The sequence below is a fragment of the Chelonoidis abingdonii genome, chromosome 1, assembly GCF_003597395.2.
Source record: "Chelonoidis abingdonii isolate Lonesome George chromosome 1, CheloAbing_2.0, whole genome shotgun sequence".
Classification (NCBI taxonomy): Eukaryota; Metazoa; Chordata; order Testudines; family Testudinidae; genus Chelonoidis; species Chelonoidis abingdonii.
Genome location: NC_133769.1, coordinates 104,605,942 through 104,733,852, shown reverse-complemented (window position 1 = coordinate 104,733,852; position 127,911 = coordinate 104,605,942). Strand labels below are relative to the sequence as shown.

Genomic DNA, 127,911 nt, shown 5'->3' with positions numbered 1-127,911 from the left:
ATTCAAGCACAGATTTACCACATGCTGATAGCCATCATATTGACCAAACCCTGTAGGTCAGGACCCCCCGCCACACCCTAGAGTCCAACAAATGCTTTCTTTTTTGCTTCAGATGCACTGAATGGAATGGGCAGGGAGAGAGAGTGGGGCCTTGGGGCATTTGTCCCTCCTTTTTATAGTTTGTCCCTCTCTTGAAAAACATTTCCAGCCACTCACTAGGAGACAGTCTATGTGGAAGGATGTTCCCTGCTGGGTTTTTCTCACCAGTTTCAGCTTTCTTTGCTTCCTTTCTTGCTGGAGGACTCTGTTTACTGCTTAAATAAAAATTAGGCAAAGCCCCCATTCCTTTGTTTAGGACAGATCAGTCTACCAACCTCAATTTGGGCAAGGCTGTGAGGTTTGGAAGATGCGTTAATAACATCATACAGGCAAATCTTATAACATTATATACAATGTTGCTACGGATACTTTATCAGGATTATACTGACTAGCAAATTATGAATTTTGAAATGATACCTTACAAGACATGCCTTGTAATACATTTTGTACAATAATGTATAGGATGTGAACATAGCTATATTGTCACTCCTATAGAGTTAGTCATAGCCATCCATCACTGTAGTATCTGGGGCCCAGATCCTCAAAGGCATTTAGGCTCTTAACTTCCATTGAAATCAACAGAAGTTAGGAGCCCAAATACCTTTTGAGGATCTGGTCTTGAGTGCCTTACAATTAATTGATTTTATTCTCTCACACGCACTCCTTTGTCTATTAGTGATATACATTTTTTTTTACAGCTGCTGCCTATGTTGCCTCTATAATGCTATAGCAATTGAACTGAATTTCTTCTCCTTTGCACATTGTCCAAAATATTGTTGTACACATTCCAGTTGCAGGACAATATTCTTTTTCATATGTATGCACATTCAGCACCTCAACTAATTGCCCAGGTTGGATGGTAGAAGTTAATTAGTATAATCTTACTGGTGATGGTGCATGACTGGGAAGGAACACTGCTTGATTTCTAATCTCAGAATGCATTTGTAACTCCTGGCACCAAACTCTGCAAGAAAAGAGACTGAAAAGATTACAGCTGTCTACTTGTGAGAGATGAGGTGCATGTATATATGTATGGACAATAACAGATGGTGCAGAGCAGGTAAATTGGGTATGCTAACTCATCCTCATGCTACTTGAGGAAGGGGACTCTTAGTGAACCCAGTTGGGGAAACTTGTTACCACAAGCTAGTCTTGAGAGCTAAAACGCTAGTTGGATTCAAAAAAAGGATCACAAACTTCTATGGATAACAAGCCAGAGTTAGTGTAGAGAGGATTTTAAAACCAACCAGCAAAAAATCCAAACAGTTGGATGGGATTAAAACCTAGAGCTGTTCAAAAAAGTTCTGAGAAGATATTTTGTCAGAAGTTTCAGATTTTGACAAATCAGCAAAGTCCCTGAAAATTCCAGCAGATCCCAGGTATGTTTCAAAACCAAGGAGGCATTGTTTCTATTAGGATTTTTTCATGCAGCCTTCCCATCTGGCTTCTCGGCAGAGCTGCAGGTGGTTTGCCTCAGAGAGGGCTTTCAGGGGCCATGGTTTCAGGGCAGCCTGCTCTGGTTAGGGCTCCATTCCCTTTTGTGGAGAACTGTTGGGATCCTAATCTGAATGAAACTAAATTTTGAAATAAAATCCTCCATGAAAGAGAATTACCTTTCTCCACACAGCTGTAATAAATCCCTCATGCTTCAGGGCCTAAACCAGCTCTGAGATATACTGACGAAAATCTTACTTTGTAGGTAGATTACTCTGTAACTACTGCGTGAACAATATGGGGGGAGGGGCAGCATCTTCATCTGAAGTATCTGATGTTGGTCATTGTCAGATAGAGGACACAGAAGTTCCAAACTAAAAAAACCAAAATATCTTGAGTTTGGTTGTATCAAGAATTAACATCACTGGTGGTGGAGTAAATTCACAGCTAAAAGCTGCTTTTAAGTTACAGGCCTGTTTCGTGCATCTTATCTTCAGGCATTAATATTATCCTCTACATATTTCTTCAATAATGCACAGCAGAGGGTTTCCTGGGAACTGCATATCTTATTTTAGAACCCTATGCTAAGTATGCAACCTCCCTCTAGAAGATGCATTGGTGATCTCTATTTTGACAAACTTGAGTATACATTTGTCAAGGTATTATTTCCACTTTGAACTTTAGTGTTTAAAAAGTGGGGACCTGCATGTACACTTTTAAGCTTAATTCCTAGCTTAGATTTGATAGCGCTGCCACCAACCAGAAATTCCAGTGTCTGGTACACTCCCTGTCCCCCAAAACCTTCCCTGGGGAGCCCAGACCCAAACCCCTTGGGTCTTAAACAAAATAGAGAAATTAAAACCATTACCCCCTTATCCTCTTCCCCTACCCAGATTCTTCCCCTCCCTGGGTTTACCCTGAGGAGATACACTGATCCAAACTCCTTGAAATTTTTTTTTTTTATAAACATGAGAGGGAATTAACCTTCCTCCCCCCTTCTCTCCCCCACCCCCTCCCTGGTATGAGTCAGACCCATCCCCTTGGGTCCTTACACAAGGAAAAAAATCACATCTCAAGGTTCCTTTTCAAAAAGGAAAAGCCGATGAGAATTAAAAGAAAAAAGAAAAAAAACTCTCTCTGTAAAATTCAAGATGGAAACCATGTTACAGGGTCTTCAGCTTAATTATAGACTAGAGGGACTCCCTCCCCCCTAGCCTAAGATCCAATTACGGGCAAACAGAGATAAAAATTCCTTCCCAGGCAAAATAAAACATTCACAAAGTTAAGAAAACAAACATATAAATTAATTCGCCTTTCCTACTAGTACTACTATGATGAACATAGAGACTGTTTTATAGAAAGAATGGAGAACAGATTTGGTTGCCGTTCTGGTCCTCTTAGCCCCAAGAGCGAACAAAGAACAAAACAAACGAGCACAATCAAAGACTTTCCTCCACCAAGATTTGGAAAGCTTACCATTGTCCCCTTGGTCCTCTGGTCAGGTGTCAGCCAGGTTCACTGAGCTTGTTAACCCTTTACAGGTAAAAGAGACATTAACCCTTAACTATCTGTTTGACAACATTATTGGTCCTTTATTTCACTTTTATGTACAAAGAATGTTATGGACAACAGCTACTGTTTTTGATCTGAAGCCACCAAAACCCTGCAATCCTTGCCCTTTTGCTCACAACTGCCAGAGTGCTAAAAATAATTTTTAAAAAGCCATCAAAGAGAGACACTCAGTGGAAAGAATCTGAACAGCAAATCAATACATGGTTCATTTAAACAGATGCTAAAGTCCAACTGTGTCACCCTGCCTGCATCTGGTTTTACTTTCCATTCAATCTTGGGTTTCTCCTGCCCCCACCTTTTCAGGTGGGAGGTGAGGGGAGGGAAGAACAGTGTTTGGTGATCAGCATGGATAAAAAATTTTTTTAAATTAAAAAAATGAGAATTTAAATTATATTTTTGTCTTTAAAGATAAACCAATTTAAAATTAAATGTGAAATTATGACAACCTATGTTGATATCATCTAGTAAAATAATTTTAAGATACATTTTAAAAAATATTAAATGGTACTTGTTTGTGGTCCAAGTTTTAAAGAAAGTCAAACCACTGAACTAGTGACTTAAGCACCAGAAACCAGAGTTGTTAAAGTGTTAAACTAGCTTCTAACGGTAGTAGCCTCTTCTGCAGGTGCAGAGAGAATGTCTTCTTCATTTCAGCCTAGTCAACTAGTTCAGTTCAATCAAGAGTTCATTCAAAGTTGAGAAACTGATTGGGAGTCGATAAAGGAGGAAAACTCATTTTCCTCTCCCAATCTGTGAATAAAAACTAGGTGTGAGAGGATGAGGTCTGTCCTAAAATCCTGAAGGATAATGGTACCAAAACAATCACTTCAAATTATCAATGACAAACAATACTTCCTTTTTTTTACAAATCAATTTTAAATGCAAAACATGTTTACCAAAACATTTGGCTTTTGTTTCCAGAACCCTTAACGTAGTTTTATTTACCCTAATGCATTTTTAAAATCTGCTTTACTCATTTTTAATTGAATTCCAATTTTCATCCAAATAGAGCTTGACATAAACCACAAGTAAAAAATTAACGATCTAGTAAACAAGAAATGAACCATTCACCATTTTCTAATGTAAAAATTAAGAATCTGAATAAATGTATATTAAGCTATATAATTGTTTAAATAAATGTGTATAGATATAGTGTATTGGCCTGGTTACCAAAAGGATTGCTTAAATTTTGTGTAAAGGGTAAATTTAGTTAAAAACTGTTGATTTTCAGGGATTACCAGCCAGTACGAAACAGCTTTTCTTGAGGAAAATAACTAAAAAGTATAAATACAAATCAAGATTTAAACTTATTTAAATCAAGGTTTCCTGCTTCTGAATTAAATCAATCCACACTATTGGTGATGGGCTCTTCTTTCCCTTTTAAATGTTTTTGTTCATATTGTAGGTTGGGTGTTGGGCTTGGATGTCTTTTGACTCACAGTCCTTTTAGAAATGTTTATTATAAAACAGCATCCACCACTTGTAAAACCAATTAGCAACATATCAGGTTTTAAAGAGAAATAACCCCGGTCCAAACTCACTGTTGGCATAAGTGAGCATAACACCACTGATTTACAAAGCCTTCAGAATTATAGTAGTAACGAAACCATTCACTGCAAACTCCACACCCTGCTTGGCCTTGTATCTTTAACTATCCCACTTGGTCATCATCTATATGAGAAAAAAATCAGTATGCAGTAATGATACTATTATTTAAGTTTAAACTCTGTTCATGGATGTTAAAAATTGGGATGTGTTTTAGGGGTTAGGGTTGGACTGAGGACAACTCGGGTCTGTTCTTGGCTCTGCCTCTGATTCATTGACTGATATGGTACAAATTACTTAGCCATTTTCTTCTGCAATTTACCTATCCATAAAAGGAATAAAACACATACTTACCTGACAGTGGAACCCTATCTCAAAAAAATCTGCTGATTTTTACACCATGTTTAATTTATGTGTGGAACTCACAGCCAACAAAATATCACTGAGGACAAGTACTTAGGATTCAAAGGATGATTGCACTTTTACATGGATAAGAACATTCATAGTTATATAAGGTAGGATAAAACTTTTAGGACATCCAGCATCATCCTTTAGAGCATAAGCCAACTGCTAAGGTTAAGAAGAATCTTTTCCCCCTTGGCAGGTTATTACATAATTTTCCATTGCGGTATTCCTTGTCCTCTCTTTTGGCCATTTATGGGCACCAGACATGATACCAGAATAATGGAACAATAGTCTGGAATGGTATGGCAATTCCTATATTCCTTATTTAATTGTTTGCACAGTACATAGATATCCTGGGGTGCTGTAGTAACACTTATTGAAGCACGACTTCCTTTTTATTACAAAAAGTACAGTGATTTGTTTAAAGAATGTTTCCAGTGAGACCTTTAATTTCAAATGGTGCCTAAAAATCATTATACACAACTTTTAACAAAATCAACACAGGAACTTTTACTGTGTATACTGATGCTTCTTGTGAGCTGTCATTTTAGTCAACTGGAAAGTCCCCTTCCCACAGAAAGATAGGAAAGTGATTTTTTTGTGTATTCTGCTGAGTTTCCCTGTTGACAATCCCAAGACTCCACATGTATGGCTGCTCAGATTCCCTCCCAATTTCAGATGTTGAATTAATAGGAGGCCTTGTAACTCCAAAGCTAATGAGTCCCATAGAGTTTCAATTCCTGACAATAAGTGCCACTTGCGGAAATTTTCTGCAGTGTTGTGGATGGTTTTGTGGTTAAGGCATCAGAGTAGGATTCAGGAAATATGATCTTGAGCAAATCACCTTTCTTTACTTGTTCTTCATTTGCAAAATGGAGATTATAGTAATTTGCTGCCTCACCAGCGTATCGTGAATATAAATTTACTAATATCTGTGAGGTGCTGACAGGGAAACACTGTCATAGATATAAAATGTCACTGCTTTTGAGCATAGTGGATACAAAGCAAACAGCATTAAGACTGGAAAAAATATCATGACTGTTACATACTGACAGTCTGTGTGGCTTTGCAGAGTGTAAACTGACAATCTAATGAGACTGCAGCAGCATTTTCAAACTATCCTCTGCAGAAAGTAAAAAGAGAAAAGTTTGTTGCTGATCTGAAGTGGGTTTGCCTATTATCTGTGAGTCTATTTTAGTTCTCAACCCCATCCAATCCTAATCAAATGATGAGAGAAAAGAAAAGGTCAGTGCTGATTCTAGCTTCCGCTCACTTGTACTTCCCCGCTATACAGAAAATGATGACATGACAGCGACTCTCCCATGGTGCCCTTCAAATAATAACAAAGGGACTTGTCCTATGCGATACTGTCACATACTTTATGGAGGGATGTGGGCGGCAGGCTACAGAGCTTTGTTTGTACGAGGTGTGCTCATCCGCGTGCTCTGCCCAGCAGGCCTGAACTTTTATGCACAGCGCCCCCTGGTGGGTGAACAGTAGAAGACAGTTTAACTTTCCATGGCACAAGTCACACTGAAATCCCACCCCGGGCAGGTTGGGGTGCGGGGCAGGGGAGCAGCTGTTCTGAGAGGGGAACCTGCTGCCCCCCTCATCATGTCGCATCAGGTTTAGGGCAGTTCTCCAAGCCTCTCACCAGACCCACCCCTCATATTTAGGGGCGGCGGGGTGCGAGGTTTGTGCTGAGCGTTTCAGGGGAGCATTTTCCCTCCCCCAGCTTCCGAGCCCCGGGCCAGGACCAGCAGCTCGCTCCTGGCAGGCGGGCGAGCCCTCCGCGGGCTCTTGAAAAGAAGCGGAACGGTCCCGCGGCACCTGTGTTGTAGCGGGGGCAGATTTCATCGCCGCACAGCGGGTCCTCGCGCGGAGCGTCCGCCGGCTGCCGAGTCCCTTCGGGCTCAGGTCTCGGCCGCGCTCGCCATGGACGCGTTAGCGGCCGAGCTGGGGGCTCTGACCCCGGAGCAGGCAGCGGCTCCCGTGAACACGGTGGAGGTGAGCGAGGGGACCGGAGATAAAGGCGCCGCCGGCCCTCAGAGGAGGGGCACGCTCTGCTCTGGCAACGAGCGGCGGAGCCCCGGCGAGCCCCTAGTGCGCTTGCGCAAGGGCTCCTGCTTCAGCCCCCGGTCCTTCAGCAGCATCCCCTGTTGCGCATGCGTCTAGCCCCTAGGTTCTTCTCTTCAGTGGGTTGTTCGGGCTCCAGGCCCCCGGCTCCCGAGTCATCTGTGGCGCATGCGCGGGATCAATTCGCCTTTTGGACGCTGGCCTGCGCCTTCCCGCGAGCTCCAGGCTGGCCGCGCTGCTCTGCCAGGCAGCCCCCGGGCCTGGTGCTGTGCAGCCTCCCTTGCCCCTGAGCCCAGCGGCTGGTGGAGGGCGCCCAGCCTTTCCCGGGCACCTTGGCCGCCCCAGGATGTCACAAGGCCAGCGAGCGCCCCCGCTGCTCCGTGCTGGAGCAACACGCTCTGTGGGCAAGGGCAGGCGTGTGCAGGGTCGCGTTAGCCGCCCGTGATTAGGTCACCTAACGACGTGAGACCCGCCAGTTTTGTCTACATGGGGCAGTTAGCAGCCTTTCTAATGCGGTGTAATTTCAGGCTTGATAACACCTGGAGAGGGTTACACAAAGAGCCTGGTTCTTATCTCCAGGGAAATCTGCCTATCCAGCCCTGTATCTACTGCTGCTTATCACCATAGTACTTGAGCCCCTTCCACATAAAATCGATAGCAATGTTCTCCCTGCACTTGGTGGCGGCTCTGGCACTTCTCCTTTTTCAGGGTAAAAGTACTGCATGGGTTAGGGGCTTGTTTTTTGACATTTTTAGCTTTTAATTCTCCTCGCCCCCTTTTTTGGTAGGAGTTTAGTGGACAGAAGGTGGATGTAAGAAATGTAGTCTTTAAACCAATAACTCATTGGTATGTTACCACCTCTGAAACATATCACTGTGCTGATAGTGTCTGCATCAGTAGCTGCTACTCACACAATGCAAAGAGCCCAGTACTGTATTCCATTGCAAAGTTAACTAATTATGTGCTCCCTTAGGGCCTCATCCTCCAAGTCGGATAGCCACCTTTTCAAAGTGCAAAAAGAGGACACATGCAAGAACCCAACCCCTTATGTGGCCCTGCCCTTGCTCTTCTTCTTCCTGTGTGGCCCTGTCCCTTGGCCAGGTTGGAAGGGGGAGCAGACTGTGCTAAGAGCCACCCAGGGAGCCCTGGACCCTCCATCTGCCCTGGGTGGGGGGTCAGGGTGCCCAAGAATAGTACCTAGCCCATGTCCCTGCCCCATGGGATGTGTCCAGGCTTTGTGGGCACCTCTTACTAAGCTCTGGCTTCTGGCCTCAAGGAGAAGAGGAGGAGTAGAGGGGCAGGGCCTCGTGGCGAGAGGGGGCTACAGCCCACCTCAGCCCCTGTGATTATGAAGAGGCTGATGCGGTCACTAAGCCTCAGGCAGGTGCAGAGTGGCACTGGAGGGCATCGGAGACAAAAGCTGTCCCAGAGTCATTCAGCCTGGGACCAGGACTTGAAATGTACGTTTTGGGACTGTGCCGTCCAATTAGGGAAAGGTGGTCACCCTTCCTGCAAGGTGTTGAGCCACCTTAGTTTCCACTGAGCTCAATGAATTGTGGGTGGCTGGTGCTTCATGGAATCAAGCCCACATATAGTAGGCGCAAGAGGGTTGAGGCTGCCACTTGCACTGTATGTAGGCCCATCCTGTTTCTGTGCAGCTGCCCTGAAACAAATTTTGGGCCAATTTTACTTGTGATGCACATGAGTTTATCCTACAGGGCAAACCACGCAAAATTATAATCCTTTATTGAACCCCCTTCTTCCATGCTCATGTTTATGCATACTATTACGTACCAAAATAGTTTGTTGTGATACAGCAAGATTTATTTTTAAATGCTGGTGGAAAAATTTAACTTGATTTGCATTTGATTCTTCCTCTCTAGATTTGAAATGTAAACATTAAGCTGTTCCCTTTATTTTATGTTTTTTACTTTTCTCCTGTTGAAATATGAAAAACAAAAAGTTAGACTAAGACTGAATAAAAATCAACTGAATTTCATGTCTTTGAAAGCAAGTGATACAAACAATAGTTGGGACTCCAGTGTAGGATACATCAATAACAATTTTTTTTTTACTTAATTTTAGTTCATTTAGAATTGCACAGACCAGTTGAATATATTATTTAATGTTCAGAATCTTAGCAGTCTTTAACTCTTTAGATACCTATAAAGTTAGACATACTGTTCACCTGCAAGTCATGTTTGTCTGAATGTTTTGAACCTACCTTTTAACTACAGTAATACTTGAGATTACTGTATAGCTGAAATAAGTTAGCAGGAATAAGTATTTTTTCAGTTTTGACAGTGCTTTGTGTTGGCTGTGTGCATTAGCATTTGTAGGATTAGGACCATAGTTTTCTCTCTCATTGAAAACAAAACACTTAAACTTTTTAAAGGAGTTGCTTTTTTTCTTTTTTAAAATAAATCAGGACATAGTATTTAAGTGGTGTTTTCTCAGAAACTTGTATTTTGTTAACTTGTTTTTAAATTGACTAATATAACTGTATTCCTTTGACTGTCTGTGCCTTGACTATAGTTTGTATTGCACATATGGATCACTGTATTATTTAAATTGTCATCTGCTTGTTCGTATTACTAATTTTGATTGACTAGTTACAGTCCCTTTTCTCTGCATTGACTTGACTTTAAATAGTCTTAATGGTAGAAGTAGGATTGACAACTTTTGTAATATATAAAACCTGGACACTCCAGCAGGAATGCAGAACCTCCCCTAGGGCCCCCCCGCCCCACCCCTTTCTCCTGAGGTCCCACCCCCCATTTGCTCCTCTGTCCCCCTCCATCTATCTCTTGCTGTATTTCTCCTCTCCCCCATCCACCCCCTCCGTGGGTCAGGAGGGACTCACCTGCAGAGTTGGGGCTGGGAGCTGCAACTGTCAGATGCAGGTAGGAGGTGGCTCTGGCTGAGTAGGGGCTGGCATGGGTGACGACTCGGTGCCTTCCTGCTTCCCCTGCCTGCAGTAACCGGACTTTGAATGTTCGGTCAGTAGATATGACTGGATGCCATCAGGTCCCCTTTTCAACCAGACTTTCCAGTCGAAAACCGGACACCTGGCCACCCTAGGTAGAAGAATAGTGTTTAGGTTTTTTAGATTTTTGTTAGGTAATTCCTGCAGCTATTTCAAATTGGTTTGGTTTTGTTTTGTTTTTAGGAAAAATGGAGACTCCTTCCAGCTTTTCTAAAGGTCAGTATTGCTTTATATGTTTCACTTGTACATGAATGTTCAAGCTCTTAAACTGAAAACAATTTAATTAGTGCAAGACTGACTTGCTACAGGCAGTGTTTTGACAAGATAAAAGATGGTCAGAACTGTGTTTTAATCTTAAAACCCAATGTATTCTTTTTAAAATCATATGTCAGCATTGCATATTCTTGCAGATTCTCTAAACTTTTTATTTTCAGCCCTTGTCCTTCAGCACAACAAAAACCCTTGAGTTCTCACATTTTAGTTTCCTTGCTTGTAAAAGTTGGGACTCCCCAATGGTCTTTCTCCTCTCCCAACTCCAAGGGTACGTCTACACTACCTGCCGGATCAGTGGGTAGCGGTTGGTCTATCGGGGATCGATTTATTGTGTATAGTGTAGACGTGATAAATCGATCCCTAATCGCTCTCCGTCAACTGCTGAACTCCAGCAGTGCAAGAGGCGGAAGCATAGTTGACGGGGGAGCCGCGGCTGTCGATCCCCCACCGCGAGGACACAAAATAAGTAATTTTAATTCAGTCTAAGAGATGTTGACCTCAGCTATGCTATTCTCTTAGCTGAAGTTGCGTATCTTAGATCGATTTCCCCATCCCCCCAGTGTAGATCAGGCCTAATTCATGGCTGCCCAACCTCTCACAATCCATTAATGCCTTGTATAGCCAGACCTTCCTCCAATCCTGTATGCTCCTCAGTCCACCCTCCAGAGCATCGGAAAGCTTCTCTTTTTCTGATTAACCTCAAAAGTTCTCCATTTTGTTTCAGGCTTTTTTCTGTGCTTTTTTGTTTTATTATTCCTTACAACATTTTCCCTCTTTATCTAGTCTATTTTTTTTCTTTCTGTCTTTCCTCTCTTTTTAACCTCCTTCTATGTCTTTTCCTCTGTTATTTCCCAGACCACCTGTCCCCTTTGCATCTGGAGTTTGCATTCTCTCTACAGTCATCCAGTTCCTGCCCCCATAATATGAGAGGCAAGCCTATTACATAAATGAAAGTTTCTGGATTAATCTCAAAGGGAATAGTTTGAGGCAGTCTCTCTTTTAGAAGTAGCCATTTTTTTTAGCTAGTTTGAAACAGTGGTTTATGAAATATAGGCAGTGATTTTGGTTTGTTTTTTATTTCAGTGTTACCCAAAGAACCAATCTAGCTCATTGGTCTAGGATCTGTAAAACATTTACTAGGTAGATATGGTCTCTGTCCCATAGAGCATACAATCTAAAATCCTGATCCTGCAAAGATACATGCATGACTTCACTGGTGCATGTAAGTAGCTCTGCTGAACTCGGGACTGCTCTCATTAGTGTTTAGGACCCAAATCTGCAAAGATAACTCACAAACTGTGAGTAATAATAAGTAGGAGGGAGGATGACCGTGACAGTAACAATACCGTGCAGATGGCAATCTAAGCTCCTAATGTGCACAACTAGATGTAAACATTAAATATTAGCACTTTATAAATTCTGTATCAAACCACAGTCCCCTTTGCTCCTGTAGCATCATCACTGCAGTCCCTTCCAAAGTGACCGTGGGCACACTGCCTATGTTTATATTCTTATTGCATTGTCTTTTTCCTCCACTTTTATATAGACCCCCTGCAATCTAGTATTAATAATTCCCTTTTCAGTATACCCCACAACTCCTTCTCCATGACAGTCCTGCTCCTCCCGCTATGTAGGGCTGTTAAACCAACAGGAGTCTCTCACTACCTCTATTGCTGGATGGGGGCAGAATGGGTCCCTGTATGTATCTAGTGCAGAAGATCAAAGTCCAGCAGTCATTTATGTGCTTTAATGTCATTCTGGCCCAGGGCTGTGATGGTACCTTGGGCCTGCTCAATACCCATCTCATTTACAAACTCTTTCTTACATCTCTCTCAGCCACCCCCACAAACTACTTGCAAAGGCTTGAACTAGTGACATCAGAATTCCTGAGGCTGTAAGAATGTTCTTACTGGGGGAGGGCTGTTGGGACCATGTGCCCCAGTGTCCTGGTTCTGCAGGCATGGGTAGAGCAGATGTAATTTGCTGCATGATTTACGTCAAAAGTCTACATCCTCACTGTGTCCTTTTGTTACAAACATTGTATTTGTGCTGACACCATACAATACAAATGCTGCATATTGTGATTTTTTTCTTTTGTGTTGGAGTCAGATTTTTGATAAATCTCTGTTCATGTCTTCTGAAAGAAGTTTAAAAGCTAGACAGATAGTGATGTATGTGCTACATTTTCATTCATGTTCATATGATGAGTTTTTGTAAAATGTTGTATATCAAAATAATTTTGTCTGGGAGTCATTTTTTGTTGTATTGCTTTCCTTAAATCCATGGAGACTTCATAGAAATGTAGGGCTGAAAGGGACCTCAGTAAGTTATCTGGTCCATTTCCTTGTGCTGAGACAGGGCTAAGTATTTTCTAGACCATCTCTGACAATTGTTTTGTTTAAACTGTTCTTAAAATCCTACAGTGACAGATTTCACAACCTCCCTTGTTAATTTATTCCAGTGCTTAACTGCCTTTACAGTTAGGAAGTTTTTTCTAATATTCAGGCTAAATCTCTCTTGCTGCACTTTTAAGCCCATTACTTCTTGCCCTGTCCTCGGTGGACAAAGAGAATAATTGATCACCTTTTTCTTTATAAAAAGCGTTTTACATACTTTTAAAGGCTGGCAGGGAACATGATAGCAATCTTCTCTTCCTCTGACTAAACAAATGCAATCTTTTTCAATCTCTCTCTTTTTTTTTTTAATAGGTCATGTTTTCTAGACTTTTTTAATCAGTATGGAGCCAGCTAGGTAACTCTTGAGTTAGCTATTGCTTTCAGTTAATTTTAAAGGGAATCATAACACATTTTCATAAAGTGAATTATATTTGTCTGTTCCCATTTGCTTCTATATATAGATATAGATAGATAGTCCTAACCACTGGACCAACCTTTCCCTATGAAAGCTTCCTTTTCTTTGCAGCTTGTGCTGATTATTTTCGTGGAGTACAGAGATCCAGTGTCCCTTAGAGATGCTATGTTTAAAAAAAAAAAAAAATAATAATGCAATGCGTTATATTTACCTTTCATTTTTTATAATACAGTACAACCTTTCTAATGCTTGCATTGGGTAAACTTAATCCTGAACATTTGCAGCATTGATTTCTGCATGTTAATGTCTGGTGGGTCCGGCTTCTGAACCATCAATAAGCACTGGGTGGTGTAAATGCTGGTAGGATTATGCTTCCTGCTTGGCAAGCAGATGGGAGGCTCTGTCTGGAGTTGTTAAAGTATCTCCTGCGAGATAGGCCTAGAAGCTACTAGTTTCATGTCTGTGCCTCCTGGTACTTGCCTATTATTAAGGATAAGATTCACAGAGGTCACGGATTCTGTGACTTTCCATGATTTCCGTAACTACTTCTGGGGCAGGGCTGGAACAGCTGTCAGCCCCAGGGTTACCGGAGCAGCAGTCTCAGACCTGAAGTAGCGACTGCGTTTGGGTGAGCACCACTGAGGCTGGAGCAGCGACAGTCACCCTTTCCTGCAGGAGCAGCAGTGGACTGGAGCAGCTGCCGACAGTCAGCCTGGGTGCCACCAGAGCAGAAGCCATGGGTGATAGCCAGCTCTGAGGTGGGCCGAAGCAGGAGCTGTTGGAGTAGCAGCTGCCACCAGGGGGGTGCTGAAGCAGCTGCAAGTGACAGTGCTCTATTTGTTTCCCCCTCAGCCCCAGGGGATTTTAGTAAAAGTCAGGGACAGGTTGCAGGCTTCTGTGAATTTTTGTTTGTCCCTGACTTTTGCCAGAAATACCTGTGACAGACTCTTAACCTTACTTATTACATTCCTTCCCCAACTCTAGTGTCTCTGGGGCAGGTTGTGTGAGACTTTTTTTTTCTCATTCAGTCTCTCACATCTTGCTGGACTTCCCCCTTTTTCTCCCCCACCTTATAGCTGTAACCTGAGTCTGCTCCTTGACCTTTTTCCTTTAATCCGACATAGTTCTTCTGTCTTCACATCTGACAAATGGTTAATATCCCAGGCATCTGCCATAATGGCAAACTGGCAAAATGTTAATTCCCAGTAGTTTTCCCCATTATTCATGCAAACTTATGAGGTTCGGTTATATAAACAGTTTGTGCTATAAAACTAGTAAATTTCAGTTGAGGCTTTGTTGAAATCTGTGGAGTTATGCTGGCGTAAACCTGGTGACGTAGTGTAGAATAAGGCTGGTCACCCTGTGGGTTTTTAGAAACTCCTCAGCTAAAAAACCTTAAAGTTGATCCAGAAACTATTATAAGTAGAACTAATTCCAACATACTAATTTCTGCATTGCTTTTGTTACTAATTTTCCTGAGGCTAATTCTGCTGTATATGTGTTTATTTTATTTTATTAGGTGAAAGGACTTGTGAAGCAGCACATAGACTCATTCAACTATTTCATCAATGTAGAGGTATGCTTCCTTGGTGGGAAGGAATAGGCCTAAATTTACAAAAGTCATGTGACTCAATTCTTTTTTTTTCTTTTTGTCAGATAAAGAAAATCATGAAAGCCAATGAAAAAGTCACAAGTGATGCTGACCCAATGTGGTATTTAAAGTAAGCATAAGGTTGATTTCTGTATTGGTGGTAGCAGTATTAGTATTATCTTGTATAGCAATTTGTAATTGACTATAAAAATGTACATGTGTTTACACCGTGATATACTTGAGTAGGATAAGGTAAACCACACTTCAAAAAAGAGATCACTATAGAGCTTTGAGTGACCACATTAAACAGAATTGATAGCCATGCAGTAAAAAGACATTGTAGTGATGATTTTTCAGTAGTTTAGTGAGTTCTCATAGTTGAGGGCCCAATACAGCTCTTAATTTGCAAAGGTAACTTTGCTTTTATTTTTGTATATGAATTTCAAGATTTATTTCAAAATTCCAGATAGAGCATAGCTCAAGCACTATGGGATACTTCAGAAGACAGTTGCTGTTTGTTTATTATTTGAACAGAAGATTATCAAAACGAATTGTGTTGAAAAATGGACTGTGCTTCCTTCAGTTCTACCACACAAGTATCTTAGTGGTTGATAATAACAGTGTTTGTATTACAGATACCTCAATATTTATGTGGGAGTTCCAGATGTTGAAGAAAGCTTTAATGTAACAAGACCTGTGTCTCCTCATGAGGTACTAGTGAATCCAACTGTGGATTTCATTTCATGTTTACTGGTGGGAGTGGGTGGGTAGATGTTGTATGCAGTTTTTCCTGCCCAGTATCTCTTTGCTATCAAGAAAAATTCTTATAATGGCCAGGTATGTTCCTAGTTTGGGAAAAGAAGGCATCATTAGTTAAGATTCTAATTGTAAGAAAATCCCCTCAGTGGTTGTGAAATGACTAAATATCTGAATAAGTAATTGTTCACTTTTTTAAAATCTCTTCTTCTGGTTTAAAGAAGCAGGCCCTCCTGATAAACCAAAGTGAATATTGTATGAGAGAATATATATTCATATTTCCTAGAAAAAACAGCCTTTAAAGTACATTGTTTGCAAAATCAACCATTCATTAGTTAGGAAGTGCCAGAATTAAAGTTGTCTGTGTAATATTAATTCGTTCTTTTGTGCATTATGAGAGTTTTTCGCTGTATCATGTTGGATGTCTGAGACAAAGTCAGGACTAGAACCCAGAACCTAGTGTTTCTGGGTTCCCATCCAGTGCCTTAACCACAACAGAACATCTTTAATGTTCTTTAAATGTAATCCTTTTTTGCACCTTTGTAGCACCTGTCTTTTGAGAGCTGGTAGGTCCTCCACACTCTTGAAAATCCGACTATTTACTTAACGGCCACATATAGACTTTAAGCACCTATCTGGCTCCTGTTCCACTTCTCTGCTCTTCATGGAGCTTGTGTTAATTTTATTTTCTAAAAGGGATAAAATATAGGTAGGTGTTCTCAAGCTCTTTCGTGATCCGGACTACTTTTTTAAGGAATTGTCTCATGGATCACTACCTCCCTCTCAGTTCATCACCACATACCATTCCTGTGACAATTATCCTACCTGCTCACACACAAAAGTAATATTAAGAAATTTATTTAATGTTGTTTTTACTGCCATTTGGCAGCGGGAAAATAGGAGGAGAGCTGGCACAATGTAACCAACAAGTTTGAGAACTGCTGGTGTTCAATTTTTGTTACTGGAGAAACTATTTGCTTTTAGCAGGGGAAAAAAGAGACGTCCAATATGCAGTAACCCTTTGGGCCCATCTTGTGTATAGACATGGCCCCACCCATAGGGCAAATTGTCTTCCATCAGAAACCCGCATTTTACTCCTTATACTGTTAATTCCGTATTCATCGTTGTACAAAACCTTCAATGAGTACATCAGAATCCTGAGAATTATGTGCCTAAATTAAGGTAACATACTCAAGGGCTGAGGCCATGAATAAGATTCATCTGCATTAACACTGCAGACGTGTATGTTTATGCAAAACTAGTTTGACATTGGATTACTGGCGTGGGGACTGGAGACAGAAGGCTGGTGAGATCAAGAACTTCAGAATGACAGAGCCTTGGACTATTTTATGCTCTAGCTCTGTGCATGCTGGTCCTATTGATATCTGAGGAACTTGCATGTGGGGATTTAGGGAATTGAGAGAAAGTGACGTTTTAAGATTTCAGCCTTTTATAACTCCTCTTTCGTAAGAGAAGCACCATGTAATTGTCCATTATTGTATTAAAAAGCTAGCTAAAGGTCCTTTTTAAATCTTGCACATCATCTGCCTTATGAGGCTTTCAATTGCCTCATGCTGTTTGATGTTAAGATATAGTACATAGAGACATGCCTGAACCAAAACACCGATCTGAACACCAGTGGGAGTGGGAATGGTTTTGAAATCCAGAAGTCAATTTTTGCAGATTAGCTTTACCTGCGTTTGAGGAAGGTCCCATTGCTTTAAAAGTTAAACTGCGTCATGTGGCCACAATGTTTCGATCTGAAGAAGCAGTTACCATGGCTGCTATTGAAGTCTTGAAACTTTTTAAAGAAAAGGGGGCGGGGGGGGGGGAAGAGACTTTGGAATTCCTTGGATTTTGTTTGACAGACACTGAAGAGACTTCATCCAGCTATCTTTTGCTTTCATCCTTTGTGGTTGTAGGTGGGAGGTCAGCAAAAGGTGGGGTCTTCTGAGTAGATCTTGAGAATCTCCACTCTGAAGTAAGGGTGAAAAATGTCTAACTATTTTTCTCTTTCCTTTTAAGTGTCGCTTGAGAGATATGACCTACTCTGCCCCAATTACAGTGGACATTGAGTACACTAGAGGTAGCCAGAGGATTATTCGCAATGCATTACCCATTGGCAGGTAAAATACAAATATCAAGATAGCAGTATCAGTTTTTTCTGTGCGCCATCAATTCCATTGGTGTGAAACGTTATCACTGTATAAAAAAGCTAGGGAAAGCTCATTTTCCAGCTTAATATTAAAATAAAAAATAAGCTCGCAAGTGGAGCTTGGTGAATAGCTGCTGAGAAGATATGCTTCTGTTGGTCTCTTTGCAAATTTCTTTTGTTTTTCCAGAGCTTTTGAAAGTTTTAATTTGAATCTCTTCCCCAATACCTGATTTATGCCTAGCTAGAGAGAGAAATACCTAGAAGAGAGAAATACAACAGCCTTAAGCAGGGCTATTTCCAAGCAAAAATTAGGCACATTAGCCTCACACCTCAGCCTTCTTTAACTGAATTGAATAATTTTGGGAGATCTGCTGCTGAAAATGGATGGCAAAAACAATAATTGCAAGCATTGCTGGATTCCAGTCTTGATAAAATTCTACCAATTTAGAGTCTAGATTGGATATTTTGGGTAGATGTGGCTGTGTAGAGGCAAGAAAACCAGTTGAGTAAACCAAGGATGTGGTTGCCAGTATGGCTAAGAACACTTAGTTCCTCAAGAAAGGATGGAATGCTTGAATGGGGGCTGGGGGGGAGAGAAGAAGTCCTGAGAATTCTAGAGGGGCCAGAGGACCCAGTCCCCATAGTTTTCACTAGGACAGGATTCCAAAACTCCTTAAACTAGATAAAATGACTCTTCTATAGACAAGTGTCTAACTGGCTAAAAATGGCAGTTGCCTACAGAGAATATTTCATATATCACCTGAAAAATAACACAGACTGAATATTGGCTGCAAGCAGCAGGAGGAAGAGATTAAGCTCTGAACAATCTCTAGTCCCTGACTTTGATTCCCAGAGCAAAATAATTTCTATTGAATTTGCCAAGAGAACATGGTCACAGCAGTGTAGGTATAGAGCCAAACTTACCGTAAATGAAAATAACAAATTTTATTCTTATTTCTGAGCCTTTAATTGATTGAAAGATTGTTTGAAAGAATTCCTGGGTACAAATAGGCCTTCATAATCATTCCATGCAGTGATTTAGATGCAATTAAAAAAAAAAGTGATCTAGTGAAAGTACATTTTCACAAAAACTTGTATGTAATGATCACTTCTCAAGATACTTTTACACTGTTGCATCAGATGCAGTGATATGTTGTGGCTACAGGAGGGAAATGCAGCTGGGTGAGCACTTAGATTGTCATAATTCACTTAATATTTTTCTTGATTTTTCTACATTTTTAAACAATGAAAGGAATGAAGATTTGTAAAGCAATCATGGTATAAAGTATCAGGGTAGCCGTGTTAGTCTGTATCCACAAAAACAATAAGGAGTCTGGTGGCACTTTAAAGGCTAACAGATTTATTTGGGCATAAGCTTTCGTGGGTAAAAAACTTCACTTTTTCAGATGCATGGAGTGAAAGTTACAGATGCAGGCATTATATAATGACACATAATAGGCAAAAAAAGACCACAGTATTACACGGACCTAGTGCCCTATATCTGTATACAAAAACCGGCAGCTGTGTATATACCTTCTCCTCTCCTCTCAAGTGAGAACATTGCTGCAAGGAAAAAGAAAATATTCTTCTGGCACAGCACTGACTTACCAATCTATTTCGTGATTTGAAAATGGCTCCAGTGATCCTATGCATTTATAATTTTAATTCCAAATGCAATAGACTAGTAAGTTCCATATCTGGATGAAAGGAGAGTCCTAAACAACAAACTTGCAGCTTGGTCTACTTAGTAGAAATATTACTTTTAAAACCATATCCAAAACTACTGGTTAGCAATGAACATTTTATATATAAAAACAGCCAACAATATAAACATTAAACACATCAGTCCTGTGATACTACTCTAGATACGTTTTTAAATTTATAGATTCCAAAAAGTGTGTATTTAAAAATGTTAAAACAGGTAATATCTGGCTGGGAATATATTTCCACCTCTTTTTGGAACAACATGTTTAACTTACAGGCTTATGAAAAGATTTTTTGCTTGCCCTAAGTGAGCACATCATACTTTCCTGTTTGATTTGCAGTTCAGCTGGAAACAGAAAGTTCACATCAATTTCTTTTTTCTTGTGCTCATTGTAGTGAGAGCATAGAGCAGCTATAAGTTTTGGTGAGGAAAGTGGCTTCTATTGTCTTGTATGAGAGAAATCTTTGGCCAGAAAAAAACAAACTATGTAACATTTTATTTCATTCCAAATTAGTTTGCAAGCCTTTTGTATTTTTGTATGCCCTTCCAATGTGCATTGGCTCATTATTCCTCTCCCCATTTTTTTGTTTGTTTGTTTTTTAAAAGTAAACATTTGAAGCTGTTTGTTTGGGAGAAAAAGATCAATCTGACTCCTTTCCCTCAAATGAGTACATCTGTTGTCTTTTACGGTGACATGGAAGCTGCAAAGTAACTTGTTTTCCATCGTTGAAAAATTGAGGGTTGGTCAAACCTGTTCCCCTTGGGTTTTCATCATGATATTTGCATGTCCCATTTTGGTTCTTTCTAAAAACTGGTTATGATTCCTGAAATTAGTAACCACGGAATTAGGTTGATTACGTTTGTGATCTAGGATGATGACTGGCACATGAAGCTACTTATCTCTAGTGAGCGAGTGAACACACTGTCCCAAGAAGACATAACTGGAGCAATTAAGATATCTGCGTAAATGCATTCTTTTTTTAATTAAATACAGAAATTTACACACAACTAGGTCAATCACTTTTTATTTTTAGATTTAAGTATATAAAAATGGCCAAGAAGTCCACGAAATTGAAAAGCTTCAAAAGGAAGGAATAAAGTTTATTCAGCAAGAGATGACTGAATTTAAAGTTTTCAGGAGTCCCATTTGATGAAGTGGATATTTACTTGCATAGCTGCCTCATAGAGCTCTTAAACAGATTAGGATGAAATTCCTCCCAGTAAAGGGGGCCAGGATGAGACTTAAGCATTGCTGAAGTCTCTCATAAGCGCTATTTGGAGGATTTGTGTGGCTCATGGGCCTTATGCGGGCCTCTACAAAGGAGTGAATTTCACTGTAACGATGAATTAGTTACGCTCATCTGTAGGAAGAACCGTGGCACATGGCTGTTTTTTAAGCAAATACACTGTATGAATAAACTACTTTTTATCATGTCCAGAATGCAATTTCCTTTTCTTTTGAAATAAAGTGCCCTTACTTCTCAGACTTTTTCACTTAAAAATATAAGGTTTGGAAAAGTATCTTGTGAATCTGACTGAAAAAGCATTCTACAATAAGAAAATGGGTGTATCTCTGCATCACTTACAGACCTGGTTATCATAGATGCACAGTGGATAATTTTACTATGAGAACTCCAGAATTGCTTATTAACCAACAGCAAAAACTCAGACATACATTGGCAAAAGTGTAACAGTTGAATGAAAGTTTTCTGGGATCTCGGACTCTTTTTGCTTGGATCACATATTACAGCACTTAGGTTTTTTACGCATTTTGTCAGAATATTTGACAATGTTACACAAAATGGGATGGAGTTAAAGGAGAGGAACTTTAATTCAGTTTCCTTGCTTTTGTTACTTTGCTTCTGATCTCTACTTTTTCAAGTCCCCTGGGTCTTAATTGTTCAACACATCTTCTCCAGTTTCGTCATCACTGACTGTTGAAAACTCTGACTTCTCATGTTGTTGTTAATTTACAGTATAAGGATAACTGTGGTTTTCTTACAGAATGCCTATAATGCTGCGCAGCTCCAACTGTGTTCTTACTGGGAAAACTCCAGCAGAGTTTGCCAAACTTAATGAATGCCCTTTAGATCCAGGTACTGTCTTCATTCAATTATTTTTCTTCTGTGGCTTTAGTGTCTTTTTTTTTTTTTTTTTTTTTTTTCCCCCCTCACTCTAAAATATATTTTTAGAAAACTAATGTATATTGGGAGAAAAATAGTCTCATCTGCTTGTATATACACCTCTACCTTGATATAACGCTGTCCTTGGGAGCCAAAAAATCTTACCGCGTTATAGGTGAAACCATGTTATATTGAACTTGCTTTGATCCACCAGAGTGTGCAGCCCTGCCCCCACCGCCGGAGCACTGCTTTACCGCGTTATATCCAAATTCGTGTTATATTGGGTGGCGTTATATCGAGGTAGCAGTGTACTAGTTATTTTCCTAAGAAGCTCATTCAGGCTCTGTCTAATTATCATAATAGGTAGCTACTGAATATACACTAGTACTTAAAGATGCAAATAAGCTTTCATATGTATTTTAAAAGGGATGAGAAACAGTTAGGACAATATGGAAAACTGTATAGTCAGACAGGTCCCCTGGCCTCAGAATCCCAACATTTTGAAAGGGTTGAGGTAAGAATGTTGATTTATGAGGAGAGAGTAAAGATTCAATGTATTTAATCCTGGGAATGCTAAGAGGATAAAAGGACACTTTAAAAATGTACAGTATGATGGAAAAAGAGCAAGTACCTCTGTTCCCCTTCTTCTGTAGAGCAATACCAAGGTGGAAAGTGGTAAAACTGAAAGTGGGTGGCTTTTTAAAATTTTGCACGTAACGAAAGGGAAGGGTCACTTACCAGTATCTATTGTTCTTCTAGTATATTGCTTCTGCATATCAGTTCTTTCTTGGTGTGGGCATACATATATCCCATGAGTGGGATATACAGAAGCAATCCTCAAAGGAGAGGAAATACTTGTTTACATTGTATAATTAACCTGTGGAATTCACAGCTCACGAAAGATACTGTACCAAATATTTCAGTAGTTTCTTAAATTGTTTATATGCATGACTAGCATTTGTAGCTCGAGTACATAAGCTGGAGACAAATCGAACACTTCAGGACAAAAATTGATGACTTCTTACAGTAGGAGTGAAATTTTCCATCATCGATATAATGTTGCCAGGTGTACTTTTGCTTAAAGGAGCAGCCCAGTGCTCTGATAAAGTACAGCCTCTCCTTTGTTTCCCTTATATAAGTAGGGATTTTAAATTAAAATTACTAATGTCAATAACCTGGCTTTACCATGATTTAAAAAAAAAATTGTTAATGGTTCATAAGGAAACCACAAAAAGACAGACATATATAAACCAGAGAGCTGGGGAAATACAGATGTTATCTCTACCTAAGTATTCATATATCTGCTTGTTAGCAACAGCTGTCAAGATCTTTATAATTTCTTAATTGTCCATACTACTTTTTTTTTTTTTTTAATTAAAAACAGATTTTAAAAAAAAAGTTTGCTTGCTTTGGTTGTATTTTTTCACCAGTATGTTGACTTTTCTCACTCTTCCTCCCCGCACTCCTTTCCTGTCATTTATCAGACTGCTTTCAGGAAGTGCCTTTATCATTTCCCTGTTCCATTTTACCACTATGTTCATTTGTTATGATCACAAAACACCCTTGGCGTAAAATGCTATACAAGTTGAGGATTGTTCCAAGTCAAATTAATTAGAATACAATAACATGAAGAATAGGTTCTTCATTGCTTCAGTTATTACAATGAAATTGAAATGAGTGGAAAAAAAAGTTAATATAAAATTCATGTTTCACTGGAGAAAGTAATTATGGAAACAGAGTTTCTTAATTTGGGGCCCTATGTTGTAATTTGTTGAGCACCTCACTGGGTCTGTCCTTTTAATCATGATGTCTTAATCGGGTGCTGTTCTGGCAAACAATTTTATTTTTCGTTTAACTTGCAGTACCAACAGTTCAACATCCTTTTGATAAATATTTTCTGTCTCCCTTAGGGTTCTCTTTAGCACTCATCATTGTTGCAGATAAGCACTTTCCAACAAGATCTTAAGATCCCAAGTAGATCAGCATAACAAGATTCCAACAAGATCAAATAGTCTTTTCTCTATCCATAGTTATAAGAGGTTCCCCTTGTGTTAGAAGTGTGTGTGTGTGTGTGTGTGTGTATATATATATGTGTGTTTTGTGGGGATGGTGTTTATTCCCCCTCTTTCTCTAATATGTAATTCTCTTTATGCATTTCTTATAGTTTAATTTTTTAATTTACTTGTTTATACATTATAACAATTTTGAAACGATATCCTACAAGGTGAATAATAGCCAAGGAAGAGTAAGTACAAACCCATTTTTTTTTTTCTCCATTTGGTAGGTGGCTACTTCATTGTCAAAGGTGTAGAGAAAGTAATTCTTATTCAAGAGCAGTTATCCAAAAACAGGATCATTGTGGAAGCTGATAGGAAAGGGACAGTTGGTGCTTCTGTTACCAGGTACGGCAAATGTCCTGCAATCACTTATGAGTCTTGTTTATGTCATCCCTTGGGAGTTAACTTTCATTTATTTCAGTTTAATGCAACAAATATTGAAAGCACATTTAGCACCACTCTCTTGCTAACATAGTTCCAGTAACTTAAAGCCCAGTCCTGAGTTCCCACCATAGTCAGTGGGAGACTTCAGATTTAGCCCTAAGTTAGTGAAGCACATTCCAGTTTTTGTTATAGAGCAAATTTTGCTGAGACACTTCTTTGCTGTAAAAATGCAGAACGGTTGCATCTCCACAGTGCGGTAGGGAAAATGGATGCCATGCTAATTAGAAGACTTATTTACACAAGCTCCATTCAAGGAAAAAATTAATCTGTTGGGAGTGGTGGTGGGGTGGGGGGCAACTTAATTTTTGGCTAAGTCAGTTTAGTATGGACCCAAAATCTATAGCTGTGTTTTTTGAGGGTTTTGTTTTTGTACTCCACAGATTGTTGAAGACTGGAGATGGAGATAGATTCTTATGGGTTGGGCTTCTTATTCTTAGCCAACCAGCTTTATTTTCTATTTCAGCTTTTTGGGTTAATTTTTAACCCAAAACCAGTGCACCCTAAAGCACTTATTGCTGTGTTGTGAGCCACCTTATTTGCTTTATTAGTAGATGCCCCTAACACTTTTCCTCCTACTAGAGTACTATTACACAAGCAACCCATGTGAGTCCAACAAGACTACAACAGGATGTGTGGTTATATCTCACTGCTGAAACTGTAACAGTCCTTATGCATAGAAAGAGCTAATTGGATCCATGTGTCTGTTTATGTATTATCCACTTATGTTTTGCAATTTTCAATTAATCCTCATCCTGTTAAATTTAAGTACTGATGTTCCCCATCACGAGTAACGTTCTGTTATTTCTGGTCTAAGCATCTGTAGCTGTTTTTTAAAATCAATAAAAGGTATTAGAATTTATTGATGTGAGTGAAATCTTCTTTATAAAACACTTTTAAATGGTTAGGCAAAGGAATTACCACTGCAAGACGTGTATCAGACTTAATACTTTTTTTTTTAAACTTTAGTTCCACTCATGAGAAGAAGAGCAGAACAAATATGATTGTGAAACAAGGAAGATTTTACCTGAGGCATAACACTCTGTCAGAAGATATTCCCATTGCTATTATATTTAAGGTAATATAACTATCAGTTTACAGAACTTTAGTTCAAGAGCAAAGCTCTGTAGTAGCACTCAAGATTTAATATGTTCTGTAAAGGAATTTTGGACACTGTTTGACAATAACTGGGTTTACAGCATATTATTAGAGAGAGTAGAGTAAAATATAGAGGTACAGGGGAAAATGTTCAAACCTTTAATTCTTCCTGCAAAGGTCAAAAGGTCCTTGCTATATTTCTTTTGAAGGCAGTGCATGTACAAGATACAAAATAGAACTATAAAACGTAGATTGCTTAAAGTATTTTGAAAGACCTTTAAGGCATTTTTATTAGCTGAATCAAAGAACTGGTGAACAACTAAAGAGTGTTTGATTCAGTAATGGTGAAAGTAACCATATATGTTTCATAGAAATGTAGGGCTGGAAGGGATCTTGAGAGGTTAACTGGTCTAGGCCCCTGCTCTGAGGCAGGACCAAGTATACCTAGACCACCACTGAGAAGTGTTTATCTAACTTGTTCTTAAAAATCTCTAGTGGTGGGGATTCCACAACCTCCCTTGGAAATGTGTCCCAGTACTTAACTATTCTTGTAGTTAGGTTAGATATCGGGGGGGGGAGGGGGGCAAAGGGGACTTGTGTGCTGCAGCTTGTCAATTGCTTCATGTCCTACCTTCAGTAGACATAGAGAACAATTGACCACCACCCTCTTTTAAAATATTTGAAGACTTATAAAGTCCCCCCCCTCCCTGAGTCCTATTTTTTTCAAGACTAAGTATGCCTGTTTTTTTTTTTTTTTTTAACCCTTCCTCATAGGTCTTTTTTAAATCTCTTACCGTTATTGTTGCTCTGCACCGGACTGTCTCCAATTTCTGTAAAACTTTCCTAAATTATGGTCCCCAAAACTGGACACAGTACTCTAGCTGAGGCCTCGCCATATCTGAGTAGAGCAGGACAGTTACCGCCTGTGTCTTACATATGACACTCCTGTTAATATACCCCAAACTACTAGCCTTTTTTGCAACTGCATCACATAGACTTATATTAAATTTGTGATCCACTATATCCCCCAGATCCTCTTCAGCAGTACTACCACCTCGTCCCATATTCCTCATTTTGTATTTGTGTTTGATTTTTTCTTCCTAAGAGATGCTGTGCATTTCTCTTTTCTAGAATTTCATTTTGTTAATTTCAGATGAGTTCTTCAATTTGTCAAGATAATTTTGAATTCTCATGCTGTCCTCTGAAGTGCTTACAACCCCTCCCAGCTTGGTGTGATCTCCAAATTTTATAAGCATACTCTCCACTCCATAGTCCAAGTCATTACTGAAAATGTTGAATAGCATCGGACAGATTCTCTGCTGGACTCCACTTGATAGGTCCTCCCTGATAACTACTTTTTGAGTGTGTTTTTCTCAAAGAGTTATGCACTCACCTTATGGTAATTTCATCTAGACCACATTTCCCTAGTTTGAGAGAACATCATGTGGGACTGTGTCAAAAGCCTTACTAAAATCAAGATCTGTCATGTCTGCTGCTTCCCATATCACAGGATGCTCCTTCAGCTACCCAGTGAGCAGCTCTGCCTAGCGTGTTTTCACGGTCTCTGTCACAAACACAGTCTCTTTTCCACCATGAGCACCTCTAATTCTCTGTTTCCAAACCGGACAGAACATGGCACAAGTGTACAGCAGGAGGAGCCATTCACACAGCTTTCTGTCCTCCACCCAGCTCACTCTCTGAACTTCCCCCTGCTTCATGTTCCTCCCAGTTATATATCCTTCTGATTACTGAGCCAACTATCTCATTAGCCCCAGCAATTACCACCCAGTGTCAGTAATCCCCACTAGAAACAGGTTGCTTGGCTCCAATTAAGCCTACTGCCTTCTCTGTGCTGCAGCTACTTCAGTGACCAGACTGCTATAGCTAGCACTGTGTCACACCTGGCTATCTACTAGGCCAGAGACTCTGTCAAAGAAGGAAATTAGGCTGGTTTGGCATAATTTTTTCTTGATAAATCCACATTGACTATTATCACTGTTATCTTCTAGGTGCTTATAAATTGTTTAATAATGTGTTCCAGTAACTGTCCAGCTATCTAAGTTAGGTTGACTAGGCTGTAATTTCCCAGGTTCTTTGTTCCCCACTGTAAAGATAGATACTATGTTTATTTTAGTTCTGTCCATTAATCCTTTCTATTTAGAGCAGTCTTTCTCGGTGTTAATTGCACTGCATCTAACCCATTCTTATAGCCCTGGCTGCATTTTCTGTAATGCAGGATTTTATATTAATGCATCGTTTGTATGATCATAGAATGAAGGACCCCTTATAATACATACATACAGTGGAGCATGACAGGGTTTAGAAAAACCTGCTGGCCCAGAGTAAATGGGGATTTTTCTCCGGAGAGTGGGCTGAATGAGGCTGCAAAGCTACTTGCTCCTTTTCTGGCAGCAGATGAGGGGGCAGATCATCCTCCATGCTGCTAATCCCTTTTGAGGAAGGGAGCAGAGATCCAAGAAGTTGGAACCACTACATCTTTCACAGGAGTGAAGGAGGAAAGGCATTGTGGAGAGTGGGTCATGACCTTGCAGTCTTTTCAGTGCATGGGGTGGGAATGGGGCAAGAGGAGCAAAGAGCCCAGATAGAGAGGATTAGCTGGGAGGCCCCAGTGCCTTCTACATGATCAGGACTCAGGAAAGCCTGAAGAATGATTCAGGTAGCAGAAGCAAAGGAGCTAGCTTTGGAAAGAGGTCATTGGGAATATTGAGGGCACTCTGCACTGATCATTTCCTGATTTTTGTGAAGTTAAGGCCTGATCCTGAGTAAAACTCTCACAGCAACTTCACCTCTGCTCCAGGGCTTATAAAAGTTTTTTCCCAAAACCTTCTTGCCCAAATCGTAAGTCTAGTAGCAAACTGAAAAAATCCTGCCACATCATTTTCCCCAAAGCCATGCATGTTCATTTTCTATTCACTCATCTTCACTCCCTCCTAATCCAGTCAGTTCTGTCCTCTTCCAATCAATGCTTTTCTTCTAAATTACAAATCAGGTAATGCTGCCTTCCTACTTTTTTGCTGGGCTCAAACCTTTACCCTAATAATGCATTAAGGGCCTGGCTTTTCAGAAGTGCTGAGCATCCAACCTCCAGTTGAAATGAAGAGAACTGTGGGTGCTCAACACCTTTTAGAACAGGCCCTGGGTATCTTCCGCTCCCAAAGCTATCACAGGGAGTTGAAAGCAATTAACATTTCTCAGGAGGTCCTCTGTACCTTGGCAGATTGAGGTCTTTAATAATGTTTAGGGTTAAGATCACTTGTTTTGTCTTGCATCTTATCCCATATGATTTTCTTTCTCTGTAAAATCAGTTCTACCTTAATTTTTTACTTGCTCAGAGTTTCATTTTTTTTCTCATATACTTCCAAAGCTCACCAACATCTTAATGCATGTGATGGCATCAATCAATCCCTTTCCTAATCTGGGTAGGGCACTTCCAAAATTATGAAATTTGTAAAGTGCATTTTCATGCCGATGAAATCCTTACTATAGACAGTGAAAATGTAAATAATGCAGTGACAATAAAATCACTTGCACAAATCAAAAATAAACTTCCAGAAGAGGGCAGCACCTGCTGATAACATCAGAACAGTCCTCTCAGAGGTGGCTATATGACTGTTTTAGTAGGCAGCTTTAGAATTTTGGTAATATGTGGGGGAGCAGTTTGATTGGGTTTTGTTTTTGCCGATGGAAACTGGCTGAATAATATTTAGATTGGACTTGTTTCTCAAGACTTAAAGTATCTCTTATCTTTGATTATGCAGATCTCTTCAGAAACTTGAGCAATATTGTCTGTTTAAGCAACCAGTGTTAAAGGGGATTAAGAAATGATTGGTGGGTAGAAATGCACTGTAAAACTGTTGGAAGCAATTGGGCTCACAATTCCTTTAATTCTAGAAAATCAGACTAATATTAATGTGACTATGCAAGTCTTGATCTGACTGCTCATGTAGTAAGACATTAGATTCTGTCTCTATTTACAAAGTTGAACTGTCAGTTTCTTGTCACCCAGTGGTATGTCCAAATATCCAGATACACAGAGGTATTCAACTACACTGTGCTGTTAGTGGTAGAAAATCTTTTTTTTACAATGTGGTAATGACACCTCAATCGTATCCTGGCAATGTTCCTCATCATGTATCACTGATTTCCTCCCCGCCTACTCTTCTTGTAAATCTTTCATGAACATTTTTTTTACATGGTGATCACAGCTGTTCCCTGCAGTGCGGTTAGCAATGTATTTTATAAACTAGTTTAGAGATTTCTATTGATATACCTAAATGAACAATTATCTGTGTATACTTAATAATCCTGACTGTAGCAACTTCATTCTCCTACTCTGTGATTGGGCTTTCCATACCTTTGCAATATCCTTGCTATGATATATTTAAATTAAGGTCCTTATCACCACATCTGGTGATGATACAAGTGGAAATTAAGGATCCCATAGGACTCTTTATTAAGAAGAAATCTTGACCAGGGCATCAGTTTGTCCCATGATGTGAGAGCCGTTGTTGAGTGCATAATGGCTGTGCTGTTTTCTTACCAGTATTTATCTGTTACTTTGTAAAATATTTGGGAGATCCAGGGTATGAATGGCACCATATAAACCATATTCTGGTTTATATATGTTTTTAAGTATATGGATAGGAGGTAAGAAAATAAAATACTTAGTTTTTGTGTTTCAAACTGTTTTCCTTTGCAATACTTACTGCTCCTGGCTAACCAAGATGTCCATTGATTTAGTCACTTGAGCTAGCAACCTCTGATTGTATCAAAACTTTCTGAGCAGTTAAGTTCATCTACCAAATATATAAAACATTTAGTTATTCTGGAGGAGAGTAACATCAGTAGTTTTCAGCCTGCAAAGATTTCCTCATTTTCAAGATGCCACTTTATCAATGGTTATAATCTTAGAAAAACTCTTGACAGACTAGAGAAAAATATATAGCATGTGGAATCATGTCTGTTAACTTTTTGGTTTCCATATTTGGATTATTTGATTTAACGTCATGAAAAATGTCCAACAGTCTTGGTATTACTTAGAAGTTCCTTTTCAGCAAGGAGCTAAGTGTGCCATGAAAATGGTAGTGTATACATGGGTGTATTTTGTTGTTGAAGATGCTATGTAATGTGCGTTTATTTACACTATCAAAATAGGGAGTGGTATTTAGAGCAGGGATCTCAAACTCAAATCACCACGAGGGCCACACGAGGACTAGCACACTGGCCTGAGGGCTGCGTCACTAACACCTTTACATATAAAGATACAAAAGCCCCGCCCCTGCCCCCACTCCATCCCTTCCATGAGGCCCCGCCCCTGCCCTGCCTTTTCCCACCCCTTCCCTGCCCCCATTCCAACCCCTTCCCCAAATCCCTGCCCTTGCCGTGCCTCTTCTCCGCCTCCTCCCCTGAGTGCGTGGATCCTCGCTCCTCCCTCCCTCCCTCCTGGAAAGGGCTAAGCACTGCCAAACACCTGTTTGGTGGCGGGAAGCCCCTGGAGATAGGCAGAGGAATGGGGACGTGGTGTGCTGGGGGAAAAGGGGAGGCGGCGGGTGAGGGGAGCTTGGCGGCCGCAGGAAATAACTCTGGGGGGGTGAGGAGCTTGGCTGGCCACAGCAAAGGGCCATGTGTTTGAGACCCCTGATTTAGAGGTTAGAATGTTGTACTTGTAGTCGGGAGTCCTGGATTTTATGCTCTGCTACTGACACACTGCTTCCTTTGGGCAAGTCATTGAACTATTTTTGCCTCAGTTTCCCCACCTGGAAGACCACTGTGCTAATTCCCCACAGCAGTTTGAAGTTTAATACTTATTTTAAATAAAATATTTGTTTGCATAAGAGACATGGAAGTAACATGACATATACCTGCTGAGGCTAGAACTCATGGTATCTTCCAGACTTTCAGGCCAAAAGGCTTTTTTTGGCTGCATTGCCTGCATACCATACGGAGCCATTTGGGGCGTTTCATAGGAGTTGGTACAATTTGGACATTTTAGCAGCAAGCTGTAATGAGCATGTGGGAATATTAATTTTCCTAGGGTTTATAGTTTGACCAAAGCTTAGCTGGCTGGATTTTGACAGTGACAGTAAGAGACTATTCTCCTCCTTTCCCCCCTCGTTCATCATCACCAAATGTCAAATCTTTTCTCCAAGGCAATAGATCACTTACAAGAAACGATTGGAAGATCCTTTGTTTTTTTTTTTTTAAAAAAAAATTTAAAACAAAAAAGGGGAAAATAGATACTTTTGATTAACTTCATTCTTGGCAATGGCTGCAGCATGTTTGCTGAAAGTTTCATGAAGATAATACATCTATTTTTCAACCTGAGGTCAACACCTGGCGTGGAAAAGGTTTTAGTCCAAATGGTAAATATTTGTCAGTTATAAGTAACTGAAGAGTGCTTTATAATGGAAAGTATTGGGCAACCTTAACTATAGGCATGGCTAACAGCTCCATCTAAAAGCAATATTTATACGTATGTGTGTAATAAGTAAAAACAGCCTTCTAAGAAATTTCCTTCGTTCAGATTTCAAAAAAAAAAAACCCACTTGTTTTAGTTTAATAAATTTCACTTTGTGTGCTGGTCACACATCAGTGGCAAGTGGATTTTGTATGTATTTTTGTTTTTGTATTTTTTGCCCTAGAGACTATTACTTTCTTACTCTGTGGGCAGATCTAGATCTGGGTGAGTGACTTGGAAGTTGAAATAATGGAAGATCATACATTGTCCCAAAACTATTGGTGTAAAGGAACTTTAAAGTCAGATTTTAGGGCCCAGATAATTTAGTACACTGCAACCTTTCTAATTGCTGCAGGTATTGAAGCCTATGAATAGCACACTCTGGGATCTGCAAAGAAAGAATAGAACAGGGTTTCCCATTGTCTCATTAAGAAGTGGTGTTAACTTTGCAATAATTTGAAGCTTGTAATATAAATCTTAAAGAAGCAGATTAATATCTCCCTCACTGTGGGTCTGCTGGATTTATGGATTCCCACATCTCTAATTTCATAGCACTCATCTCTGAACTGAATAAGCCACAAATTTATTCTACCTGTGATGGGGTTAACCTCTAACTTTCTCTGACATCTTTTAATCCAGTCACCTGCCAGTCTCCATTCTATAATTTAACCTAAAAGATTACAGAACTGCATTCTAGGGAACTGCCATGGCAACCACTAGACATCCACATTAAGATGTGGGCAGGGGGAGGAAGAGCTGGGCTTCCCAGGGCTGGGGCCAGCCTCCAGAAGCAGAGGTGCACTCTTACGCATACCCTTCTCTAGGCAGCAGCAACTTCCACAGTCCCTTGTCACCGGTGGGGCTGGCAGACTGCATTCTACAATATGAACTCTGGACATTCATTCTGTCTGTGTGTGTTTGTTTGCTTCAGTCCAGCTTTCTACTAAACTCTCAAGTCAAACTATCCCTTCCTGAGATTTCCCTTTCCCCCCACCTCTGTCCCATAATATAACCCCCTGTGGCACTTCCCCCAAAAGGAACTAAGACCACCTATTCCCTGAGCACTTTGCTTTTGTATTTCTTTCCTCTAACCTTTCTTTTTAGACCATGGACACCATTCCAATAGGTCTGTACAATACCCAGCACGTTCTGAATAATAGTAATGAGATGTCTTGGGGCTTCCAGATCCCAGCTGAGTTACAAGCTAACCACCCTGATTCTGCAGTGCATTGTGCATGGGCAGATGCAGCATTAGGGTGAAAAGTACTGAAAAAAAGAGCATTAAGGTAGACATGAATAATCAAACTGCTGAACACACCAAATAAAAATATAAACAAATATTTCATTTGCATGTCCTATTAGTATTGCATTCATATTGGCTTATATGCATAGCTAAATCCATTATACTGTGCAACACCGTGTATAGTATGAAGTAACAAGTCATGACATTTTGATACTGATTTAATGAAACTATTCCAGCAGCAGTCACCCTCAATTTTGTTAGCCCGGTTAGCAGGAAATTCACAGTTCACTTTTTTTCTTTAAGACATTCTAGCCGCCTTGCTTTAAGTGTTTTGAACAATTTTAATCACATTTTAAATCTTTCTCAATTAAGCAACCAGCAACAACTTAAATTGTGAAATGCATAAATATTCATCAAGAACCTGTTCTTCCATCTTTATGTAGAAGCCTTTATCCATGATGTACAAATGTATGATTATTTTACCTACTCTTTTTATATTTAATTATTAAAGACTTGGATGAAGATCTTAATCTATAGATGACTGGGTAGATTTACGTGTAGATTGTTATAATAGTATCCTGGTGGGACTGCAGAATGTGGTGTGTGCTCTACACCAAACCTACAACATATACTGAAACTGGAGCATACTTACACCATTACAGAGGTGTTGCTTTGAGACCTCATCAAGACACATGGCTGGGTTCTTTTTTATTTTTATTTTATTTTATTTTACTTTAAGCATTTCCACCATTTGTACCTTTTTAAAACAATGTCAAATGCCTGACAAAGGGGCCGACAAATGTACTGCAGAAGGCAAGGCATTAATTGGATGTTAAAAACAAAATAACACCAAGCAAAGACAATTTGAAGGAAGGTACTCATGTATTTTAAAGAAAATGTGACACTCTTTTGGTACATTCTCAATTTTTATTGAGAATTGTGTATAAGTATACCTCCTAGGCCATTATATACAATGGTCTTTGTTGTGCACAGCTTAAAGAAGAATATGAATGCAAAACGTAACTTTGCTCCCAAATTCTGAGAAGCATATTATTACTCCACCAAAAGAGGTTTAGTGAGATTATTCCCTGTTTCTTGATATGGCAGAATTCCAGACAAATGTGTGAAGGGAAAAGCTTTAGCACCATCTGGAATCCACAGAGGCCTGCACTGCTGGCTGCCACCTTGAAACACTTATTTATAGAGAGATTTTTCTAAACCTGTTAAGCGCTTTCTTAGTTTAAGCTTTTTCCACAGTATGAAGTATAACAAGGTGTCTAAGGATCAGTGAAATAATAGATAGAATGGCTTTCAAGTTGGATTCTGTAGTGAAGTCATCTTCTAACTGCAAATACCTGCAAAGATGGTACATTGCAAAAGTTACTTAAATAGAATATGCTGTAACATTAATTTTGCAGAACTGTTTGGAGTAAGGGGCCTATGTGTGATCTCTTAGATAATTTCACCCTCCCTTACTGTAGCTCTTGAATAGGCTTTCTCTGATGGTTTATAAGGCTACTGGTAGCCAGTTTTTATTTTTATTAAGAAATTATATTAAATTTATACTTCTGCAAATAAGGAACAGCTCACACACAAGAGAAAGGCACTCTAGAGCATTTGTTTTCCTGCCGCTTATCAAGCTTACCATCTCAGGTTCTTCGAGAGCTTGAGTATGGGCTGCCAATGCCAGATGGCACAGTTTCTGAGAGAAGAAGTAGCTTTTGCTTAGAAGTAATACTGACAAACAATACCAAATTAGCATAAGCAAATGTCAGTGAGTTAACATAAAGCCAGCACTATTTCTGTCTCTTCTTCCTTTCCTAGGCCATGGGTGTTGAGAGTGACCAAGAGATTGTGCAGATGATTGGTACAGAAGAGCATGTGATGGCTGCATTTGGTCCCAGTTTGGAAGAATGCCAAAAAGCTCAGATTTTTACACAGATGCAGGTGTGTCTTTTCATATTGCTATGAGCTGTGAAATCTAAAGATGCTTATTTATTTTCCATTGGTACATAGGTTGATGACACAACGGTTTCATGGCTTTTTGTTGTTTACTTTTGGTTTTGGGCCACACACGTCACAAGAAAATTTCTGCTGTAATTGTCTGAGGAGAGGAGAAGAAGCGAAGCCAAGACACATCTATTTGTGCTCAGACATGAAGTAGCCCATGTTTAGTGTATGTGGCGGGTAGTGAAGTCTATAATCTGAGTGAGCTGGATTTTTGTTGAAGGCCTCAAATTTTTTTAAAGTTGGTCACGCCACAGACAGGAACCTTCCACATGAGTGTGCGAGTGCTTTCATTGTGCATGAACTCTACTGAAATTCTAATCCTTTGCATAAAGCCAGTAATAGCCACCAGACAGAAGAGAATTATGACCCATCCTTAACTGAACACCTTAATTAGCTGGAATATGTTAACCTGGATGAAACTGACAGACTAGACAGAAGGAGTTGGGGATGAAAAGTGAATAGGAGGGAATGAATGTCTTTGGCATGTGGGGCCATGCTCCTCATGTCCCTGTGATGGTTTATTCTCTCTATATTCAAGTATCCGGTGGTAGCCGTGGTAGCCTGTATCATCAAAAACAACAAAGAGTCTGGTGGCACCTTAAAGACTAACTGATTTAAATCTGTTAGTCTTTAAGGTGCCACTGGACTCCTTGTTGTTCTCCCTATATATGGCCCTTATACCCTTTCACCATTCCCTGTTCATCCACAGATGTTACATATGTGTAATATTGAAACATACAGTATGTTGTTTGTCATTTATGTATATTAAGTTGATTTCCTATGAAGCTTTCTATCATGCTCATGAATGAAAGGTACTTATTTAAAAATACGTGGGGTTTTTCACTTCAGTGACTTCACTATGTAGCTGTGCCACTGACAAATAACTAAACTGCAATGATTGTGAAAAATCTATGTACATGTATCGATGACATTCTTAGTACTAAACACACGTGTGGTACTCGCTTGACAGGCATTAAAGTACATAGGAAACAAGGTACGAAGGCAGAGGATGTGGGGAGGCCCAAAGAAAACGAAGATGGAGGAAGCGCGAGAGCTGCTAGCATCAACCATCCTGACACATGTTCCTGTGCGTAGTGTCTCCCTTAACTTGAAAAAATGTTATTTTGGGGGGTGAAACAAGTTTTCCACTAGTATGAATCCACTTCTAATGCAATGCCTGAAATTTTTAAGTAACATGTTGCACTTTCCCGTTCAGAAGAGAGCCTGCTGAAATTGTTTTAGAACTTGGCTGAGTTCTGAATGAATCTCATAGTAGTAGACCAGTAAAACCTTAAAAAGAACAGTGAAGTGCCCAGGAGACCTAAGAGACTTTCAGAGCTTACTAAGTAGAGCTCTTCCGTTTACTACATACTCATCTAATGACATCCCCTCTGAAGCTTGCAGACACTTTGGAGGAGAAACTGCTATGCATGACTCTAACCTGAACTGCAACAGATCCTGCTTGTATAACAGATTAATCTCAATCTATTTAAACAATGATTTTTTAAAAATTATTTATTTTACTGTTTGCTTTCCAATACTGTTTGCAAACCAATACACAGGTAGAATGATGAAAAGTGAAGAAGGGAAATTGTGTCTCAACATTGGGAGGAATGCTTACCCAGGATGCAATTTTCAAGTTTATTAAAAATATGTATAATTATGTTAGAGAAGCACCCCAGGGCCCCAGTTAGGATTAGGACTCTGTGATAGCAGCTGGGCAAACAGAGATTGACGCAATCCTTGTCTCAAAGAGTTTGCAATCTGAGAAGATGAGCAACATATGAAGAGTAGGAGAAGCGAGACTATCAAATGCCAATTTTTATACACAATGTTATGTTTTTAAATTCGTTTTTGTAATTATATAAATATCTATTTTTCCTAGCTGCCCATTAAATATTGGCTGATACCTTGTAGGTGTCATGGCAGAAGTGGGTATTGAAAAGGGAGTCAGAGGAGGAGTACTTATGTATTTGTGATAATGCCCTCGGAAATGTCTCTGGCGATCTACTTTTAATGGTATAGACTAGAAAATGTTAGTATTTGACTTTCCAGTTTCATGTAAGACATAATGAAGGTATTGCAAAAACAAAGTGGAAAAATGCAAGCTAATGTGACACTGACAGATCCCAGTCATTGGTGGGCAGGATCGAACCTGGGACCTCTGAAACTAAATGCATGAGATTCTATTTCATGAGCTAAAAGCCATGTGGCTCTTAGCTAAGGCTGCAGAGCAAACTCATTAATCTCTCTCTCTTGTTGCCACTAGATAAGACAGAACACTACCCCCAGGAGGTGTGTGGGTTACATGCTTCCCTTAACTGAGGACATACACCCCGAGTTTCAGAGACTTCCCAGTTGAAATCCCAGACGGGTCCCCACTTGTAATGCCAACAGACCCTAGTTGTCATCAAGCAGGATCAAACTGGGACCTCTAGAGCTTGGTGCATGAGCTAAAAGCCATATGCCTGTCTCTCTAAGTGATCTCAATGCCACTAGATGGGACAAAACACCACACCCAGGAGGTGTGTGGGTTATACTAGCAAACCCAGAATAATAAATCTGTAGAGGTTTGTCTGAACAGAACTGCTAGAAAAACCTAATGTTGAACTGGTTGGTTTGTGTGTTTTAATTGCTTTTTATATGGACTCCCTAGCATTGGGTTTTCTATCTGGATGGTCTGCTGCCTTAAGCTGCAGCCCTAGATACCAGTTCAAATGCCACTTCCATGAGTGTGGTATAATTACTGAGATAAACAGAAGGAAAGAGGTCTGCATTTTGAGACCTTAATCACCACGTTCCCACATTCCAGGCTTCTCAACAGAAAAGTGGTTGTAAAGTCTCCTCATAGCAGCCAACCTTATAGGGGAAGACTTTCCACCACCATAATTAGCACTCATTGCAGTCATGAGCAAAGTCAAGAATGTAGAGCACACTGGCCTCTTGCCGCTAGAGGTAGTCTTCCTAGCAAGTATTAAAGTACAAGAGGAGAGATTTGGGCTATCTGTGTGTACTGAGTTCCTCTGTGGGAGAAAGTGTCATCAGTCTGGCATCACATGAGTACAAACATTCACTTTTAAGATAAATAAATTCACAATTTGTTTCCAAAGGGGAGGAAGCTCACTAGTGAAATAGGTGTTTGAAGAAATCGTATCCTTTTCTGTTAAGTAAAAGATAAAACTGTGTCTCTGTAGCTTTCTCTTTCCTCTTACTTGAGAAAAGGTTGAGTAAGTATAGTGGAGGAGATAAAACAGTCCTCAAGCAATTATGTCTTGATTTTGTAGGGATTTTTTTCCAAGCACGCTCTGTGCCAGAACCTAAACTTTATTAAAATAGTGTGATGAGGTGAACTGTATTGTGGATCAGTAGTTGCTAAATTAGAATTTGTCTATTTGAATGTGAATATTTAAATGTAACAATTTTTTTCCCCAAGTGAAGTGATATTTGCAGCAAAGGTCTCCTTTGTAGAGGAAAAACAAGTGACACAGGAAGGACTTCCATGTTCCTTGATTAGAACAGTTACGAGGAATGGAGGCAGCTAAACACAATATTTTATTGCTAGCCTTTTTAAAAAAAGGTGCAGGAACATTCAAACATACATTTCTTCTGGGAATCTATTGATGGCTGCTAGTGTAATAGCTAACATCTGAAAAACATACAGAACAGAAAATTCCTCTTCTCTCCAATGAAGATTTTAAGATCTGTTTTCCCACTTATGAGTATTTTTAAAGTGATGACCGGACAATGTGTCGATTGCATATGGCTTCGCTTCTGATTAAATCAAAATGAGGATTCTGTGGCTGTTGGATTGAGAGATGTAGTCTGGAAAACCTCAAGCCTTACAAGTGGGGGATCAAGGAGCAACATTCTCAAATTGTGAATGGAGCTCCATCGAGCCTTCTACATAGGAGAGAAAGTTGTTGTGCAGGAACTTCAAAGGAGAGTTTATCCAGTTCGTGGGGGTGGGAAATAAGTGATTTTTGGAAGATAAAGTCTCACCGCTTATTCTAAGGGGGTCAATGCAGATTTGGTCATACCTCCAACACTATAACTTTCAAGCTGAATCTAAATCGAAATGGGAAGTCTTGAAGGCCATTCCTTGTTGCAATTGAAAAATATCTGTTTGGGAAATAGGAATCATTTACTTTCTGTTCTGTTTCAGATCTAACTCAGGATTGAGTTTACTGGTGGAATATGGGACAGAAACTTGCTTTATGGGTGTGGTGTGTGTGTGTGTGTGTGTGTGGCAGGCAATGTGTCTTAATTTCCAGTGTAGTTGAAAGAAGTGAGTACGTCTCAAAAAGAAAGAAAAATTTGTTTTAATTCATTAGTAATAGTTGCTTATGTTTACAAAATGCCACAGTATTGAATTATTCCATTTCCTGCCAACCTTTTTCTTCATAGCTAGACAATATCAGATATCAATTCTAAGGATTGCCATAATAACATATTTGACATACATACTTAAATTCTCTTTCAATGTTCCTAATACATTTAAAGTTTCTTTTGGTGGCTTTCATAATGTAAAACAAGCCCCATTCTATTGTCTTCACTCAGGCTTAACTCTCCATTGGTTTAAGTGGGGATCTTTGAGTCAGAACAACACAATTGGTCCTGTGATATCAACATTTTTCTCTAACCGTTTCAATTACAGGTAAAAGAGTTTCATTTCCGTGCCAAATGTATCTACACAGCAGTGATGGTCCGCAGGGTAATTCTGGCCCAAGGAGAAAACAAAGTAGATGACAGAGACTATTATGGAAACAAGCGATTAGAATTGGCTGGGCAGGTGGGTCCACACTTTGGGGTTGTGTGATTTTTGTTTGTTTTTTCTTTTTTACTTTTAAAACAGATGTGGGGTCGAGGTATGCTTTCCCTGAACTGGGTCTTAAATAATATAAAACACTTGAAGTAAGATTCTCATCCTCACTCTGTCCCTTTACACCTAGGAATAGGGTTGGAGTGGTGTAAGGGGGCCCTAATAGCCCCAGGCTGGCTGTAGGAGAACTCCTTAGGTACGCACACTGCAGAAGACAGCTATAAGGGTTGTCTTTTGCGGGTCCCCTTGAAAGCCCTGGTGTAGGGATTGGGACTGGAGGCAGGTGGGCACATCAGGGATATGCTGCAGGCCTACAGAGATATGGGGCAGTACTGCAGCCCATAGAACTGCCCCAGCAGGCTGCCGTAACTTAGACAAGTCCCTTGGGTTGTCTCAGTTACGCTGGGGATCTCTCCAGCCTCAGGAGCAGCTCAGATTGGGAAGGTGCAAAGATGGCTTAAAGCAAGCCTTAGCTTCTCTCCCTTGGGGCTATGAGCTCTGTGCTGCATGTACTTGCATGCTCCTAATAAAAAGGGTTAGTTGTCTACGTGTCTACAGTTTAGGATATTGACCACTTTAGTTACCAAGATCTTAGTATAACTTACATTATTTTACATTTTATTATTTAGTTATGATGAGGAAGTAGTTTTAGATTTGAGGTTGGACTTCATTGCTTGACTCGGTAGAAATTAAAACTGTGTATTCAGGTATATAACAGCACTTAAGGAGTACACGTGTTTTTATGTTGTGCCACCTCTGTATCTTCTTAGATCATACATGAAGAATTTAGACTGACATATATAATGAGGCAAACTGGAAACACACACACACACACACACACACACTTTCTTCAAACAGCTAACAAAAATTTACCAAACTTTCCTCCCTAACACAATTTCTGATTTTACACAAGCATCGAACAACTTCAGTCTAAAGCTAATTTCCCCCCCCCGGAATATTATAATTGACCAAATGTTTTAAGGTTATAATGAAGACACCACCACAGCCTTAACTTGTAACATTATTGCTGTAGTTCTGTAGTATTTTAACCACTAAAAGCAATCATTAATTTGCCACTACATCCATCCTACCTAAATAGATTGAAGGTTGATTATTTGCCTTGGTGTAATCGAATCATAGAAAACATAAGTAGAACCTTTCTGCAGTCTGAAACAAAAGCATTCTGGTTGCAAATGTTAAGACTGCCATAGTGGTAGTGTAGCCATGTTGGTCCCAGGCTTTTAGAGAGACAAAGTGGGTGAGGTAGTATCTTTTACTGGACCAACAGAAGTTGGTCCAGTAAAAGATATTACCTCTCCTACCTTGTCTCTCTAAAAGTTGGTTAAATTGAAAAGTATTTTGTGGTGTTTTTTGTTTTAATTGCAGAAGATCATCGTAACAAAGGCAATGGATAGTAGTTTATTTCATCATGGATAGCTTTGCAGTGATTGCATATATTTGTACCATTTGATTTAGTAGTTCTAATTCCCTTGGGATTTCCTAAATGATCCTTGGAAGCTGAGCATTTGACTCCCCTTTCTGCCCTTTCCTCTAACCCCCCCCCCCCGCCATCCCCCAACACATGTTATCAGCATAAGCTTGATTTACCTGTACTTGGGGACTAAAGCAATAAAATAAAGCACAGGATGAGATTTCACTTTTTCTTTAAGTGAGTTTTAAAATGTTTACAGTTAGCTGAAGTTTGTGTAAATAAATGGGCAGAGATTTTTAAAATGCTAGTTGTGTTTCTGGAATAAAAATCCTGTTGCTTAAAGATTTGAATTAAAAAAGAGCATCCCCATGTGAAGAGGAAAACATAGCGGTCTAAACAATGTAAAGACATAAAAGGCATTGTGTTCATAAAAATGTGTGAAAACAATAGCTGCTAATTTCACACCCCATGGGACAAGGCAGTATGAAATGTGCTTTAGCTTTAGATAACAGTGTTGTATCCACTAGCCAAGCTGGTTTACAGAGCTTTCTCTTAGTCTTTCTGCCACTAGAGGCTTGGTAGGCCAGGTGCCAGCAGAGGTGTTAGCAAAACCTACTGATTTCAGGCTTAATCTTTTCACCTACCTTTTCTCTTTCCTTAATGTGTTCATTATTTGCTGAGCATTACTCTGTTCTTTGTCCTCAATTTTTTTGTTTCTAATGCAGCTAGCTTTGTATGGGTGAGATATGGAACAGCACCAAAATCCGGCACCCTGGAAAGCAAGGGATTTCTACCCTGTGACAAAAGAATACCGCCTTGACTTCAGAGATTGCCTAATCCCAGCTGTTCTGATAATATAATTAAGGCCGCCTAATGTCTTTAATTTTGCAACCAGTTTGTGTGAAAAGGAGAATTTGGCACTCTAAAGGCTTAAACACTAAATAACAATCTCAAGGCGCCTAATTAGAATTCTCTGACATTAAGCTAATTGGTGAAACTGTATTTCAGCAGCTTAACTTCTTTATTAATTTTTTTTCCTTAGGATTTTCAATCAATTGATGAGCTGTCAGTATTTTGTTCTTAAATATAACTTGCTCTTTAGTGCTCCTGTCTTAAGCTGGCTGAAAGGCCTTGGACTAACTCTGAAACATATTGAATATTATCACTGGCATTCCATCCCTTTTCTTTTAATCACTTACTCTTGACCTAAATAGTGTGGTGGTTATGAGACTGTTTTGCAGATATTCACTGCTCTTACAGAGAGGCTGTGAAAGTACAAAAATTAGCAAAGTGTGTAAGGCTTTTAGACTGGAAAATTTAGAGTCTGTGTACTTAGGATGTAACATACTTATTACCTCAAAGAAAAAGAGATTTGGTTTGTGTCCATATTCACTACAGTTCCAGGCACTGAAAGATTTTAGTGGAATTGTAGTGCTTGTTTTTCAATCAGCAGGTTCAGTGCAGAAAATATTTTTCTAGTTGGCTAATTAAAACATTCTGTTTTTACTGGACATTCATTTTAAGGTATGCTCAAAAGCCAATTTACATCAATGGAAATACTCTTGACTTCAGTGGACACTGGCTCAAGCCCCTTGATCCTTAAAATTGTCAGGGGGACAAACTGCAAAACTGTTCCCTCCCACTCACACATCGTTCTCAGTAAAGGGGTATAACTTTGAAGACTCCAGTTAAAAATTTTCCTCCCGTATGGTCTGTATGACTTAATTTTAAGTAGAATGAGTTTGAGCCAAAAAGCAACTGTTGTGATGGAGGCACCAGCTGTGGCTCCGTAGTCAAGATTTGAGTTTTGCACTAAAGCCTGGTCTACACTGGGGTTTAGGTCAATGTACCTATGGCACTCAAGGGTGTGAAAAACTCTGACCCCTGAGAGCTGTAGCTATGCCAACCTAAACCCCTGATGTAGATGCGGCTAGATCCATGGAAGAATGTTTCCATTCCCCTAGGTACCACAGCTCAGGGAGGCAGAGTTACTACAGTGTCAGAAACTCACAATATTAACAGAAGGAGATTATCTATGGCATGCGATGGTGTTACAAGAGCATACCTATGGTGCCATTGCAAGCTACTGTAGACCCCATAGTGTGTGGACAAGCCCTTAAAGCAGAGATTCAAACATTTTCTTATGTATTTTTTAAAAAAATACCGTGATCCTTCCCAAAATGATAGCACTTACTCTTTGGGTATAGAATGAATTTTGTGGGAAATTTTAAGTAAATCAGTTAATTAGTTAAAATAAGTTTAAAAATGGGCCCTTCAAAAATTTTTGCACCCAGTGTCAACATGTTATTTTTGGTCCCAGTTCTCATAACAGATTAATGCATAGGTTTCATACAGCCTCTGTAGTGATACTATATGGGAGTGGGGAGAGGAAGAGGGGAGGGAAAACCTAATGACTTTAAAAATAAATGTACACAAACACTAAAATGTCCTTATCAAGGTTATTGCATGATTGCCCTGCAGAGTTAAGGTTGTTTAGATGCTTCCAGAGGGGATTTAAGAGATGATAATATTTATCCAGCAGACCACTTTGTCAAGAGTTTAGTAAGATTTTTTTTTTTTTTTTATCCTCTGCTGTAGCTAGGTTGCCTACTCCTGTGTTACCCTATGGCCAAAGGCAGCATGCGAGTTGATTTTTCAGTGGCACTCTCACTGCTCGGGTCCCGGCCACCGGTCGAGGGGCTCAGCATTTTAATTTAATTTTAAATGAAGCTTCTTAAACATTTTGAATACCTTGTTTACTTTATATACAATAATAGTTTAATTATATATTATAGACTTATGGAAAGAGACCTTCTAAAAACATTAAAATGTGTTACTGGCACATGAAACCTTAAATTAGAGTGGATAAATGAAGACTTGGCACAACCCTTCTGAAAGGTTGCCCACCCCTGATGTAGGGTCTCGGAGCATGGGCTTTAGCTTGAGACTGCTCATCTACGCTGCAGTTGTATAGCCCAGCTGCCTGAACCCCACAAGCCTGAATTAGCTGACCCAAGCCAGCTGTGGCCATGCCACAGGTCTTTGATTACAGTGTAGACCAGGGGTTCTCAAACTTCACTGCATCACGACCCCCTTCTGACAAGAAAAATTGCTAGCTGATCCCAGGAGGGAGGATCGAATCCTGAGCTCGCCTGAGCCTGTCTGAACCCTACCACCCTGGGCAGGGGGGCCAGGGCAAATGTCAGAGCCTCACCATTCTTGGAGGAGAGGGGGAGGGGCAAAGCCAAATCCCACAGGCTTCAGCCTCAAGTGAGGGGCCTGTAACCTGAGGCCCCCCCACTACACACACTAGGTGCTGAAGCCTTTGGGCTTCAGCCTCAGGCAGTGAGGCTCAGGCTTTGGGCCTGGGCTCCAGCAAGGCTATTACAGTCCTTGGCGACCCCATTAAAACAGCGTCACTACCTGCTTTGGGGTCCTGACCCACAGTTTGAGAACTGCTGGTGTAGACACACCCTCTGAGGCCTTTAATATATGATGAACAAGATGGGAGGAAGATCTTTTCCCTGAAATGCCAAATCAAATAGAGAAATTGGACATTGAAAAGGAAGGTTTAAGTAAATACTTCACATGTGTATATTGAAACATAGCAGTCACTCTTTCCCCTTTACTGCTAAGAGATGTAATTGTATGATGATGTAGGAACCTTAACTTTATTTACTACTTCAGGTTATTTAAATTCTCAACCTTAGATGCTGAGGTAAATCTAAGTGATTTTGCATTTAACATATAGAATTTATTAATGTAGTACCGTTGGCTAACATAGTGCTTCATAGATATAAGAAAATATTCTCCCTGTCCTGAAGAGTTTAGTCGAGGGTACCCAATCCTTCTGTCTTCAAAGCCTGGTATTTGCCAGGTATTGCCCTGTATTTCAATGGGAGAAGGCCTAGGGTTTAGGCATTAGGATCTCTCAGGATCCTAAAGCTTGTAACAATCTTGTCCTCAGCTGCTTGAGTTGTGCTTTTGGAGAACTCAGCTTTTTCAGGAAAATCTCTTTTAATTTGGAAACATTAAAAAAAAATCTTCAGATTGATTCCAAAGAGAGAGAGATTTTATTAAATGTCCTGGTGCTCCTGAAGCACCACAGTATTAAAATCACTCTGGCTGCTGTTGTTAAAGCTACTAGTCTTTTTAGACTCCTTGTTGAACTGATAACCTATAAGTTAGACCACATCAAGGTTGTGAATTTAAAATGATTTTCTGAAGTTTTCATGCTTCTGGTTTTTTGGTGTGATTCATCTAAGATGTCAGCAAAATGGAGGCCTGACAATGTTACGATGTTATGATTTCCAGTGGCTTTTGACTGTGCATAGATCATATGCTTTGGGCAGCTTAGCTGGGGTATGTTGGTGGAAAGATGGCAGATGAGAATGGGTGGCCCTTCATGTTGGGAGAAAAGTGAGTGGCTGACTCTGTGCTTGCAAGGGAGGAGGCAGTGGCATTATGTGCAGTTCAGAGGTGATAGTTATAATTCAGTTTCATGCTGCACACACAGAAATTAAATTATGCAGTAGACTCCAGAATGTCTTAGCTGTGCTTGCTGATTACCCAGTTTATTCAACAGCACAATGCTTTCTATGCTGGGAACTACCATTTTTGGCATTCAATAGCTAGTGCATTTTTAGACTGTCTGACATTCGAGTTGCTGTAAAACAGAATCCCAGAATAGGATTGCCAAGTTTTAGAATTTATACTGCTTGTTTGAAAAACTAATCGTTGTAAACACTGACAATGTATCATTTAATGCAAATGTAGGTATTTTGGGAAACCACTAGTGTTTACCGGAGGAGATTGTTTTCACAGCATTCCCAATCAAATAGCAGAGCAAAAAAAAAAACAACCCTTCAGATCATGGAGGACATCTCCATAATAGACAAAAGGCAGAAGAAATCATTGTATAAAACGTTAAAATACGTGGAGAGCATATATGACGAGGAGGAGGGTTTGGGAACCAATAAATAGCAGCAGTGTTGAATGGTTATTTTTATACTATGGTGTTTTATCCCAATCCCCCTGGTATGTAACTCGTGTACCCACCTGTAGGCTGGTCATTTTAGTGATTATATCTTTCCGTGAGTGGACAGGGTTTGGCACATTGCAGGAGCAACTTGAATATAGACAATAAATATGGAATTAGATGAAGACTTGCATAAATTGAGGTTCATTTGTCCATGGCAGCAAGGCTAGTAGCTTACAGAATAATGGGAGATTAGATATACATCAGAGAGAGAGTACCAAATCTAGCTAATCTCAGATCTACACATCAGAAATGAGGGAAAGGAGTTTCAGCTGCAGCCAGAGGGGAAGCAGGCAGTTCCTGGTAGCTGGCTGGTAGTCACTGAAAGGAAAGAACCTGTCCCAACTCTTATCTGCAATAGCTGTGGTAACTGTCTCCTCTCCCTCCCTGCTTCGGTATGACCATGCCAGCCTTGCACCACCCTCAAAATCCATATTGTTGGGGTTCTTTCTAAAAGTACTCCATGCAACGGCAATCACACACAGCATCTTTCTTCCCTGCTCCCAAGGTGTCCTTCGGAGGGAGGACTGGGGAGGAGAAAGGGGCTGCTATTTGTACAAGTAGAATCCCTAAGAGGGTCTTTCTGTTCCCTCCTTCTCTGAGGATGCCTGCTCGTGCATTGGAGTCTGGAGCTGGATGTTAAGGCAATCAAATTTCTATGCAGCTGTTGTTTTAAATCTTGAAAAGTAGTTGTCAGGAAATCAGGAGAATCACACCTTAGCAGTGGTTGATCTCATTAGATACAGTGTAACAAGGTTGAAAAAGGATTTTAATCAATAAATAACTAGTGCAGGCTCACAATTTTGAAAAGAGAAGTATGGTGAAGGAGAAAGGCAGACAAATCAAAAAAGAGTAGGTGTGATCGGCCATTTGTTGATTTGAAATTACTTCTAATCTGGTCTCCTGTTTTATTCTAACAAAGAGAAACAAAGCCTTCTCACCAAAAAGTTAGGTACTGAACATACAGTTTTTATCCTTTTTAGTAAGCTAACATTAGTAAGCACTGATGACCTAAAATGCATCATTTTTGGTCTGTCAAAAGAGGAAAAGTCACTCACTATTCACTCTACATCCAGTTTGTTTTTGTGTTTTGCAGCTTCTTTCCCTTCTCTTTGAAGATTTGTTCAAAAAATTTAACTCTGAAATGAAAAAGATTGCTGATCAGGTAATTCCAAAGCAGAGAGCAGCCCAGTTTGATGTAGTGAAGCATATGCGTCAAGATCAGATCACCAATGGCATGGTCAATGCCATCTCTACTGTAAGTGCTGTATTTTATTGCTGCTTGTTGGGGTTTCTCATCAGCCTTAGTAGAGGGTGTGGTGGCTGGGATGAATGGGTGAGTTATTTTTGTCCTGGTGGTTCCAGTATCCTCGGTCATGAAAACAAAGCTATTAATATTCTTTATAGATTCAAGTGATAAAACTCTCTCATGAATTAAGCTCTAAGAGCTCACTAAGAAGGAGATTATGATCAACATAATACACTTATATCGATGTATACTATTCTGAAGTCTTACTGAAACAAACAATGAGAATTAAGACATTTTAAATTATCAAAAAACATCTTGTTTACATCAGTGATTCATAGTGAATACTTGGCACCTAGATTTATCTGATGTCAAACAACAATATTTGTGATGGAGCTGGTTGAAAAATGCAGAAAAAACGTTGACTTTTTTTTGCAAAAAATAAAATAGTTTCAAAACCTCAGATTTTCAACCTGCTCTAGTTTGTAAATTGAGTAAAACCGAAGATCAGCTGCAGCTCTGGACCTTTTAAAGGGACCGTGTTTCTTTTTGTTCACAGGTGATTGCAATTAAGAGTAATGATACAGTCTACTGGTTGTACCAGGGGACTAGGACTTCTGTGTTCTTTCTATCTGATGTTGACTTATCCTGTAAAACTGGGCAAACTGCTAAGTGCTTTTTTTAAATACTATTGATCCAGGAACTAAAGAAGTAATTAATTTCAATATGTACATGTAGTTTACTTTGGAGCCCATGTATCTGTTTTCTGTTGGTTAAAAGAACCTGGGCCCAGAGGTGAACCTTGTTCAGATGTACAACTCAGAAGTTCTGAACAACTTAGAGTTGCTTAGGGGGACTGGGTGAAAGCTGGTAACAAGATGAATTCTATAAGCTTCTCGGGGTGTTTTGATCTCTAGTTGTTTGCTGTTTTCCATCTCAACAAAATTCAAATCGGTACTTTTTTTATTTTTGCAAAAGCACAATGATGCAACTCCAGATCTGAACCTCAGTTTACCCAACTGTAAAATGAGGTTGCTATGAGGGACACTGAGGTTTAACTAACAATAGTGAAGCATTTTGAAATCCTTGAATTAATTCTGTTTTTTTTTTAAATAGATTGATTCAAAGTAGTCAACAGTTAACAATTAAAAAATAACTTTCAATACGTATTGCACAACCTTGGGAATTCTTGGTCTTTTTTTCTGCTTAGCATCAGGTTGAGTTTTTTCTTCAGTTTTTAAAAACAAAATTGGCACTACAAATCACGTGCAAAAACATCTTAGTCTGTAAATAGCAGATTCCAATTATAAAGCTAATCTTGTGTTTAGTTTTGAGTGTACCAAATATAGTTAAATCTTATGATGCCAATAACTAAAAAAGACTGACAGATCTGTCTTCTAAATCCTAATGGCTTCTTCTAGCAGACGCCAGTTTTTGCATTTGGGCTGACAGAGATAAATCTGCCAACTATTCAGTATATGCTATAAATTCTTCCTCCTTCCACTGTCTTAAGAATTTTTTTTCCCACTACCACACAAGCAATTAAAAGCCATCTGCTCTGAACCATTGGAAATAATTTCCAAGGAATAATGCTCATTGTATATTCTTCGGGAAACTAAAGTTCTGTTTCCAAGACTCATGTTATAGTAGAACAAATCTTACCAGAAAGTTTTTAAGGATAATCCCTGAGAACATGGAATAGATCAGCAGATTCATAATTACACCCACAGCGTGTAGAAGAATCCATAGCATTCCTGTTTCAGCCATCTACGTGGTGTTCAGTGATGCTTACTACAGACTTTATATTTAGTTTTCCAAAAGTAAAAGGAGGGGTGGAGGAATAAGTGAAACATGCAGTAATTTTACAGGCCTAAACATTTCTAAATCTGTATGTTTGCAAGCTCTTGGGACAATGAAAAGATATATCGTAACCAGAGTCTCTTTACTCTGAAAGACAATGCTTTTCTTATTTGTTATAGGAATGTTATTGTACTGTTTCATCTACATTTACATACTGTCACCTGCCACTCATTTTTCTGGACAGTGTTAGGTTTGCATAGTTTCTAAAGGTCCATACAACGCCTCAAACTAGGCTGCTTCTCCTTCATTTAAGTGCCCGCCAAGAGAATTATTCTTCTCCAGCTCAGGTGAGGATGAAGAGCAAGAATACACAGAGTGGGCTATCAAGATAAGATCCTGGAGAAGAACAAGTAGTGACTGGATTAGTCAGAGTGACCAGAATTTGAGGTTGAGTCAATGGGACTCTTCTTTTCTGTAATAGAAAGAGTGAGGAAGAAATATATGCATTCTAAATGGCGAAAGGCTTAAGGAAGCCAAAAGGTGGAACATATGCAGTCACCCTTTCCTCCTTAAGGTTTTGCTCCTCAGACAGCTCATTCGGTGAGGAGAAGGTTTTGTCTGAATAAGAGTGCAAGAGTCTGCTAAAGAAACACAGGAGTATTTCTTCCTGTCTGAAATGTTCAAGTCTGTGAAACACAGGGTAATTGTGGCTCTTGGCCTCCAAACTGAGACTGAGGAGTTGAATCCTGTAGCCACAATGTGGCTTATTCTGTATTGCCCAAAGTACCATGAAATGCCATTCATGTCTCTGTGGAAAACCTCGTTCAGAGACTAGGGACATGTAGAAAAGGATTGCCTAATACCCATATGGCAAGTTTTGTGCACTTCAGATGGAAAATATTGCTCCTTTATTCTACTCAAAGTAAATGTAGCAGTGGTGGCCCACATCCAAGACTTCATTCGTGATGGAAGACTTCCTCCACAAGGACCTTATGGATTGTAAGATTATGGCTTACTTCAAGCTTCATCAGTTTCCACATGCTTCTCCTGGCCAGCCATTGTCTAAATTAAGGAACTGAACTAAGGTCCCAAAAGACAAAATAATCTAGTCTGATCACCAAGTGTCCTGGTCATGTCCTTCATCACAGCCAGGAAATAGCTTTGCACTTCGGAGATATGTAAGCAAAGTAGCCACAAGGTTTGGCTCAGTCTTCTGGACAGTGAGAAAATGAATAACATAGTAACAACTCTAACTTTAAGAAGCCCAACAAACCACCCTCTGAAGTGATTTCAGGCAGCTAGGTCCTAAACTAAGTCAAGAATTTCTTTTGCTAGCATCTGCTGAAAGAATTACCCAGAAAGGACACAGGTTTCAACAGAGGCAATCCTGAGGAAAATACAGCAGAGAAGGATATGTATGCTATATTTCCAACCAGCTAGTCCTATACCAGACAGCCTGATGACAGCTAGGGTAAGCAGACCTACATACTTAGTGGTGGAATCCTTTCTTTTCAAAATGGAATAGAACATGCTATATTCAACAAGTGGATTCTGGAAACTCCCCACAGAGATTACGTCCCAGACCTTGTGCTGAATTTAACAGGTTCATATAGTCTCCCAAATTCAGGAATTTGCAGAAATGCTGCAATCTGTTCTGTGCCATAGAATACCTAATGTCAATAGAGAGTTTGGAGTCTGTCCCACAGGGGAACAAAGTAGGCTCTTGGTAATATATCTTTGTTGGCCCCAAGATATCAGAACAATAAAGGGCTTGAAGTTCCTTAGCAAAATATTAAGTATTTGAAGTTCCACAAAGACATTCCATTCCATCGCTGCAGTAATCCCGAGGATATCATGATATTGATAGACTTGACAAAGCCTATATGAAAATCACAGTTGAGATTCCTCTGCTCCTATTATGACAGACCATATCAATACAAGACACACGTCTGATTGGACTCCTTTCTGCCCCCAGAGTCTTTTAAGAAAGTATAGACCTCTATAGTGTTGGTATCTATTTTGACCTATCTGGGATGACATTCTCATCAAGCCAAATGCAGGAGGGACTTGGAGCTGATTATGTAGACCAAGATAAAACTTCTGTTAATTCACTGATTTGTGGTCAGCTGCAAGGAAAATGCAGTCACAGTTAAAAGTTCACCAGCAAGTACTGTTATATATCAACAAAGACAACAGGTTTCTGCCCTAAGAAGAATTCTTGAAGACCAAGAGATCTAGTGAGTCAAACACAGATGACGGCAAAGGAATCAACTGTACATAATCTGCTCAGACTATGAAGTGTGGGTCTCTCATCCCCATAGATCTTTTCAAGTCCTACTTGACACCATTGCAAAAATTCATGCTGGATCACTAGCTCACTTCCCACTCAAAGATGAAGAAGAATCTCTCCCTACTTGAGGGTATGACTACACATCAGCTGGGAGATGTAGTTCCCAGCTCAAGCAGACATATATGCGCTAGCTCAGCTCGAGCTAGTGCCTAAAAATAGCAGCGTGGCAGAGGTTGGGCAGGATAGTACTCTGGCAGTGAGCCCAAGCCACTGCCCATGTTATGGACACACTATTTTTAGCATACTAGCTCTACCCAAGCTGAGGCTTGCACCTCCCAGCTGCTGTGTAGACATACCCTAACAGACTGAAGAGAAGTGGATGGGGGAATACAACATGTACGTGGTGATTCAGGAAAGAGCAGTTAGTCCAATGCAGGAGAGCAATTGCCACCGATGCCAAGCTGACCCAAACTGTTCAGTCTAGGTGTGGTAGTCACAACCAGAGGAAAGTGCATCAGCTAGCTTAAACTCTGTTTGATGTTTGCTTCCAGCGACATCCCTCTCTGAGGTATTACTAGTGATGCTCTTGCCAGAGATTACGAAATTGGTCTGTTTTACTGAGAGAGATTGAATGTTTTGCAGTCCTGACCTTTCCTAATTCTCAGGTTGTAAATTTAGATCATTGGTCTCCTTCAGGCAAAAGTAACTTGTGCATAGTTGAATTAGTGGTGGTGTTTGTTCTACATGGTTATAGCAAAGGTAATCATTTTCAAAATTAAAAACCCGGGACACTTCCATGGTGTGGTGGTTCTTCTTTTCTTTTTCTTTCTTTCTCTTTTTCCTTTGGTTTAAAAGACTCCTATGAAGTGCAAAAGTACATTTCTTTAAAAAATGTCCTGGTGTTGCTGTCGTCAGCTTCCTACTTGACAGCAACGTGTGTATTTGCCAAGGTGGAGGATTTCTCCCCCCTCGTTCCTCTTCCTCCCCCCCCTCCAGTATCTTAGTGTTATGAATGAGTTTATTATATGACACAGAACAAATGTTAATATTGAGTTGAGCAAAAGAACAGCTTTGATGGTGTCTACACTCATTTGACTTTCCTCTTCAATCCAAGCACTTAATCATACTGAAAGTTCATTCTCCTGGAATGTTTCTGGTAAACACAGAACAAATTCTGTTTGGTACAGTGTTGCAGATCCACAGGATCAGTGCTATACCCCCAGTTTTTGAACAGTCTCTAGGACATTGGTGTGCGTCAGGGTAATCCGCCGGTGGGCCGCAAGACCATTTGTTTACATTGATGGTCCACAGGCACGGCTGCACGCAGCTCCCGGTGGCCACAAGTCGCTGTTCCCAGCCAGTGCGAGCTGCGGGAATAGACTATGCAATTTAGACCCTAGCCTGGGGAATATCTTTAGATGCAAGCAAGGAAGTAGAAGGTTGTTTATAAAATGCACAGCATCTGCAATGCAGAGATCCTCAACTGGTTTGTCAGAAATATTCTAAAACAGTGATACTGGGATGGAGGCTCAAGAGCTGCAAGTGGCTCTTTAACGTGTCTCCTGCAACTCTTTGCAGCACATAATGGTAAAATACTGAGGATTTAATTTTTATCCAGTCAGGATGCTTTTACTCTATTAACCAATTATAGTTGATAAAATAATACTTGGTCAGTCATTTTGCTGTGAGAATAACATATATACATAAAAATAGTAAATAAAACAATGAATTCCAACTCCTGTGGCTTTTTTTGAATAATGTTGATTGCTGATTTGGCTCCTGAACCACTGAGGTCTGAGTGTCACTACTCTAAAAGAAATATGAGTGGTCAGGATAAGAGGTAAATGATGGTAGCATTTTGAAAGAATACATGTTTTCTTTGCTCTGTAGGGAAATTGGTCACTGAAAAGATTCAAAATGGACCGCCAAGGTGTGACACAGGTGTTGTCCCGCTTGTCTTATATATCTGCTCTGGGAATGATGACAAGAATCTCTTCTCAGTTTGAAAAGACAAGAAAAGTGAGTGGCCCCCGATCTCTTCAGCCATCTCAGTGGGGTATGCTTTGCCCATCAGACACTCCTGAAGGAGAGGTGAGAAACTTGCATTTTATTTCCCTCACTTTTCCACTCACCCCCAACACCCAGGGAGGCAGGCACAGTGTCTTTTGAACCAGACAGTCCTATATCAGAAGATCAGCTTTGCTGACAATGTTATGGGGAAGAGTAATTGCCCTTCATTACCCCAAAGGGCTGACTCCACAACTCAGGTGAAGCTCCCAGTAGCATCATAAGTTCTCCTAACCCTCCTCTGAGATCAGCACTTAATTCATTTTTACCTACTTTGCCCTATTCTAGGATCTTTTGCAGTCTTTGGCTGATGCCTGAAGTTCAGTTTCTTGCTATACTGCTCTACTTCTTCCCCATCCACAAAGTCATCTTCATTCTTTCCTTCTTCCCTATACTCTCACTTTTTCTGTTCCCCAACGTCTATCCCCTTTCTTTTCCACAGTGGACGAAGGCCTGGTGCTTTTGCTCCTGGAGTTGGGACAGATAGCTGAGTTTCCCCTTTCCCAGTGCTTTCCTTGCTTTCTATGCTTAGCTGAGCCCCTCTCCCAGCTCCTGCTGCAGGATTCAAGGGAACACTGAGTGTCCAGCTTGCTAAGCCTCAGCTTCCTGATTACCTAACAGCCTAGATTTGGCAGGCTACCACTGGGAGACTGGTAACTTTTTTTCCCTTTTAAAATTCACAAGTTGGAGCTGCAAGTAAGCACCAATCCCCACCTCTGCCGCAGACTTTCTGTGAGACCTGGAGTAAGTCATCGACTCTTTCTGTGCATTGGTTTCCAGTCTGTAAAATGGGAATAATTATTTGTTTAGATGTTAAGCTCTGGAGCAGGGACTGTTTCTTTCTATGTGCCTACAGCACATTGCACAATGGAGCTCTGAATCTTGGCTGCTGCCTCTAAGTACAACTGTCCTAACTTAAAAAAAATAAAAAGAAGATTGAAGGGGGTATATTCAGAGACACTGTTGTCTATTCCTCCACTTCAAGTGAAGAGCTAAGGGACATGGATGTGCCATCTGATCCCCAACACAGTCCTCTCTCATTGCACTCTCCATTTCTTGTTATGGCAGACGTCTTTTTGGCTGAGGTGAGCTGAATGGGACTCTATATGGAGCTCTTCATTTGGATTTGCAATAGAATGACATCAGGCACCGTCTTCTCTTCGGAAGCTCATCTTGCTCCCCCTACCAGCCAGGGCTGAAGGGTCCAAAGAGTCTTAAACTCTTATCCCTTTATGCTGTAAATGGATGTGTCTTACTATTGTGAGATTGCCATGTCAGCCTGAGCCTTAGACTTTCAGGGAAGAGCTTATTGTAAATAATTTGTGAATATTACAGAAAGTGCTGTAGTTAGTGAAGAAAAATTTCTTCACTAATTCTTAATGCAACAAAATCATAAAACTATCTCACCAAACAATTGATACTGGGAGTAAATTGTTCTGATACAATGCCTGATGGGAGTGCTGGACTTTCCAGCACTGGAAGATAAGCAGGATGAACTATTTGCATTAAATAGGTGAAGTGATTTGCTGAAATGTCCAAGTATTATATAATTCAAGATGTTTATTTTCTTAAAGCTTACTTTGTCATGTGGGATGTCGGATATCTTCATATGGACAAAACAGCTTTTATTATGATTCCTTTAAAAGCTGCCATTTAGCGCTGTACTTTTTTTTTTTTTTTTTTGATATTGATTACAATAAATAATATAAACATACATTTGGCATCCTAAAAAGTTATTGTCACATTGGTTAATTCTGATTTTACCAGTGGAAACCCTAATCTTAAATACATAAAAAACAGACCTACATATAGATAAAAGAACAGATGAGTTTTCAGCCATACTAAAGGCCTATATTACATATTTTCAAATTCTTTAATAATGCTGAGTCATATTTCTTTTTCTATTGTATTTCTTTAAATGATGCATTATTCTATTTCAGAGTAACTTTTACATGGAGAGATAAATAAGGTCTATTTTATATCTTATAAGTTCAGCACCTTTCAAAAAAATAAAATTTGATCTCAATAGGAATTAAAATAGTCGCATATATCTTGTATTTTACATAATTTAATACTACTACACTGTAATAGTTTGAAAAATAGCTGCAGCTTTGCAGTCACACTTTTAGAATTCAAAATTAAAGATTTTAAATTTAAAAACATGGAATTTCAGTGTGATGATTAGAATGTACTTTCTATTTTTTTTTTTTCTTCTCAGATTCTTTTATAAGCCATTTTTTCCTAGAGGGAATTATTTTATATCCAACCTCATTTCTATCACTTATGTTGTAATACAGGTTGTACGTGCTTACAGAATTATATTAAAAACAGTGCAGTTTGTAACATCAGCATATGTGCTTTGGAATAACTTGTTCATATTTGTTTTTTAGGCTTGTGGTTTGGTTAAAAACCTAGCTCTGATGACTCATATTACTACTGATATGGAAGATGGCCCAATTATTAAATTAGCCAGTAACCTTGGAGTAGAAGATGTAAACTTACTATGTGGAGAAGAACTTTCATATCCAAATGTGTTCCTTGTCTTCCTTAATGGTATGTAACTTCCTGTCAGTCTTGCTCCATCTTGACACAGATATGGGGGGGCAAACGTTAAAAACTGTTCAGCATCTTTTTTAATCACAATCAAGTGCAGATGCAGTTTTTCATGTACCAATTTCAAGTGCAAATGTTTTGATATCTACTTGACTGCTCCTACCGATAGCGTTGACAGTCCAAATGATGGCATTTAGTCATTTGTAGTTGTTGTTTATGCCCCAAAAATTATGACCACAGTTCATTGTGGCTGCAGAATTTCTGGCACAAAACTGGAGGCTGTGTTAAAGCCTCCTTAAATATTGGCTCTTAAATGGTACCTAACAGTACTGTATGAAACATGCACACGGACATGATTTAAATTCCACACCGATTGTGATATTATCTGGAATGTAATGCTATGCAGGGTTTGAAGTCCTAATTTTTATTTTGTTATAAAGTTAGCATTATTTTTCAAGAGGACAGTATTTTTATATTTGTTGGGGAGAAGTCCCATCCTAGAATCATAGAAATGTAGGGCTGGAAGGGACCTAAAGAGGTCATCTAGTCCACCACCCTCAGCACTCCCTACACCATCATAGATAGTTACAAAAATTCACCTAGGAGAACAGGCCAGCTTCTTTCTTTTTTGCTCATTGGATGGACATGTGTCTTTAAAAAATGTATATTATGCACATACACATTATTGACTTGACGTCTGTTGTCTAAATCCTCATTTAATATGATATCAGTCTCACCATTTGTGATACTAACAGATTAAAAAGTATGAAATAAAATTTGCTCTTTGTCATTCAGTAACCACTTTTCAGACATCCAGTATTTGGTCTCTTTTTTGGTAACAAAAAGGCCTCATTTACATTTTGATTCAGAGTTTAGAAGATGGAGATAAACAAAAGGTTTTTTTTGTTTGTTTTTTGTACCCTGCCGCTCTCTCCAGAAAAGACTCCTCAAGAAGTAAAATGACTTCCTTTGCTTTTCTGGGTGTGTTTTATAAAGGCTAATGAACCATGGACATGTTACACTTCACCTAGATTATAAATGGGGTTTTATAACAGAAATGCTGACTCAACCTTTACTTTTCCTAGTTCACAGCTTCTGTAGAATATGGTAGCAATGTCTTTTGCAGAGATAAGTAGCATTCCTAAAAATAGAAAATACACAATTAAGTGAAAGCAAAAGACTTTCACTATTAAATCTACAATTTTGCGTTTTTCAGAGCTTAAAAATTTGGCTTGCAGACCACTGACATGTTAGATTTGAACCAGTGACCTACAAAGAAAAAGAGGTCCCTATCACATTACCAATCTCTATCTATTGTTTGTTCATGTAAAAAAAAAAACTGCTCTGAATTCCAAGTACCTGCACCATTTCTTTTTACGTTCTATGATGATCTCAATTCTGCTAGGTCTTTAAAAGCACATTTTTACACTATTGTCTGCAGACATGACAAAATGCTTATGTCCATCCTTATTCAGCAAAGCAGTTAACATGCATGCTAAATGCTTTGCTAAATATGAATGATTTGTTGAATTGGGTCTTAAAAAGGAAGTTTTAGTGCTATTGTGTGCAGTTATCTTAATGTAAATATTGGGGGGGGCGGGGGGTGTTTAATTTCTTAAGTCATCATAAATATTTCTGGGTTAGTCCCTCCCACGTACACTTGCCAAAGAGCACTTGAGTTCGAGTCTTCAGAAGCTTTACCTACCTGTACATGAAAAGGCAAATTTTGTAGGCATACTGAATAGGAATTCATTAAAATGAAACTGGAATGAGCACATCATTTTTTGTTCAAGATGCTGTGGAGAAATTGAAAGAAATGTATTGGTAGGGTTGGTAGACAATTTTTGAATGAAACTGTTTCTATGGAAAAGTAGATATTTTGAACAAACAAAAATTATTGTGGAAAGTGTCTGTGTTCCTTGAAATAAATTGGTGGTGGTTTTTTGTTTTGGTTTTTGTTTGTTTTGTTTGCGGAAAAACCTAAAATTTTCAGACGAAACCAAAATATTTTGGGGGTTTTGACTTGAAAATGTTTTGGTATCTTGATGAAAAGCTGAAATTTTTCAGGTATGTCTACCAAGCAATGGGGAGTGAGCCTCCCAGCCCAGGTAGACAGACTCATGCTAGCTCTGCTCAAGGTAGCACTCTAAAGATAGCAATGTGGACATTGCAGCCCGGGTGGTGGCTCAGGTTAGCTGCCTGAGTCCAAGCTCAGATGGCTAGCCAGAGCTACTGCCCTTGCTGCAATGCCCACATAGCCTTGCTTGAGCTAGCACACTAAAGATAGCAAACTCTGGTTTGTCTCTACCCAGTGTGGGAGGCTCATTCCCAGCTGCAGCATAGGCTCACCTTATAGGTATTTCCCGTCACATTTAAGAAGGGAAGGACCTCTGAACTGAAGAGAATTTTGAAGCATATAAAACATTAATCATAAAATGTTCATTTTCTTGAACAGGTAACATCCTTGGTGTCATTCGAGACCATCCGAAACTAGTTCACACGTTTCGGCTAATGCGGCGAGCAGGTTATATCAATGAATTTGTTTCAATCTCCACAAATCTTGCCGACAGATGTGTCTACATTTCCTCTGATGGAGGAAGATTGTGCAGGTAAACTTCTGTGATGATTGAGTGACCAGCCAGACTGGTAAGGGATTCTGTCACTGCCTGCCCATGGCCCCTGTAACCTTTGGGGCCTCTGTGCTGTGCAGCTATGGCTCAGGTCTCTAAACCAGTAACCTACCCATAGCATAAAGTCTCACCCCCTAGGCTCTTGCAGGATGACACTAACAGTCCTTTCAGTCCCAAGACTCCCCAAATGCTTCCTCCCTGAGTTCTTAATTACCAGATACTTGAACTGTTCCTCTCGGATTTGTTACTCCCAAGGTGTGAAACCAGCCCCCCAGATACCAGCTTGCTTTGGCATACATATTCCACACCGTTTACACACCAGAGACCTGCTTGGGGTGAAAATCAACAAAACGTTTAATAAAAAAAACCAGAGATTCAAAGATCAACTAATAAGGGAGAGCAAACGTGTACAAGTAACACAGAAAATAAACATAAAGGTGCAACATTAAGCTTTACACTTCCTTATTAGACAAAATCTCTTTTCTAATATTAGTTGCCTATTGCCTTAACCGTTTCTCAGCATACCCCTAGCTATAGGAAGGATCCAGTGTTCATAGATAGCCTCCATCCTCGAGACTGCCCTCCCAAATTCTGGATTTAAAAACTTCAGTCCCAAGTCTGTTTTAAAAAGATACCTTCCTCATCCATGATGACTCATGGTTATTCAGTGGCGGAAAATTTCCCTTTTGGCTTGATAGCCAGGGTGTGTCCATGTTGTATCATTAACTCTGGTGGTCCATCATTGTTTCCTCTCAAGTTGGACAATGAATGATTACTTGAAGCTGGTTTCATGTAAACGTCTGGCTTGGGGAGATCCCCTCCCTGCCTCACTACTTACTCCAACTACAGCAGGACAGTTTTAGTACAGATTATGAGCACAGTTTTCTATATTCATAAATACATAGATTCCATATGTTTATCTGCTAATGCAGTGGTCCCCAAACTTTTCGACTGGCGGGCACCAGACAAAGGACCGTGATGGTGGTCGAGCATCCGCCAAAATGTCGCTGAATTTCTGCGGCATTTTGGTGGCAACGCCTCTCGATGACGTCGCTTGTCGGCGGCAAGCGGTGTCATTGATAGGTGTCGCCGCTGAAATGCTGCCTAAATTTGGCAGCATTTCGGCGGATGCTCAACCGCCGGCCAGGACGCGAGAGCATTTAGATGCCCGGAGCCCATAGGCACCGCGTTTGGGGACCCCTGTCCTAATGACTATCAAGTTCAGAAAATTACAAGCTTTCACAAGACCTTACTTGTATACTTTGCATCCTGTATTATTGTAGTATAAATCGTTTAGTTCACCTGCTCACTTCAGGGGTTTAAATCTTTTGTTCTCCCCTTGGGATATCTGGACCCTGATTGTCACAACTTCTCACCAAAAATCTTTCTAAAAAACGTAACTTAATTATCCATTACATATTGAGTGTCTTTTAGGCTCAGGTTTTCAAAGTTGCCTATGGGGTGTTAGGCACCCAATCCCCATTCCATTTAAGTGGGCTTTGAGGACCTCTTGGCTCTTTTGAAAGTTTCAGCCTTTAATGTAGGATAAATGTGCAATTGAGTAAATGAAGATTAAAAAACAAACTGCTGCTTGAATAGATGACTCTGAACTCTGAACAGAAGTGAAAACGAAGTAAAAATGTCCCTCCTACCACTCAAGGAAATAAAACGTTAGCAACTTTGGTATATTTGAAATACTGTCACTTTTCTTTTTTTTTTTTCTGTTTTTATAAGAAACGCACAGGTCACAGTCCTGCAGCAAGATGTGCACAAATACCCATAAGGCACCCTGTTGTCTTCAGCATCACATTGCAGGATCAGGGCTTTATTTTAATTGTAACTAGTTCTTTTGAAATAAGTCGATCTCCTTTGGGCTAGATCAGGGGTCAGCAGCCTTTCAGCAGTGGTGTGCCGAGTCTTCATTTATACACTCTAATTTAAGGCTTCGTGTGCCGGTAATACATTTTAACGTGTTTTAGAAGGTCTCTCTATAAGTCTATAATATATAACCCAACTACTGTTATATGTAAAGTAAACAAGGTTTTCAAAATGTTTCAGAAGCTTTATTTAAAATTAAATTTAAAATGCAGATCTTATCAGTTTAGTGTGATCCACAGGTAAGTGGGGAGCAGGAAGACCTGGGAGATGGGTCGGAAACAAGAGGGAACGTAGGCTATAATGACAGAGAGAAAGGAGGGTCAGGGCAAAACTGGGAGGCAAGATCAAATCAGTATCTTAGATGCCTATATTCAAATGCGAGAAGTATGGGTAATAAGCAGGAAGAACTGGAAGTGCTAATAAATAAATACAACTATGACATTGTTGGCAATCATGAAACTTGGTAGGAATACGAATGACTCGGAATAAGTTGTGAATAAAGGATATTTGCTACAGAGAGGATAGACAGGGAAAAGGGAGGAAGGGTTGCCTTATATATTAAAAAATGTACACACTTGGACTGAGGTGGAGAATTGGACATAGGAGACGGAAGTATTGAGAGTCTCGGTTAGGATAAAAGGGGTTAAAAAACAAAGGTAGATGTCATGCTAGGAGTCTACTCAGGACACTAACAGTGGAGAGGTGGATGAGGCTTTTTAAATACAACAATCATCCAAGCAGATTGGGTGATGCTCATATTCACTCTCCATACTGCTGGGAAAATAACACCAGCGGGCACAGAATATCAATAGTCTCTCTGACTGCATTGCAGACAACTTTTTTTTTGAGGTTGAAAAGCTCTGGGGAAGTGTCTCTAGACTGATTTTTAACAAATAGGGAGACTCACGTTAGAATCTCTTCAGTAGAAGCCTCTGGGATCAAGTGCATCATGAAATTATAGGTTGCAATTCTAAGGAGGTAAGAGGATACGCAAATAGAGACATGATTCAGGAAAGTGATTTCCTGACTCAGAACAAGTAGTCCCTGGGAATCAAGACTGAGGGGGAAAAACAACTTGACCGACAGTTGGCAGTTTTCAAGGAACTTTAAGGCCCAACAGCTCATCCGATGGTAGCAAAGACAGAAAAGTCAAAAAACCACTTGGTATAACCGATCTTGATGACTACAAAATAAAAAGAGTCATTATAGAAAAAGGAAATAGGTAATACAAAGTATAAATATAAGCAAACACAGGAATGCAGGGGCAAGATTAGACAGACCAGAGCCACAATTAGCTCAAACTATTATGGGATCAAAGGAAACAAGAAGACTTGTTTTTATCATAGCATTAGAACGCAAGAGGAAGACAGAAGGTAGCAGCTGGCTCAGCTCAGAGAGGGAAAAATAACGGAAACTTGAATGGCAGAGTGCTTAATGACTTTTGTTTCGGCATCACTGAGAAATCTGAAGGAATGTTAACATAGTGAATGCTTATGGAAGGGGTAGGTTTACGAAATAATATAAAAAAGAGTACGTTAAAATCACTTAGAAAGTAGATCCTGCAAGTCACGGGCCTGATGAATGCATGCCCTAAGCATACTCAAGGATTAATATAGGAGGTATCTGAGCCTATATTATTTGTGACAAGTCCTGGAACGAGAAAATCCAGAACTGGAAATAGGGAAATATAGTGCTCATCTAATAAAAGGGAATATAAAAACTCACCAGGAGATTACTTACGAGACGCAGTAGTTTAACCTGTGCAAGGAGATAAGGAGCGAAGGTAATTAAAGAAATCTGCAAACACTTGGATATGTGGGAGCGCTGAGAGGGAAATACGCAGCCATGGATTGAAAGACAATCGGTGTCAAACAATCTGATAGATTATCTATTGGTAGATAGACGAGGCCTTGTGAATATAGGGACGATGCAGTGGTATGTGGTATACTCCTAGACTTTAGCTAGGCATTTGATTAAACAGTCTCGCATGATATCTTATCGATACAACTAGGCAAATACAATTTAGATGGCTGACATATAAAGGTGGGTGCATAACTGGCTGGGACTAACGGGTACTCGAGAGAGTAGTATATTAAAGGCTCACAAATACCTGCGGAAGGTATAATCAGTGGGGTTACCGGCAGTGGTCGTTTTTGGTTCCGGTATGTCAATTTCTTCATCCATGACTTTGTAGATGTTGGCATAGAAAGGTACGACTTATTAAGTTGTGCGGACAAATACAGACTGGGAGGAGATTGCAACTGCTTTGGAGGACAGGGTGAAAATTACATGATGGACATAATTGGAGCATTGGTCTGAGGTAAACCGAATGAAGTTCAATAAAGACAAATGCAAAGTGCTACCACTTAGGAAAGGAACTATAGTATGTCCACACATACAGAATGGGAAGACAGGACATGCTAGGACGGAGTATTGGCAGAAAGAAGATCGTAGGGTCATAGTGGAAAACCCCAAGCTAATATGATCACGAGTAGTGAATACTGTTGCAAAAAAGCAAACACGTGATTGCTGGGATGCATTAATCGAGGATGTGTTAGTAACAAGACACGAAGTCTTCTATCCAGCCTTCTACTCTGCACTGGTTAGGCCTCAGCTGGAGTACTTGTGTCGCAGCTTCTGGGGCACGCCATTTCAAGAAAGAATGTGGAGAAATTGGAAAGGTCCAGCAGAAAGCAACAAGAATGATTAAAGGTTTAGAACATGACTATGAAGGAAGAGCTTGAACAGAATTGAGTTTTTTAGTTTGGATAAAGAGAAGACTGAGAAGGGGACATGACTAGTGCGTTTTCAGGTATCGAGAGTAAAGGGTGTCGTCCGGAGAGGGAGAAAACTTAGTTCAGCTAGCCTATAGCCTCTAATAAGATAGAACAAGAAGCAATAGGCTTAAACTGCAGCAAGGTAGTTAAACACTGGAATAAATTGCCTAGGGAGGTTGTGGAATCTCCATCTCTGGAGATATTTAAGAGTAGGTTAGATAAATGTCTATCAGGGATGGTCTAGACAGTATTTGGTCCTGCCATGATGGCAGGGGACTGGACTCGATGACCTCTCGAGGTCCCTTCCAGTCATAGAATCTATGAATCCTTGCCCTTGCTTTTCCTTGCTGAGTTTTCCAGTGTCAGGCACATATTTGAATACTTTAAGCTGCACACAGGCTTCTGAGTGGTCACTTGAAATCTGTCAGAAAATTCTGATTCCGGTTCTTGCGTGTACTTTCCTATCTCATCGACATTGACAGTGCAACGTGTCGATAGCTCTCTTATGAGTTGGGAATTGCGGAAAGTAGAAGTTTGAATGTCCCTGGAAAAAACTTCTAGTTTCACAACAAATGCTTTCCAGGCTTCATAAAGATCCAGAACTGTTTGCCCTGCACCCTGGAGACAGAGGTTGAGTTCGTTTAGGTGAGCGATGATATCAGTTAGAAACATGAGCTTACACAGCCATTTGTCATCATCCAGTTTCTTTGGGGTAGTTTTGCTTTTCTTCCAACAAAAAGGCCTTGATTGCATCAAAACAGTTTACAAAGTGCACCAAAACTTTGCCACAACTTAGCCACCGAATGTAGCTGTGAAGTGCGGTGTCGTTACAAGCACTGTCCATCTCTTCTAGCAGTGCTTGAAATTGTCTGTGAGTCAAAGCAAATTGAGCAACAGGGAAATTCACAATTCGCACCACTGTATTCATCACATTATTAGGCTCTGAATTAGAAATTTTAGCACACAGGTTTCTTGATGGATGATACAGTGAAATTTGACTATCAGATGGCCAATTGATCTTCACGCAACTTTACAAATCCCTTCTGTTTTCCGACCATGGCAGGAGCACTATCTGTTGTCACACAGTATTTTTCTGATGTCAACTCCTTGTTGTTCAAAATGGTTTACAAAACTTTCCAGTATGTATATCTTCTCCCTTTGTTGTGCCAAGCAGGGGTTTTAGGCAAGAAAGTTCCTCTTGGATTTCATCGGAAGCATAGTATCTTGCATCAACTGCCAAATGTGGAACGTCGTTTATATCCACACTCTCATCAACTGCAATACTAAACACTGCTGTGTCATTCAGTGCAGTCGTCTGCTTTTCCTTAATATTTTCTGCCATTTCACTTATGCATCTCTCAATTATTCTGGCAGAGATGAGCAGTTTTTATTCTTGACATGATTGTATCTTTATTTGGCAAATCATTGAACAAAATCTCCGAACTGCTGAGAAAAACTTTTTATATATATATATATTCCCCATCTGTAAACGGCTTTCCGTTTTTTGCAATGCACTGTGCAATCTTGTAACTTCCTTCTGTAGCTTGATTTTTACTTACACTTAAGCTTTTAAAAACACTACTTTGCTTCTCATAGGCTACTACTGTCTTTTTGATTGATTCAGTCTTGTCTGCTTCGTCAAGAAAAGTTTTCTCATGCTTCGTTTCAAAATGTCGTTGAACACTTGACGTGCGACAAACAACACTTTCATAAAAGAAAGCACAAATAGCACGGTCCTTCTTTTCAATAAAACCAAATGCGTCTGTCCAAGCAGGCTGAAATGATTGGACATCTAGCTTCACTTTCTTAGGAGCTGGCATTTTGTCAAATGTTCCTTTCAACTCTCAATGGGGAAAAAAATGGCGATAGAAGGCAGGCACAAGGTCAAATGCAGTGTGGTCTGAGATAAGCAATTTTAAGATGGGGGTGTTGAGCTGCACCCCCTTTTCCCTTGTGTGCAAACCTCACTGTCCCAGGCTGGGAACAGTGGGACACAGCAGGGAGGCTGCAGAGCAGTGATCCAAGGCCAGGAGAAGAGCCCAGGGTGACCTGCAGGGACTCCAGGCCAGAAAGCAGGCTGAGCAAGGCTGGAGATCTAGACCTGGGCTGGCAGGAGGTCAGCAACTGGAACCCCAAATTGGCAGCTGAGGTGAGGTGAGCTGGCCCCGCTAGGGCTGAGCAGAGCCGCAGGCCTGGACCCTGTCTGGAAGGGCGCCTGCGCAAGGTAAGTGGGGCTGCCATGGCGGGGACCCTGGCTGGCAAAGAGCCACCAGTGGGAATCCCAGAGCAGCGGCAGGCTGAGCGGCTCAGCCTGCCGCGGCTCTGGGGTTTCAGCCACAGGCTCCTGCCAGCTGGGGTCTCAGCCCCCTACCAGCCTTGGGTTCCTTCCCCCAGGCTGGCAGTGGATGCCGAGTGGGACTGCGGCAGGGGGGACCCCGGCTGGCAAGGGACCAGCAGCAGGAATCCCAGAGTGGCTGCAGACTGAGTGGCTCAGCCCACCGCTGCTCTGGAGTTTCAGCCGTGGGCTCCTGCCAGCTGGGGTCTCAGCCCCCTGCCAGCCTGGGGTTCCTTCCCCCAGGCCAGCAGTGGGTGCTGAGTGGGACTGGCAGAGGGTCCCTGGCTGGCAGGAGCGGGCAGCAGAAAGCGCCAGAGCGGCGGCAGGCTAAGCAGCTCAGCCCGTCCCACGTGGCATTAAAAATTGGCTCGTGTGCCACAGGTTGCCGACGCCTGGGCTAGATAAAGGTGTCGAGGGGATGTACTTATCTTCTTTCATTAGAAGAAAACATGTCACGCTATTTTGACTTATTTCTGTAGTTCCCATTTGACAAACATAAACGAAAAACGTTTCTGCCCCGAGAAGCTTACAATCTACATTTGAAAGAGAGCACTTGAATTCACATAAGCGTGCTAGGGAAGGGAGAGAGGTGGGTTGCCAAAACAAGCTGGGGCAGGAAGACACGGACAAGAACATCTTACAGAAAGGTAACAATGTTTTGAGACTGTAAATAGCTATAGTAATTTTAGTTCAAATACATATTATTCATGTAATGTTGGTGCCTAAAGACCCTGTCACATCAGAGCCGCCTTGTGCTAGGTACTTCCGTACATAATAAAAGATGTTCCCAGCTCCAAAGAGTTTAGGCTCTAAAAGACAAGGCACCTCAGAGGGGTGAACAAACAAGAAGGGAGGGCAGTTCACAGTTCATAGGTAAGTCAATCAGCAGCAGTACTCATGCCTAAAAGTGGCAATCGCCGTTTCTAGTAGTGGTAGCTTTCTTTTATAAACCAAACATGGTGGTTGATGCAATCTGAGGCTTTCCAAAGCCTCAAAAATCGTTCCATCATCAGTATATTTGTGAGCCAGCAATAAGTCAGACCTGTCAGGGATGGTTGAGTAGTATCCGCAGACAGGAATGAACTCAAAGGCAGAGAAATTAACTCTCCAGTTCACACACTACGAGTACAAATCAAACTTCAGATCTAGCGGGCCGGCAAAACATCTGATCTGTGTTCCAACTAAAAAAAGGCAACATCAAGTGAAATAATGTGGATTTCCAAGAAAACTTACCCAGTTCACTTTCCTGTGAGTTTTTTTTTTTTTTTTTCCTTTGCAATTGTTCAGATCCTCCTCTTAACAATTTAAAAGCGCTCATTAGCCCTCAAACAGCTATTTGGACTTCAGAGCAGACTGCACAAGTATCTTGTACTTATTTGCTGCACTCTGCAAGAGCAACTTGTCCAAATAGCAACAGCCCTTGACGTTTTGATCTTGCATGCCATTCTTTGTGTCAGTGTTTCCTCGTGGTGGTGAAGCTTCCAGAGATTCATGTGCTGCTAAAAGTTATAGATTAATCTACTGCAGCACATAGTGAATGCTCTTTGTATTTTATATCATTTTAGGTAACAGTTAGTAGCAAAATGTGTCCTATTCAAACTTAAATATATATTTGTTGAGCACTGATTGTGCTCAGCGCTGAACAAAATACTGATATGTAAACACCTCCTCTCAAGGAGTTTACAACTATTTTTAGTCTGGTACTGTTGAGAAAATTTAAATATTTCAAATCAACCAATTTAATAATTTTGTAGGTTTAACGTATCTACTTAAAATGTAGTTCTAAACTTTATTTTAATATGTCATATGTATCTTTTAAAAGTAACATTTGTTTATACTCTGGGGGGAAGTTGTATATGATGCATAGATTTCTTGCACTGGTAATATAAAACTCAGATTTAAAACAATCCAAGTTAATGGCCTGGCTAATTATAGCTGCATAAATACATTAACCAAATGGCAGATAAATCTACTTACACTTCTACTTCTTTTAAACGAGTACCATGTTTAAGAAGATGTGTACTTCTACGTCTGCACTTGGTTTCCAAAAGTGGATTTACAAACCAGCTATCATATGCATTGAAGTTACCTTTAATTTATATTTATATTAATTCTGTGTATATCCACTCCAACATTGCTTTTTCCAATTTAGACCCTATATAATTGTAAAGAAGCAAAAACCTGCAGTTACAGACAAGCATATGGAAGAACTTGCTCAGGGATACAGGTAAATTACTCAACAGGATTGTCTGGCCCCCACTCCTCTCCATCTGTAAATGTAATAACAATATGCCTTGACTGAATTAAGACCTCTATTGTGATATTGCAATGCTGGTTAGATGTTTACGGGAGAAGTCTGCTTTCACATCTAAATGAAGAATCAGAATAGCAGATATGTTCTGCTTTTTAAATCTAATACAAAGAAGTCATGACTCTTCTTCTGCTATTGATTTGAGGTTGTGATATGTGGTTATTAGAATAAATGTATAACCTAAATTTTTAAAAGCAACTAGTGACTTTTGGTGCCTGATTTGAGACCCCTTAGAGAGTCTTTCGGAAAATGCTGAGCACCCACTCTCTGAAAATCAGGCACCTTTAATCAGGAGTGTGAGCTTGGGCTCTCAGAAATTGAGGCATTAAAAATCACTAATCACTCTTGAAAGAATACACACGTCTGAAAGAGAAGGTGTATAAGCATCTCAGTTCAGTTTCTAATCAGTTTTGCAAAATCATGGAAATCTGTTAGTCCATCCACAAAATATGCTTACCTTTTATGATATGATGAAAATATTAAAGTTATTTTAAAAAAGAATCCCCCTGAAGCAAACAAGTAAGATTGTTTTTTCTGCTTCAAATATTTAGAGAGAATTCTCAGATCTGTGTAACTCAGTGCAGATAAGGACCACTTGTTTAGTTTGCTTTCCTTACAAAAGTCCATTCCTTTTAATAACTTTAACTTTATTTTTGCATATGAATAAAATGTTTCTCAGTGTGTGCCTTTTTTTGGCAATTACAGGAATTTTGAAGATTTTTTGCATGAAGGCCTAGTTGAATATTTGGACGTGAATGAGGAAAATGACTGCAACATTGCACTGTATGAACATACAATTACTAAGTAAGTATACATTCAAACTAAATACTGGTACAATAAAAATATGTATATTATAACCTTCTTCCTTTCTGTTCTCTGAAATATAAGTTCATTAACTATGTTTAAGGCCCTACCAAATTCACGGCCATGAAAAACATGTCATGGACTGTCAAATCTGGTCTCTCCCTATGAAATCTGGTCTTTTGTGTGCTTTTACCGTATCCTATACAGATTTCATGGGGGAGACCAGTGTTTCTTAAATTGGGGGTCTGCCCAAAAGGGAGTTGCAAGGGGGTCAGAAGGCTATTTTAGAGGGGTTATGATATTGCCACCCATACTTTTGTGCTGCTTTCAGAGCTCAGTGACCGGAGAATGGTGACTGTTGACCGGGCACCCAGCTCTGAAAGCAGCACCCCACCAGCAGCAGCGCAGAAGTAAGGGTGGCAATACCATACCATGCCACCCTTACTTCTGCACTGCTGCCTTCAGAGCTGGACGGCCAGAGAGTGGCAGCTGCTGACTGAGGGCCCAGCTCTGCAGGCAGCACTGCATAGGTAAGGTTGGCAATACACACTATGATGCACTGTGCCATCCTTACTTCTGTGCTGCTGCTGTTGGCAGTGGCTGTGCCTTCAGAACTGGGCTCCCACCCAGCAGCTGCCACTTTCCAGCTGCCCAGCTCTGAAGGCAGCGCCACCACCAGCAGCAGCGCAGAAGTAAGCAGAGCCCTCCGGACCAGTGGCCAGGACCTGGGCAGTGTGCGTGCCACTGAAAATCAGCTCGCAGGCCGCCTTCGGCACATATGCCATAGATTGCCTACCCTTGGTTTAAAATAAGAGTGGGGGAAAGCCAACAAGTGTGGAGGAGTACATGGTTTGGACAGAGACCTCACTTAGAGGAAGACTTGCTAAAGCACATATTCTATATCCTAATACAAAGGAGAGAGTAGAAGTTGGTAAAGTATAGATAGGAACTGAAAAGGAACAGTCAGGTGAAAGAGTCCCATTCAGTTATATCACATGAAGGCAGACAATTGACAAATTTTATAAGTGCTTGTATAAAAAAGCTACAAATCTAAGTACTATGATGGATGAACTTGAGTGCCTGGTATTAAGTGAGGCTATTGGTATAATAGACATCACAAAAACTTGGTGGAACAATGAGACCCAGTAATACTGGGGTACACAATATATAAGAATGACGGAGTAGGTCACCCTGGCGGGGGAGTGGCACTATGTGTAGGGGGGAAAATCAGTCAAATATAATAAAAATCGGAAATCAAATTATAGCATAGAATCTCTATGGATAGAAATTCAATGCTTGATTAATAAGAGTATAGCAGAAGGAATATACGACTGACCCACCTGACCAGGATGGTAATTGTGAAATGCTCTGGGAGATGAGACAGACTACAAAAACAAAAAGCCCAGTAACAATGGGGGATTTTAACTATTGCCTTATTAACTGGATACATGTCACCTTAGGACAGGGTGCAAAGATAAAATTTCTAGACACCATTGACTGTTTCTTGAAGCAGCTAATCCTGGAACCCACTAGGGGAGAAGCGATTCTTGATTTAATCCTAAAGGTAACATAGGATCTGGTCCAAAGGGTGAATACAGCTGAACTGCTCAGTAATAGTGACCATAAAATAAAGTTTATCATCCTTGTAGGGAGGAAAATATCAAAGAAACCCACCACAGTAGCATTTAACTTTTTTAAAAGGGGAACTACACAAAAATGAGGAAGCTACTTAAATGGAAATTAAAAGGAAGTCACAAGAGTGAAATACCTGAAAGCTGCATGGAAACTATTTAAAAAATCATTATAGAGGTTCAAATTAAATGTGTACACCAAATAATTAAAAAAAAAAAAAAACACAACGGTATGAGGACCAAAGAAGTGCCACCATGGCTGAACAGCAGAGTAAAAGAGGTGACTAGAAGCAAAAAGGGATCCTTTAAAAATTGGTTTCAGAGTAGCAGCTGTGTTAGTCTGTATCTGCAAGAGCTGCAGCTCACAAAAGCGTATGCTGAAATAAATTTTAGTCTCTAAGGTGCCACAAGTACTCCTGTTCTTTTTTTAAAAAACTGGAAGTCAGAACCTACTGTGGAAAACAGGAAAGGAGCATAAGTTCTGGGAAATCAAGTGCAAGGATATAGTTAGGCAAGTCAGCAAAGAATTTGAAGAGCAACTAGCAAAAGAAACGAAAACTACGAGCAAATTTTTTTAAGTACAAGAGAAATAGGAAGCCTACCAAACAATCAATGGAGTCACTGGTTGATCTAGTTGCTAAAGAAGTGTTAAGGGAAGACAAGGCTCTTGCAGAGAGGCTAAATAAATTCTTTGCATCAGTCTTCACTGCAGATGATCTGAAGGAGATTCCCACACCTGAGCCTTTGCCTCTTTTTGTCACATTTAAAAAAAAAAAAATCTGAGACAGTATCCCAGATTGAGGTGTTGGAGAAGGTTTTGGAACAAACTAATAAATTAGACAACAATAAATCACCAGGACCGGATGGTATTCACCCAAGAGTTCTGAAGGAACTCAAATATGGAATTGTAGAACTACTAACTGTGCTAGAATCATAGAGTTAGAAGGTACTGCAAGAGTCATCTAGTCTAACTCCCACGTAACCTATTACTTAAATCAGCCTCTGTACCAAATGACTGGAAAGTAGCTGATGTAATGCTGATTTTTTTAAAAAAAAAAAAGTTTCAGAGGCAATCCTGCCAATTATAGGCTGATACAGGGCCACCCAGAAGGGTAGGGGCAAATGGGCCTGCAGGGGCCCCGTGAGCCCTGGCCTGGTGGCAGAGGGCCCTTCAGTGCTGCCGAAGGTGCAGAGTGACTGAAGGGCCCCCTGCGGCCGAAGACCCGGACCATCGCCGGGTGAGTACAAGCACCGCAGCTTCCCCGCTTTGCCCCAAGCCCCCTGAATCCTCTGGGCAGCCCTTGGCTGGTAAGCCTAATTTCAGTACGGGAAAACTGGTTGAAACTGTAGTAAAGAACAGACACATAGATGAACATGGTATGTTGAGGAAGAGTCACTATGACTTCGGTGAGCTTGGGGATTGATTTCCATTTACAAATCTATTTGAATTTTTTGAGGGTGTCAAGGATGTGGACAAGATTGATTAGTGGGTATAGTATATTGGACTTTGAGAGCTTTTGACATGGTGTCACACACAAGGCTCTTAAGCAAGGTAAGCAGTCATGGGATAAAAGGAAAAGTCCTCTCTTGGATCAGTAATTGGTTTAAAAGTTAGAGCGTGGGAAAGGGCAGGAATAAATGGTCAGGGTTTCACAACGATTGAGTCCAAGTTTCCATCTTTCTTGATAGACTGTTAGCTTGTTGGAACATGTAATCAGAAGTGAGAAAAATACTTCTCTAGAATTTTTTAAACACTCTCTCTTTCTGGGCATTCTTATGCAACCTCCTTTTTTATTTTGTAGTTTATATTAAGCACCACTCATATATAAAATAACATCTATTTATATCTTGTTGGATACTTTTTTTTTTTCTATTTGCCCATGTAAAATTGTACCCTTCGTCCTTTCTGCCTCTCTGCATTTGGACCCAATGAAAGCCCAAATTAAAACTTTGAATAAAAGTATATTAGAATTGGTCATTGAGGCTTTTAGGTTTTACTCACTTAAATTTCTCTGAATGGTAACAAATTATTTCAATTTAATTTATCAGACTTCACTAAAATGAATTCAGTAAAATCCTATCATTCTGCTGTCTAAAGGTGTAATATAACCAGAATGTGTGTGTTCTTTTTAAGAGATACAACACACTTGGAGATTGAACCTTTCACGCTTCTTGGCGTCTGTGCTGGGCTTATTCCATATCCTCACCATAACCAGTCCCCAAGAAACACATACCAGTGTGCTATGGGGAAGCAAGCAATGGGTAAGATTTTTCTGCTTTAAGATTGGAATGTTGTCCATTTTAAACATCACACAACCTAAAATACTACAAATATTCTTGTTTACTAGATCATTTTAAAATGTTTCAGAGGAAATTAGAACATTTCTTATGAGCAATGGCGTAGCTGCCAGGAGAATTGACTTTGTTCAAATTTTCATATGTTTTTGTTTGTTTAAGAAATAGCTTGGTAAAATGGAGTCCAATTTTCTGGGATTTTCATACTTCAAAAGAATTTGAAAAAACTATAACACTATTGTTCCTATTTTTATAACAGTCATTACTTTCAAGTTTTCAGCATAGCTGGAAGATTGGCAGTGAGTGTTGTTTTTTTTTCTTTCTTTCTTTTTATACTACAGTGTGCTGTGGGTTTCCAAACAAAAAAGAGGGGAAAAAAGTGTTTGCACAAAGAGAGTGAAAGCACGGAGAACTGATTTTTCTCTGAATAGTTAGAGTACTGCTGTATTTTAATATATATTCATTAAGACTCAGTACCATGGCACTAAGAATTTCTGCCTTTTCTGGTAAGGGAGCGTACTTCCTCAGTGACCTCTCTCTTCAGAATATAAAATATTGTGGCTTTATTTTGGGAGACACAGTTATGGTGTCATCTCAATGAAACAAGAAATGAAGTTAATTTTTTAAGCATGGGTTTTTAATTAATAATAGTTGGTATGGTTTTTTTTAACTGCCGTCTTACATTAGGTAGTTCTAGTTTTGTCATTTGATAAGTAGCTAAACCACCATTAACATTTGCTTATTAACTTGCGCACCTAACTACTGTACTGTTTTTTGTCAAGCCACAGCAAGTCCCAATGAAAATCTGAACGGCACCACATCAGTTCAGTCTGCCCTGTTCAGACTTCAGCTGTACGTTTCAGTTTTACATTTTGTGTTTGACAAGTTGAGATTACCGTAAAAGAACCCCATGTGTCATGAAAAAAAGATCTCTTATGTTAAGTTTTCAAAATCATTTGTTTTGTGATGTGACTCCGAAATTGAAACAGTAAATGTTTTGTGAAAATCTTCTAGGAGATTTAATGAAAGAATAGCTGCCTTGTACCTAATGGTCAACTTTAACGTGTCAAAATACTTGTCAATTAAAATAGCAAGAGCTGCATTACCACCTTAAAAAAAGAAAAAGTCGAGGCAATTTTTTTTCCTTTACAAGTTTTTTTTTCTTCCCCTAAAGAGTCTCTATTTTATGACTATTAGTCTCAGAACGTTTGGTTAGTTACCACACACAGTTAAGCAGGATCAGTGTGTACAGAAAGCCAATTCAGTATCTGTGGAGTTCTTTTGTAGTTTTCTGTGTGAAGGTTTTTTTTCTCGTTTTGTTTTGAGTGTCATTTGCAATTCATTGTCTGTGTTTTCTGAGGTTGGTGTATTCAGCTGCTTTGACCCTAGGTCTTGCACATTTAGCTCCTTGGATACAATCCTCTGACGTTACTGCTGATGCTAGGAACACAAAAGCCACTGAATATCTTTAGCAATAAAAAAAGCCTTTGTTTTGGTTTGTTATTACAAAACACCTGACTCCAAAGAATAAGCAGTGAGATAAAAGCACATTTTAAAAGTTGGCACATGACCTGGCTGTATGTTACTTTGTACACCGAAATATCGGCAAACACCCTGAGTCTTTATGAAAAGCTTGTGTACGCTATTTTTTTTAAAGTGGAGGTGATATCTAGCTATAGAAGATTGTTACATATGCTTGTAGATTAGCTGTATAAAATGAAACCTACAGGATATTCATGTAATTGATTTAATTTGTTTGCATATATTTTTGTATTTACACAAATGCTGACAAGTACTTCAAACTTCTGTTGTTTGTTTTGCGCTTTAAAATGTTCTCCCTCTCCCCTACTGGCTTTGCATAGCCATATGGAAGGACCCATGTCCACTCACTCCCTGTGGTGTCAAGAACTGGGAGTACTGAGAGAGCATGCTACCTCCCTAGAGAGAAGGTGGGACTTGTATTGCTCAACACTGATTGCTCTGCTGATTTGAGGAAGCTGTATTGACAGGCTTTGAAGGAAGTCGTCAGTCTCCTCAATCAGAAACATAGTAATATCATGGGTGAGAGAGGATGAGAAGCAGTGATAGATTGACCAGATCCCTCAATTTAGGAATTAAATTAATAATGCAATATAACGGGCAATGTGTAGATTATTAAAATCTCAAAGTCAGCATTTCTACAGGATAATGCTAGTAAATGTACTATACTGAAAAATATATTTCATGAACAGAATGAGTGTTCTTGTTAATGTGCCAGTGCACTCAATAGTAGGTAATACGGAATTCAGTCAAGTGGTGGGAACACATTTTATCCAGAGGAGGAACAGTATGATGCATGTAGCATAATGCAGGGATGGGGGTGTTACCTGTACTTAGGTTGCAAGTACAGTTATGATTGCAAGGTCTTCTAATTGCATGTGCACATTGCAGTACAGAAATAATTTCAAATTTAAGACAATGGTGTGCTATTAAGATTATAATTCAATACCCTGTATTAGTAATGTTCCCTTTTGTGGCTAGCATAATGCTATAAAGGAGCAAAGACTCTGAAAATAGAGATGAATAAAACCTGTTATTTATTTAATGCGCAGTAGCACCCAGGAGTCCCAGTCATGGACCTGGACCCTGTTGTGCGAGGTGCTGCACAAACACAGAATGTGGTCAGGAAATGCAACACTTTTTTATGTTTTTTCTACTACAAAGTCAACTGCATTTTATTTATATACCTCTACCGCGATATAACGCAGTCGTAGGGAGCCAAAAATCCCTACTGTGTTATAGGTGAAACGCCGTTATATTAAGGTAGCGGCGGGAGGGCTGCAGTGGTGATTTAAAGGGCCCGGGGCTCCCTGCAGCAACCAGAGCCCCGAACCCTTTAAAGTGCTGCCGGAGCCCCGCTGCTACTGCGCTATATGCAAATCTGTGTTATATCGGGTCGTGTTATAGTGGGGTAGAGGTGGGGTGTGCGTATAGTCTCTCTCTGTGTCTGTATGTGGGTATGGAAAGCAAGATGTGCATATTAATAATTCTAATATTACTCACATTGAAGATACATAATGTTTTATCAGTCCAAATGTCAGAATATAGGTGGTTTTAATGGAAACAATTTTACAGGCCTGGTTATTGCCTTCTGTCCTATGAAGGCTATCATAAAAAAAAGTGGACAAAGATGACTTCTACTCAGACGTCTGCAGATAATTCTTCTAGTACTAGGAACAGTTACCCTCTACATGTTGTCAGTTGCTCCTAGAGAACTGTAGAGGTCCCTGATGACTGGTATATTACAGGGCAAATTTAGTACCAATTCTCAAATGGGCTGAAGAAGGAGATTGCAACTCTGGGAATAGAGCTTTTTTTTTTTTTTTTTTTTTTAAGGTAACATCTGTGATGTATTTCTTAATGTATTGAGAAGTAAAGTGTCTCAATACTTTCTACAGCAGTTTATTGGCGAGGGATGGAGGGGGAAGAATACAAACAAACAAACAAAAGCAAAACCAATGTGGGTTATTACTGGTCTGTACAAGCTATTCTTGGGTTCTGCTACCAGCCATCAAGGGACAGCGTTTGTGCTGCACACTGTGCATTCTCTTTTACCAGATTTTCGCTCTATGGATGGAGGCACAGTAGTGCCTAAACTGAGCCAGGCTTTTATGCTCTGTCATAATCTCTAACAGGTTGTGGTTCTCCCCCTCCACCCTCCCAAAAGGGATCTTTCAAATACTAATTATCCCAGCCAGGAAACACCTAGCATGTAAAATTCCCAATGAGCTCCGTTCTATCAGCTTCATGCCCCTGCAGAAAAGAAGGAATGGAAAGTTTGCTGTGAAGTAAATGGAAATACAGAAGTACCAGCAATCTGTTCTTTTGGGACCCACAAAAATACTCCCTTTTGTTCATATTTAAACATAGTTGATTGTTTGTACATTTTTTGAAATTCATTATGCTTTTACTTTGCTTGGCTTTTTGAGGCAAGTAAACAAAATTCCTGATCCTTTTAGAAAGTAGACATAAATGTTAGTGGCTTCCTTCTTTCCAGCACCTGCATACAGGCCTTGTTGTAGCACAGCAGACCTTGGGGAGGAAAAAAAACTCCTATCTCTGTAAGTTTTGGATGGGGTTTAAACAAACAGAGGAGGCTAGTGGTTTGTCAGCCAGGGGAGGGAAGGCATTCTGTGACTGTGCACTGTGAGCCAGGGTTGTGATTCCCAGCTCTCATACCCATTATTGCACTAGCTCAGTGAGAGAGCACAAGAATAAATAGTAGTGTAGCCGCAGTAGCACAGACAGCAGCAGTGAGTACATATCCACAGGGTTCGAGGTGGGTTTGTATGCAACCTAGGTAAGCTATGCTGTCACTCCCCATGCTATTGCAGCTATAGTACTATATATGAAAGGTAGCTCTCATTGAACTAATATTCATACTAGTTCAATGAGAGCTACCTTTTGTATAGGATGCACCCTTTAAGAGTGGTGACTGCTGATGTATTGCACACTTACATTTCACTTTTATGCTTGAGTGAGTTTTCCTCTAATCCAATTACATTCCTACTCGGGCATCTCATCCCTCCTTGCTTTTTTCCTGTTTCTTTGTTTTTATTGTGAGTACTATTGCATCCATGGCTGGGAAAGCTAACTGTATGTATTGGTGCTCAAAAATATTGCCATTTAATTTGTCTTTCATGCCCATTCATATATGTAAGCAAAAAAATAATCTAGTTAAAATTACCTTCTGGTGTGATGAAATACCAACTTCAAAGGTAAGGAATATCCATTCTGAAAGAGAGCCATAATATTCACGCCCAGTAAATTTCCACTAAAATTTCCCAAGTTTTGTAAATGCATCACTCACAACTTTAGAAAACAAGGCATTTTCTCTCTGAACGTTACTAAGATTGCAGGTATATGGTTGGGCTGTGGTTGAACACCATAAACCTTGGCCTCTTTCTTGGTTTCCCTGTTTGGCCACTGGAACATAGCAGATATAGCCTGTAACACAGGGATTCTCACACTCGGGGTCTCAACCCCTCAGGGGTTCATGCAGTTATTACATGGGAGGTCACAAGCTGTCAGCTCCCACCCCAAACCCCACTTTGCCTCCAGCATTTATAATGGTGTTAAATTAAAAACACTTTTTTATATATTTATATGGGGGGGGTTGCACTCAGAGACTTGCTATGTGAAAGGGGTCAACGCTACAAAAGCTTGAGAGCCAGTGCTATAACGTAACGAGAGCATAAAACCCTTAGGAGGTAGAGGTGAGGAACGATGTGTATGTGTTTCACAGCCACGATAAAAGTGTATTTCTCATTCAGGAACAACTTCTACTGAAGAATCGAGAACTGCATTTAGAATCACCTGAAAACTTAATTTGTTTGAGTAGTAAGCTCCACAGATTCAGCCCACCCTAGAAAAAAAGGATTATTCAGATAGAGGTGGAAATGAACATGAAAAGTTTTGCATTTATTTCATTGGGGGAAATTATCCCCATGCTCTGCAGTAGGAGAAACTTCAGTTTTTCAAAGTGTAGGAAAGTAAGACACGTTGTCTGAAAAGTTGTCTCAGTGGGTAGGAACTTCAGGGCGTGACTGTTCCATGGTGGTAAATGACAGGCCTGATTCTGTACCCAAGATGCAAGTGAGGCTGAAGTATCCAGTTCTTCCCCCTCCCCTCCCATTGCAAAGTGAAGGAGGAGAGGAGCAGCCTCTGCCAAACTCCCCGAACAAATGGTGAATCACTCTTCTCCCCGAAAAGAAAATAAATTGGTCACCAGTAAGATGCCAATGAAGACATTTATCACCTATGCTAAGTCCTCACTTGCACTCTAGGACACTCTTCAGTATTGACACTCCAGAGCTCCACAGCCACTTAGCAGACTCCAGGAAAGAGCAAGAAATCAGTAGAGTTTGTGGGACCCAGCAGAGACGGCTGCCATCTTCTGCTATAGTATTTCTCTGTCCCTCCCTCTGCCTTGGGAAGGGGACTGTGTTGGAAGTGTTTTGTGACAGTCAATATAGCATCGAGGGGAGGGCAAACCTTGGGAGTTGACTATGACAGTTGCCATTTTAGATACTTGTTTTATGGTTTTTTTTAGTATTTTATCAAATATAGATACTTAGTGCAAGTATTTGTGTATAAAGCATATTTGTGTATAAAGCATATATTGTCATAACTCTAATAGCAGAATTGTGTTTTGGTGTGTTGTTTGGCAGCCCAAAATCTTTGTTTTGCATTTCTTCCAACTGTAGCAACCAGTCCCTTTGGAATAACTGCAGGCAATGCAAATGTTTTGAAAAACTAGCCCACGGGGCATAACTGCTAAATGGTTTTTAAACATACTTTGTATTTAGTTCTTGAAGATCATAAGTTATAAATGACCTGGAGACATAGCACAGGGCCTTGCACAACAAACAGTAGTAACGTATGAGTGCTTTCACTATTGTTCTGCTACACAACAGTTTATGTTCCCCCGCTGGGTATTAATTATTTTTTCTTCACAGATTTCAGAAGACACTTTGGCAGTCTGGTGGGAAATGGCCAGAATCTCAGTATCAAGCTGGGAGGTCTATACAAAGTGTTGAATTCTGAACCGTAAATTTAAAAGTAATTTCATGTAAAAAGACAAATAGATGGAGGGTGAACTTCTACTGTAGGCCTACCAGCAGTGACTCCTCTGATAACTTCAGAAAGTAAATCTGTCTTGGCTGCTGCTAATTGCATGCTTTATTCATGCTTTCTGACATTCTAACACACACCATTGAACTGATGATTCCCAGAAAAGGAAGTAAATATGATGTGGAGCTCACAGATGCTGATCCAAAGCCTCTTCAGAGTCAATGGGAGTCTTTCCATTTATTTTGATGGGCTTTGGATCAAGCCCACAGCCTCTCTCAACAACTGCAATTATTAAGAATTAACAGAAAACCGTGAAAATGAACTTGACTTTTGTTGATTTATTCAGGGCTAGAAGTTTACCAACCTGCTCTAGTTCAGAGTAACACAGGCACTTATCTTGGGGTTTAGTTTGGGGGCTTTGGTTTTGTTTTGATTTTTTATTTGTTTTTTGTTTTTAATTGATCAGGATTTTCTTGAGGATCTTTACGTTAGAATCTTAAAGCCATTTTAAATCTTTTTTAACAAAAAAAATTGAAGTTATTTCAGCACAATCTCTAATAAGAATTGTAAGGTTTCTGGGTTTTTTTGTTTTTCCTGTTTCTTCTGAAGACCTTGCATTGCCAGATATGTTACCTACATTTGTGAAATGTCGGATTGGTTATTTTACATGTTGGCAATTTACATCTAAAATATTTCAAGTAGTAAAATAAGCTTTCATAATATTTCTTTTCTTTTTAAATACAGGTACCATTGGATACAATCAACGGAACAGAATTGATACTCTTATGTATCTGTTAGCATATCCACAAAAGCCAATGGTTAAAACAAAAACCATTGAACTGATAGAGTTTGAGAAACTGCCAGCTGGACAGAATGCCACAGTTGCTGTGATGAGCTACAGTGGTTATGATATTGAAGATGCTCTTGTCTTAAACAAGGCCTCCTTGGACAGAGGTGAGAAGCGGCTGGGCGTATTCTTTGTCATTTGTGTAAAGCAAGCACAATAACCCATGTTTTTATTACATTGCATGCTTATTGAATTCATATTGCCTGAATTAAGATTAAAACTTTTAAAATTAGGAAATCAACTTCGTAAAATGCTTTTTTTCTGTAAATATAGTGTGTGGGGGGGTGTCTGTGTGTACATATATATGTGCCTGAACATGATGTGTTTGTGGTGAAATTACACAAGATGCTTGTTAACTGTGAGTATAGGTATGATGAAAACAAATGACTGACTTTTGACCTAGAATAACAAGGCATAAGCTATACTTTTTCAAAAATATTTGTCTTGCATAAAGTTTAATGGGTTGCTGTGGGGCTTGCTTTTTAGATGGTGACCTTGGCCTTCGTTTGAGCCTAACAGAGAGAGAAAAAAGTCTGATTCTTTTCCCCAGTATTGCAAGCAATAGATGAAATTAGACTTTTGAATGTATTCAGCAGAAGAAAGAGAGCATGTGTAGTTTTGTGTCATTATGAACTTAATGCTAGAGGAAAATAATGCCAGCAAACAAAATAGAGAAAAACAAATATCTACGTCCTCTTTAAAATCTACATAGTTCAGTCTGTTTTAAGTGGGAAAACATAGTTACCTTTCAATTAGTGTGTAAGAAAAATTTGTACTACTGCCTGCTGTTAAACATCACTCATTCTGCACATATTCTTCAGCACTGTTTAGAATCAAGAATAATTCTCACTTTGAGTGAGTTAGTTTTAGTATCGGGTGGCCAAAACCAGACTCTTCGATTAGTTCATTCTGTCTCCCTTTTACCCCTTCCTTAACACGCCTCCTGCTTGTTGCTAGGCAGCAATAATAGTATTCCTAGACATGTATCTTTGGCATTAATGTCTGCCGCACTGAATTTATGCCTTTCTTTCTGAAACAAGAACAGGCATGATTTAAAACTGAATGTTTTCCTTTCTGGTAAACTGGTAACATTTACAGAGAAATCTAAAGACCATGTGATGCTTGTCAGGAATTACTTGATGTAATCTAATGATAAAGACATACTGTAAATGGCTACAGCTATCCTTCAGATAAAATATAAGTTTACTAGAAGACATTGCTCCTAGATGACTATATTTCTGAATATGGGACTGATAGGTAAGATTTGTAAACCAGCTATTGCTCCCGGGAAAAGTTTTCTAAAGAGCACACAGTTTTTCATCTAATAATCCATTTTTTGTGGAGACATGTATAATTCAAACTTCCTTTTTTGTTTGTTTGTTCGTACTTAAAGAACATGGGGAGTACATGAAACAACAATGAATAGGCACTTTCCTGTTGAGCAGACAGCTACCACTGAAAGTTTCCAGTAAAATCTTTAGCTATCAGCACAATGAAAAGGAAAAGATGTGCCAAACTTCTCCTTTTAAATCTGTACAGCTTTAAAATTGGGCCATCATCGTCAAATGCCTTTGATATATCTGAAAATATAGCGTGTGATCCGATTTTTAAATTGTCAGCTTCTTGAGGCCAAAGACTTTTGTACAATGCCGTACTTACTGAAAGTGTTCTAAAAATAATCCTTTTTTGGGTTTTAGCTATTACATATATTTGTTTCCTATATTTTTAGCTAAATTAACCATTTTTAATTTTCTTTTGAGAACTGCTTGATTATAAAATGATTTCTGTACATTTATTAATTTGAAAGAGGTTCTGTGTTCTATTTTAGGATTTGGAAGGTGTCTTGTGTATAAGAATGCCAAGTGTACGCTGAAGCGCTACACAAATCAGACATTCGACAAAGTGATGGGTCCAATGTTGGATGCAGCTACACGTAAACCAATTTGGCGTCATGAAATTTTGGATGCTGATGGTATATGCTCTCCAGGTATATAAGACGTTCTACCAATAATGATATTTGAATTTTATCTTTTTGGTAGGAGAAATTAGCATTCATTTTCTTATAAATTTACTTTAAAATGTTTGCACCTTTTTATTATTTCATATTTCTTAGAGTACTCTATCTTTTTAGTGGACATTTGAAAGCAGAAAGTTATAGTTAAGAAAATAATCTGGTACCTGTGACTGCATTTTTTTTAATATGCAGAATGAAAATGAAGCTCTAAATTTAAATTAAAATGTCTGTATTTTGACACCTCAGAAAATGATAAAACTGTATTGTTAAAACAATTCTCTCACTACTTGTTTTCTTCCTCTTAACTTTCCTAGTCTTCACATCTGTAATATTATTGAACTTTTACTATTTAAGTCTCTCTTCTGTCATCAGATCCACATCTTTAAAATGTGTCCCTTACGATTTTTGCATGTATCATCTCTACAGCTACCAACATTTGGAAACAATTAATAAGGATGCTTGGGGAGAGAAAAGAGACTCCTTTTAACTCTCTAAAAGTATGTTTTGGCAGGACAGAGTGGGAAAAGGTTAAATATACCCTTATAATGAACAATGTAGATAGGTATACCTATGTAAGAATGGTCCTGCAAATATTGGGGATCTTTTAGTTAGGAAGTGGCCTAAAAATTAGTCTGGGATCCAGTGGTAGAACAATTGTAAAAGCCACTGCATTTAATTTCAACACTGAAGCCCTGAAGGAAATCTTATTCTAAAAATGTACCAATTATGCTCTTTAAAGGCACTGGAATATTTTTAAGCTCTTAAAATGTTCCTGTTTTCCCTGGTAACTTTTAAAAGTATTGGGATAGAGAGGATTGTACCTGGCTCCAAATGTAAAGCCTTAACTATAATGGCTAGCCAAACCCAGTTTAAACTAATTTAGCCTGAACAGTCAACAAACATAAACTAAGCTTCAGTGCAGATGAAGGCGAAAACATTGATGCCTACCAATGGGCATGCTGCAGACTTGGTTGACTTTTTTAAATGAAGTGAGTGAAAGAGTGGAAGGAAGAGGAAGAAGCTGGTAAAGGCAGAGGGGGAGAGGAGAAGGTAATGGTGTCATATGTAATTTTCTTTAGAGAATTATGCAAGTGTCCAAAGTATGAAGATCAGCTACCAAAACATATCAGTTTTACTCCTGCTTATATAAAAAAGAAATACCGGTGTAGAGGAGTCACAGTATTTTAATGGAAGATAACCCCCAGATCATCTTAAATATTTTCTTGGGTCCCTAGTACCCTGACATATTAAGTGGTTATCAACTTAAAATCAGCTTGAGTTCCCTTTTTTGGGGTAGGTCCTAATGTGATTCCTCGATTGTGATATGTCTCTTAAGCCAATATATTACAAATATACCAGACCTCATTACCCTTGCACCTTGCTCAATTCATCCTTTCCCAGTGTACTTGTCATTTGAAATGTTATTAAATGTATTTCTGAATATATGTAGAAGGTCAAAAATACTTGCATGATGTTTGTGGATTTTCTATTTGTTTGTTTGTTTTCTATTGTAAGGTGAAAAGGTAGAAAACAAACAAGTGCTTGTGAACAAGTCCATGCCAACTGTGACCCAGACTCCTCTGGAAGGAAGTAATGTTCCTCAACAGCCACAGTATAAAGATGTACCAGTAACGTATGTCACACTATGATCTCCTACTTTAAAATCTACAAGTGAGGAAAGGAAGGACAGGTAGCAGATGCTCAGCGCTGGAAAAGTAAAAGGCATAAATTTTCCTTAGAAGTTAGATTCAGTACCACGGGCCAGACTTTTCACAAATTTGTAGGTGCCTAAAGATGCAGATAGACACCTAGTGGGATTTTTCAAAAGTTCCTAGACGCTTAACCCCTGTTCGTTTTGGCCCCCTGAAGATTGGAGTTGGGGTGGCAGCTAGAAACTCCCTGCAGGCAGAAAGTAGGTGGGTCATCAGGGCCTCTCCCAGATTACACTGTAAGAGGAGGAGCTGGGCACCCAAGGTTTGGTGTTTGGGAGTGGGCAGAGTCACAGGTTGGGGACATGGGGGTGACAGAGGAATATGAGGACATTGGTGGGGGAGGTTAGAGGTACATTCAAGGGCAGGGCACACGTGGGTAGCCACAGAGTTAGTAGGAAGCAGCTGCTCCCCAGCCACTTCTGAGAGCAAAGGAGTGAGGGCTTCACTAGTGTTCAACCCTCTGTTTACCCAGGTTGGCGGTTTGGGACGGTGCTCTGCCTGCTACACAGACTGGTAGAATGAGCTGTCTGTCAGCCTGTGTAGCAGCTCTGATTAGTTGTCCTCCCCCAGGAGGTGAGTGAATGGGGAAGGACAGCCAGTTTTCCCCATAGAAGGGTCTGAAAACCTGTAGTCTACAGGCAAACAGGACCGCTAGCATGTCTGTATACCATAAGAGGAGAGCCTCATACCAAAGATGGCTGAGAGGTTCCGTTGACCTTTTTAGGTTAGCTTCTACGATTCAGATGGTATTTGGTATTTCACCAAAGCAGTTCTCCTTTTCTCTCTGCTCTACCGCGTCGAACTACTTTTCTCAAATCTCTCTGCATTCTCCTTCCACATAAACTTTAAGTTACACCATCAAGGCAATCGATTGTTCATGTCTTGGTAAATCTTTGATTCATCTTCTTATGTCTCGAGCAGCTTCCCTGTTAGTATATGCAAAGGACCCTCACTCTTGTTTGGCTTATTTTTTTATAAATAAACTCAAAAACAGTTTTGTTCCTTGATTCATTTCCATTATAATGCCCTACCTCTCATATTTTACTAATATCTACTCCTGGAGGAATTCTGCATCACTATGCATGCACAGAATTTATATTGGGAAGCTGCATGACCAGTTATGCACCACTCCCTAGCTGCATAGGTACATCATTTCAGGCAGAGCAGCTGGTGGAGAGGTAAATCACCACAGGGTTGGGGACACCCCAGCCAGTGGCTCTTACCCTGAGCCGGGATCAGCTGCTAGTCGAGGCAGGGGAGGATTGGGATTTCCTCTTCCCCTGCAAGGAGTGGCTGGGGCTGTGTCGGACCCACCCCAGAGACCTCCCCCAGCTGCAGGAAGCTCAGCATCCTCCCCTGCTTCCTGCATCCATCGCTCCTCAGTTGTGGGGGGAGGGGTCACTGTACGGGGAGCGGCTCACTCAACTCCTGTGCATCTGGACTTCCCATACCCAGACACCCCTGCCAAGCCTCACCCTGTACACCCAGTATCCCCCTAGCTGTCCATACCCAAACCCCACCCCACTGAACCTCAACCCCTGCATCTGGAGTCCCCCTGCACCCAGACCCCTGCCTCTGGACCCCCACCCCTGCACCCAGACCACCTCTGAGCTTCCTGCACTCAAACTCCCAACCTGATGACCCCCACCACCCTGCACCATCCTGAGCCCCCACATCCAGACCCCCTGCCACTGACCCCTACCTAGTTGCACCCAGATCCCCACCAAGTCCCACTCCCCCAGCACCCAGACTCTCCTGCTGAGACCCCCACATCCAGACCCTTTTGCTGAGCCCCAACCACCTTCACCTGGAAGCCCCTGCAGTGTCCCATTGCCACTGCACCTGGAGGCTCACCACCACCCCACCCCCGGCCTCTGTGCATCCAGATCCCTCACTGAGCTGCCTGCACTCAGATTGTCCCACACAGAACCCTCTCACCCACACCTGGATTCCCCCCCCACACACACACACACTGAACCCCTTCAGATTTGGATCCTGCCTGGTTGAGCATGCCTGCCGTGCGCCTGGTGCAGAGGGGCAGGCCCCAAGGTGTTTCTGGGGCAGGCCTAGGCTTGTGCTATGTGAGGGTCAGGTGCAGCCTCACCGCCGAGTCCATGTCCCAGGGGTGGTGGGGTTGCAGGGTGATCTCCCACCTTCATGCAGCCAGTGGCCTGTGCTCCCCACTGCCATGCTGGAGCCTCTGCATTTATGTATTGACAAATAAAACTTGCAGAATTTTGCATTACTTTAAAATATTGTGTGCAGTATTTTAATTTTTTTTGACACAATTTTAATTTTTTGGAGCAGAATGCCCTCAGGAGTATATATCATGTAGTATTTCTGTCCATGTACTGGCATCCATTGCAACTGACACCTGTTATTTGATACAACTCTCCTTATGCATAGTGCAGGGGGAAATGGAAATATTCTATTGTTTTTTCATTATTTAATGAACACGACTTGAAATAGTTGATATTTGAGTGAGGGATATTGGTGTCTTAATTTTTGTTCTCTGCTCTCAGTTTATTCCCTGACTTCCTTATTGCAAATATAAACCTGTAATTTGGTTTGGGCAGTTATTGCTTCTTATGGAAAAGCCAGCAATGTACAATGTATAAAGACACTTTATCTGGAAGAGGCCATCAGACTAAACCTGCTGTCTTGTCTTTGACCTTAATCCCACCTTCTTGCTCTTTTGCTATGCCTTTTTAATGCCTCTGTTCTCCAGGAATACATATTCTATATTGCAATTTTGCTTCAGTAGCCTTCCATATACATACCATCCACAAAATTTACATTTACAGTCAGAAACCTGCTGATCTATAAATTTCTCTTCATAGCTTCCACTTGGTTCTATGTGTATATACATTTAAATGGTGTTTTTAAGGTGACCATATGTCTCAATTTTATAGGGATATTTGGGCTTTTTCTTATATAGGTCCCTATTACGCCCCCACTCCTTGTCCTGATTTTTCACACTTTCTGGTCACCCTAGGTGTTTTTGTCTCTCTATTAGATACAAAGGAGCAACTGATTCATATATTGAGAAAGTAATGATCTCTTCAAATGCAGAGGATGCTTTTTTGATCAAAATGTTGTTGAGACAAACTAGACGTCCAGAAATTGGAGATAAATTTAGCAGTCGTCATGGACAAAAAGGTAAGTCTTTTTATTGAACTGTATATTGGTAATTAGATGTAATGGAAGCTTTTATATTTTCTCCTCAAATGATATGAGTATGTAGTAAAGTGTGGTTTGAATTTTTATGGACTGAGACTGACTTAGGTCAGGTCTACACTACAAATTTACATTGGTATAACTGTGTCGCTCAGGGGTGTGAAAAATCCACACCCCTGAGTGACTTGGTTATTTTGACCTAATCTTTGGTGTAGACAACACTGTATCTCCCATCAACACAGCTACCATCTCTCGTGGAGGTGAATTAACTATGGGAGAAGATCTCCCATCAGCATAGTAGCGTCTTCACTGTGGCACTACAGCAGTGCAACTGCTGCAGCATTTTAAGTGTAGGCCTGTCCTTAATCAAAAAAGAGCTTGCTTTCAGCCTACAGCCCGTTTCCCATTTCCTGTTCTCATTGGGTCCGTTTGCGAGGCCTGGTGTACAAGAAAAACAGTCTGTTGAAATTGCCTAATTTAGTAACTGTATGGGAGGAAATGAGGAAGGAGGTCGATGGAAGTAAGCATACCAACGTTATGAGCCTGAAAGACGTTAGTCACCATTCATGACCAAGAAAGAAGATGGGGAGAATTCTCTTTTAAGGACATGTGATTTTAGCCATATTTAATAAGTTTGTCATGGGTTATCCAGAAAGAGTGGAGAGGAAGTCAAAAATTCTATTCTGAAGACAGGGTCAGAAATGGAGAGGTATATCTGAGAATCATCAGCATGGAGGTAGGTGACTAGATGAAGTCACTCCAAGCCAGGATGTAGAGGGAAAAGTTGACCAAGAATAGAGTTCTGAGATGCACCAACAGAGACCAGAAAGGGGGAGGAGAAGTACCCCCACAGGCCGTACTAAGGACCTAATCCTGGAAGGGACTGAGCACCTCTGGAGAGCACTGGGTGACCTCAACTCCTTTTAAAATTAATGATTGTTAAGGATAGTCAACACTTTCAAGGGAGCTGCTCAGCCACATGCAGGATTGGACATTAAAGGAGTACTCAGGGATAGGATGAGAACCAAGGGCTTGATCCTGTGTGCATTGAAAGCAATGACAAAAGTTCCCTTAATGGCGCTGAATCAGACCTCAAGAAAGTACAGTTTCAGAAGCTCGGGGAGCAGAGAGTTTCAAGGGAGAGGGAACGATAAACTGCTTTTAAAATCAATTTCAACCCATTTGACCCCACAGTGAGACAATGTGTGCTTGGTTTAAATTTTTACATCGAGATATAATCTATTCTGCTGCAAATATAGAATTTTATTGATTATTCAAATAGCCTTGGGTATGACTGTAGTTAGGGTTGCAAATACTACTTAATTGTGAGTGCTATACTAGTCCTGACATACTGTAACTTCGTTTAATTGTTTTTAATCTTATTTTGGCTTGAGAACACTCCTACTCAATTTCATGCCAGAGGAGGGGGTGTGGAGGGCAGGGGATGTTTGTTTATAAAGTTTGAAACAATTTGGCCAGGCCAGTTTGCTTCAAATTTTAAAGATATTTGACCTTAAAATCCCACTCTGATCACTTACCATGTACATCCCCTTTCACTGATGTGAATTTAGCTGCTACCATTTCAAGAACCACCAGAACTAAAATTCAGTGCTGCCTGACATCTGAGAAATTGAAACCCCAGCATTCAAATGATGTGAAGCATTAATCTCTCAACTCCAGCAGCACGAGTCAATGTCTGCGAAGGTCACATCTAGAGCAAAATGGAGTGGGGAGGAATATAGTGATTGCTACACCTGTGTAAATAATGGAGGAAACTGTTGAATCTGACACTTTCAAATACATTTGTCCAAGTTTAGGTGAATGTTACATGACCAGTTCTAATTACTGCATGAACTAAGGATCAGCATCTCACAATCTGAGGCCTCTCTTTGCTAGGACTCTGGACTCCTCTTAGTCAGGCATCAGGCCAGGATATGGTAGTGAGATAGCACATTTTGCTCCAGTGGATAAGTTCCTGCTGTCCTTAGACAAGGGAAGTGTTCATACTCCTCCTGCTCAACCTCTCTGCAGCATTTTATATCATTGATTATTATCAAATCATCCTCTGCCACCTTCAAGAGGCTTCAGGTGAATCAAAACTCATTATAATGGCTCATATCTTTGCCCTCAGACTGAATCCAAAGGGTTGTTAGGGACCAGAGTTCCTCGTTATATCTAGTGCCCTTGTGTATGCAGTCCCATCAGTATGAGTCCTCTCTCTCTGTCTCTCTCATATTATTCTACATCTGTATTAAGGCCTTGAGAGAGCCAGTGAGATGACATGGGCTGAATGCCAGCAATATGTGCACAGCATCCAGTTGAATCGCTTTCTTGGTGTCTACCTGTATCAACAAGTGGATGAAGAGCAGCTGGCTAAAGCTAAACCCAGATAAGAGTGAGGTGATGTTAGTAGAAAGGAAAACATTTCAAAGAACTTGTCTCCTATATATATTTCACACTACTGGTAATTTCTTTCCTCAGACCAGGTAGGCAGTCCATAGGCTTGGGGTCCTTTTGTGCCCGTCAGTGCTACTGGATTACCTAACCAGTCATGGCAGCAAAAAAATGCACATTTCTGTCTATGGCCAAACAGAACATGTCTTCCCATCCTACCAGACGTGGGTCTGGCCACAGTCATCCACACACTTATGACCTCTAGGTTTGACTACTGGAACTGCAGCAGCCTGTCTGCTTAGCAGTGCAGGCTGCCGTGATCACATCACCCTAGTCCTTCCACTGTCTGCACTAGTTCTCCATTGAATACAGTCTAATACAAACTCTCTTCTTATTCAAAGCCCTTTGTGGGATTAGTCATAGCTACCTGAGAGATCCCCTCTTCCTCCATGTCTGTGACCCCTCTTGACAGGTGCATTCCATCAGAACCCTTACACTCAGGTTTATAAGACAGGAGATGAAGTTTTCACAGAAGCTGGATGTAGGCTTTGGTGCTCCCTCTCAGAAGAGATAAATGACCATGGGTCTCACTAAGTACAGCAGTAAAGGCAGAACTCCAGTCCTTTTGAGTTGTCTTTCCCTCAATAATGTCTACACCGTACCCTCAGATACCTACCCACCCACCTGCACAGACACACAATTAATCCAGCTTTTTCTCTGACAGGCTGAGAAGGAAGCAAGAGAGGGATTTAAAAATAGAAATAGCAGTAAATGGGAGTTTCTGGATTCTATGGTGCTAGGGGTTATAACAGTACATAAATAAATAAACCAATGCAAATTCCTTAAACACGAACTAACTGTTCTCAGTTTTAATCCTGGTCCTATGATTTACAATTAAAAATTTCTTATCTCTCGTCAATAAATGATCAGTAATGCTCATAAGCTGAGGATTCCCTAACTCCTGTACAAGAAAATCTTAAACTGCAAATTTCTTTTCCACTTGTTTTTATGAAGTGGAGAAACTGAAACTCAGTGACATTTCTGTGTGGGTTAGCAATTTTGGCTGCACGTAAAGATGTAAGAAGCTTTGAAAGGCCATTGGTTACTGACTTGCACGTAACCTGCTGCATTCTGAGGAAATTCTGTTTTGTTTATTTCTATCTCTAAGGCCTGGTCTACACTACAATTAGGTCCAGCGTAAATCCCCTTTCATCAACTTAATTGTGCATGTTCTACACTTAAATTTGTCACTATTATGCTGACATAGGCAATGTATAGCTTGACAAAATGCCTGTATAGACTCTGTAATACTTAAGTTGACCTGAACAGTCTTTTAGCAGCTATCCTACAATACCTGACACACTGGTCACAATTGTGAACTCCACTGCTCAGGGGTTTTACAGAAGGCACACCTCCTCTGCCCCCCTTTAAAATCCTGCACACTTTTGAAATGCCTCGCTTAGGCGAGGCTACAGGCAGAGAAGATGATGGGAGAGGCACCACGAGGAGAGGGTGCACGGCTGGCAGAGTTAATCCCTGTGACAGCCAGCGGAAGGCACTGCTATGGTGAGTGGACACCATCACACAGGTGATTAATAGCCCCACACAGTTGCATGACATCAACCCTCAACGGTGGATTTTCCAACTCCAAAATTATTTTCCACTGACTGGTAGCAATATAGCGTTGCAAGTTTCCACAGTGCAATCACCATTTGCTTCTCCAGTGTGAGGTGCGGGTCTCATCCTGGTGTCCCTGCGCTGGAGGGCTGGGATGAGCTCAGCACACAAATCCAGGAATGTGGCCTTGTACATCCAAAAATTCTACAGCCACTGCTCATCAACACAAGTTCACATTCTGATGCAATCCCACAGTCAGTGCTTGTTTCTCAGGCTCAGAAGAGGCACTCCACCATGTACAGCTGCTCCATGAATGTCACCAACAATCTTAAGTTGGTACTTGCTATGTCCCAGGCAGTCTGACCTCCAGGAAATCATCATGTTCTCTGAAACTCTTCTTGTGGCTCAGCAAATACTGGAGGATCATGCATCTGTGCTTGCAACACTTATGACAGTAGAGTAGAGCTGTGCTAGCTTCATGCTTCTGTGAGCAGTGGTGGACAATGCCAAGTCTCATGTGGGGTTGTGGGATTTTCAAAATAAACATGAAAATTATGGAATAGGAATGACACTATGGGGTGGAGAAAGTTGCGTGCTGGGAATTTGACCCCTTGCTGCCAGTCACTGCCGTGCAACTCATTTCTGCCCCACCATGTATTCCTGAAACTTCCCAAAAGACAGCACACTGGATGGTAGCGAGTTACACACTGGGATACTTACCCATGGTGCATAGCACTGTGCATTGAAACAAGCACTTCTGGTGAATGTGTGCAGTGCCCATGCAAGGAGCCAAGTATGCACAGGCAATATACTAATTGCAGCAGCTTTATGCTAATGTAACTTTTGGTGGCAAAAGTTTGTAGTATAGGCAGATGTGTCCTAAATTAAACAGAATGGAAGGATTCCTGTTGGCATGGCTCTAAGGACCTTTTTCTTAGCAGCGAGGAATTTGCCCTTATAGACTTAATTGTCAAGATGGCTTTTAATCTCAAAGTGGAAAGCATCTGAATCTTCTGGATTCCCTTGTTAGCTTTTCATGATGACTCCATTAACACTACTGGGGGAAAAAACAGTCATTTGAAGCATTAGGAAAGTAAAGATCCAGCAAGGAAGATTTATATTGTACTGCCAAGTATAAACCTTGGTTTTCCTTTGGGCAAACTCCAGGTTAGTCTCCAATTTTATTTTTGACTGTTGCCATATTAATGCAGTTTTAATAATGGGAGGAGAGGACATTAGCTTCAAAAGTCAACTTCAAGGCACTCACTGTGTCACTGTTTAGTGCAAAAGCAGCTACAGTTCAGTAGTTGAGATGCCTTCTATAGAGGCTCCTTCCAAGTAGCTTCCTGTGTAGTCTTTCAAATGATGTTCAGAGGTTTCACAAAATTTAAGGATGGTTGTGCAAGACTTTTTATTTATATATATATATATATATAAAAAGTATCTTTTTCAGGGCAGAGGCCATATTTGGGGGGTGGGGGGTTGGGTGTTGTGGTGTTTTGTTTGTACAGCACTTAACACAATCCGAGACCTGCTCCTGATTGTGGCCTCTGAGAGCTGTAGTTCCATAAATATTAAATAACAATGTTGTTAGTATTTGGTGCGATGAATGTCCTAGTTAGTATAAAAAATATAGTCTGCACATTGTAGTAGTAACTTCATTAGGTGCCTAACCATCATAGATGCTCCTGGATTCCTTACATAAAAGATTAGAACAGGTAAAAATATTTAACTTCTGGCAAAATCATAACACTTTTTTGGCACGAGCCATTGATATGCATCTTCTGAAATAAAATATTACTTTAATCTGATTTAAATGGACCTGATTTCATTGCTCTCCAGAGATCAACAATAAAGATATTCTACAGAAGCAGAGAGAACCTATGCCACTTCTACCTCTACATGCTGCAGCCTCCAAAAACCCTATATTCTCTGACTTCAGAGAGCAAGTTGCTTTGTGGGGAAGCTAAATGCTCAGTAAGATATGCATTAGTTCGTAGCATCTTTTTAAGGTCCTAAGTGCAGACCTCTTATTGGCTCTCATGCTCTTAGTGCATCACATATGCTGTTAGTGACTTTGCACTCATCAATGAAAATCACTAGGGAATGATGCTTAGAGTACAGGAGCCTGATTGTGTGTTCTCAAGTATTATGCAATTTTCTAAAGTGTTTAATACTTGTAATACATTTGTCTCTCCTCTTAAAAATAATTAAAAACCCTTTGGAAACCTCATAAAAGCAGAGAAGCTATCCTACATTTATAGGCAGCATCCAGAATTGTCCACTGGTAGGTGTGGCATCATATGCAATTGGAATCAGTGATTCACAGAATGTCTGCACTTCAGGGCCTGTAATAAAACAACAACAAAAGGTAAGTTTAAAATTTACTTATGCTAAATTCCCCTTTACCCAGATTGTTTAAATCATATTGGAAGCTTTCAACACATTAAAATTGTTGGAAACAATTCCTGTTAGTCTTTTGCAAATATTCAGAGTCTCTACAGAATGTGCTCATTCTGTATGCCCCCTAAATCTCTTATCAGTGTTTGTCAGGATGTAGTCTTAACACAGTTTTGAAGGAATCAAGAGAACTTTTAGGATACATATAGTTACTGTTATTCATTGCACTTTACTTGATCTACCTGTAAGAAATTATCCTTAATAAGGAGAGAGAATTTAAAAGGATGGAAAAGAGAAGACTTGAGTGTGAAGGGGAGAGAGAACATGTGTTTTTAGGTACACAAAAGCTAAGAAAAAGTTGGAAGACATCCGAGCAAGCTGGTGTCCTAAGGCAGGCAAAGGTATAACTGGACATCAACATTAATGCTTAGCCATAAATAATGATTGAACAGTAACTGGAGAAAGACTTATGCTCTCCTCAGCATGCCTTTCTTTCATCAGCTGTTTTAAAATGTTGCTAGCATGATTCTGTGACATCAAAAATAGGGGTGGTGCAGTCAGAATGGAAGAAAATTATTACAATGGAAATTAAGGCTACCAAAATCCAGTAAATCTTCACAGTAATGTTTTTAGATAAGAGACCGCTAGTTGGACATCTCTGAATTTGTCACTAGATTGTAACAATTAACTCTGTTTCTCTCCACTTCCTTTTTGAATACAGCTAGTTACCTGCTTCACAAATTAGCATACGCTCAACTTTTTACAAGACAACAGAAAGGCTTTGCCAAGATCCTCCAAAAAGCAGACCATCTTCCAAATCACATGCAGCAAGTGAATTAACTTTTTGTTTTGTTTATATTAACATTTTTTCTTGATTCAGTGAGAAGGACATTGTTTTAAGCTCTGCATTGTCAATCTCCTCTGAAGTCTTCTCACCTCTTGAAGTGTAGGTGGAGATAAATCAAGGCAACTCATGTGTAATCATAGCTTTTAAACATCTAAATAAGTAGAATGAGATCAGGAAGGCCACATTTTCAAGTGACTTCACGTATTTTCTATATTCTTGTGGAGTGAGCTCTGTAGTTTAAATGCAAGAAAATAAAGGCTTAAGAAAATTGGACTGTAGCTAGGAAGAAGTGGAGTAAAATCTCTCCAATCCTCTCCCAAAAGGTATGCTCCAAGAAGAGGCTACTAGGCAAGCTTAATGGAAGGCTTTCTGGGTCTCTCATAATTTAGATATATGCTACCAGGTTTTGCCTGGCTGCCTTTTTCATGTCCTTCTCCCACACTCATTTCAATGCCCATTTGGCCTGGGATACCACTGCCTCCTCAGTCTGCTCCTGTCCTTTCATCCTTCAGGTCCTTCCCTTAAGCATTCTTCTCCTAAACTGTCTTTAAATCCCAGCCCTCCCTTCAAGACACATCAACAAAATAGAAGCGAGGAGGAAAGAGAAATTAAACAAAATTGGAAATTAACATAGCACCAGTCAATCACTAGCTGTCTCCCACTTTCTAGCCTTCATCTGTATGTTATTTGGGACAGTGACCCTTGTCTTGGTTGCCTACCAAGTACTTGGCACGCTTCTAATACTAATAAACAAATATATACCTATCAGAGAGAGTTTACTGTCCAACTGATAGGAGACCATGTGGTTTAACTGAAGGATTGTTTGTGCCCTTCCAAGAAGGGTAAGAAAACTTCCTACCTTGCTCTTTTTATCTTAAATTCTTCAAACGAAATCATCTCTAGATGCAAAGAAGGTTGAGAGAGCACTCGACTAAACAAGCTTCATCTGCGTTCCATACAAAATTAAATTATTATATTTCCAGATTTCCCCTTCTTTACAAGTCACAATGAGGAAAAAAGTTAGACTCCTTTGATGTCAAAAAAGCAATATATCACTTCTCTGAAAGAACATTTCTCAGTCTCTCTTGTGAAAAAGGATTAACACCTCCAACAAAGGTCCTCTGGATCACAGAACTAAGCAGCAATACTGAACAGTATTCCTGAGGAGTGGAAAAACTGTATTTAAGCAAGAGATTGTTTGAACTGGCAAACAGAAGCTTTTTAATAGCTGAAGATCTAAGATAAAGGATTAAACCTTTCTGAAGTATCTACACTTAAACTACTCTAAAGACAAGGAAGCGAGTTTAAATTCATGAAAGACCATCTTTATTTTCCTAAATGAGCAATGTTTCTTTAGTGTCAAAATAGAATCTATTCAGTGTATTGTGAACTATATAAACTTTATTGCAATACCATATATCTATTAGTGTGGTCTTGTTTAGGGTTTACTTTATTGAATTCTGATTTGATTTGATTTGAGCAGCTGCTGTGGACACAATATTTTTGTCCACATGTAAACTGATGATGATGAAAATATTTTAATGTGGACAAAATAAAGAAATATGCTGCTTATCTATTCTGTTTTAAAGAATACTTGTTCTGTATGTATAAGAGGAGCATGTGAAATAAAATATTATAGCTTTTAAGTGGCAATTTGTAGCATTTTCCCATACATAACTCTTAATTTGATACTTCATGGTTTCATAACAGTAGGCATTATATCTAATAAACATGTATGTTGGTCTAATACATATTAAATGTTTGGAGCAGTATTAAGCAGAATTTTATTTTAAAAACAAGCTTGATCTACTGATATGTAATTGAGATGACAGCTCCAGAGATTTGAGATGGATATCATTTGCTTGGGATTAGAATAGGAGGACTTTTTTTTTTTTTTTTTTGCCATTTTTATATTTAAAAGTTAAGTGTAAGAAAATGAAATACCATAGAACTTCTGTTAGAGCTCCTGATTGTTTAACCAAACCTTTGCTTAACTTGCTGTGTAGAGAACTAAATTACAGCATTTTTTATCTCAAATAGCAAACAGGTAACCTTCTGACCTTTTTCAGTAAATCCCCAACTGAACCTTTGAAATTACGCTGGTTTCGCATTTTATGGCACAAAATAAAAATCTTATTCTGTTATAGAGTATCCTGAACACACATTTTATTAAGCTCTTGAGTCATTCAACCATGTGTATTTTGTAAAGTTCCTATGGTTATTGTTTTACAATAGCTGCTTCCAGAAGCATTGTAAGGGTTTCAATTAATCAGCTCTTTGTGTGCTTCAGACTATGCAAATTTATCGCATCAAGCCATTCAGCAGCTCATGGGAAAGCCATGTACAAACTGTATTGTCTTCTAGCGCCTCCTCTCATTTAGAGTGATGTTTTTAATAAGCGAGCTAATCAAGTTTACTTATGCATTATTTATCTGTTAATTTTAATTCTATTCTTTCTATCCTATGTCAACTGGGATGTAGCAAGTGATATGATAGATCTGTAAATGATTCAGGTGTTGAAGAAAGCTAATATGATTTAGCACTCTTCCCCCCCCCCCCCCGGAGTTGTGTATATAGTTGTGTAATAAACATGATGGCTAATTAGAGAAATTTGAAGCAAACATGCCTGGTACCATATATCGATTTGCAGATTGGTCTATAAATCTGTTCTCCCCCAAAATACTTTGTAACTATAAAACGGCAATTGTATTTGAAAAGAACCTTCTTATTGGAAGTTTAGCCCATCCCTTTAATTCCATTGTGTACTCTGTCATTGGACACATCTAGTACTGAAAAGTCCAGAGTGCACCTATTAAGGAATTAAGGTTATTTTTCTAACCGTATAAGAGTAAAGAAGCTAAAGAAGTTCATCCAGTAGTGGGCTTCTTGTCACCTCTCCAGCAGAAATTAGTAGTAATTCTGCTGCCACTTCTAGTCACTTAAGTTAGTCCTCTTTGCTCTCCAATGTGCTGCCTGTTGACAGTAATTAGGCTTTTACATATTAGGTTGTTTTGAATTAATTTTTGTGTGTGTGTGTTTTATTTATGGAAAGTATCCATATGGTGGCTTGTTAAAGAGACTTACCCCTACTGCTGGATATTTTTGATTGTTAAACAGTGTGTTTTAGAGTCAGGGCTGGCTCCAGGCACCAGCGCAGGAAGCAGGTGCTTGGGGCGGCCAATGGAAAGGGGCGATACATCCAGGGTCTCCGGTGGCAGGTCCCTCAGTCCCTCTTGGAGGGAAGGACTGGCTGCCGAATTGCTGTCGAAGAGTGAAGCCGCGCAGTAGAGCTGCCGCTGATTGCTGCTTTTTTTTTTTTTTCCTTCGCCTCTTGGGGCGGCAAAAAAGCTGGAGCCACCCCTGTTTAGAGTGGTATTCACATCTGCTAACAAGCAAGGACAGCAACACATAAGGGTAACAAATTCTAGAGTTTTGAGTTTCTGTAGGTAGAAAAGTAAAATCTCTCAATAAAAAAGTGAAGAGATCAATGTATGTTTAAGATCTTGATCTTGCAAAGAGATCCACATTGTGAGACCCAGTCCATGAACAGAGTGAGAGTCCATACAAATTGACTTTATGCCTACATGGATCCATTTGCAGGGTTGGGCCAATATGTAGTCAGGAAATTATCACATGTCTGAACACAGTATGGCACCAGTTGAAGAACAGCTTCTAGTTATCTTCTGTTCGGAAGAAAAGTTGCTTGAAAAGATTTGATTGCAAAGCAGGAGAGTACTTCTCATTAATTAAATTTTTAAAAATGTTGTTAGTTCAGTTTATAAAATCTATATTGAAATATTTGGAATAAGACTGTTTCAGTAACATCTTTTTTTAAAAAAAATTAATTACATTATGTGTGATCTTGACAACAAATTCCTCGCAAAAGTTTGTTCCAGAATTAAAGGGTTTTTTTTGTTTTATTTGGCTGTTTTTTTTAAGTTTGAGTGACTAGGCAGAGACCTAGAAAGCATCTGGCAATCTGCCTGCTTACAAATATGAGCCTAACGTAACTCCACATATTTTTTAAATAAAAAACAAGTTTCACGTGCAGAATCATTTCCTGAACTTTTTATAGATGTTCAGCTCTGTCCCCAATATGAGAACTGAAAAATGTAGGTGAGGGCAGAATGTGGCCCATAATAGTACGGCATTTTTAAGTAGATCGGTCTCAGACTACATCTCTCACAAGAGATGGGGCATTTAAAGGGAGGAGGGAGTAACATTAAATGAGACTCTGAGGTGTACATTAAAATATATATGTGATGGAGAGAAGTTTTGAGGTGATGAGCAAAACTATTAGCTCCCTAAGTATAATGAATAGGGAATTCAGGCAAAACTATTTTATTTCCTTTTTAATGCCCCAGAGGAAGTTTATACCCTAGTTGAGAGTGTTCTTTTTCTATCAGTGGGCATGGTAAAAAATCAGTAGGTAAAGTGAATTTTAGTTCATACTTGGACAGGGAAAGCTCTTTAAATCCTGAGGTTCATAGACTCCAGGACTGGAAGGGACCTCGAGAGGTCGAGTCCAGTCCCCTGCCCTCATGGCAGGTTGTTTTATATCCTACATTTTTGGGGTAATGCTCTATTATCCAATTTCAAAATGGTGTTGCTATTGTGATGGATGACTTCATTTTATTTTTCATTGCCAAAAGGCTACACTGGATAGAGCTAATTTGCCTGTTTCAGTGTTTTTTTGTTTTTGTTTCCCCTGAGGGATTTTAACCCTGCAATGTGTTTTTGCTTTTCGCCAGGAGACAGTTGTGCTGTAAACAATGGGTCAAGAATTCTTCATGAGTTGGGGCATGGAATCTGGGGCTTAAAATAAACACCCTATTTACAGGTTCATAATGTCACCATAATTTCTGCATGATGAATTTTGTGTTCTGTGCTTTTCCAAGGTCCTCAGAAAATTTGTTTTTTAAATTAAATACATCATTAACATTATTAAATTCGTGCAATATACAGACCATTAAGATTTTTTTTAAGACTAGATAAAAAGTTTCTGGGGATTATTTGTGTGAGATGATCTTAGAATTTTATGGTAGGAAAATATCTTCAGTCATGTTCTGCAAATATAGATGTACACTATATATAATGTTGTAACTTTTTTTAAAAAAAAATTAAAATTTGGATTTAGAATTAAGATTTAGAACTTCCTTTTGAAATAAGGACTTTAAAAATGGCCTACTCAGTTTCAGATTATCAGATTCTGTCTAAATATTTTGTTTTAACTTCTAAGCTCATTATGTTCTCTTTGTGTTAACTTGTATTAAAATCTGTCAGCTATGACTGGTCTCATAAGCACAGTCAGCGGACCAGAATAAGTTAATTATTTACTTGTGTCACTAGTGCTCTTCATCTAATGAAATGCACAGCTGTGTTAGATCTGCAGTTGGATGTGTAGATTCCATTGTTATACAAGTCAGCAGAGGGTAGAAGCCGCTATGATGGAGAGCCCTCAGTTCTTTCTGCTGTTCTGCCTTTCTGTGTCGATTTCATGGATCTTTTATCATTTACTTTCACACAAAACAAACAACACAGTGGCTGTCTGCTATGGGAACCGTCCTGGCATATTAAAGGGTTTTCAGAGCCTCAAGTAATTTTAAGTTAGCTAAAATTGAATTTTTGGTTTACAGGTGCCTGTAATCCACATGCAATCTATGAAAACATTAGAAGGGTATGGGGCAAAACTCACAATTTATATATCCATAAATATTTGGGGGGGAATGTGCAGTATGCAGAAGATTTAATAAAAACTCTTGGTGAAAGCAGATTAGAATACAAATGATCACCTCTTTCTGGGGGAAAGAATTGTTAATGATTTGTTGCAAAGAGATGGTGAAAATTAGTCTGTACTAGATTACAAACTAAACATAAAAATACAAAAGCTCCAGTTGTCTTCCCCTTTTTCCCCTCCCCCATACTTACCATTCTCATTCTATTAACTACTGTCCCATGCACCTATCCTTGTCTTGTTTGGACAGTGGATGAGGAGCTCCCTCCTGAGCAGACGCCAATATCCCTCTGTGAACTGGCTGGTTGGGGGATGTCTTTTTAGAGATGTAACCAGCACCCTCAGTCTTTGCTCAGCCCCCTCCGCCTAGGACTTTTCTGACCAAAGTGTGCTCAGGCAGTTGCACCAGACTGATCTCAAATAGATTGCAGATTCTTTCCACTCTGAGGGCTTCTGGAAAAGATTGACTGAAACACTAGACTTGGTTCAAAGGAATAGGGTTTTTAGTGCTTGCATTTTAGCACCTGATTTGAGATGCAACATCAGTCTGTATGCCCTGTATAGTGGTGGTCTTTTAATCTGTTGAATTAGGTATGGAAACAATGTTCAGGGTTGGGGAGGAAAGATTTGTGAAGTATCTTAAACCAATTTGAATGAATTTCACACATCTGACTAGCTTTTGGAATTGGTAACCTACTTACCCCACCTATGATCTTTAAACTATCATGACTGACATTTTTGAAACTTTTTTTTAAGTGTAGAGGGGTCCATATCTGTCTAACAAACTGTAAGGTGTCTGGGACTTGATCATGCTTTCAGAAAGCAACAAGTACACAGTCTTTTGCGCAATAAATAAGTACCAACAGAAAACACGTTATTTTGGGTCAGTTGTCTCAAAAGCTTCACTTCAGTCAAAAGTTGGCCAAGACTAGTAATTTTCGGTGTCCAACAAGACATCTTAAAGGGGTCTGATTTTCAGAAAGCATGCAGCATCCACTCTGAAAAATAGGTCCCTTTTAAGGTGTCACAAGTTAAGTGCCCAAAATCTTTAATCACTTTTGAGAAATGTAACCAATATTTTCATCTCCAATGCCTTATCTCAGTGAATGAGCGAATTATTACACTGAAGTTATGTATGGGTGTGTTAACTTTGCTGGTTCTGCTGCCAGGGCACTGTTTTGGATGGTGTGGACTGTCATCGTAATGGAATTTATTCTTGCTAAAAAGTGACCCATAAGAAAAAGAGAGAAGAGGGGCTGAACAATAAGAAAGTTTGGTAGTATCAGTTCTGATGTTGTCTCGCTTTTCGTGAATTGAAATATTTTCTCTTCTCTAGGGGTATGTGGGTTGATAGTACCTCAGGAGGACATGCCATTTTGTGATACAGGAATTTGTCCAGATATCATTATGAATCCTCACGGCTTCCCATCGCGTATGACGGTTAGTAATTATGTTATGATTAAAAAGACACTGTCCCAAAAATGGACAATGAAGTGGATTAACCACAGTAAACAAGGTGTGAAAGTTGGACAACAGGATGCAGCATTGCATTTAAGATGTTCTTCCAGCCTTCATTATTTCACATGGTGTCTACCCTGGGATTCTTCATTGGGCTGCTTTGTATATGTCATAATATATCTAAATATGATATATAAAGTAAATGGTGATATAGTTTCTGGACATCCCACACATGAGGTGCTGTGCCTGAGACTTGTAGGAAAGCAAAACATACAAGTGATTCAGTCATTTGAGAGAGAGAGAGGATACTGTTCTTCCCTTAACACAGTTTTAACATGTACTGTCCAAGCTACGCATCAGTTTTCTTCATTCCAAGGGAAGTTTACCTATCTATTCTTCTGGTCTTCATCAGTGTGCTTCAAAAGAGATCTAGAGAGAGAAACACAAGGGTAACATTAATAGTTCTGACTGTGTCACTGATGGGTTGGTAAGCTTGGATTTATTCAAGTCATTGTAATCGAGTCTAAACACTTCTGTACCATCACACAATAAAGTTTAACTGGGTGCTAAAGTGTTTGTAGGATTAAGACCTAATAGAGTATTTGACTAACTCTGTAAAATAAATGGTTTTCATTAACCATTTAACAAAAAAGAATGAAAATAAACTACCCATTTAAAGCTCAGATTTTGTGTCTATTAATGCATGGGGGAAAATTGGCGCACTGGTCAACTTTTGAAAGAAAAACCAAGGGAAACTTCAGATTCCAAATTTCTTTTTGGCAAGAAACTGCTAAACCACCATGAAATAGATCCTGAATTGGAAGCCAGCTTCCTGTAAAATTATAATCTTATTATTGCTCTCTTGTTTTATTCTTTTGCTCTTCCTATTCAGTTCACTCTCCCTTCAGTACCATGATGCATCTCTTCTAGCTCATGTGTCTTTTCTTCCCTTGTTAAACTTCAAAATATTTTTCATGACTTTCAGTGTTTGTTACTCTAATACATCCTTTTTTTTCAGGACATTCCTCCTTTTCAGCGAGACTGTGACATTACAATCTGCCCTGCATAAGGAGCAGCTGAGGGGGAGATATTGACTTGGGAGCTCTCAGGAGTCAGTCTCATGTCCGGTCTCCCTACTGCTCCAGCAGGATGTAACCTTTGAGTCTATGCCAGGCACAGCATATTCTCCCCAACATGCCAACATAGCTATGTCACTGAACGTACTGGGGACAGAGCCAAGATTCCATCCAGCTGGGTGAGGGAAGTATAAGCTCTACAGAGCCTATTTCCCCATGTGAGTTACTGTCCGTGATGAAAGTAGCTGCTACATGGAAGCGCTTTGCACCCCCTTATGCCCTTGCACTGCCATACTAGTCAGGCTATCATCTGATCCTTTATTTGTTTATTCAGCCTTTCTCTCGTGTTGGTTTTTAACTTCCATGTTTTCTTTTTTTCTCACCACTATCTTTCTCTCCTCTACTCCTACTGCTGATCTCCGACACTTAATCTCCTTGGTTCTCTGGTAGTGGGGACTAGATCAGAGGTCCTGTTTACCTTCCAAATGTGAATGATGAGGATGAGTCAGGTGACAGTGAATTTGCAAGTCTTCCCCTCCATATGCCAGTGAATTGTCAGTCCTGTATTAAGATGCTACATTTTAAAACTCAAGGAGGTGTTTCAGAGGTGTAACATGTATATCAAGGAAGTACTCTTCCTTTTGTAACTTTATCGTGTTTTCCATTGCGCAGGTGGGAAAGTTAATTGAGCTCTTGGCAGGGAAAGCTGGTGTCCTGGATGGCAGATTTCACTATGGAACAGCTTTTGGAGGTAGCAAAGTTAAGGATGTGTGTGAAGATCTCATTCGCCATGGATATAACTACTTAGGGAAGGACTACGTAACATCTGGCATCACTGGGTAAGAATCTGCTGCAAAAATTTAGGCGTTTCAGAGTAGGAGTGAGGAAAGAGCAATTTTAAAGTAATTTTTCTTTTTAAAAAAATTAGCAGCAATTTTTATGTGCTCTTAGAATATATTTGTAATGTCAGGTTTGCTACAATAATACTGTAAAATATGGAATTGGAGGCAGGTGTCTGATCCTTAGGCTATATCTGCATGTGCTTTTTTTTGCTGATTATACAGTGATTCACTCTAACGTAGTTATCTGATCTGTAACTGTGTTGATAAGACTGTCTTCAGAGACAAGGAGTTCAAAGAACATGATATAGTTTAGGAACAGGAAAACATATGGCCCAACATGCTTGCCCTTTTAAAAAGGTCTCTTAATCCCACTTTCCTGCTTTTTCACTATTCCTCCCAGCCTCCCCCCACTCCTCCAGAAACAAATCAAATGTATTCAATGGAAAGGATAATCATAGAATATCAGGGTTGGAAGGGACCCTAGGAGGTCATCTAGTCCAACCCCCTGCTCAAAGCAGGACCAATCCCCAGGCAGATCTTTTGCCCCAGACCCCTAAATGGCCCCCTCAAGAATTGAACTCACAACCCTGGGTTTAGCAGGCCAATGCTCAAACCACTGAACTATCCCTCCCCTCCCAATCAACATATGGAATAAGTTAATTGGCAAGGTAATTAGAATATAAATTAATTCAAGAGACACCTAGATATAAGTTCTCTATTTACTCCTTGATTCCTAAATTAGGTATACATTCTGCATGCATTTCTTTCTATTGATAACATAAGCTGTATGAATGATACAAATTTAAATGATGTGAATAATATCTTAAATCACAGTTCCACTTCTCTCAAACAGTGAGTCTTAGCTTGCGACTGATAGCACCCACACAGCCTCACTGAAGTCAGATGGGCTCTGCACACGTACAGCAGTCTGCCACCATGCTATCAGTTGCAGATTCCAAGCCTTATTCTCCACATGAATGTACAGTAATACACTGTACTGTTATGAGGACGCACTACCAAACTCTTCTCTAGAAGTTTATTCATGACTCCATTGCAGATTATCCTAAAAGTCCAGATGCATTTTTTAAATAATTCATGACTCCTGGGTTATTTCAAATTGCTTTGCTGCTGTTCCTATCTAGTAGACTGTTTCATATCTTCAGGTAAAAATGAGCTGACCAAGAAGATTGTGTTTGTTGTTTTTATTCCTTTAGAGAACCCTTGGAAGCATATATCTATTTTGGTCCTGTGTATTATCAGAAACTAAAGCATATGGTGTTGGATAAGATGCATGCCAGAGCTCGAGGCCCTAGAGCTGTCCTTACCAGGTATTGTTGAAGAAAGCGTGCAGAGTACTTGCTGTATAATCAGAAATGTGCTAAGTTCACTAAGCCGATAAAAGATTAAGGTGGTTTGTCGCTTAGTAGTTAACATATTTTATGTTCCTTGTTTAATATTAATTGTGGAAAAAAAACCAAAACTCTTGTGATACTGTGATAGGAGGAAGTTAGTTTGGAAATCCAAAGAGTGCTTCATAAAATTCAAGTTGAGGCTTCTACTCTGTTCTTAACTAATTCCGCTGCGTCTGGGGAACTGTAGACGTGAATCACTGGGTGATGTTTTTAACATCAGATACGTAGACCTAAGGGGTTGTTTAAGAGCATTGTTCTCCCTTTTTGTTTCAGTCCTCATTGCCATTTTAAAAGCTTTTTTCTTCTGTTTTTGATTTAATTGTAGTGTGCTCACAACACAGTGTGTGAAAGGAAGAAAAACTTGCTTTGATATTGGAGCAATCACTGGTATTTTTACATAGTACAATTAATGTTGTGACACCAACTTTTGCCCTTTAATATGAAATGAATGGATTGGCTACAATTTAATGTAAACACCCCTCTCTCTGTCCCCCTCCCACCCAACCCCAGTCCCTGTGGTATGGCCAAGAAAGATCTCTACCCCAAGATGGCATTTACTAATCAGTGACCTTTCTGTTATTATTCAACATGGTGCTTGTTGGCAATTTCAGCACACTCTGCAATTCATCAGTGTCAAAACTTACAAAGAAGTCTGTGATAAGTCTCCATTTTGAGCTGTTTCATTAAAGATCTGATAAAGCTGCCTCAGTTCCCGTGGTGCGGCTATCATTGCAGTAAATATGAATTCTCCAGTCACGTTTGCTTTCATCTGGCTTTCCCCTTGAATAAACATGGGCAAGTCTACACTACCCAGCTACATCAGGAGCAAAAATGGTCAACATTGGTGTCTTTAGTTTCAAGTTTAGGAGTCAGAGGATGTGCTTGAAAAAACATGTCTGTATTGCAGTATACTTCCAGAGATTTACTACCTCCATCTACATCCGGGATCTCAAATTCAAATCACCACGAGGGCCATATGAGGACTAGTACATCAGTCTGAGGGCTGCATCACTGACACCTTTTCATTTAAAAGTACAAAAGCCTCCCACCCCGTGCCGTCCCGGCCCTGCTCCCACTTCACCTCTTCCATGTGGCCCTGCCCCGCCTCTTCCAACCCCTTCCCCAAATCCCCACCTCCTCCCCTGAGCACGTGGTTCCCCACTCCTCCCTCCTCCCTTCTGGAAAGTGCTAAGCACTGCCAAACAGCTGTTTGGCGGTGAGAAGTGCCTGGAGGTAAGCAGAGGAGCGGGGATGTGGCACACTCTGGGGTGGGGAGCTTGGTGGCCGCAGGAAATAACTCTGCGGGCCGCATGTTTGAGACCCATGATCTACGTGTTCAAGGACTCTGAAATCTTTTACTTTAATTGGATTTATCTGGCTTTGTGCTCTTGAGGCCAAACAAAGACTCATCCCCTTCAGCTATAGTCCATATGGCTGCTCGTGCTGCTTTCAAGTTGATAGGCCAAGAGGATCCATCAAACCTTGTATCACTGAATCACTTTGCTTGGAAGTGACCTCTGGTGGATTACCTTGTCCATCTCGCTGCATCGTAGTAAGATTGCTTGCATGATTCCTAAATCCTGTGAGACAGCTGAGTCCAGTCGTCTTGAATATCACTAGCGAAGATGATTCTAAAATGTCTTCTGGAACCCTATTTACCTAATTAGCCCTGCCTTGGTACTTATATGCACCCACCTAAATCTTAGCACCATTACATTTTGATCCGTTCTTGTTAAGGAATGACAGCAATTCATCACTATCCGCTTTATAACCTCCCCTCACATATCTGCATAATAGTCCATGTCTGCTTTTATCTGGCTTTCCCCTTGCCTTTGAGGAAACTAGCAGATTGTTCTGTTTAAGCTGCCTTATGACCACCAGCCTTAGAAACTCTTTTTCTCCACTAATTCATCCTTTCTTATTACCATCACCTCCACTAAGAGAATGAGTTCCAGACTTTCATGTTTGTTTTTTCATCCGTTGCATTTCACAGAGGACAGAGTGAACTAATTGTATCTTAATATGTGACTCTGCCTTGAATAGTACTCCTATAAAAATGACATTTTATTGTGGGGTTCACTGGTTATTGTCTCAATCATTTTCATATCAAATGTGCTTAGTTTTGCTTTGTAAAACTCTCTCTTTACAACTGTGGAAAACTCCACCTGGGAGCTGAGAGTCAAAGCTGGATTCTTTCCTTCTTGAACATCACTAGTACTAAAGATTCTGCAGATTAAGTGATGCCCACACACATCTGTCCAGTCTCATTGCCTTAAACATCAGGTTTTGCTTTTTTACTGTTGCTATGCATTGAGCTGATGTGTTCATTTACCTCCTTGATATCTAGTTGTTGTTTTTTCCCCATGAGTGGTTAGTTGAAGTAGAATCTGTATATATGTATATGGATAATCCTAATACTTATTTATTCTCATATGTATTATCTTGCATCTGAATTTAATCTGCTATTCTGTTCTATATAGGTTTTTACACTATCATTGTAGTATTTGAGGGCCTTCCAGTAGTGCATTAAGCAATGTGACTAACATCTGTCACACGTTTCTCCTCTTATCTTTTCCCCAGGAGAGGTGTGTGTGCAGGGGAGTGTCTTGTTTTAGTGTTTGGCTTAAAAAAAGAGAGAGAGACAGAGCTATATGTTTCTGATAGAAAAGGCAAAGTCACAGAAGTGCACCTTGCCAATGGAGCAGAAGGTGAGAAGGTCCTTAATTCCTGGGAGAGCTCTTTTCAAGGTCTGAGTGACCCCTGAGAAAGCTCTCTCCTGCACAGGTTAGCTTCACTCTCATCATAGAAAGTTCTGTTGTGCCAGAGGAGCAAAGCTGACTTGGAATCAGACCCTTTTCCCCCTGTTAGACTAAATTGGTCAGTTTCAGAAAGCTGTGTCTGTGAGAGCAAAATGTCACTGAAAAGAAAGAGACCTGACAGCCAGCGGCGGCTCCAAGCGCATGCCTGGGGCAGCAAGCCATGGGGGGCAGCCTACCAGTCCTTGCGAGGGTGACAGTCAGGCAGCCTTCGGCAGCACGCCTGCAGGAGGTCTGCCAGTCCCGCGGATTCATCAGGAATTCAGTGGCGGGTACAACGAATCTGCGGGACCGGCGGACCTCCCACAGGCAAGCCACCAAAGGCAGCCTGCCTGCTGTGCTTGGGGTGGCAAAAAATCACCGGTTCATTCACCTGCACGTCCACCAATGTAATGTACACCATCATATGCCAGCAATGCCTCTCTATGTACATCGGCCAAACTGGACAGTCTCTACGGAAAAGGATAAATGGACACAATCAGATGTTAGGAATGGCAATATACAAAAACCTGTAGGAGAACACTTCAACCTCCCTGGCCGCACTATAGCAGATCTTAAGGTAGCCATCCTGCAGCAAAAAAACTTCAGGACCAGACTTCAAAGAGAAACTGCTGAGCTTCAGTTCATCTGAAATTTGACACCATCAGCTCAGGATTAAACAAAGACTGTGAATGACTTGCCAACTACAAAACCAGTTTCTCCTCCCTTGGTTTTCACACCTCAACTGCTAGAACAGGGCCTCATCCTCCCTGATTTGAACTAACCTCATTATCTCTAGCCTGCTTCTTGCTTGCATATATATACACCTGCCCCTGGAATTTTCCACTACATGCATCCAACGAAGTGGGTATTTACCCATGAAAGCTCATGCTCCAAAACGTCTGTTAGTCTATAAGGTGCCACAGGACTCTTTTTGCTGCTTTTAAAAAAGCTAGAGCCGCTCCTGCTGACAGTAGCTGGTATATGAATATAAAGGCTTCAAGGGTTAGGCAGTGTCCCTAATTTTAGCCTCATCCTATCCTCTTTGCTCTATAGTAAAATGTTTGGGGTTCATGAGTCTCCACCTCTGAGACATAGATGTCAAAGGCCCCAAATAAAACTTGCAGGCAGCATCAAAAAGGAAGCTAGAATCCTGTTGCCCGGTCAGCTCCATATATTACGTAACTACATTTACTTTTCTATTCAGGAAATCGGTGTTGGCTCCTCTGCTGGTTATTTTCTCCTCTTGTGCACGTGCCTCCCCCCCCCCCCCATACACACACAAAATTATCAGAGTGAACAACTCAGTCCTAGCTTGTTGCCTGCTTGCATTTTGAAATAATCAGACATGCCAGTTTCATAGTGCATTGTAAGAAAATAATTTGGTAATACTGGTCAATGTTTCCCTCCACTCCCCAAGGCCTTGGAGCACAGTGTCCCCTCTCTTCCTGTCAGACATATGAAGGTCCTTTTGATAACATCCCCACCCTTGAGGCCCAGCGATTCAGCCAGCTAGCACTGTTGTTTAATAGGTATGAGTGGGATCACTGTTGAGCAGGGTGAGACATACTTTCATCCCCAGGGGTTGAGTACCTTTTCCTCTGCTGGCCTAGGAAGCAAGAATCAGGGCAAGAAATTGAGCTCAGTCTTCTGAATAATGTAGAATAGTGCCATTAAATTGTTGATCTGGGTTGAGGTTTTAAAGAAAATAAACATTGGCGTTAGAACTGGAATAATCAAGTAGTTAACAGCAATAGTTAAATAAACAATATCAGGATCAACTGGCCCCAGTTTTTCATCCAAGGATGTGGTTTTTACTTTCAGTGCTTTTGGTGCTTTCTGGTTTTATCTGTGTTTTGTCTTTTTTGTGTTTTGAAATTTGAAATGTTTTCTGTTTTTCAAGCTTCCATGTTTTGGGTCTCTTGAGCCTCTGTTTAGAATGCAGAAAGGAAGTAGTTGCTAGGGACAACAGCTGAGGTGGCTGGGTGAATGAAAGAGAGAAGGAATGCGCAAACCTTTCATAAATAAATATTTTATAATATTAAAGAACACTTAAAGGGGAGGGGAGATTTCAGAAGCACCTCAGTGAGTGCAGAGAACAAGTCACATTGATGTCGTGTAGGCCTTGTGCTGCTAGCTCACTTACGAGGTTTTGAAAACCCCACTCTCTGGGTAAAATTTGCTAAAGGACCTAAGTCCCATTGACTTTCAGTGAGACTTAGGCAGCTGTGCCAGTTTTGAAAATGGGGGACTTAGGTGCTTTACTCTGTATCTTTAAAGACCATAGCTTTTTAAGGACTGAAAACGAAAGAGTGCACATAGTTTTTCCAGAATCTCATTATTCCATTAACTGGAAGGGGAGTTGTGGGTTCTCAGAGGCAGATTTTCAAAGGTAGGTAGGCACATAAAAGATGCAGATAAGTGCCTAGTGAGATTTTTCAAAAGTACTTAGGTGCCTGTGTGCAACTTAAGGTGCGTCTTTGTTCAGATACCTTTTAAAATCTCGCCCTCACAGCCTTGCCGGATAAGCTCCAGGATCAGTCATTAAAGCGGCATCTGAGCAATGAAGATGCCACCATCCATGTGTGAGAACTAGGATGTTAAACTGTAAACAGATTCTTCCGATTGTCACAACAAGGAAGAAAATGAAACCAGTTACAGGAATAGAAGGACAAATTTGAATTGCAAACAGATTAGCTTTATGTTCCCAAGGTGGTGAGAGAAAGAAGGAAAGACTTCTTCGAAAAGTAAAATAGCTTAAACCTTGACAAGATCCGTTGAATGTAGTAACTCAGATAACTTTTTGTAGTTATTAAGCAGGATAATTAGATATTGAGACCATTAATTTTGGAACCATTTTTCACTCTAAAATTGCAACTTTACTATGGAAATAATAGTTTGAATTATTATACACAAAATATGTATATTACAAAAGTTGCAGGCCCGATTTGCTAGTACACACTATCTGCTTTATGCCACTCCAGTGATGCAAAGCATCCAGATATCCAGCTCCACCACCCAGGTAAACCTGTGCTTTAAGACCACCATAAACAATTCTTCTTATCCCTTGGTGTTTAAAGGTCTGATCCATGGCTCATTGAAGTAGAAACTTCCAATGATTTCAATGGCCGTTTTGTATCCATCCCTAAACTTTTAAAATCCTTTTATCTTCTAAAATATTTTATGTGGCTTATTCTGGTTAGCAAAGTACCCAGGACAAAACAGACTATATTAAAACTGCATGCAAGAGAGTTACCTTCATGGAGTGGAAAACCAAGAGTCAAGATAAAAGATTCAGAAATGAGTATTTTTTAGGGTAAAATGCAGCCTGTCTTTAATTACTTAAAGGGATCCTGTAATGATTTAGGCAATGCATGGAAATTATTTTCTTTAATACATTGTGATATTTTTAAATGTGTCCATTACGGTTTTTTTAAGTTGCTTTTTTGTCATTCAACTGCTGTTTGCAACTCAAATATTGCTGCAGTGTGCTAGTATGTGCGTATCAAAGACTGCAGTATTGCCAACCTCAAGTGTTCCAAAATTTAGATTCATTTAAAAAAAAAAACCTTTTTAGCCAGTTTTGCATTTTGATTGGCAGTCTGGTTTCAGAGCCTTTTAGTATGCACTTGAATCACATTTTCAAGCATTTCTCCACAACCACAAGGGGCGGAAACTTACTATTTTTATAAACAAAAGCTGAGATTTTCCCATAATCACTTGTCTTCAGGAGCTGGGTCTAAGTAAAATGCCCAATATCATGAGGTTCATGATGAAATCATGAGATGGCAACACTGAACTGACAAATCTATATATGTTTTGCATTTCTGCTTAGACAAACTGCATACATGTTAAGAAAAGTCTTTTTAAATTATTTCCAGTTAAATAATCTTTTACTACACACACGAAAGAGCCTGGCTTGCTGCTCTCTCTTTCTTCAAGGGCCCTTCAGCTTTGGAACTTGCTGTCCTGGACCTAAATAGTCCTAGTTTATTGATGTTTATTTGCAAACATTGACGGGCGTGTTGCAAAGCCTCCTGTATTTTACTAGCTGAGAGAGACCAATAGGACACTGGTGGGAGATCATAATATTTCTCACTGTTGTATTATGACTTATATTAAAGATTGGGCAAAAGGGGATTCCTGGAATAGCAGTTTGTATAACACAGCTTTTAAAATATGTCAAGGGGCACCCGAAGCATAGGTGCTTCCTTTTAATTTGTATTTTAAAGTGAAAGAAACTTTAAATGTCCTTTTACAGTATTTTTTACTTGTAAAAAATGTCAAACTAAAACAAACATCTCGTTTATCCAGTAGGTTCTTTTTTTCGTTTCTACATGTATCAAATGACTCATTTAAAATTTTATCAGAGGTTTGAAGCTTTTTTCCCTAGATCCTATTAGCTAGAATATATGTCCAATTAAAAACACAATGTCTGTTTTGGCTCCTGTTTTATTTAGCTGGATAATAAAACTTCAGTACTTTGAATGCTCTGTAAACATAATGTTTACTAATTTTGCATCCACATATATAGTTATAACTGTATCCTTGGCTAAGGAAAACTCATGTTATTTTGCATTTATTCCACTAAATCTGTGAGCAAAAGAATTATGATCCAGATTTTGCAATCCTTACTCATGTAACTACTGCATATTACTCCTGAATGAGTAAGGACTACTTGCATATATAAAGGTTTGCAGGATTTGCCCTGTGGTTGTAGACCTCCGATTTAAGCCTATCGGTACTATTCCTTAGGGAATACATTCCTAAAATTTGAGGGCATATGTTCTAGAAATATTTATTATATTCTTTAAATTGCTTATTTCAAAGGCAACCCACTGAAGGCCGATCGCGTGATGGTGGTTTACGTCTTGGAGAAATGGAACGAGATTGTTTAATAGGTTATGGAGCCAGCATGCTTTTGCTGGAGAGACTGATGATTTCTAGTGATGCCTTTGAAGTGGATGTCTGTGGACAGTGTGGCTTGCTGGGATATTCTGGCTGGTAAGTTGACTCATTTTAATGTTTTCCTATTAGTGGGTTTACATCCTGATCTCTTTCCCTCTTATTTTGCACATGCAGTATTATATTCTGTATGTCCACTTTAAAGAAAGCCATTGAATCTTTAAGTTATGTAAAGCAAACTGATTAACACAGTAAACACAGCTACAGAGTAATACTTAACACTTGTGTAGTGCTTTTCGTCTTCAAAGTGCTTTGCAAACATTAGTTAACATTTCCATACATTTTAATTAATCTACATCAATGACCGGGTAGGCATAAGGGGGATGCACTCTGAATGGTCATGAGATTGGTAACAGGAAATAGAGCTTTTCACTATTAAGGCACTGGTTCCTTCTGACTTGGTAGTGCAGTTATCACACAAAGTGGGAAATGTTAGTGTAATCTCTAGGCCAAATTCTGTCCTAACTGAAGTTGAGGGATCAAGGCAAAACAAAATCTGGCTTTTGTGGTCCATTTCTCAAAGTGGGAACAAATTTCCATGTCCCAAAACTCAGCCACAGTTGGTACCTTTTGGAAGCCTGAGACAGGACATGGAATTTAACATGGAAACTGAGTGAGAGGGGAGTACATTCTCTAGAGCGAGACGGGCAAACTTTTTGGCCTGAGGGCTGCATCGGGTTTCATAAATTGTATGGAGGGCCGGTTAGGGGGAGAAGGTCGTGGCCCAGCCCCCATCCCCTATCTGTCCCCTCCCCCTGGGACTCATGCCCCATCCAACCGCCCCATCCCTGTCCCCTGACTGCCCCCCGCCACCCCATCCAACCCTCCCCTCCTTCCTGACTGCCCCCCCAGGACCCCTGCCCCCATTGAACCCCCTGTTCCCCCCTGACCACCTCGACCTCATCCATACCCCTGCCCCCTGACCACCTCCCGAAATTCCCCTGTCCTCTATCCAAACCCCCCCCCTGCTCCTTGCCCCCTTACCATGCTGCCTGGAACACTGGTGGCTGGCGGCACTACAGCCACACTGCCCGGCTGGAGCTGGGCCACGCCGCCACCACCACACAGCACAGAGCACCAGATCAGGCCGAGCTCTGCAGCTGCACTGCCCCAGGAGTTCACAGCCTCACTGCCCAGAGCGTTGCGCCTGTGGTGGAGCGAGCAAGCTGAGGCTGTGGGGGAGGGGGAACAGCAGGGGAGGAGCCGGGAGTTAGCCTCATAGGCCAGGAGCCCGGGGGCCAGCCAGGACAGCCAGCCTGCAGGCCATAGTTTGCCCACCTCTGCTCTAGGGGCTTTTCTACATAGAGTTTGTGTGCCAATTTAACTCAACCGACTTAATTCAGTTGTTGCAACTCTCCTACTGGGGACAGGCTGTTTGATAGGTTTGTGTCTTAAATCACTTAGCTTAGGTCATTTACAAACCAGCTTAAGATAAATTGACTGACACTTAAAACTAATTTAAATGTCCACACATACAATTGCATGGATTTAAATAAATTGGTTTAAAATCACATCTTTAGTTAAAATGGTGCAATTTTGAGTATAGACCAGGGCTTAGTTAATTGTCTCTGAGAGCTTGTCTACCCAGCATGGCAAAGTGCACTGAAGGATGTGATCTCTAGCGCTCTAACATGTTGTGCTGTAGCCAACCTGTGTAGACCCCACTGGAGTGCTTTAAATGGTACCCAGTTGAGATTAATGTCATCCTGTTTGAAATGGAATTACATCAGCTTGAACTAGAGCACGCCAGCTGGGACTACATGGGGCAGTTAGAACGCAACATGTTAGTGCTCTACAGATCACACCCCTCTGGTGCACTTCGCTTCACTGTGTAGACAAGCTCTAAGTCATTGGCAGTGAACTGTTGGGAAGCTTGTGCTGCCACTCGCTGTACCTCTTCTATAGCTAGCTGTGAAAATTAATGGCCGCCATCAGTCCTCCAAGTTATCAGGCTAGCACATTTCATACTTAACTGAATTAACTTTTATCTTTGTTAAGGGAGAGTGGTGAGATTTTTACCAAAAAAAAAACCACACAGGACCATACATTTCTAAGGCAGTCATATATACTTTTTAAAGACTGCTATTCTTTCAGTAAGATTTTCAGAAGCGTGTAGAGTCCTTTCATACTTAATTTTACTACAGAATAGAAAAAAAAAATCTTTACTACCATATTGTTTTTTCTGCAAGTTACAAAATACACAAAGGGCACCATTAGTAGATGGGTGTTCTTAGTTGCTGAGACTGGGGGGCTGGGGGGGGTTGTGTACTGTAATTCTACCTATGTTCTCTGACCTACTCCAGTTCCCATTAGCCCATAATACTTCCTGTATGTTCTCACGAGCAATAGACTTTCTGATTTCCTTTTACAGGAGCAAAGTCTGTAGGATTCTCTTCTCTAAAGCCATTTCTCCACCTAACACACCAGCTGGGAGTAGATGGGTGCATATTTGTTTTGTTCATTTGTAGAGAATGTTTTTTCTTTTGAGTTGGAGGACCAGGAAGAGCCTGAGCTCAACTCTGAATCTCTGATCTGTGCTGTACCAATTCAGTACCGCACAGATCTTTTGGAGATGTTAGTATTGCTTTAGTCTCCCATTGCCACGTGCTTGTCCTTGCTAGAGAACAGAGTTTACCACTCTCCTGGTGTCTCTGGGCCAAATTTTGTTCTGGAACCAGAATAAACTCCAGGGGCACAGGTGTTTTAGTGATTGCCCCTGTGGCCATTCCAGGGGCAGTGAAGGACAGGAAATAACAATTAAGAGCACACAGGAATGCATTAGTAGTAAAATTCAAGGGGCTCTATTCTCCTGCCGTAGGATAAAAGCGACTCTTTTATTTAAAACAGTGGGAGTTACTTGCATCCTGCACTAGAAATATCAGGCCCCATGTCTGCTGCTGTTCTAATACTACAGAGATTTATCTCAATACGACAGAGAGATCTGTATGTATGGTTTTGTTTGTTTTTTGTTTTTTTTAAAAAGCAAATGTTCTCAGACTGTCTAATGAGTTCTGCTGGCTTAGGTTTTTCCTTGAGTCTTTGTAGTGTCTGTAAAGCTGATGGATGATGTCTTTGCAGGACAGAAATCATTTAAAGGGGAATTGGACTCTCCCCTATGCTTGGCATAGGAAAATTACTTTACTTTCTTCTCTGGAGAACTTCCAGCACCTACTAGAAAATCCTCCAAGTGTAAACTTTAGAGAAACAAAAAAAGCTCTTTAACTGGATACAGGAATAGAGACAAAGACCTGATTGCACATATCATCTGTATTGTCAATGAATGATTTACCTTTTAGAAAAGGGAGGACCAGCTTTATCAATGTCCCTGAATCTCAGCCATAGATTACCGAATAGTTGAGATCAGGTTCACCACAGACTCAAACCTTCATAATTTCCTGCGAGTCTTGCAGTGCAGAAGAGAGGGATGGGGAGATGAGCACAGTGATCGCCATCTTCTATTTGTTGTACTTCTCTGGCTGTGGAATCTCCCCCTGATTACTGAATTTCCCACATTGCCACCATCTGTGCTTTGCCTCCCCCCCTGGCTCCTGTACAGAGCGCCCTGATAAGTACTTCCTTTCACTATGAAATACAAGACAAGGTACACCTGTTGGAGATATTAGAAAGAAGCACTGATTATTGGGAAAAGGCAGAGCATGACTAGCCCAGCAAGGATGGAGCTTCCTTATTTGAACATGACCATCTGTCAGTCTTCCTTTAACCAAATGCCTTCTTAGAAAAAAAAAATTTCTCTGCAGGTAAAATTATGTCATCACTGTTATCCCAGATTCTCTTCATTTTCCTCGACCCTTGTGCTCATATAGCTGAAGTCTAGGTGGATAGTCTGAGGATCGAGGTTGTTAAACACCCATGTTTCCTGAAAGGAGCATAAAGCCTGCTCTGAACATCCCTCAATGATCAGTGATTTTTTTTTTTTTTTTTTGAGAGAGAGAGAGAGAGAGAGAGAGTGTGTGTGTGTGTGCGCACGCGCACACCCATGTGAGTGTGGGGGGGAGGGGGAGGGATGTCACATATAATAGGGCTTTGATCCCTGGTTCAGGCATCTTGGTGCTGCTGCAATACAAATAAATAACAGCAGAGCTACCTAGCAGCAGGACACCACCTGTTGGTTTTCTTACTGTTAATGTTGTTTAAACTGTTTGGATTCCTAGTTGTTCTTTTGTTATATGACTCAGCCTATGGCTATTGAAGATGTCAGGCCTTAGAAGAAGACCGTATTTGGATTGTTTAGCGCTTTATAATTGCTTAATTCTAGTTTTATGTGGAGTCCTATGAGGAAAGACTAAATCATTGTTTGTGACTTGAATCTCTCCTGTTAAGCAGCTGTGTAGACAGGCATTGCTCTGCATGTGAATGCTAAGTGTGCTCTTTGCAGTTCTGTCGTGATACCAAAAATATATATTTGGGCCAGACTCATGAACGTGTGATAAGTGCTGTGACCGCTGGACATGAAACCTGGGTTCATTTTCCAATGCTAGGCTCTGGCTCCACGGGCAATGGATGGGCCAAGAGTGTAATCTACTTCTGAGCGGCAGGAGAACGCCTTATGTTTCTCAACAGCAACTCCTTCCACCTGTGTAAGGCTCTGCTTTGTACAGCTTCAGATGCAGACATGGCCAGTTTTAACAAAAATGACGGCTGCAACATGGGTCCTTGAAGGAGTTGGAGGAGGTGGGAGGAATCAGAAAGGCTACATAATGTAAATCATTGAACCTCCTGTTAGTGAGGGTAAAAAAAAAATGAGCTTTTAACCCTTTAAATTAGGAGTTTGTTAAACAATCAAACCCTTTTTGTTCAACTTTGTTGCAAAATTTAAAGTTTGTAAACTGTAGATGAAGTTTCTCCCAGAGAGAGGAACTGACATTCAAAGCAATCTGAATTCTGTAAAAAGCTCCCTGGTGAGGGAGAACAATCAATAATGGGTGGTTTCAGTTATTAAATAAGCTGTATCCATCCGTAGTTGCAGCAAGTGACCTGTAATGAGCAACGCAGTAGAAACTAGGTAATTAGAGCAGCTCAGAACCTTTCAACTGCTCTTTGTCAGAGACTCAAGCATCAGTGAGGCACTGCTCTGGGAAAGCTTGTAGCAATGCATTGTTCTGTAGATGACAGGAAGGGCACTAGTCACCAGGAAAAAAATGGTTATATACAAGGTGTCCCTCTAATAGGTATATCCAATCTAGGGTGGTTCATCTGGGTTGTACTTTCCTGAGGGAAGTAACAACATACTGACCTCAGTGGCAGGATTGGTTCCTCTGTGGGCGAGGAGGGACCCCTGCAGCTCAGAGTCTCCTAGTGGAGGTTTAAAAAAAATTCACTATGGGTTACCAATTAAGTACTAGGTCCTATTCCCCTTACTCTTGTACATAGTCCCAAAGAGTTCAGTGACAGTGCTCTGATGAATGCAGCAAAGGGGTTTGATCCTTACTCTGCAGGTGTTCGTGACACATAGGAGACCGTACATATTTTGGGAGATTGTGCAGGTGCAATATTTTGGGTATTTGAAAATCTATGGACACAAAAAATGTTGGCCTCTGGTTTAAATTCAGCCTTTGTGTGAGTGTAATTTGCACTGCACTGCATAGCTGTCTCTTTACACAATTTGGCCCTCTAAATATCTTGAGTTATGCACTGCACATCCCTAAACATGCATGCTTTCTATGATGGGTTCGGTCACAGAGACCCCCTTGGGACTGTCACCTGATGTGCTGAAACTACCTCTGATCCCGTTTTCCCTGGTAGCGTGGGACTTCAGAACCCCATCTTGTTGAGCCAGACACGCTAGCCTGCTACAAACACAGACCCAGGTCTGGTCCATGCCCCCAAAGCTGCTGACGTAACTGAAAACAGCTCAGCAAGTACTCCTGTCTCCAGCACCCAGATACCACTCCCAATGGGATCCAAACCCCAAATAAATCCATTTTACTCTGTATAATGCCTATACAGGGTAAACTCCTAAATGGTCCACCTTCTATAACACTGATACAGTGATATGCACAGCTGTTTGCGCCTCCCCCCGCCCCCGTATTAATCACTTACTCTGGGTTAATTAATAAACAAATGTGATTTTATTAAGTATAAAAAGTAGGATTTAAGTGGTTTCAAGTAGTAACCAACAGAACAAAGTAAGTCACCAATCAAAATAAAACAGAACACTCAAGTCTAAGCCTGATACATTAAGAAACTGAATACAGGTAAATCTTGCCCTCAGAGTTGTTCCAATAAGCTTCTTTCACAGACTAGACTCCTTCCTAGTCTGGGCCCAATCCTTTCCCCTGGTACAGTCCTTGTTAGCTCCAGCTCCTGTGATAACTAGGGGATTTCTCATGACTGGCAGTTTCCTTTGTTCTGTTCCAACCCCTTTTATAGCTTCGGTACAAGGTGGGAATCTTTTGTCTCTCTGGATCCCCACCCCTCCTCCTAAATGGAAAAGCACCAGGTTTAAGATGGGTTCCAGTTCAGGTGAACTGTCTCTGGAAGTCACACTTCCTGTGATTTCCATGACCTCCATGGCATAAACGTAGCCTTATTTATTATCACTCGTTCAGGACAGGAAAGAAGTGGCATGGTTTTATGGAATAACTACTGCAGGCTTTGGTGTTGGCTCTCAGAATAGAGAGTCCTGTAGCAAATCAGTTCATTTTATCATCCATGCTGTTTCATATATAATCCGTGTATGCTGAGTAGATTTAAACTGTAGCATTATAGATTTTTCACTCTGATCCTGAAACTGTAGCAACAAGAGTGGAACCCTGGTAATTTTATACAAAATCACTACATTTAATTTGAATCAAGTCTACAGGTAGCCAATTATTTTTTGTCACAGTCCAAATTTCTTGGTTAAGGTATAGTCAAGGTCCAGACTCCACAAAAAAACAATAATAATAATAATTGTGATAATAAGTAAATAAAAAGATTTCAGGGCCCATTCAAAAGTGTCTGGCAGTGTGGATTTGGCCCGTGGTCTGCCTCTTTACTACATCCATCTCCCCTTGAGGCTGTTTTTGAAACTTCAGTTGACTTCACTGGGCCTGATCCTGTTGATGTCAGTGGGCTTTGGATCAGGCCCATGGACAGCAGAATCAAGTGACGAGTAAGCATTGATTCTCACCATTGTGAATATTGGCAAAACTCCCATTGACTTTGGAATAAGTCTACCAGCAAACAGCCATCAAATAGGAAGTTTAGGATCTAATGATCTGAGACAGGATTTGAACCTGCATCTAGAGATTGAAAAGACTGATAGCCCCTTCCAGATTCCTGAATCATTGAATTTCCTCAGTGGATTGCTTTCTAAACTTTATAAAGTATTATCAAGAACAAATGAATCGAAAAATGAGACATGAGGAAGTAGCAATGTGACATTTGAGGAGGAGTTTCCAATTCTTCATATGATGTGTAAGGTTAGAGGGAGTAAATACTAAATTTTATGTTGCTGTTTCTTATCTCCATGTAAAATAAAAATAAGCTATAGAATGCTTGATAGTCTGATATTAGGCTATTGAACAAAGGGCATTTTCATTCTAATTTATTTGAAGTGCCCAGTTGCACAAATGTACTAAAAATTATTATACAGCCAACAAAAAAAACTCCCTAAATTATCATGAGATTCCATTAAACACCAGTGGTGGCAACATTTAAAGGCTGCTTAACTAATTTCCTGTTTTAATTGCAACCTGCGCTCCTTTGGTTCCTTATTTGTTTGCGGAGGCTGGAGGAAAGAGAAATATTCAGCATAGTCCTACATTAGTATGAATGGATTTGGGGCACTTTGGTAATGGGAGAAATTTCAGATGAGAAAACAAAGGTTGAAGGCCCCTTCTCCCTGCTCTCTCAGTTTTGAAAATGAATAAAATGGAAAGTGAACAACTAGCCAAATGTTTAGAAATATTTAGATTTTGAATCTTCTTGACCACTGTTTATGTAATGCTCTCTCTTGAGTGTCCATATTCCCAGTGTGTGGCGGGGGATATAGCACACAGTTCTGCAAGATGCTGAGCACTCAGGTCCCAATCCAGTAAAGCACAGGCTTAACTTTAAGTAATCCTGTTGGCTTCAATGAGATTATTCAGGGACTTGCAGATATGCACGTCCTTAAATACTGGTACAGAGCCAGAGTGCTCAGCACATTCAAAGATGGAGGCAATAGAATATGTATTGTTTAAATGCAGTGGGATACAAGAACCATTTGATAATTGTAGCAGAGCTTCATGTATTAACCAGCAATGAATTTGTTTTTGTTGTTTCCCTAGGTGCCATTATTGCAAGTCGTCTTGCCACGTGTCATCCCTGCGCATTCCATATGCCTGTAAACTATTATTCCAAGAACTTCAGTCTATGAACATTATACCTAGGCTAAAATTGGCTAAGTACAATGAATGAGCCAGCAAAACAAAGATTTAAGAAGAAATTTAAAAAAAAATGTGCAGAACTGGAAGGAATTTCTGTTCAAAGGAGTGACTTAAACCTTAAGGGCTGGGAGAGGGAAGGAAGAGGGCTGATGAATTCCTTATTATTTTCCCTCTGCTATTTTAAGTTGATTGGGAGACTGTGCTGTAGAGAACATCAAGAGCAATTGGTGGGGACTCAGGCAGCCCAGATGAATGAGATGTGTAGCAATTGTGTAATAAGGCCCTGATCCAGCAAAGCGCTGCACACATGGAACTTTTAAGCATGTGATAGTCATGCATTCAGGATGCAAGTGTTTCTCTGGATCAGGGCATAAGTTTTATTAACTACAGTGGTTTATCCATATTGCTTAAGTATTTGTTTATTTTTTCCAGACAGACAGTGTATGAAAGACTAATAAATTTTTTTTCAAGTATATTTCCTGTGTTTTGCTTTTGTGACCATTGTTGATGTTGCAAAAGATGGTATGGTAAGTACTTTGAAGGGTCAAAATTGCTAAATTTATTGTGCTGAAGCATTTATTTATAATCTTTAGACAGTTTGGAAAGAGTAAACTTACTTTCTGAAAAACTTCAACCTTTTTGAACAATATTTCCTAAGCAAATAAAGAAAAGATCCATGTGTGTGAGGTGTAATACAAATATAAGGACAAATGCTGCCTTCGATTAGAGTGGATTGCATGCATGCATCGGAGGGCAGAATTTGCTTTGTAGAGACAGATTGATATTTCGATTCTTCTTCTTCGAGTGCTTGCTAATATCGATTCCAATTAGGTGTGCGCACGCTGCGTGCACGTTCGTCGGAAGATTTTTACCCTAGCGACACTTGGTGGGTCAGCTGGGTCGCCCCCTGGAGTGGTGCCGCTATAGCGCCGGATATATACCCCTGCCAACCCAACTGTCCTTCAGTTCCTTCTTACCGCCCATGACGGTCGTTGGAACTGTGGAGCGCGGCTTTGCTGATCTCCACATCCCTAGCTACTCGTAGTTCTTTGCTCTTTACTGTGTTTATAGTTTGAGTTCTTCTAGTTATAGTTAGTGTTAGTACTTCTATTCATAGTTAGTGTATATAGCTGAAGGGGGGGGATCGGGGATTAGCCCCTTTCCTCCACCTCGGTGCGGGCCCATGCCCAAGGCACCGGGATTCAAACCGTGCTCAGCATGCCAGAAGCCGATGCCAATAGAGGATCCCCACAACTCCTGCCTCAAGTGCCTAGGGGAATCCCACCTTGTTGACAAGTGCCACATTTGCAAGTCATTTAAACCAAGGACGAAGAAGGAGTGAGACTTTCGTTTGAAGCAGCTCCTCATGGAGTTGGCACTTAGTCCTGCAACATCGGTACCGAGCGCGCCCAACACACTGCCTCGGTAAGGAGTGCCCCCTTTGGCACCGGATCACTCTGGTACCGAGAAGGAGTCCCGGCACCGACCTCTACTGGCACCGACTCCTCGGCACTGCTCCCTTTCCCCGACTGGGAAACAACATAGTGCTCCGACTCCGGCCTCGCAGAAGGGGCGTTCGTCTAAGATGGTTCGTCGAGCACCGTCATCCGCTGTGGCGCCGTCGAAGCCGGCACCGCAGATTGCAGCTCCACCTGGTGTGGCACCGTCTATTCCGGTCCCACAAGGGCCATTGAGTCCGGTGCCAGACAGCTCCCCGGCTCCGGCTGTGGTTGAGCTTGTTCTCCCTTCTACGCTGGAGACCTTCTCTATGGCAAAGGAGCTCATTGCTATGACGGAGCCGATATGTCCTCAACCCCCGGCACCACCGGTACCAGTTATTCAATCCATTGGCAAGCCGGCCCTCGTAAGGCCTCCTTCCGTCGGTCCACCAGAGAGACGTCATTCCAGATCACGGTCTTGCAGACGCTCTCGATCACGTTATTCCTGCTCCTGGCGCCGCTCACAGTCCCGGCACCGCTCTCCATCGCGGTACCAGTCGCAGTGACGTTCAAGATCTCGTTCACCTGACAGATACTCCCAGTACCGATCTGGCGCTCGGCACTGATCTCAGTACCGTGTATCCTGCAGTCGCTCCAGGTGAAGGGACTCGAGATCCCAGTTGACCTCCAGACACCGGTATGGTAGAAGATCCCAGTCTCGCTCACGGTAGCTCCCAGTACTGCTCCCCAGTACCACCCTGGGATCGAACGTCAAGAACAGTGGCACCCTCCCAGGGTCTCTTGGCACCACCGTGGCCTTCGAGACACACATCAGTATCATCTCAGGCTGGCAGTGCATCTTACCATGAGGAGGGGGAATCTGACATCCCCAGCCAATATCTGCAGGGACAAAGCCACGAACAAGGGCCTCATCTCTTGTCCTTCTGGACACCAGGCCCAAGGTGCCCCATCAGTGGCTCAACACTCGGCCCTGTCAGAACACTGGGTACCAGAGGTGACAGTGAGCCGCCCTCCCCCTACGGGCATGGACTAGGCTCCAATTCCCTCTGCAGTCACCGAGGTTCCACCTGATGCAGATGACGCCCCTCAAGTGCACGACCCACCTCAAGACCCATTGGTCCCGGGCCTCTCCTCCTCCTCCTCACCTGATGAGGCAGTAGCAGGAACATCATCCTCAGGCCCTTCACCAATCGATCTCAGAGCCCATCAAGACCTTTTGAGGCAGGTGGCCCAGAATATGAACTTGCAGGTGGAGGAGGTTACTGAAATAGAGGACCCAGTCGTGGACATCTTATCGGCTGATGCACCCACTAGAGTGGCTCTCCCGTTCATCCGCACTATACAAATATCTCTACACCCACCCATTGCCCTGCTCTCTGGTTGTCCAATCGGTGAATGAATGGGAGCGTCATGGCCAGCAAGCATCAGCTCCTAAGGCGAAGGAGGCTAGACGCGTGAACCTCCTGGGCCACAAAATATACTCAGCTGGGGGCCTCCAACTTAGGGTGGCAAACCAACAAGCCCTCCTAAGTCGGTATAACTTTAATACGTGGGTGTCCGTGGGGAAGTTTACGGAGCTTCTTCCCCAGGAGTCCCGTCCAGAGTTTACGGCCCTGCTCAAAGAGGGTAAAAAGGTAGCAAGAACCTCCCTCCTGGCCTATCTGGACGCAGCGGACTCGGCTGCCAGAACTCTGGCATCTGGAGTGACAATGAGGCGTATCTCCTGACTTCAGGCCTTCCCCCTGAATTGCAACAGACCATTCAGGATTTACCCTTCAAGGGCCAGGGCCTTTTCTCAGACAAAACCGACGCCAGGTTGCAAAGTCTGAAAGACAACCAGGTCATAATGTGCTCGCTGGGTTTGCACACGCCAGTGACCCAATGAAGGTCCTTCCGACCCCAGCCACACCGCCCTTACAACCAGTCTAGGCTGCGTCAGGATGCTACCAGAAGGCGTGGCAGGGGGAATAGGCGGAGGCAGTCTGGTCCTCAAGGAACCCAAAGTCAAGTGCCTCCTAAATCACCAGCGGGGCCCAAGCAAAACTTTTTTAATGGGACGCCCGAGGACAGCCCACCAGTTATCCTACCAGATCCTTCTCTCTCCTTTTTTCAACCTCCTCTCCCATTTCCTCCCTGCCTGGTCCCAGCTAACTTCAGATCGTTGGGTCCTCCGCACAGTGGAAGCGGGATACCACCTCCAGTTTGTTTCACCCCCGCCCCCGCCACCCTCCCTACCTATCCCTTTTCAGGGACCCGTCTCACGAGCAAGTCCTCTTAACAAGAGGTCCAGGCGCTCCTAAAACTGGGAGCCATAGAGGAGGTGCCAGAAGACATGAGGGGCAAGGGGTTCTATTCCCACTACTTCTTAATCCCCAAGGCAAAGGGAGGTCTACGACTGATCCTAGACCTGCGAGAACTCAACAAATTCCTGATAAACCTGAAGTTCCGCATGGTATCCCTGGGGACCATCATCCCATCCCTGGATCCGGGAGACTGGTATGCCGCCCTCGATATGAAGGATGCTTATTTCCACATCACCATTTATCCACTACACAGACGGTACCTCCGTTTTGTGGTCAACCACCAACACTTTCAGTTCACGGTACTTCCCTTTGGCCTTTCTTCAGCTCCAAGGGTCTTCACCAAATGCATGGCTGTAGTAGCCGCCTCCCTCCGGCGTCGTCGAGTACACGTCTACCCATATCTCAACAATTGGCTCATTCGAGTTGACTGGGAAGTCCAAGTATCGCAGCACCTGTGCATCATCAGAGACCTCTTCGGGAGCCTAGGCCTCATGATCAACACAGAAAAGTCTACTCTGACATCCACACAGAGAATAGACTTCATCGGAGCTGTTCTGGACTCCAATCTGGCCAGAGCCTACCTCCCCCAGTCGTGTTTTCAAACGATGGCTTCAATAATTCGAAGTCTTCAATCCTTTCCGACAACGTCGGTGCACACTTGCTTCGGCCTAATAGGTCACATGGCCTCCTGCACCTTCGTGACCAAGTACGCGAGGCTATGTCTCCGTCCCTTCCAAACCTGGCTGGCTTGAATATACCGTCCACACAGAGACAGTCTGGATTCGGTGCTCACTATCCCCAGGAAGGTTCTTGACTCCCTCACTTGGTGGTTTGACCCCTCTCTGGTTTGCGCAGGGATGCCATTCCACCCACCACAACCCTCGGTGGCCCTAACCACAGACACGTCATCTCTGGGTTGGGGTGCCCACCTCAGGAGCCTTCACACTCAAGGCCTCTGGTTGCCCCAAGAGCTGGCCCTGCACATTAACATGAGGGAGCTGAGAGCAGTCTGTCTAGCATGCAGTTGTGTATCAGTGTTCACGGACAACACAATGGCCATGTTTTACATAAACATGCAGGGCGGAGCACGTTCCTCCCTCCTTTGCCAAGAAGCCATTCGCCTCTGGGACTTTTGCGTAGCCCACTCTATCGATTTGGTAGAGTCTTTTCTCCCAGGAGTCCAGAACACTCTGGCAGATCACCTCATCAGGTCCTTCATCTCACGAGTGGTCGATACACCCAGACGTTATCCATTCTGTTTTCCGGAGGTGGGGCTTTCCCCACATAGACCTCTTTGCCTCTCGAGAGAACAGGAAATGCCAGGTGTTCTTCTCCTTCCAAGGACGATCCCCGGGCTCCCTCTCAGATGCATTCCTGATCCTGTGGAAGAGGCACCTACTTTATGCCTTCCCACCGTTTCCACTCGTCCACAGAGTCCTACTCAAGCTCTGCAGGGAGAGAGCCCACCTGATCCTCATTTCTCCAGCATGGCCAAGGCAGCATTGGTACACCCTGTTGTTCGACCTCTCAGTGGCAGACCCGATCCCCCTGCCACTCTGGCCGGACCTCATAACACAGGACTTCGGCAGGCTTCACCATCCGGACTGCAATCCCTTCATCTCACGGAATGGCTGCTGTGTGGTTAAGCCAGTCTGAGTTGCGTTGCTCTGCCTCGGTTCAACAGGTGCTCTTGGGCAGTAGGAAGCCTTCCACAAGGACGACATATCTTGCCAAGTGGATGCGTTTCTCCTACTGGTGCGCTCAGAATAACTTAGTCCCCAGACAGGTATCTGTCCCCACTGTCCTGGATTACCTATGGTCCCTGAAAGAGCAGGGCCTGGTGGTCTCTTCTGTAAAGGTGCATTTGGCAGCTATTTCTGCCTTCCACCCAGGGGAAAGTGGCAGTTCAATCTTTTCTCACCCCATAGTTTCCAGGTTCCTTAAGGGATTGGAGCAGTTGTACCCTCAAGTCAGACGTCCGACCCCTACCTGGGATCTAAACCTGGTGCTAGCCAAGCTTATGGGTGCCCCTTTTGAGCCTCTGGCCACCTGCTCGCTGGCTGTACCTCTCCTGGAAGACAGCCTTCCTTGTCGCTATCACCTTGGCAAGACAAGTATCGGAGCTTTGGGCTTTGACAGCTGTTCCCCCGTATACAGTATTCCACAAGGACAAGGTACAGCTGCAACCGCACCCCTCTTTCCTCCCTAAGGTGGTGTCTGCCTTTCATGTCAATCAAGACATCTTTCTCCCAGTCTTTTTTTTTCCCGAAGCCGCACTCATCGTGTCGGGAACAACTGCATACCTTGGATGTCTGCAGGGCTCTCGCCTTTTATATCGAGAGGACCAGACCCTTCCGACATTTGCCTCAGCTCTTTGTAGCAGTGGTAGACCAGATGAAAGGCATGCTGGTCTCTTCCAAAAGAATTTCATCTTGGGTGACATCCTGCATCCGAACATGCTATGAATTGGCTCACATTCCAGCTAGCCATCTCACTGCCCATTCTACTCAGGCGCAAGCCTCATCTGCCGCTTTCCTGGCCCATGTCCCCATCCAGGAAGTATGTTGTGCTGCTACCTGGTCATCGATTCACACCTTGTCCTCACATTACACATTGGTTCAGCAGTCCAGAGACGATGCAGGCTTTGGCTCAGCAGTTTTGCATTCTGCAACATCTTACTCCGACCCCACCGCTTAGGTAAGGCTTGGGAATCTCCTAATTGGAATCGATATGAGCAAGCTCTCGAAGAAGAAAAGATGGTTACTCACCTTTGTAACTGTTGTTCTTCGAGATGTGTTGCTCATATCCATTCCAAACTCACCCTCCTTCCCCACTGTCGGAGTAGCCGGCAAGAAGAGACTGAAGGGCCGTTGGGTCGGCAGGGGTATATATCCGGCGCTATAGCGGCGCCACTCCAGGGGGCGACCCCGCTGACCCTGCCGACCCACCAAGTGTTGCTAGGGTAAAAATCTTCCGACAACCGTGCACGCAGCGCACGCGCACACCTAATTAGAATGGATATGAGCAACACATCTCGAAGAACAACAGTTACAAAGGTGAATAACCGTCTTTTATTGAGTACAATATTTTAGTACATAATAACTTGCCTT

At 40.8% G+C, this 127,911-nt stretch overlaps 1 protein-coding gene across 4 annotated transcripts; it reads left to right on the top strand.

Moving 5' to 3' along the window:
• The first annotated feature begins 6,779 nt into the window (after positions 1–6,779).
• POLR3B (RNA polymerase III subunit B) lies at positions 6,780–121,166 on the top strand. Of its 4 annotated transcripts, none has more exons than XM_032769691.2 (28): positions 6,780–7,062; positions 10,301–10,333; positions 14,721–14,777; positions 14,858–14,922; positions 15,428–15,503; positions 17,574–17,674; positions 21,413–21,504; positions 23,816–23,933; positions 24,999–25,107; positions 34,673–34,795; positions 35,829–35,945; positions 39,513–39,647; positions 47,244–47,405; positions 53,374–53,574; positions 55,941–56,103; positions 58,559–58,712; positions 67,876–67,950; positions 68,740–68,838; positions 72,604–72,731; positions 80,121–80,330; positions 82,052–82,210; positions 83,753–83,870; positions 86,966–87,108; positions 101,455–101,558; positions 103,325–103,491; positions 104,709–104,822; positions 112,532–112,705; positions 120,940–121,166. In XM_032769691.2, exons 1-28 carry the CDS (start codon positions 6,991–6,993, stop codon positions 121,067–121,069), a joined length of 3,399 nt encoding a protein of 1,132 aa, XP_032625582.1. In that variant the 5' UTR covers positions 6,780–6,990; the 3' UTR covers positions 121,070–121,166. The 4 variants fall into 4 exon arrangements, 3 of the variants coding, with proteins under 3 accessions (XP_032625582.1, XP_032625583.1, XP_074924816.1); XR_004372225.2 differs by lacking the exon at positions 120,940–121,166 and adding an exon at positions 90,984–91,086 and having other exon boundaries at positions 6,910–7,062; XM_032769692.2 differs by lacking the exons at positions 101,455–101,558; positions 103,325–103,491; positions 104,709–104,822; positions 112,532–112,705; positions 120,940–121,166 and adding exons at positions 90,984–91,086; positions 91,411–91,530 and having other exon boundaries at positions 6,910–7,062.
• The last annotated feature ends 6,745 nt before the right edge of the window (positions 121,167–127,911 follow it).

Excerpts from the sequence above, each read along its gene's own strand:
- POLR3B (XM_032769691.2), top strand. The coding sequence starts at position 6,991 with ATGGACGCGTTAGCGGCCGAGCTGGGGGCTCTGACCCCGGAGCAGGCA. Across the intron at positions 21,505-23,815 it reads TGAATGCCCTTTAGATCCAG|GTGGCTACTTCATTGTCAAA; the intron begins GTACTGTCTTCA and ends TCCATTTGGTAG. Across the intron at positions 101,559-103,324 it reads GCTTCCCATCGCGTATGACG|GTGGGAAAGTTAATTGAGCT; the intron begins GTTAGTAATTAT and ends TCCATTGCGCAG.